Source organism: Tachypleus tridentatus, chromosome 9, assembly GCF_004210375.1.
Source record: "Tachypleus tridentatus isolate NWPU-2018 chromosome 9, ASM421037v1, whole genome shotgun sequence".
NCBI lineage: Eukaryota > Metazoa > Arthropoda > Merostomata > Xiphosura > Limulidae > Tachypleus > Tachypleus tridentatus.
This window is the reverse complement of record NC_134833.1, coordinates 8148748-8292926: the sequence shown is the minus strand read 5'-3', so window position 1 is coordinate 8292926 and position 144179 is coordinate 8148748. Positions and strand designations below refer to the sequence as shown.

General features: G+C 34.1%; 2 protein-coding genes and 1 long non-coding RNA gene across 3 annotated transcripts; 2 read left to right on the top strand and 1 right to left on the bottom strand.

Annotated features, from left to right (window-relative positions):
* Nucleotides 1-28446: 28446 nt before the first annotated feature.
* LOC143226983 (uncharacterized) lies at nucleotides 28447-52130 on the top strand. The gene is made up of 12 exons (XM_076458533.1): nucleotides 28447-28491; nucleotides 29183-29373; nucleotides 31326-31473; nucleotides 36105-36155; nucleotides 37234-37332; nucleotides 37839-37991; nucleotides 40313-40429; nucleotides 43693-43833; nucleotides 44685-44711; nucleotides 45483-45527; nucleotides 49767-49835; nucleotides 50483-52130. The coding sequence occupies exons 1-12, from the start codon at nucleotides 28447-28449 to the stop codon at nucleotides 51935-51937; spliced, it is 2541 nt and encodes an 846-aa protein (XP_076314648.1). The 3' UTR covers nucleotides 51938-52130.
* Nucleotides 52131-55261: 3131 nt separating this feature from the next.
* On the bottom strand, nucleotides 55262-139077 carry LOC143224727 (putative chitinase 10). The gene is made up of 17 exons (XM_076452986.1): nucleotides 138698-139077; nucleotides 113724-113793; nucleotides 87476-87736; nucleotides 86166-86344; nucleotides 84527-84651; nucleotides 79266-79389; nucleotides 75830-76015; nucleotides 72575-72694; nucleotides 71957-72236; nucleotides 70357-70663; nucleotides 70085-70208; nucleotides 66673-66797; nucleotides 65594-65717; nucleotides 60884-61069; nucleotides 59160-59279; nucleotides 58036-58228; nucleotides 55262-56373 (listed from the first exon to the last, which is right to left on the bottom strand). The coding sequence occupies exons 1-17, from the start codon at nucleotides 138698-138700 to the stop codon at nucleotides 56180-56182; spliced, it is 2721 nt and encodes a 906-aa protein (XP_076309101.1). The 5' UTR covers nucleotides 138701-139077; the 3' UTR covers nucleotides 55262-56179.
* On the top strand, nucleotides 74047-76015 carry LOC143224729 (uncharacterized). The gene is made up of 2 exons (XR_013013420.1): nucleotides 74047-74564; nucleotides 75723-76015. It is a non-coding gene; the product is annotated as an uncharacterized LOC143224729 (long non-coding RNA).
* Nucleotides 139078-144179: the final 5102 nt, after the last annotated feature.

Genomic DNA, 144179 nt, shown 5'->3' with positions numbered 1-144179 from the left:
GATCTATGGAATATACTACAAACATATTCACATTACGACATTGATGTATGGAATATACTACAAACATATTCACATTATTACATTGATGTATGGAATATACTACAAACATATTCACATTATGACATTGATCTATGGAATATACTACAAACATATTCACATTATGACATTGATGTATGGAATATACTACAAACATATTCGCATTACGACATTGATGTATGGAATATACTACAAACATATTCACATTATGACATTGATGTATGGAATATACTACAAACATATTCACATTATGACATTGATCTATGGAATATACTACAAACATATTCACATTATGATATTGATGTATGGAATACACTACAAACATATTCACATTATGACATTGATGTATGGAATATACTACAAACATATTCACATTATTACATTGATGTATGGAATATACTACAAACATATTCACATTATTACATTGATGTATGGAATATACTACAAACATATTCACATTATTACATTGATGTATGGAATATACTAAAAACATATTCACATTACATTGATGTTTGGAATATACTACAAACATATTCACATTACGACATTGATGTATGGAATATACTACAAACATATTCACATTACGACATTGATGTATGGAATATACTACAAACATATTCACATTATGACATTGATGTATGAAATATACTACAAACATATTCACATTATGACATTGAGGTATGGAATATACTACAAACATATTCACATTACGACATTGATGTATGGAATATACTACAAACATATTCACATTATGACATTGATGTATGGAATATACTACAAACATATTCACATTATGACATTGATGTATGGAATATACTACAAACAAAGTACAATAATGTATCAAAATAAATAAATAAAATCCACTTCCAGGTGTGAACAACTCAGAGGGAAAAATAGTAGAACAAAATACATTCGTTGACTTGACCTTTAACCTCATTTTACACAGTGGGCATTATAATTTAAGCCTTACTCCTTTCATGTAATCAGTTTTAAGGTAGACAGGATAATTTACTTACTGTTTGCTGTTTAACACACAACATTCGAATTCTACATACATTTCATTTATATGTGAGATTAATATATGATGCAGTTGTAAGTGTACAGTTAATGATATATAACTAAATACTGTAATTCCATATTCCAATTCACAGGTTAACTCAAACTTACCAGAAAATGTCAAGTCTGCGTAGAATTTATTCCCGTAATACATATGTTAACGACAATATTACCGGTTCATCTAGCAGTCGATAGACGCATATATCAGCGAAAATTGTCGTTTTGCGTACCTTCACGTGCGGGAAGTGTGCGCAAAACGAGTGAAAGCGACGGAGAAATAAGAAAGCAAATTAAAACAAAGAAAGATTTTAAGTTTTGTTTGGATATATGTTTTACACATAATAACGTCTTGTGAAATATAATTGTTTTTATACATTTGTCATATGAGTTTTATAACTTGATTAGATCCCAGTAGTAATGAAGGATATTTATTTCTGTTTTGTCTAGACATTTAGTTATAGGTTCATTAACACGGGACAGGATATTAGTTGCCAACAATTTTCCAAATCATAAAAAATCATAAAAAACCCCTCTGGAATTTGAAAAGAGTATATTCTGATGGGTCCTCTTTTGGAAAGCGATAAGTATTTTCCGCACTTATAATGCTAAAATCTGTGGTTCGATTCCTCGCGATGGACAGAATGTAAACAGCCCATTGTGTAGCTATGCTCTAAAAAATATACCCCCAACAATACATCCTCTAACAGTTGCGTCAGAATGAAAAAAACAACCTTTCTCTACACATCACACATACGATAATAGGGTATTTCCGTTTCGCACAATGACCGCTTGGACATCAGCGTAATTACGCTAATACATAAAGCAGGTTCTATTAAGCAGAAACCATTGATTTTTCTTTTCAAGGTCATGTAATAACGGGGGGATTGCTCGACATGGCACCCTCTCTGCATGCGAAATCTGACTTAATCTCTGAAGGAGGCGCTGTTTCCACTGGCAACGAACGCGATGAGACAGGAAGAGCCTACGGGTTCTCTTGTTTATTAACATAGAGAGCGATAAAAGTAGTTTTTCACATACGTTCTTATGGTGAAAATTTTCCAGTTTGTTTTATATGCAAGTTACTCTGCTCTTTACGCCCTATTAGACATTGTCAGAAATAATACATCGTTAAGTGTATAGTCCGAATACATCTATGTTAATGATGCTTTAACTTATGGACATGTTTGGTTAGGTAGGTAGGTGGGACCTTTTAACAGACAGGTTGCAGATATCAAATTATCTTTCGTGACGAAATTCGAGTTAAAACGACAAACAAACAGATTTTGTGTTTATTTTTGTTGGTAAGGTATTTGTGTTGTGAACAAACAAGAGACGTTCTTAACATAAGTATGTCGTATGCAAATAGTATGTCCCTCAGTGAGATAGCGGTAAGTCCTCGGACTTACGACGCTAAATCCAGGGATTCGACTCCCCCTCGGTGGACACAGTAAATAGCTCGATGTGGCTTTGGTATTAAAAACACACACACATACACTCAACTAGTTTACCTCAGCAGTGACGAAGTGGTATTTCAGCGGACTCACCGTTAGAATCCAGGCTTCGATACTCATGGTAAGCAGAGCAAATATAGTTATTTGTGTAGCTTTGTGCTTCATTCGAAAACAATAAGCCGACAAATAGTCTGAATAATTCTAGCAAAAGGTGTCGCTTAACAAAGAAGATAACCTGTTTTAGTTCAGGTTAGAACACAAATAATCCGAATTTTAAAGAAGGAAACTTTTCATGTTGTAATACAAGATCAGTTGGGACAAAATTCTAGCCATCACAAAAGCGGACAAAAATTACTGATGGTCTGGTATTGCACTTATCTAAGTTCACTCTTTGTGAGGAATTGATTTATCTAACGAAAGTACCTTTTGGATTTTAGTGATTTAAAATCATTTTCACACTTCTTTAAGCTTACCATTTCATAAAGGACTTACTTACTGACATTACTGACTTCTGGTATGTTTAGAACTGAGACTAATACCCCAAATATATCTATTCCATAAAGGACTGACTTCCCGACATTACTTGTTTCTGATGTGTTTAGTACTGGGACTAATTCCCGAGATATATCCCTTTCATAAAAAACTGACTTCCCGATATTACTGGCTTCTGATGTGTTTAGTACTGGGACTAATTCCCGAGATATATCCCTTTCACAAAGGACTGACTTCCCGATATTACTGGCTTCTGATGTGTTTAGTACTGGGACTAATTCCCAAGATATATCCCTTTCATAAAGGACTGACTTCCCGATATTACTGGTTTCTGATGTGTTTAGTACTGGGACTAATTCCCAAGACATATCCCTTTCATAAAGGACTGACTTCCCGACATTACTGGTTTCTGATGTGTTTAGTACTGGGACTAATTCCCAAGACATATCCCTTTCATAAAGGACTGACTTCCCGACAATACTGGTTTCTGGTATGTTTAGTACTGGGACTAATTCCCAAGATATATCCCTTTCATAAAGGACTGACTTCCCGACAATACTGGTTTCTGGTATGTTTAATACTGGGACTAATTCCCAAGATATATCCCTTTCATAAAGGACTGACTTCCCGACATTACTGGCTTCTGATGTGTTTAGTACTGGGACTAATTCCCAAGACATATCCATTTCATAAAGAACTGACTTCCCGACATTACTGGTTTCTGGTGTGTTTAGAACTGGGACTAATTCCCAAGACATATCCATTTCATAAAGGACTGACTTCCCGACATTACTGGTTTCTGGTGTGTTTAGTACAGGGACTAATTCCCAAGACATATCCATTTCATAAAGGACTGACTTCCCGACATTACTTGTTTCTGGTGTGTTTAGTACTGGGACTAATTCCCAAGACATATCCCTTTCATAAAGGACTGACTTCCCGATATTACTGGCTTCTGATGTGTTTAGTACTGGGACTAATTCCCAAGATATATCCCTTTCATAAAGGACTGACTTCCCGACAATACTGGTTTCTGATGTGTTTAGTACTGGGACGAATTCCCAAGACATATCCATTTCATAAAGGACTGACTTCCCGACATTACTGGTTTCTGGTGTGTTTAGTACTGGGACTAATTCCCAAGACATATCCCTTTCATAAAGGACTGACTTCCCGACATTACTGGTTTCTGGTGTGTTTAGTACTGGGACTAATTCCCAAGACATATCCCTTCATAAAGGACTGACTTCCCGATATTACTGGTTTCTGGTATGTTTAGTACTGGGACTAATTCCCAAGACATATCCCTTTCATGAAGGACTGACTTCCCGACATTACTGGTTTCTGGTGTGTTTAGTACTGGGACTAATTCCCAAGATATATCCCTTCATAAAGGACTGACATATCATTCCTTAAGTTATGTCCGATTTTAGGTCCAGAGAAATTGAAAGGATTTCAAACTCTTTTAATGTTAGTTAATCAATAACGTATTTTTCATTATTATTAATTACTTTCTGCTAATGATTCACAAGCTTCTGGATGTCACTTCTATAAAATTATTGAGGTTTAAAGGAAAAGAATGTAGAGTAGGTAGTCTTCACGTGTTCCAAGCTCTTTTGGAAAAGAATGTAGAGTAGGTAGTCTTCACGTGTTCCAAGCTCTTTTGGAAAAGAATGTAGAGTAGGTAGTCTTCATGTGTTCCAAGCTCTTTTGGAAAAGAATGTAGAGTAGGTAGTCTTCATGTGTTCCAAGCTCTTTTGAAAAGAATGTAGAGTAGGTAGTCTTCATGTGTTCCAAGTTCTTTTGGAAAGAATGTAGAGTAGGTAGTCTTCATGTGTTCCAAGCTCTTTTGAAAAGAATGTAGAGTAGGTAGTCTTCACGTGTTCCAAGCTCTTTTGGAAAAGAATGTAGAGTAGGTAGTCTTCATGTGTTCCAAGTTCTTTTGGAAAAGAATGTAGAGTAGGTAGTCTTCACGTGTTCCAAGCTCTTTTGGAAAAGAATGTAGAGTAGGTAGTCTTCACGTGTTCCAAGCTCTTTTAGAAAAGAATGTAGAGTAGATAGTCTTCATGTGTTCCAAGCTCTTTTGGAAAAGAATGTAGAGTAGGTAGTTTCATGTGTTCCAAGCTCTTTGGAAAAGAATGTAGAGTAGATAGTCTTCATGTGTTCCAAGTTCTTTTGGAAAAGAATGTAGAGTAGGTAGTCTTCACGTGTTCCAAGTTCTTTTGGAAAAGAATGTAGAATAGGTAGTCTTCACGTGTTCCAAGTTCTTTTGGAAAAGAATGTAGAGTAGGTAGTCTTCATGTGTTCCAAGTTCTTTGGAAAAGAATGTAGAGTAGGTAGTCTTCACGTGTTCCAAGTTCTTTTGGAAAAGAATGTAGAGTAGATAGTCTTCATGCGTTCCAAGCTCTTTTGGAAATGAATGTAGAGTAGGTAGTCTTCATGTGTTCCAAGCTCTTTTGGAAAAGAATGTAGAGTAGGTGGTCTTCATGTGTTCCAAGCTCTTTTGGAAAAGAATGTAGAGTAGGTAGTCTTCACGTGTTCCAAGTTCTTTTGGAAAAGAATGTAGAGTAGATAGTCTTCATGCGTTCCAAGCTCTTTTGGAAATGAATGTAGAGTAGGTAGTCTTAATGTGTTCCAAGTTCTTTTCCATCAAGATAGTTCTGCAAACTTCGGAATAGATGATAATCAGATGGGACAAGATCTGTAGGATAAGGAAGATGTGGAAGTTTTACCAGTCTAGATCTTCCATCTTTACAGATGTGATCCTTGTTGTATGGGGTCGTACATTATCCTGGTGTAACACAGCACCTTGAGGATTGGTCAAAGCAGGCCTCATTTCTTTAATTGCAACATTCAAGTGCTCTAACTGTTGACAATAAAAGTCTGATGTAATCGTTATATTGAGTGACAGCAACTCAAAATGCACCACATCAATAATATCCCACCAAACGCTTAACAATACTTTCCTAGGGTGGAAGTCCATTTTGTACTATGCTTTAGCCAAGTTATCTGCACTAAGCCATTGTCTGCAGCGCTTAACATTTTTATAACATATCCATTTTTTATCTCCAGTCACTAACCTGTCCAAAAAAGGTGATTTACATTCACGAGAGTCCAGAGAAGTGCAAATGTCCACCCTTGCTCTAAGTTAGGCATCTGTCAAATCATGAGGGACTCATTTTCCAAGTTTTGACACCTTTCCAAGCTGTTGCAGATGACAGTGAACTGTTAAATGGGTTGAATTAAGCTTCTGCGCTAGTTCTTCAACTGTTACAGCACAATCTTCATCAAGTGCAGCCAGCAGCAAGTCATCATTAAACTCAACAAGACGACCTGAACTTAACCTGTAGTCACCTGATATGAACTTCTGAAACCACCTTCGACACTTTCTTACATCGAGAGACTCCGCACCATAAACACCTTGAGTGTTTCGTGTAGTTTCTGCTGCACTATTGCATTTTTAAACTCATAAACCATTATATGCCTAATGTGTTCCTCAGACACATCCATCTTTATTGGGGTTTGTTTGATTAATGATTTATAAAAGTGTAGTTGGGTTAGTTTATTTTATTTGTCTGAACATTTTTATACACGTCCTACTATATATTTTAATCATTAAAACCTTCTACAAAGACAGAAATGATGATGCACTTTCTGTGTTACATTTTCGGACATTACTTATGGGATGAACTGATAGAACATCAAAGCAAGCGCTGAAAGAAGCGCCATCTGGAGGTACGTAGTGGTGCGTATCGCATCAAATTTAGTGTGTTCTTTTGATTGTTCAGCAAGTGGAACAGTTCAAAACTTAGCGTAAGCTCGTGTCTGAAGCACGTTACCGACACATGAGACGCGTGACTTAACGTTTTCGAGTACCTGAAGGACTGTCTCTTGCTGCTTCAGTTTTCCATCTAGGAACAGTTTTCATGCGTGGATTCTTATCAGGTGAGATTTAAACAGAATCAATTTTCAGTCATAATTTTAAAGAAATATGAATAAATTTACTGTGTAACTTTAATGTTTACACTGGATTTTGATAATAATTATAAATATAACGTCCGTGTTCAGCAAAGAAACACAATTTGGGCCAATATCACGTCAGGTTTTACAAATTTAGTCGCACGTGAATAAACCTGGACCTTTATTTCGTTCTGTTAAACAATTTTTATTCATATATACATATGTATATATATTAAGAACATTTTACAAAGTTATTATATGAATATAGGTTGAGTCTCTAGACTTTTGTTTAAGCGCAGATCGTACATTTATTGTATTTTGTTTGCATCGGCCTCATTAAAATCAATCAAAACTGCAGTCATTGCTACTCATTGCCACAAGAGCAGTCTTTATCAAGCCAAGATGTTCTTGTCTCATTTGAACTGCTATGTTTTTTATTATTATTCACGGATTTCGTAGCCTTCTGAAAATGCGAAATATGCTAACGATTAAACAACACTATAATAAATACGTTATTTTTAAAAATAAATAAAATTTGTAAGCAATAAATAATCAGCTTTAGTTAACACCAGTCGACTGAAAAAAAATCTCCAAATGTGTTTTTGTGTCTACAACGAACAATGTTTGAATCTATAGTTGCTAAAACTTTAACCAAATGTGTCTTTCGATCATCTCTAGTCAATTCTGATAACATTTATCATATATTGATGTCATCTACCGTTTAATCTATTAATACATATATTAATGATTTTTATCAAAAAAATCTTTGAAAAACTGAGATAAGTTCCTTGTCTTGTTGGTGTATTTCCCCCTTCCCCATTTATATCGTTGTTTGTACTGTTCTACTACTTTAAAAAAATATATATGAAAAGCATTACAGGCGGATCGGGGTTTGGGAAGATATGAGATGGCACCCCAACCATAAGGCCCACCTCCCGATTCCCTGAAGTCACCAGAAAATTCTATTAAAGTTCCTGTTACTTATGTACTTTTGTATCGTTTATTCCTATGCTAAAATCCATATTGTTCTCTTGATGTTATTTTCGTTTCGTTTTCCGTATGCTGTGATACACAGATTTTATGTTAATGGTTTGACATGCTGGCAGATGACATTGGAGCACTGAATTAAATCGGTATAAAAAAAAGCAAATATTTAATAAAGTAATTAAAATGACAATTTATAGTCTACAAACCAAACCATGGTGATTAAAAAAGAAAAAGATATGATTATAAAAAAAAGGAAAAGAACAGACAGATGGTCGAATACAGAGGAAAATATTCTTTCAATCATCGTTATTTATTTCCTAGTTCTGTTACTTCTAACTATATAGGCCCGGCATGGCCTAGCGCGTTAAGGCGTGCGCTTCGTAATCTGAGGGTCGCGGGTTCGCGCCCGAGTCGCGCCAAACATGCTCGCCCTCCCAGCCGTGGGGGCGTTATAATGTGACGGTCAATCCCACTATTCGTTGGTAAAAGAGTAGCCCAAGAGTTGGCGGTGGGTGGTGATGACTAGCTGCCTTCCCTCTAGTCTTACACTGCTAAATTAGGGACGGCTAGCACAGATAGCCCTCGAGTAGCTTTGTGCGAAATTCCAAAACAAACCAAAACAATCTAACTATATACGTGAGGAAGTGCTAAATCTGAGAATTACGTTGGTTAAAATTATCACATGAGGTGTCAGTATAGTCAATACTGTTTATAGCATGGAGAGTAAATAAGGCTCACAGCAACGATTTTTTTGTATTCTTCATAGGACTCTTGTCAGTAATATCCGGAATATTGGTTGTTAGTATCGTGTACTGCAGATTTTTATTATTGTTTATAACATTAGTTAACGACGATAATATGAAAAAGAAATCATTACTGACATCAGTAAAACAAGCGGTTTATTGTCTTTAGTAGAATTACGGAATTGTAAAAAATAGATATTTAAACTCTTCTGTCCAAATGTTGAAATCCTACGATCTTCCATAGGCCTAAATTTTTGCAACAGGTTAGCCCTGATGATTTACGTCTGGACATTGTAATATGAGTGAAATAGAAATGTCTTGATAGTTTCTAAAGTTATACATGGCCCGGCATGGTCAAGCGCGTAAAGCGTGCGACTCATAATCCGAGGGTCGCGGGTTCGAACCCGCGTCGCGCCAAACATGCTCGCCCTCCCAGCCGTGGGGGCGTTATAATGTGACGGTCAATCCCACTATTCGTTGGTAAAAGAGTAGCCCAAGAGTTGGCGGTGGGTGGTGATGACTAGCTGCCTTCCTTCTAGTCTTACACTGCTAAATTAGGGACGGCTAGCACAGATAGCCCTCGAGTAGCTTTGTGCGAAATTCCAAAAAAACAAAGTGATACATTATGAAAGATTTATTCGCCAGTATTAGAAAGAGTAATACGTTATTCTTGATTTCTGATTCCATCTCATAGTTTTTTTTCTCCTAGAGAATGATGGTGTTTCTCATACACTTAACTTCCCGAAGTGCAGCCTTCCGTAAAATGAAAACGCACCGTAGCGACATCTTTAAAAATAAAGACGATGTTTTTCCTGGAGTAGTGAAGTGGAAATTAACTATTATGTAGATAAGGTTAGAATACCAAGTAATATGCTAAAATAACAGTAAAACAGCGTGAAGCAAAATAAAGTAAACAACAAGCAATTCAGTGAAACACTAAGTAAAATATTAGAATATTTGTTGAGGATTTTCAAACAAAGCGGTAGATGGTGTTGACTAACTGCTTTATCCCTAGTTCATCATTTCAAAATGGCGGACAATTAGGACAGATAGACCTTGTGTAGCTTTATGGAAATATCCGAAAATATCAATAGCTACAGCGATACACATTTCTGTTTTCAAGGTACTAACTTTTGCATTATTCGTTAAATTATTTGATAAAATGCAATTACCATGCAGTTAAACCTCCTGGATATGATGACATTGTATACGTTTTAACCAGTGATTCTATTATCATATGTCATAAAAGTAATTTTGGAATTCCATATAAAAATTCAAAATAAGTTTCTAATACCCGTTCATCAGAATTTTGGTTATTAAATTTGAACAGTGGTAAGTTAATGGGCTTATAATACTAAAATCCTGGGTTTGTTTCCCGCGATGGATGCAGCTGAGAGATTTATGTGACTTTTCTCCCCAGTGGCTTAGCGGTAAGTCTGTGGGCTGATAATGCTATAAACCGGATTTCGATACCCGTGATGGTCATAGCAGATATCTCATTTTGTAGCTTTTCGCTTAATTACAAACAAGAAATCTGGTGTGAAATTTATATTTAACCATTAGTAAAAGACAGAATCAAACCACTTCGCTGCGCTAACCCAAATATCTGGCCTATATTACAAAAAACTTGTGCTACATCACTTAATGAAAACTAGTACAATTTCGAAACCTATGGTAGGCAGAGCACAGATAGCCCATTGTGTGTACATATGTATGGTAACTAGTTAACTCTTACATGAAATTCTGTGTCTGTGTTCTGTCACAGTAAAGCCACATCGGCTTATCTATTGTGTCCACTGAGAGGAATTCAACCCTAGATTGAAACGATCCCCAAATGGCAGAGAAGTATTTTTGCGGACTTATAATACTAGAAACTGGCTTCTGGTACCCGTGGTGAGCAGAGAACGGATAGTCCTTTGTGTTGTTTTTGCTCAACTACAAAAACTAATCTGATTGTAGAATTGCAAATCCGAAGACTCACTGCAGTCTCACTATTGGATCTGAAACAAACAAAAAAAAGTCGTAATGATTTAACGGTGGGAGAAGCACCCAATTTGCTCTGCTCAGTGTATTATTTGAATTGTAAGTTATGAAAGATGACTTTGGGTAATTATTAACACAATAAATTTATAAATAAATAAAAACAGTTTACAGAATTCGTATAAGTGTTCGGTTTTAAGACCGCGTCTGGTTCAGTGTCCACTAGAGTACCAAACCAACAAATGCTGCGACCATCGTTAAAAATGGACTTACATTTAAGTGGATCTGTTCTTCAGAAAAAAAACTTTAGACGTTGAATGTGCTGCCTTATTCACATGCACAAATGTATATCGTGTTTTGTTTATGACAGGCACGTCGATGAGTTAGACAATATAGTCTCTTCAAAGTAAACAACTTTTTATGTTGCTTTATAGAACAATAGACTTCACCTTTACAAAACAGCATTTCTCTCCGAAGAAGGCGGCAATAGCAAATTCTGAGAAGTGTACCTTCGTCTTTGTAGAATACTGCCACGAGTAAAAAAGTACAATTTGTCTAACTACAACTTATTTTAATACAAGAATAACAGTCATTGTTACACGAGGGTTTTAGATCACTCATGTTAAATACTCGGTCTTTCAGAACTGCTGTGTTCCGAAGTGTAACAAAACCAAAACAACTTTATCTTAGTTTCACAGTGTTGGCCATACAGTGAGACTACTTTAGGCTAAAAGTCTGGGTAAATAAAACTTGTTCACTACTTTTACAAGAATATAAAACCACAATTGGATAATATTGTTTAACATCACGAAGTTTCATACCTGTCTTTGTTATTTTGTCCAACTAATATCGACTGTTTTATTTTAACATGAAGAATACAGAATTAATAAAATAGCAACCAAAAAATAAATTGATATCGAATATTTCAGTTATATATTATAACTAATTGTATACCAAAATTGATAAAATTCCAGATGGAACTGTTCTTCTCGTTGGAAAGAAGGTTACAGTGTAAAGAATTACAAACGCATTGTTGAACTTTGGACAATACAATTAAACGTTTGTTTTTCAGCGACAATATTGCTGTTTAAAAATGTTACTTCTAGCATAAAAATTATATCAAATATTAAAAAAATAATTCCACAAAGGCAGTATTTTTATGCTTGTAGTACATCGTACATAAAACTAATCAAAATCAAAGAACGAAATAATAAAACGAACAGAATGAACTGATCATTGAAATATTTAATGTGATTAAAATTAAAAAATAATGTGTGATATTCCGGGAAATTAATTATACATGCAGCTGTTTTTAGCGCAATCTTAAAGAAATATATGATAAAAATTAGAGATTATGTTTAGTTTGTTGAAACACTAATTATACTTTGCTAGTTCCTCCAATAACCTTCGTGTTTACTTAGTATATCATATATCGTGAAATATCAAAAAGCAATTTGAGTTATTTAGGACGAATGTTGTACAAAGATTTTTTAATGGGATTTGTTTCTTTACATATATTAATTAACCATCATCAATGATTCATCATCTGTATTTGGAAGATGAAACCGTGTAAACAGATTAATTAGTCTTACTTAACAGATAAAAATGTTGTACGTTCTGTAGAATTATTGAACTCAGAAAGAATTTATGAAATTCCCTTGACCTTCTGTTATCAGAGTAGTAAATTCGTGTCGTTTAGTCGACCAGTTAGACTAGAATGACAAAACAAAAACAAATAAATAAACCAATCAGCTCCACTTACATATCACCATATAAAAATCATATTTGCAATTTAATAATTTTAATTGATCTATAGATACATATATTAGGAGTTAAATCTGATAAGGGCCAGTTTATAATCCATGAAGAACCAGTTAGGGTTTCTACGAATGAGCGATCACAAAACTTTAATCTACATTAGCGAAGAAACGTAAATTGATTAAGACAGTAGTGAGGAAGACATCAGAAGCGAGATTAGTAAAATAACAACATATCATGACGTTTTCAAATATAATTAAAATAACTTACTTTGTTTGTTTGAATTTCGCGCAAAGCTACACGAGAGCTATCTGCACTAGCCGTCCCTAATTTAGCAGTGTAAGACTAGAGGAAAGACAGCTAGTCATCACCACCCACCGCCAACGCTTATCTTTTACCAACGAATAGTGGGGATTGGCCGTCATATTATAACGCCCCCACGGTTGAAAGGGGCTAGCATGTTGGGTGTGATGGGGATTCAAACCCACGACCCTCGGATTACGAGTCGGGTGCCTTAACCACCTGGCCATACCGAGGCACTTGCTGCTTAAACTAAACAGTGTAAACCTCCCAACACGTTACAAATACAAATATATGCTGATAAAACTTTCTTGGTAGTTCCTAAGAAAATTAATCAAAAATATATATCATAGCTCATAAAAACAGATTTACTTAAGCCAAGGATTTACCAGGTGTAATTTATTTTTTAAAAAAGATAAACAAGTCAAAACCTCACTTTGTAATTAATTAAAGTTTACCTAAACAAAACCTTTACATTGTTTGCACTAAAGTCGTTGTGAAATATGTTCCAACGGATTTACTCTTAAAAAATTGTGAAATAGTATTTTATTTAACATCCACACTATACATACACAAGCAACCTGAATGTCTCGTTTGGTTAAAAAAAAGTTAAAGCATTGTTGATGTAGGTCTGTTTAAAACAGGGCTTCTCAAACTTTTTAGACCTGTGGAGCTTCACATCAGAAAGAAAAAACATTCCGGAGCTTTAATAAAAAAATACACTAAAAATAGAAACAATCGGCCACTAGCACCAGATAAAGTTTACTTCAAACTTTTAGAATATAAATTTATTTAAAATATCAATATTTAAAGAAAAATATTTACTTCTACTCACTTGTTCATAATTTTCTGCTTGCAAAATTTATATCAGTAAAAGTACAGTGTACTTATTTATTTATTAGTGGCTCGGATGGGCTTGCTTTTGTTCACAAAGTGGTTCAATATTTGTAGTTGTGACTGTTACCTGTAAGCGCAAATCATCTTCAATATTTAGCATGTTTCTAAATTTGGTATCTGTATCTGTATACAGTGAAAATGTTTGCTCACAAACGTATGTTGTTGGAAAACGCATAAAAAATTTAAAAGCTCTGTTGCTTATTTCAGGGTATTCCATGGTCATTTGAATAAAAAATTATGTAATTTCTTCCTGCTGAAATTTTGTTTTTAGGGTGTCATCAGTTGAAATTTCTATAAGCTGTTCTTTCTCTTTCAAAGGCAAATCGTTGGTGTTTGCAGAGTCAACAAAGGGACTTTGAATCCACAGTAATTGTTCTAAGTGAGGAGGGAAGTACTCCCCAATAGTTGTACACAAATCAGATATGTGCTGCAAGACTGAAACTTTTATATCTTCACTTAAGGAAAATTCATTCATAAATAAAAAACCACTGAGGTTTTCCAAGCACTCAAGTTTTTCCATAAGTATATATTCCCCCCAAAGTTTTAACTTACGTTGAAGCGCTTCCATTTTACTCTGAACTTTGAAGTACGTTACCCTGGTACCCTGCATTGTAGCATTCGCTTCATTTAGATAGGCAAATACGTCCGAAAGAAGGCCACTTTCTGTATCCAGCATTTGTCCCTTAATGTGTATGCAAGTTCAAAATAGCATTCACATAAAAAGAAACCTATCTCCTCACCCAGTTCATAAATCCAAGTAAACACTTTTCCACGAGAAAGCCATCGGACTTCAGTATGAAACAACAAATGTTTATAAAAACTTCCCATATCCTCACAGAGTAAACTGAAGATCTTCATATTGAGTGATCTTTATTTTATAAAACGAACTATTTTTATGACATCACCCAATACCTCTTTTAAGTCTTCTGGTATTTGTTTCATTGCACGTGCATGACGATGAAGACAGCAGTGGATACTCTCAATGTCCGGGTTTTTATTTTTTATGTGTGTCACTGCACCTGAAGATTTTCCAATCACAGCTGCAGCACCATCAGTGCAACTACTTGAGCAAAGCTGCCATTGGATCTCATGTTCTTCCATAAATAAATCAATCAGTTTTAATATTTCTTTACCTGTTGTTTGAGTAAGCCAAGGTTTACAAATTAGCATGGCTTCTTCAAAACTATCTTCGTCAATATAGCGAACAAACACAAACAACATCGCATAACCTGCAACATCTGTTGATTCATCATCTGAAGCAGAAACGTTGGACTCGCTTTTACTCTGCTTATTAACTCCGTTAAGCAATTTGCTGACACATTCTTGATTCTTCGAAAAACCAAGTTTTATGAAACGGACACATAATTAATGTTTCAAAGAAATTTCTCATCAATCGTGCACTCTACCAAATCTTTTACGCATGGTTTTATCAAATGTTCTGCAATTGTATGAGCTTCACCTGCTTTTGCAATACGATAACTAACACGATATGAAGCAATAAGAGCGCATTTGTTGTCCTGATGGATAAACGAACAAAATGTAGCTTTCCTTGTATTTAATTACAAACACTTTCTTTTGAAATACTTGGAAGTTTTATTTTTTAATTGGGGGTATTTGGTTTCTAGATGCCGTTTTAACTTTACTGTTACTACTGTTACTCAATACTGTTCCACATTCAACACACAACCCACTAGGTCTATCTTCATTACCTGTCCATGTTACACCATATTTAATAAAACACTGTTCCACATTCAACACACAACCCACTAGGTCTATCTTCATTACCTGTCCATGTTACACCATATTTAATAAAACACTGTTCCACATTCAACACACAACACACTAGGTCTATCTTCATTACCTGTCCATGTTACACCATATTTAATAAAACACTGTTCCACATTCAACACACAACCCACTAGGTCTATCTTCATTACCTGTCCATGTTACACCATATTTAATAAAACACTGTTCCACATTCAACACACAACCCACTAGGTCTATCTTCATTACCTGTCCATGTTACACCATATTTAATAAAACTTTCATCATATTTTCTTTCTTGTTTCAGTACTGCTTGCATCATCCTGTGTTGAGATACCTGCACACGACGACAACGCCGATTAATTCATATTAGGCCTAGGAAGATTTTTACTCTTATCAGATTTACTACTAATATTTAGCCACTTACCCATTATAAGGTTGACAACTATTTATTAATTTGTCTAAAAACGTATTCTTATATCTTTGATACTTCAAAAGTATTTTCACGGACACAAAATAGCTTCTTAATGGAAACTCGTTCAAGCACATGAGTTTTGTCATCATAATTTGAAATTGAAACAACTGATACTGCACCTAATTGCATCACAATGTTTCAAATTTCGATAAGTTTCAGCTATAACGTCATATCTTATTTTGTTTCATTTTGTTCGAGATTTAGCCGCTAATCAAGATCTGGCTTCCAAAACACACTTGGCATCACTAGCAAGGGTTAGCCTGTGTTTCATACTAGGCCACTTGCAAGGGTTAGCCTGTGTTTCATACTAGGCCACTAGCAAGGGTTAGCCTGTGTTTCATACTAGGCCACTTGCAAGGGTTAGCCTGTGTTTCATACTAGGCCACTAGCAAGGGTTGGCCGATGTTTCATACTAGGCTATCTTGCATCTTGAATAACGCATGGCATCTGGAGATTGTGTGAACTACTAGCAACCACTGGTGCCACTGTCGATGTTAGTTGAGGTTGTATTAACATTTTCATCGCGAGAACTTCCCCTAAGCTAAATAAAATAGTCTGGCGTCAGCCAGAATAAAATATTAAAAGGCACAATACGCGATAAACGTGTTATATTAATGATATATTTTACTTTTTCTGTACTTCGTATTCTGATTCAATTTTATAGTTTTAGGGAAAATAATATTAACATTCTAAAATTTCCTAGCGGAGCCCCAGATAACTACGTTAGAGCCAAAGGGCTCCGCGCAGCATAGTTTGGAAAACTATGAAATGTTGTATAGGCGATTCAAAATGTTGCCTATACAACAAATTTTAAAACATTTTGAATCGCTTAAACAACATTTTGTAACATGTAATAACTTTCATTACAGTTTTGTAAATGAATGCGTTGTCAACATAAAATCGTATAAAACTAAACGCTATTTAAACAACTATAATTCCAGGTTTATGCCTACGTGTAAAATGTTATATATTAGATCAAACTATAATCCCAGGCTCAGGCCTACGAGTAAAATGTTATATATTAGATCAAACTATAATCCCAGGCTCAGGCCTACGAGTAAAATGTAATATATTTAGGCCATATCATAACTGTAATTCTTTTGTTATTCTGAAGATAACCTATGAAGGTCGAAACGTTGTTCTGCATTTTATTTTAGTCATCACACCAGCAGTCTTTATAATACAGATTATAGTAATCATGACAGCAGTCTTTATAATACAGATTATAGTAATCATAACAGCAGTCTTTATAATACAGATTATAGTAATCATGACAGCAGTCTTTATAATACAGATTATAGTAATCATAACAGGAGTCTTTATAATACAGATTATAGTAATCATAACAGGAGTCTTTATACAGATTATACAGATTATAGTAATAATCATAACAGCAGTCTTTATAATACAGATTATAGTAATCATGACAGCAGTCTTTATAATACAGATTATAGTAATCATAACAGCAGTCTTTATAATACAGATTATAGTAATCATAACAGCAGTCTTTATAATACAGATTATAGTAATCATAACAGGAGTCTTTATAATACAGATTATAGTAATCATAACAGGAGTCTTTATAATACAGATTATAGTAATCATAACAGCAGTCTTTATAATATATAGTAATCATGACAGATTATAGTAATCATATAATACAGATTATAGTAGCAGTCTTTATAATACAGATTATAGTAATCATAACAGCAGTCAGTCTTTATAATACAGATTATAGTAATCATGACAGCAGTCTTTATAATACAGATTATAGTAATCATAACAGCAGTCTTTATAATACAGATTATAGTAATCATGACAGCAGTCTTTATAATACAGATTATAGTAATCATAACAGCAGTCTTTATAATACAGATTATAGTAATCATAACAGCCGTCTTTATAATACAGATTATAGTAATCATAACAGCAGTCTTTATAATACAGATTATAGTAATCATAACAGCAGTCTTTATAATACAGATTATAGTAATCATAACAGCAGTCTTTATAATACAGATTAAACGATTAATTTCCGAAGAGATGCACTGTATTTTCGTTTATATGAGTTTTTCAGAAACGATTGTTTAAGATGAATTGAATTTCGTAGATTAAAGTTTAAATAACGTAGGCGATTGTCAAAAAAAGTAAAAAAACAACAACAACATATTTTCACTAGAGGTCGCTGCCCTTGAAAATCGCTAGTTTGTCCTGCGGCTACGGGAGGCACTGATCGAGATGATTAGTTTCAACATGAAGTTCCTTTTCATGAATGGTCATCTTCCAGCTAACACACTGACAGACTATTCCAGAAAGTCTAAGTGCATGTGAGCACCATACTTGTTTCATCTGCATATATGTGCAAGGTTCCATGTGTTTCGTTCGTACCTTGGACTAAAACAATTGGCTTCAGTACACCCTGATTTAAGTTGGTTCTCTTAGAAAGTTGTAAGGATGTGTAAACAAACCGATTATAAACTGTTCTAAAACCTGCTTCTGCCGTTGTGGGTCGTTGGACCTGTGCATGGACCTTGTTATGGTTGAATAAGCACAAATGTGAATGTCCTGCGACTTCCAGAAATGTCAAACACTGATGAGCTCATAGGGCAATTATATTTACGTGTTACTTGTAATTTAAAACATGATGAATTATCAATACGTTAATGTTATTTTGAATAAACCAAATAGTTTGTGCTACAGTTTTTGTTTTGTTCTTTTTTCCCAAAAAAATTCAACGGTTACTTGATAATTAAGTATCTTATTATGGTTTTGGTTCGGCATGGCCAGGTAAATTAAAACATGCGGGTTCGCATTAAACATGCTCGCCTTTTCAGCCGTGGGAGCGTTATAATGTTAAGGTCAATCCCAAGAGTTGGCGATGGATGGTGATGACTAGCTGCCTTCCCTCTAGTCTTACACTGCTAAATTAGGGACGGCTAGCGCAGATATTCTTTGAGTAGCTTTGCACGAAATTAAAAAAAGCAAACAAACAAACAATGATGATGTTATTATTTTAGTATGGAAGAAGATTGAAAATGTTCTGTCCGAACATGTAGCACGTTTTCCGAAATATGCTTATTTTGTTTACAAATCGCTGTTTGTCAATTTATTATTAAAATACCATTGGCGCATCACTGTTGGCTAAACAATTTATTCTCTTCACATGATCAGACATTATGAAATATATTTAAATATACTGCGGTACAAGCAACTCTTCAGTTGATACAGTATATCACAAAGCAGTCTGTCAGTTACGTTATAAATTATATACCGTATAAGTACATATTGTACAATAAACATCACGTGCTAAAACCGATATGACAATGTTTTGATTAAGTTACTAAGGGTGGTTTAAAATATTTTTTTCCCAACGATTACGTGCAGCTAATTGATAGATTAACCACGAAAGTTTAATATAAGATGTTAATAAAAAATAAGTCATAAAGTTAAAGAACAAAAGTTTGCGATACAACGTAATTAATAGGACAAACATTCATGATAAAGAATTACACTTTCAAACCTAGATTTGAAGATTATATGTGATTAAAGAATTACTTCGAGATGATGAAATAAGTAGAGCAGGTGTATTTTGGAGGTACAGACAAATTAGTTTTAGTTATATTCTATAATTTCTTTTTAATCATTCAATAGTGATTTTCCGTCATATTTGACGGTGTGTGTGATTTCTTATCGAAAAGCCACACCAAGCTACTTGCTGAGTCTACCGAGGGGATTCGATCCCCCTGATTTTAGTGTTGTAAATCCGAAGACTTACCGTGGTACTTTCGGGGGACCGTATTTGACGGGCGTTTTATATACTATGACATTTTTGATATAATATTTTGATGTTGCATCTAGAAAGACAACGAAGTTATGGAAATTAATGATGCCAGACGAACACGTTATTCACTAAGTCTTGACTCAAAATGATAAAAACCCTATAACCCTAGCATTTTATTATGAAGTAACAGAAATAACAGGCCTAACATTTGTGCTAATAATCACATTATTAGATCAAAATGTTAAAAAGATAATGCTCAAAATCAAGGTTAAGAAAACAGTGAAACCAATAAATTTAAATATTCGCGCCAAAATTCACACGTCAAGACTTTAAAACGTCTAAAACCATATATCGGTTCAGTTTAACATATCATCACGAAAAAATGTAATTCTCTCGTTGTCGGGTTCCGTTAAATTATCTGGTGAAAGTAATTCTATATCTAGCCATGTAATGATAATAAATTACTTTATTTCCTCCTTTAATGATTTTACAAAATTGAACACTTGTACTGCCGTACACTTGCTTGAGGCCTACGTTACAAGTGATGTAAAACAAGACTTCTTTACAAATTAAAGCAATAGCTAACACTAACTGATTCACTCTCTGTATTAAAATAATCTTTCACTATCTAACTATACTTTTGAAACAGTTCACTTTCTAACTAATCTTACGATATTTTAGAATATGTTAGATATTTACGTCACACCCTTAGAACGTTCCAGCTGTTCTACCTAACAGTTACGTATAAAAAAAATCTCGTGGCAGGTGTTTAGTTTTACAGGAAGATCAATTTCCCAACTGGGGTGTTCAGGGATATTGATATCCCCCTTCGACCCGCTCAAGTTAGAATTTTCATGTAAACATTGAGAATTTAGATTAAATATTTGGTCTGGCTTGATACTGAAGATTAAAGTAGTTTCAGAGAAGGGCGAACCTAAGAGTCCAGTTGTATTGACGGGCTCCCTAAGTAATAAATTTATGTATCTATAACTAATCAATACGGACGTGTCCCCTAACAAAATTTTAGCGAGTTGTTTGAAGGGTTAAAAACGCCTCTGCTGATTAGGCCCGTTTTAAATTCCCTAAGTTAGCGATACTATTAAGGCCTGCTGTTCCCTGTAGCTACCTTCTTCATTAGCAAATTAAAAATATTGCTTATCGTAGTAATTCCGAACAAATGTGGTGTTTTTGACAACAATAAACTGACTACTAAGTTTCAACATCAACAACTTTAACAAGAAAAACCATTCGCCTTAAAGTCACTTCGATATACATCAGGTATTACCATCTCGTTTATATTTCCACTTATTCAGTGATGTCGAAAAAATCAACTTATAGAAAATAATATATATGTAAAAACGGCTGGTTTGGGTTCAGAAAATTGTTCACGTAGAAAAGCGAATAACGAAAGAAGGACGAAACGTTGTTCGCTGCTCTACATCAACCCAAACCAGCCGTTTTCACATATATATATTTCCACTTAGTCTGAAAGATCCTTGTTTATAATAAAATGTTGTTTACAAAGCTCGATCCACATACTTCTGATCCACACACTTCTGATCCACATACTTCCGACCCACATACTTGTGATCCACACACTTCTGATCCACATACTTCCGACCCACATACTTCTGATCCACACACTTCCGATCCACATACTTCTGATCCACATACTTCCGATCCACATACTTCTGATCCATATACTTGTGATCCACACACTTCTGATCCACATACTTCCGACCCACACACTTCTGATCCACATACTTCCGACCCACATACTTCTGATCCACATACTTCCGACCCACATACTTCTGATCCACATACTTCCGACCCACATACTTCTGATCCACATACTTCCGACCCACATACTTCTGATCCACATACTTCCGACCCACACACTTCTGATCCACATACTTCCGACCCACATACTTCTGATCTACATACTTCCGATCCACATACTTCTGATCCACCCACTTCTGATCCACATACTTCTGATCCACATACTTCTGATCCACATACTTCCGATCCACATACTTCTGATCCACACACTTCTGATCCACACACTTCTGATCCACATACTTCTGATCCACACACTTCTGATCCACACACTTCTGATCCACATACTTCTGATCCACATACTTCCGATCCACATACTTCTGATCCACATACTTCCGATCCACATACTTCTGATCCACACACTTCTGATCCACATACTTCTCTAAGGGTTAATTTTACATTTTTAAAGAAAAGCGGTTTTAAATGGTGGTATTTCAAATGTAGAATTAACCTGGGTTTTGATACCCGTGGTGAGCACATCACAAATAGCACATTTTGTAGTTTTGTGTTTAACTACAAATAAAAAGAAATATCTTACGAATAGGATTTCTGACATCATTCAGTTTATCAGCAGTCTCTATCAGGATCCTTATATTCACCCAATAAAACCACAACCAAATAAAGATTAAGAAGCTTTCATTCCATGAGATACACACAACATTCCATGAGGTACACACAACATTCCATGAGATACACACAACATTCCGTGAGATACACACACTATTCCATGAGATACACACAACATTCCATGAGATACACACAACATTCCGTGAGATACACACAACATTTCATGAGATACACACAACATTCGAAGAGATACACACAACATTCCATGAGATACACACAACATTCCAAGAGATACACACAACATTCCATGAGATACACACACTATTCCATGAGATACACACAACATTCCATGAGATAGAAACAACATTCAAAGAGATACACACAATATTCCAAGAGATACACACAACATTCCATGAGATACACACAACATGTTATAGTTCTGTAATTTTTGTTTCCTTTCCACCAGGTTTGTGTTGACTTGCTTGAACGTCGACAACAGTTACGATTTTAGACTTAATGAGGCCAAACAAAAAAGTAGTATATATTTCTTTATTTTCTCACAAAACTCTAGTTGACAAAGGAGGAAACAAAGAGAAGATACGATGTGTTTCACAGAATATTCTTATAATTATTTTCATCTATACTGTTCACATTTGTAGTGCAGTTCGAATGCAGGAAGAAACTAACTGGGTTATTAGATACTGATAAAAGACCAACCATCATATTTTGTCATTAAATCGCTTACAACTTGTGTACCAGCAGTGCAGTATCTTGAGTTCTAGACCATTAGACAATAGTTTTACAGCTGTAGAGTCAACTTGTGTACCAGCAGTACAGTATCTTGAGTTCTAAACTATTAGACAATAGTTTTACAGCTGTAGAGTCAACTTGTGTACCAGCGGTACAGTATCTTGAGTTCTAGACTATTAGACAATAGTTTTACAGCTGTAGAGTCAACTTGTGTACCAGCGGTACAGTATCTTGAGTTCTAGACTATTAGACAATAGTTTTACAGCTGTAGAGTCAACTTGTGTACCAGCAGTACAGTATCTTGAGTTCTAGACTATTAGACAATAGTTTTACAGCTGTAGAGTCAACTTGTGTACCAGCAGTACAGTATCTTGAGTTCTAGACTATTAGACAATAGTTTTACAGCTGTAGAGTCAACTTGTGTACCAGCAGTACAGTATCTTGAGTTCTAGACTATTAGACAATAGTTTTACAGCTGTAGAGTCAACTTGTGTACCAGCAGTACAGTATCTTGAGTTCTAGACTATTAGACAATAGTTTTACAGCTGTAGAGTCAACTTGTGTACCAGCAGTACAGTATCTTGAGTTCTAGACTATTAGACAATAGTTTTACAGCTGTAGAGTCAACTTGTGTACCAGCGGTACAGTATCTTGAGTTCTAGACTATTAGACAATAGTTTTACAGCTGTAGAGTCAACTTGTGTACCAGCAGTACAGTATCTTGAGTTCTAGACTATTAGACAATAGTTTTACAGCTGTAGAGTCAACTTGTGTACCAGCAGTACAGTATCTTGAGTTCTAGACCATTAGACAATAGTTTTACAGCTGTAGAGTCAACTTGTGTACCAGCAGTACAGTATCTTGAGTTCTAGACTATTAGACAATAGTTTTACAGCTGTAGAGTCAACTTGTGTACCAGCAGTACAGTATCTTGAGTTCTAGACTATTAGACAATAGTTTTACAGCTGTAGAGTCAACTTGTGTACCAGCAGTACAGTATCTTGAGTTCTAGACTATTAGACAATAGTTTTACAGCTGTAGAATCAACTTGTGTACCAGCAGTACAGTATCTTGAGTTCTAGACTATTAGACAATAGTTTTACAGTTGTAGAGTCAACTTGTGTACCAGCAGTACAGTATCTTGTCTACTACATAATCTCACGTTTCAAATTCACTTCATCCTTGGTGATTTATGTCTTAAATACGTCGAAATGTCAAACCCTTTGGATTCTGGTTTTAAACCAGCCAGGGAGTCTCTGAAGAAGTGTAGTCAGTGTGTTTTTAATAAGTTCATATTAATAAATTATAGGTCTTGTCGTCTCCATCAATGGTTTGAAATGTTCGAGAAACATTAATTTCGCTAACTACTAAACTTTTTAAGTCTCTAGAGGGTCTCAACAGTAATGCCATCTACAAAAGTCTATTGTCATGAATTTCTGACCAAAGCAAGCTATCTATTTAGACTAATACTAGAAATTAACTTTGTAATTAATGACACCAATCTAATGATCGAACAGTCTGATTTTGTTGCCACTGTCCAATCCTCACGATGAAAAAATGTGCGGCGCTTTGTGGTTGGTGGAATTCTATATCCAATCATGCCACCTTTTATTTTATAAATATACGTCTCGAGATAACTTGAAATAAATTTAAAATACAATTTATAAAGAAAAAAATTGAATTCGTACATAACGATGAGTCTGAATACTGACAAATATATAATAAAAACAGATCTTTATTACAACCAAGTAAAACACAATCATTCTGACGTCAAGTATCACAAAACACAATTACCAGTCGTATGCTTTTATAATACTAATGTAACATTTGTACTTTGATATAAGAATAACACCATTATTACACTGGAATACCATTATAACAGTTTCTATATAAAAAGAGTAATTAGTTTAGGGTTATAACATCATTCTAACACTCTCTACTTTAATATAATTAATATTGAAAATTACTTATACATAAGAAAATCAATTTTACTTCCCACTTATAAAAATCAGAAATAATCCATTGTTTTCGTAAGTATGTTGGCTGTAAATTGATACCATATTATATTTGTATATATATAATTAGGTTTGAAGTTTTGGGGGAACGACTTTGAGATGGTACCAGAAGATGAAGACAAGGACCTCAAACTCCAGGCATTTGTGAACAATGGAACATCTGAGTCAATACAGGCAGGAAAAAAATAATTATTTGTTTAATGTGTATAACAAATGTGTAGAATAAATAAATAACATCGTGAAAATATTAGAAAATATTCGGGATATTATTATGTTTTATAATGGTCGTAGAGGTGCGACATGATCTCAGATAAATATACAAGGTTGACTGATCAGGCCTTACAATTTCGTTTGCCACCGACAGTGTTCTACTAAAAGACCTTTGTTATGGACAAGTGCTTCAAATCATAGCTTTCATTGCAAAACACTTTAGTACAATACGAAGATCAGCCCTGCATCCCAAGGTCAAACAAACGTAGCCAGATGACAAACCTTTCGTAAGAAATTTTATATTAAATTGGACGTGTGGCTGAATGTATCCTTCTGGTGGAAGCCTTCGTTATCAAAACCCAGTCTATAATCAAATGATGTCACTACATTATTCTGATAATGTGTACAGACCACCTTAACTGTAACTGTGTCACTACATTAGTCTGATATTGTGTACAGACCACCTTAACTGTAACTGTGTCACTACATTAGTCTGATAGTGTGTACAGACCACCTTAACTGTAACTGTGTCAGTACATTAGTCTGATAGCGTGTACAGACCACCTTAACTGTAACTGTGTCACTACATTATTCTGATATTGTGTACAGACCACCTTAACTGTAACTGTGTCACTACATTAGTCTGATAGTGTGTACAGACCACCTTAACTGTAACTGTGTCAGTACATTAGTCTGATAGCGTGTACAGACCACCTTAACTGTAACTGTGCCACTACATTATTCTGATAGTGTGTACAGACCACCTTAACTGTAACTGTGTCAGTACATTAGTCTGATAGCGTGTACAGACCACCTTAACTGTAACTGTGTCGGTACATTATTCTGATAGTGTGTACAAACCACCTTAACTGTAACTGTGTCACTACATTATTCTGATAGTGTGTACAGACCACCTTAACTGTAACTGTGTCAGTACATTAGTCTGATAGCGTGTACAGACCACCTTAACTGTAACTGTGTCACAACATTAGTCTGATAGTGTGTACAGACTACCTTAACTGTAACTGTGTCAATACATTAGTCTGATATTGTGTACAGACCACCTTAACTGTAACTGTGTCAGTACATTAGTCTGATAGTGTGTACAGACCACCTTAACTGTAACTGGGTCAGTACATTATTCTGATAGTGTGTACAGACCACCTTAACTGTAACTGTGTCGGTACATTAGTCTGATAGTGTGTACAGACCACCTTAACTGTAACTGTGTCACTACATTAGTCTGATAGTGTGTACAAACCACCTTAACTGTAACTGTGTCACTACATTATTCTGATATTGTGTACAAACCACCTTAACTGTAACTGTGTCACTACATTATTCTGATATTGTGTACAAACCACCTTAACTGTAACTGTGTCACTACATTATTCTGATAGTGTGTACAAACCACCTTAACTGTAACTGTGTCACTACATTATTCTGATATTGTGTACAAACCACCTTAACTGTAACTGTGTCACTACATTATTCTGATAGTGTGTACAAACCACCTTAACTGTAACTGTGTCACTACATTATTCTGATAGTGTGTACAAACCACCTTATCTGTAACTGTGTCACTACATTATTCTGATATTGTGTACAAACCACCTTAACTGTAACTGTGTCAGTACATTAGTCTGATAGCGTGTACAGACCACCTTAACTGTAACTGTGTCACAACATTAGTCTGATAGTGTGTACAGACTACCTTAACTGTAACTGTGTCAATACATTAGTCTGATATTGTGTACAGACCACCTTAACTGTAACTGTGTCAGTACATTAGTCTGATAGTGTGTACAGACCACCTTAACTGTAACTGGGTCAGTACATTATTCTGATAGTGTGTACAGACCACCTTAACTGTAACTGTGTCGGTACATTAGTCTGATAGTGTGTACAGACCACCTTAACTGTAACTGTGTCACTACATTAGTCTGATAGTGTGTACAAACCACCTTAACTGTAACTGTGTCACTACATTATTCTGATATTGTGTACAAACCACCTTAACTGTAACTGTGTCACTACATTATTCTGATATTGTGTACAAACCACCTTAACTGTAACTGTGTCACTACATTATTCTGATAGTGTGTACAAACCACCTTAACTGTAACTGTGTCACTACATTATTCTGATATTGTGTACAAACCACCTTAACTGTAACTGTGTCACTACATTATTCTGATAGTGTGTACAAACCACCTTAACTGTAACTGTGTCACTACATTATTCTGATAGTGTGTACAAACCACCTTAACTGTAACTGTGTCACTACATTATTCTGATATTGTGTACAAACCACCTTAACTGTAACTGTGTCAGTACATTATTCTGATAGTGTGTACAGACCACCTTAACTGTAACTGTGTCACTACGTTAGTCTGATAGTGTGTACAGACCACCTTAACTGTAACTGTGTCACTACGTTAGTCTGATAGTGTGTACAGACTACCTTAACTGTAACTGTGTCACTACATTATTCTGATAGTGTGTACAGACTACCTTAACTGTAACTGTGTCACTACATTAGTTTGATAGTGTGTACAGACCACCTTAACTGTAACTGTGTCACTACATTATTCTGATATTGTGTACAAACCACCTTAACTGTAACTGTGTCACATTATTCTGATAGTGTGTACAAACCACCTTAACTGTAACTGTGTCACTACATTATTCTGATATTGTGTACAGACCACCTTAACTGTAACTGTGTCACTACATTAGTCTGATAGTGTGTACAGACCACCTTAACTGTAACTGTGTCACTACGTTAGTCTGATAGTGTGTACAGACCACCTTAACTGTAACTGTGTCACTACGTTAGTCTGATAGTGTGTACAGACTACCTTAACTGTAACTGTGTCAGTACATTATTCTAATAGTGTGTACAGACTACCTTAACTGTAACTGTGTCACTACATTATTCTGATATTGTGTACAGACCACCTTAACTGTAACTGTGTCACTACATTAGTCTGATAGTGTGTACAGACCACCTTAACTGTAACTGTGTCACTACGTTAGTCTGATAGTGTGTACAGACCACCTTAACTGTAACTGTGTCACTACGTTAGTCTGATAGTGTGTACAGACCACCTTAACTGTAACTGTGTCACTACGTTAGTCTGATAATGTGTACAGACTACCTTAACTGTAACTGTGTCAGTACATTATTCTGATAGTGTGTACAGACCACCTTAACTGTAACTGTGTCACTACGTTAGTCTGATAGTGTGTACAGACTACCTTAACTGTAACTGTGTCACTACATTATTCTGATAGTGTGTACAGACCACCTTAACTGTAACTGTGTCACTACATTAGTCTGATAATGTACACAAACCAACGTGTTATATTTTTCTCGACTCTCTTCATGTCGAATACTGGTTTATGGAAGAAACTTATAAATACGTCTCTGGTATAGCTTTTGTAGACCTATATCTTTCATTTGTACTTCAAAAAGAGCTTAGTTAAAAATAGTGTCACCTTTTATACCAAACAATAGGTGTTTCTCTACACGTGACTAGCTACAATATAATTCCCGTGTTACATGCGATACATGTTAGATAACAAACAATATGTGTTTCTATACACGTGACTAGCTACAATGTAACATACGGGCTACTTAGATGTATTTTAGATAACAAACAATAGGTGTTTCAATGTGCATGACTACCTTAATATATTATTGGTCTTACTTAGAATATTTATTAAATAATAAACAACATTTGTTTTTAGGCTCCTTGGAAATAACTTGGTTTCAAACATTCCTTCTTTCATATTCATTTTTATATTTTAAAAAGATTAACTTTCTTCCACAACATTGTTGTAAGTATTAATTGGACAACTTTTTTTCTATATTAACACTAATTTATTCTGTGCTCCTGAGAATGATATGTGATATAGATAAAAGTGATGTTTATTTTATATTATAAAACAATCAAACTTCCCGATTCCTGTTCTCAGAACACAAACAACTAAGCTTAAATTCTAGGAAAGTTAATCTACAGTTGCTCCGGGTACATTAATTATAAATTTTCTCATTGGTTGAAGTACATTCTTGTAAATACTTGTATGTTTTAAGCTGCTCATCTCGACTTTTTTTTCAGTCTGCCTCAAGGCCATCATATTTGAGCGCAAAAAACTACGTTTTCTTCTTGGGTCGACAGGTGACAAAGGATCGTGGGTTAGAGGTTTCTGAATCGACTGCTAGTGAGAACGAAAGTTTCATTGTTGAATTGCCAAAGTTGTGTGACCTCTTGAGGAAACTGAAGGATGATTTACGATGCGATTCTGAAGAGTGAGTTCATCACTCTGATAACGAACTGCGTTTTAGTTTTTATTTTTGACGGTTTCCTGTTCACAGGCCGAATCACGTTAAATCAAAATGAATGTTCGATACTTTTTATTTAAATTCTCAAGCACGTGACATGTTTAACGATTAACGCAGAATACAGGGTTCCTTTTCCCATGTTTTTAACTACTTGCTTTCGAAACTCCTAACAGTTATGAAACATAATATCTAGGCTTCAGTATGTAACGAATTAGGTCTTGCTTGGTGAACTCAGGTAAAGTCTTTCTAAAAAAAACACACAAAAACAAACCTTATACAATTAGTTGCCAAAAGCATTCGGAAAAGCTGCTCCTCTGTTTAGCAAATGATTTGCTAGTTACGATTTTGAGATTATAGAGAAAATATCGCCAAATTGTGATATTAGAAATATACAAAACTACAGAATGACATACAACCTTGTTATTATACTGTTTAACTACAGCTTTTGTTTATTTCAAAATACACAAACCTATGTAAACGTTGTTTGCACCTAGCTATGTATAATACTGGCCTGTTATTGTGTAATCAAAGAAATTTGACGGTCACTCCTATAGCGCACCTATAGCCTCGATGTGTGGACCGCATTATTTTCTGTAACGGGACACAAAAATTTAATCTTTGGAATCACAGGGTGTTATCAGCAATGTGTCAATCAAAAGAATCAAACCTAGAATTTTAGAATTATAAGCTTTGAAGCTTATCGCTTAGCCATTGGACACTATTGGGTGTTACTGTCAACTGTATGCCACTGAATATAAAGTAACCTTTTTCCGTTCTTTAACTGTCTTCGCTTAATTTGTATCGAACGGCTTTCGTCAGTTATTTTAGTTAAAATCTTGTATTATTGGTACCTGATCCATAAATACATACTGTTTTTATTTATATTAAGTATTCACTCTAAACTTATCTCACTGAGATTAATAGTTACCATTTTTATCAAATGAATTACCCACTGGTGGTTTAGGAGCAAGTCTGAGGGCTTGTATTGCTAAAAATAGGGTTTCGATACCTACAATTGGCAGTTCACAAATTAACTGAACTCCTCCACTCCTCAGCCAGGTTAATCAGTCCCTCTGGAATAAAAACCATTCCATAGCAGATCAGATTACTTGACAACATATGACAGCTATGCTCAGAAATAATAAACCTCAGGAGCTCCAACAAACACTAGAGCAATCATATTAAAATTTAGAAGGCACAAGCACACTCAGGTAGTAAGCTTTAGGGCTTATGATACTAAAAGGTGGGGTTCTATACCTGCCAAGAGCTGTGGTTGCCTCATGGTTGCCCCAGATTACCAGCATTATATCACCATGTACATGACATAACTTTATGGTTGCCCCAGGTCACGTAATTATAGTTTAAAAACTGCGAGTATGCTTTTTATTGTTTTTAAGCACAAAGATACACAGTGGTCTATCTGTACGATGCTCACCGTGAGTATCGAAATCCAATTTTTAGGATTATAAACCTTCAAACATACGCTGAGAATTAAGTTTATTTTGATTATGTTTCTTACGTGAATACTAAAAGTGAAATAATAACTGGAATTTAACTAATATGTAGTTAACCTGACAGCGTTTACAGATGTAACTTTATCATTAACTTCCAAACAGTGTAAGCTATCTATTCATATACTAACCAAAAATCAACCAGGTAATAAGTACAGCTAACTGTGTTACACATACGTTCTTACTTGTAGATATTAGAATGCACAGTTGCACCGGTACTTGCACTGTTAAAGACATTCACGGCCGTAATCCCAACTTTATATTTAATAAATGTATTTAAATTACATCATAAGTTATCACTCTATAATCTATTTATTAACATTACATTCATAACTGTTTCAAACTCTTTTATTGTTGTTTTTCTAAATATTTATCTTATGAGTCCTGACTGAAATATCGGTTTTTCAGTTTTCTAGAAGAGTTTGTGAGCGAGCCACAAAATGGAGTTATAGTACTGTTAGAGCTGCTGAAAACGTGTCATGGACGCCAATCAAACCAGGAGAAAAACAAATCTGTTCGACATCAGGAACGACAACATGTTCTCAAGAAAGTTCTGGTAAGCACTGCATCATACTTGTAATGATGTTTTATCACAAGTAAGCACTGCATCATACTTGTAATAATGTTTTATCACAAGTAAGCACTGCATCATACTTGTAATGATGTTTTATCACAAGTAAGCACTGCATCATACTTGTAATGATGTTTTATCACAAGTAAGCACTGCATCATACTTGTAATGATGTTTTATCACAAGTAAGCACTGCATCATACTTGTAATGATGTTTTATCACAAGTAAGCATTGTATCATACTTGTAATGATGTTTTATCACAAGTAAGCACTGCATCATACTTGTAATGATGTTTTATCACAAGTAAGCACTGCATCATACTTGTAATGATGTTTTATCACAAGTAAGCACTGCATCATACTTGTAATGATGTTTTATCACAAGTAAGCACTGCATCATACTTGTAATGATGTTTTATCACAAGTAAGCACTGCATCATACTTGTAATGATGTTTTATCACAAGTAAGCACTGCATCATACTTGTAATGATGTTTTATCACAAGTAAGCACTGCATCATACTTGTAATGATGTTTTATCACAAGTAAGCACTACATCATACTTGTAATGATGTTTTATCACAAGTAAGCACTGCATCATACTTGTAATGATGTTTTATCACAAGTAAGCACTGCATCATACTTGTAATGATGTTTTATCACAAGTAAGCACTGCATCATACTTGTAATGATGTTTTATCACAAGTAAGCACTGCATCATACTTGTAATGATGTTTTATCACAAGTAAGCATCATACTTGTAATGATGTTTTATCACAAGTAAGCACTGCATCTTTGTAATGATGTTTTATAACAAGTAAGCACTGCATCATACTTGTAATGATGTTTTATCACAAGTAAGCACTGCATCATACTTGTAATGATGTTTTATCACAAGTAAGCACTGCATCATACTTGTAATGATGTTTTATCACAAGTAAGCACTGCATCATACTTGTAATGATGTTTTATCACAAGTAAGCACTGCATCATACTTGTAATGATGTTTTATCACAAGTAAGCACTGCATCATACTTGTAATGATGTTTTATCACAAGTAAGCACTGCATCATACTTGTAATGATGTTTTATCACAAGTAAGCACTGTATCATACTTGTAATGATGTTTTATCACAAGTAAGCACTGCATCATACTTGTAATGATGTTTTATCACAGGTAAGCACTGCATCATACTTGTAATGATGTTTTATCACAAGCAAGCACTGCATCATACTTGTAATGATGTTTTATCACAAGTAAGCACTGCATCATACTTGTAATGATGTTTTATCACAAGTAAGCACTGCATCATACTTGTAATGATGTTTTATCACAAGTAAGCACTGCATCATACTTGTAATGATGTTTTATCACAAGTAAGCACTGCATCATACTTGTAATGATGTTTTATCACAAGTAAGCACTGCATCATACTTGTAAGCACACCTATTTCGTTGTTGTTTTACAGCATGTATGTCATGCGCTGTCCTCCTTATCACGTGCATATCAGATATAAGATTATACGGCTTTACTGCATGCTTATATGCCAGTAGTAATTGTTAAGTCTCTCCTATGTATACGGGTCACTGATACGTAATAACTCAGTCAAGCTTCGTTTAGTTTGTTGGAGTTGTTGAAAGTTAGTTCTATAATTAATTCAAAGAGGATTGTATTATTACATTCACACTGTTAAGTGTTTTAAACTTTGTATATAACTATATATACACTAGAGTCCAAAGTAACATTAGACACGTCGTGCATGGGGTTTTGGTTTCTTTATGTTATAAAATAAAAGGAGACCTAAACTATTTCTAGGCAGGTGAAATATCGTGTCTTATTAAGTTATTTATATACACAATGAGGTTAGCTTTGGAAACTTGGTAACTATAGTCATGTTAATGTGTCTGAAACTTACAAATATAAGGAGATCAAATAAGGTGTGTTACTGTTTTGAACTAAATTAATAAAACGAGACATGGAGAGTTTTGCTTGCATAATAATCAGATGAAACAAATATAAAATAATCTTTACAAATTACTAAAACTAAAATGAATATAAATGAAGATGCAGGAACCACGGAAGTAAACTTTCAGAAATCGTTGTTGTAAGTGGCGCCATGTTAAACATGCAGTAAGTGTACAAGTCACTGTATATTTACTTCGTGGTTTGTTTTCCTGAAGATAATGGACTTATTTCTGAAGATAATGGACTTATTTCTGAAGATAATGGACTTATTTCTGAAGACTAGTGGACTTATTTCTGAAGATGGTGGACTTATTTCTGAAGATAATGGACTTATTTCTGAAGATAGTGGACTTATTTCTGAAGATAATGGACTTATTTCTGAAGATAATGGACTTATTTCTGAAGATAGTGGACTTATTTCTGAAGATAATGGACTTATTTCTGAAGATAATGGACTTATTTCTGAAGATAGTGGACTTATTTCTGAAGATAATGGACTTATTTCTGAAGATAATGGACTTATTTCTGAAGATAGTGGACTTATTTCTGAAGATAATGGACTTATTTCTGAAGATAGTGGACTTATTTCTGAAGATAGTGGACTTATTTCTGAAGATAATGGACTTATTTCTGAAGATAGTGGACTTATTTCCGTCGAAACATGTAGTCTTTTAAACATATTTTTAAACTTTACAAACAAATTATGAATCAAGTAAAAGCGTTAATATCTTATTTTATTAATTTATCTTGTGTATGTATTTTTATTAAGGTATGTTAATGTTTTAAACATATTTATGACCCCCAGTGGCTCAGCGATATGGCTGCGGACTTACAACACTAAAAACCGGGTTTCGATACCCGTGATGGGCAGAGCACAGATAGCCCATTGTGTAGCTTTGTGCTTAATTCAAAACAATAACAAAAATATTTATTTAAATTGTTTTATTCTAAAAACCTTTACATAAAGATGCATGAATAATTTTATGTTTGTACATATATAGATTATATATTCTTCAAGTTCATTGTCTGTTAATTAGCTAGGATAACTGGAGTTATGAAAGACTTAACATTAATTCATCAACTGACAACAAAAAGTAGTAGAGAACCGACATTGTAGCCTAAGTTATTTAAAGAATTTTATAACGTACCCTGGAGGCCAGTTAGTGACCTTATACCAATCCTTGTGGAATAGAGTATGTTATGAACTTGACACTGGTTAAGTTTATACAAAACTATCTACATAAAACAGGGATTTATAAATGAATTATTTATGTCTATTAGATGAGAACAAACACACGTAAGTATGTGTGAATTTCAAATGTAATTAAACACCTTACGCACAACACTTAAGAAGACTGTTTGTACAGAAGTTTCACACAAAGCCACACAAGAACAATCCACGAGTAGGCGTTTTTAATTTCGAAACGATAAACTAAAAGAAAGGCAACTAGTAAAGAGCATCCCGCCAACTCTTGGACTACTTCTGTTTCATCCACTAGAGTGATTTAACCGACACTTTTATAGCGTACCTTCCGCCTCATAAACTAACTTTGATCTCTGGTAATTTGTAGAAGGTCTTCTATTAAATGACTAATAACATTTGAAGCTATGTATCCATCTTCTCTTCTTCCCTTCGATCGTTAGATTTCCTTTATCTTCTCATAATGTGTTCTAAGAACTGAATATGCCTATTACTTTCACAACAGCACTCTTGCTCTTTGTAACGGATACAGTAATACCTAATATGTTCTGTGCGGAAGAAAAACCGGAAGAACTCTATGAAACCTCATTCTCCAGAAACGATTTGTTTGTTTGAACTTTGCGCGTACCTATTCGAGGGCTACCTATATTAGCCGTTCATAATTTTGAAGCTAGTTAACACCACTCACTGCCAATTCTTGGACTACTCTTTATTAACGAATAATACGATCGGCCATTACATTATAATTCTCCCCATAGATTAAAGGAGCGATTATGTTTGGGAATGAGATTCGAAGCTGGGGTTTGCGAGTTGAGAGCCCTAACCATCAGGCAGGCCAGAAAACGGCCTTTTCCGATATCAACGTACTTTCTTGATAGCATATTGTTGTCACCGTTTGTTTGGTACATATGTTTCCATACCATAATCCATTCTGTATTGATTGATGTTACCCAACTATAAAATATGCTGAAATGTCTCAGAACGATCATATAAATAATAGGTAAATATAATTACTCTATCATGAATATGTTTATCGTTTTAAAAAAAATAAGTTATTTATGTCGTTCTGAAAACTTGGTGAACCAGAACCATTCAAACAATGCGGAAAGTCCACGTAACAAGAATGTATGTGTGAAGTGACTCCATGATGAACAGGAAACGAACTTAAAATTAAACTTTTTATTAAACTCCACTTTATACATATGCGAGATAACATCAGTTAATTACTAATTTTGTTAAGTTTTTGTAATATTTGAGAATATGTCCTGGTTCCAGTCTGTATATCTGTTCTGTTGAACTGAACAAATAATAACTTTTTATGTAGATAATTACAAACTACAACTTCCATTTATTGTTAAATTTTTAATGTTATATAATGTATATCGTTTTTAGATCCAACACATTTTTTTCGTATCATATAAGTTATTATTGTTTTTATTTATTTTCTAGTCTGATGAATACGACAGCTTACTCTGTTTGAAATATTCTGTACAGTTCCACGTAAGTACCAGTTTTGTCTACATCTCTACGTTTGTTTGTTTGTTTTTTTATTTCGCGCAAAGCTACACGAGGGCTATCTACACTGGCTATCCCTAATTTAGCAGCGTAAGACTAGAGGAATGGCTGCTAGTCATCACCACTCACCGCCAACTCTTGGGCTACTCTTTTACCAACGAACAGGGGGATTGACCGTCACCTTACAACGCCCCCACAGCTGAAAGGGCGAGCATATTTGGTGTGACGGGGATTCGAATCCGCGACCCTCAGATTACGAGTCGAGTGCCTTAACCACCTGACCATGCCGGGGCACCTCTCTGTGTGAATAATTACTAGCGAATTTACTTCTCAGTGGACTCAGCAGGTCGCCTGATGTGGCTTTGCTGTAAAAAAAGCTTAAAAGAAAAGAAAAACACACGCACATACTAGCGAATTATAAAAATATGGAACAACTTGTTATAACATATTGAATAAAACATTTTAAACTGATTGTATTCATATAACCAGTTCCGTATTATTGAATCGTATAAAAAATCACAACAAACCTTAATCTATGTTATAATTGCAGTCTAAATTTATTCAAATTCATCATGTATCTCTAATTATATATATGGCCAGAGGCGTCTTTTGGTCTCCGCTCTTTTTATTGGATCTTTTTATTTCGCCAGAGATATTGATTGTACAAAAAAAGGTTTCTTTGTATGCTCTGATTATAAGGCCAAGTTCACATACAACAAAAAACCCACTTACCCTAATTTACAATGTTTAACGACCCCTAATAAAATGGAAGTGTGTATACAATATCTGACAGAAAGAATTTGTTCACCAATAATTAGTCACTGGTACTGCATGATAAAATAAGTGTAAAAATATTTACATTTGACCCACGAAATGTTGGGTTATATTAATTGCATATCATGTCAATTGGCGAAGTTTACGTTTTATACTGATATTGTGTATATTATACAAACATGTATTTTTCTGATATTTTAAAAGTTCCTATACAATTCATTTGTAGCTTCATATTTATTACATAATTTAAAATAATAATATTTTCTTTCTGTTTTAATCTTTGTTTTAGAAAGCCATTGTCAGCATTACTGAACACTACAGTGGTCTCTCTATTCTGGCCTCATGTATAATGAGTAACTTCACTAAGTCTCGAGTGGTGGCGCTTGAAGTGAGTTACCATAAAATAACTATAGCAGAAAAATGTACAAATTTTATTAATAAATTTGACCTTACGAGTAGCATACAAATCTTGAAAAGTTCATAAATAAAGCAATATACATTCAGCATTTAAAACTTTATTTTAATCGAAATAAATGTGTTTCTCAGTTATTTGTGACCCAAATAATCATTTGAGATGTGATCAAATAATACCAGGAGGTTTTAAACTGTTAAGGCAGTGTATCTAGTAAACTTTGGTTAATCTACAAATCTGGAAACAGAAAATAGATTTAAGATATGTTGAAATATTTCAAGTTTGCTGTCCTTCAGTAGCGTGATGTCTTGCAGACATAACAGGATGAGTTATTTCATTTCTACAAGAGGAAAGACAATTAACAAGACATCTAACTTCCCCAAAAAGACTAAAAAAGAAACTTTCTGCTTAATGTAAGCTAAAACATGTTCTTGAAAACAACTGATTTGTAAAATATGTAATTTATTTTATTTTTTCTGTAGATCTTGGGTAAAGTTTGTGATGTCTGTCCCGAAAGTTACACCAAAATCCTGGAAGCCATGTCATCTGTAAAACTAATCTTTGGAGAATCTGTAAGGTTTAAGTTTCTTGTGTCCATGTTAATGGGAAGTGGGAAGACCGCTCAGGGATTTGAGGTGAGAGTTCTTAATTATTATGAAAGCTTATATAGGCTAGCATTGCAGCTACGTGGTGGAACCACTGTTCTATGCTTCTAACAGCGTCACGAAATTTATAGGGTGCCTTACATATCTGCTTGTTTGAAAATGCCGTGCTTAAAATTATGTTTTGCACTTTCAAACATTGATTTTGTTTTATTAAATAAAGTTCGTTATCGAAAGGAAAAATATGAATGCGGAAGCAAAGAAAGAATGCTTTAAGACGATGTCTGATCAGTAACTATTTTAAGGAATTTTCAGGGCTGTACAAACCGTATATCTGTACCACTTTGTAACGTTTTCCATAAGATGCTGAACATTATCTGACGTAATTATTGGTTGATTAAATTTTAGTCGATTTACTTTTTGAGAAACAAAAAGTAACTTTTTTTACTTAACTAAAATATTATCAAGTACATACATACTCTATATATCAGATGCCCATGAAACTTTTAACTTTATCCATGAAAACTTTATCCAATAATGAATGAAATCCACATTAGTTACCATCACTGCACATAAAATGTGGCTTGTACAGGGTGGCCCGTAAATCTCTACCCATCCATATATCTTATATATCCAGTGTATCTGTGTGCTGTCCCTCATTCTCGCTGCATAATATTATGCGACGCCATGTTCTGTGAGACATTTTCAAGCGTAAATGGGCTTACATCGGCCATATTTCTCTGAAAAAAGAAACAACTTTAAAATACATGCGTAATTGAATGTAACATAATAACATATGGATGGGTTTTTTCGTCTTTCCGGTTTTAAAACTACGCATTAAACTTTTATAACTTCAAAACTATCTATCTGCGCATTCAAGTGTCCCCTGCGTAAAGTATTTGTTTGTTGGCAGTTTCCACAAAATTACATAACTGGCTATTTGTCCTTTGTCCGCTACAAATGTAGAATCCTAGATTTTATCGTTATAAGTCTTGAGACTTATCACTGAGCCATTGGAGAAGGAATGTAAAGATAAAATAATATTTTTTATTAGTTTACACATCTATTAAACATGTCTTATTTAGAAAGCTGACAGGCTAACGACAGTTCAGTGAAATAAAATAATTAAAAATGACCAAAATAAAACCAAAATGTTTATTACGAAATAACGAGTTCATAAACACGTCTAAGTTGTCATACGAGGTAGAAACGAAAGAAACGTAAATGAAGTGTGATAAAAAACACACTTTGTAAAAATACAAATCAAATATACGACAACATATAAAGAAAACACGTTTAGCCAAGTTAAATATTTGGGAAACTAAATTTTAACAAATTTTTACAGTTGCAAACAGTTTTTTATTTTTTGTTATTTTATGTATTAACACGTTCTAAAGTGAATGAAAAGATGGTTCCAATTAAACATGTAGTTCTAACCAAAACGACACACCGCATTTATTAAATTTATAAGTTTCCATAATATATTTGGCGAAAATATCTGACTTCACAATATTCGATGGCTGAATGTTCTTGCCTTTCATGATTGACTTAGAGATAACCTATAATTTTACACAATGTTTTGATGACATTTATTATTTACCAAAAAGTATATATCATGTAAAAAAATAATAATCTAGGTACCCATTCTAGTCTACACCTGAGAACTTACCCTATTTGTGTGACGACGTGACACTATCAACTTTTCATCTGGCTTAGAGTAAAATTTTGTTTCAGGATTCATAAGGGAAATTGCAGGATATTTTAAACATGAAATGTTAATAAGTACAAGACAATTTTGTTTCACTACTCGATAACTGCAGCATTTGACATCTGTCAATGTCATTATTCTTGTTACGCCATCCTCAAAACTAACAAGATAGTCTTACTGCGCTAGCCTAAAGGCCTCAACTCATACATATAAAATAGGCCTAAACTGATATACCATACAGGAGGCCTAACTTGATATCATTTTTTTTTACATGAGTGCTTCTACTAATATCCATTGTCGTGATACTTAAATCCAAAGTTTACGTCGGTCGATTAGAGTTTCATAGATTAAATCATACTTTCACGTTTTAAAACAATTTATTAACAACCTATTCAAACTATACAAATACCTTAAGCCGAAAATCTTCATATAGGTTATCTGAACTCGAAGCAACTTTCGTATATTCATAAGCTGTTTTATGATGTACACATTTAACGGTGGAATGACCCGAATTTATTTTCGTTTTTTCATCAAAATCCTGTTTATAAAATGACTTACGATCAATAATTCCCTTCAAGAAATTAACATTTTGAGATCTTCAAAGTTAGAATTAATATGTTTTCATGGGATCTTCTCTTTAAAACAGAAGGTGACTCTACAGTTTTTGAATACGCTACTGTACAGATGCCCGAGACCTGCTGAGAGAATTAGGCTACAGTGTGAACTAGAAGAGGCGGGGCTTAATGTTGATATTTTGGAAAAGGTTAGTTTTAAAATCCTTCCACCCCTTTAACGACATTCTTAGTTTAAATTAATTGGTATTTTCTATATATATCTAAAAATGTTGTAATAATACAACAAAGAAGACAATTCCAAATATTGTATTTCATTTTAGCAAAACGTATTTAGAGTTATAATGTTATGTGTTATCTTCTGTTTTCATCACATATACCTGCTATATTGGTAAATGCATAATCGAAGTTGAAAAAGAGATAATTTATTTTATGAAACTAAATAAATACATTTCTAAAACATACGAAAACACATTTCATGAACAACAGATGGCAGTGTTTAGTTAATGAAAAAGAAAACTTCTATGAATGACAGTTTGGTTTTTGTTTGTTTTTTTAACTTTGCGCAAAGTTAGACAAGGACTATCTGCGCTAGCCGTCCCTAATTTAGCAGTGTAAGACTAGAGGGAAGGCAGATAGTCATACCCAACCACTGCCAATTCCTGGGCTACTTTTTTACCAACGAATGGTGGGAATGACAGTAACATTATAACGTCCACACGGCTGAAAGAGCATGTATGTTTGGTGTGGTGGAGATTCGAACCCACGACCCTCAGATTACGAGTCGAGTGCCCTAACCACCTGGCCAATGTGGGCGAGTATGAATGATAAACTCGCCAATAACTGCTTACAAAGAAAACCTTTCATTGAAGTCTTACCCTTTCTCAGAACGGTTCAAATCGCGGTTTCGTGAACATCAGATGCCAAGAAACTCGTAGTTTTTAATAGTCAAAGACGTATTTAAAGATCATTCAAAAGGTCTTCTTGCGGATTCTGAACGTGTAAAAAACGAGTTAGGCTAGATTGAATTAGTGAATCTGTTAGTTAGTTAATGAAATAAATGGTTAGTGCATGGGCCATTCTCTTAACCGCCAAAGAAGGCCATATACACGTTTCATATTTTATGAAAAAGTGTAAATTTTTATTGTGTAAATTTGAGTCGAAAATGTCATATAAATACATATAAATAGAAGAAGGGAGTCATTTTTAAATGGAAAATGTGTCACTATTGCCTGAACACAGGAACAGGCCTAGATACATCCAACAGATTCACAACACATAAACCATATTATTCAAAAATAAGTAGCGTCCCAATACCAAAGTTTCATTGCAGTTGTTAACTTAACTAAGGTAGTTTAACTTTAGAGTTCTTTTTTTCTTTGCATATATATGTCATAAGTATTAACTGAATGTAATTAAAATTACTTTCGTTATTATGTCAATGTTATTAATTATGACCTATGGCATGTTAGAAATATCATCTGTAAATACAAATAAATGTGTTTAAATCAACTTAATTAATTTTGAAGCTAATATACTACCATCTACAAAGTGCAAATGTATAGATACAGTTTTCTCAAAATACTTATCTTCCTGTACAGAGGGTAAATAAAACCACACAAGTCCTGAAATGGCGGATTTAGAAAATAGTTCCATATAAAGTTGGTCATTTTTAAAATTCATAATAAGTACGTGCACTCCTTAAGCGTAGGGAACGAATGATCCCACCCACCTCCCTTTAATAAAGAAAGAAAGTTGAGTGATGTCGTGCTGAAACGATTTTAATATTTTAATCAGAAAGTCAAGCGACAACCACAACCGATATAAGGTGGTGATAGAACAATATGCATCACAACTACATTTGCTTATTATTTGGAATATCTTAAGTAGGGTGGTGCCACCGAGAACTGATCACTTTTTGAAAGTATATGCCACAGCTTTTTCTGATACAAATCATTTCCAAAATGGGAATGCTTAGTGGCAGTGGAATACAAATGGATATGGCTTAACTTGGATAACAGGACCACTCATAAAAAGACCCGCAACAAATCTTACCCCCAGTCATAGTTGCCAAAGTACGTCTTGTAACAAGTGAGAATCTGCAAACATGAGAGTCAGTGGTAAAATCGTTTACATGCTCCAACCAATAAAGGATAACATAATCAAGAAGGATCTTCATCTACAAAAGTGACATAAATTACTTTCAGGATATTCCTGTTTAATTACCACACATCTCAAGCAACTGGAGAATGAAACGTGTGTTTATGTATTTCATATAAAGACATACTAGTCAAATTGATGGACGCATTGCTTATTGATTTCTGTGCATTCGGACTGTTGAAACAGGTGCTGGAAACTGTTGTCTTTGTACACTAGATGGATTGTGGAAAGCTAATAGAAGGGTTTGGTGTGCTTTGAACGTGACATCCTTACGACAGTACCTGGTGCAAAAGAAACAACACAGAAGGGCTATTGGGAAGATGCACGGTCGTGAGAAATAACATGGCCATACATGGTAACATGGGCTGTAACGGCGTCGTGAGGCTCTAAAATCGTTTTATACAATGGACTCAAGCGCTGTATATGGAGTGAGTGGTCTGGAACTGTCATCCAATTCACTAGTTCGGTGACAATCGTGAATACTAAGTTTATGTTTAGACAAAGAAATGCATATATATTTAGAACGTAAATATAGTTCCTGTTAGTGTAAGACATATCGGTGGACATTGGTTGTGCTTAACTTGGAACTTGAATTCTAAGAAATGTTTTACACGTACGTACACAGAAGATGTTCGACTGAATCTCCTATTTTTGTGACGTAAAATAATTCAACTTATATCGTTATAGCATAACTGCTTATGGTATTTAATGTTTTCTACGTAATCCACGTTCTTCTGATGAGGTATTAGCATATTCTCATGCCCCAGACCACTGTAGCATTATCACAAATTAGAACCTCCCTTTCAAACATTCTGAGTACGGGCCTACTTATCGTTAAAATGACTGAAAGTACTTTTTTTACTGAATAATCCAAATAAGTTTGTTTGTTTGTTTTTTAATTTCGCGCAAAACCACACGATGGTTATCTGCGCTAACCTTCCTAATTTAGCGGTGTAAAACTAGAGGGAACGCAGCTAGTCGAACTCATCCATTGCCAACTCTTGGGCTACTCTTTTACCAAGGAAAATTTAAATTTATCTCACATTATAATGGCCCTACGGCGGGAAGGGTGAGTATGTTTGGTGTGACGGGAATTTGAACCCACGACCTTCGGAGTACAAGTCGAGCACCCTAACCACCTGGATATGCCGGGCTAATCTAAAAAACTCATTCAACAATAAGAAACCAGCACAACAATAGTAATTTTGGTTGAGTAAAAATGTACTTTTACAATAAAATATTAATATCCGTAAAATAAAAGTATAACAAACTGAATTTGTTGTTGTTTTAATAGAAGCTGGAAATGAAAAACACGCCACTTAATGATGAAGTTTGGAAAGAAACTCGTAAATGGAAAGATAATTACTTGGATGTACAAGCAACGATAAAGGAAAACCACACGATATCATCATTAAACTCTAATCTACGACAGGAGGTACCTCTTTTGTCGCTTTTTTTGTGTGGGGGGAAGACAAAGAAATTATAATGTTAAATTAAGCTTAAAGTGAGGTGTGTTAAATATCCATGTTCATCATTGGAAAAAAAAAATGTTGCATGATTATAAAAGATTCGACCTCTTTCCATGAATGGACTTGTCTTCTTCAAAGAGATATTATCTTCCTTTGCCCCTAGTAAAAGAAATTAGTTAATAAAAACAGAAAAGAAAATGAAATGGAAAAAGGTAATCGCAAGAAAAATAACTCAGGTGAAAAGACAAAGAAAATTACACAAACAGGTTTGTGTATATAACAGCTAAGCCTATTACTGAAACCATTTAAACCAACTGAGTTAGTAATTTTAATTCATAATAGGGTGTAAGCATGTGTGTGATAATAAAAAGTAAAATGTTTATTTCGGAATTTGTCATTTTATACCATTCCTAAAACGTGAGAGTTTTTATCTGTTTGTGTAATTTGCGTAGGTTTATAAAACTTTTATTGTTATCATATTAGAAATTATGTTGCACATTGTCAATCGTATTGAAAAGCTTCTTGAAATAAAACAAAAAGAAATAAATATGAGTTATGTTTTCGTGTTTATAAACCAAAGATGGAAATACGTGGCATGAAATAGCCTTTTTTTAAAAATATAAAAACCTGAACCATCATGGGCTAAATTTTATTAAACATTTGGGTGGAGTGAAACACTGTATCCTGTAAGTTACTCTTATTGTGAAAAAATGTAAGATGGCACTGGTGTATCGTATGTGGTTGTTTTGTAGTTTAGAGTTTATTTATCAAAGAACGTTGAAATATTTGGATAATTACCGTTTCCTCTTCACTACAGGTCGCGTTGTTGAGGAACGCTGTAGCGGTAAGTGTTTTAAACTTTATTATTGACAGGAAAGATACGAGACGATTCAACGTGATTTAATTTGTGCTGCATTAATTTATTTTATATTAACTGTAAACAAATAGTTTCTAAGTACTTTTATTTTATAATTTCAAAATTTTCTCGTGTATAACGAAATAAAAACTTTTGTTGTTGTTCTTTACTGACGTACAAAATGGACCTTAGTTTGTATCGCTACTTAATTTCTGGCTCATTCTAAATAATAACATTTAAATAATCAAATTGTTATATTCCTGAAATCCGGTGAACAGGGATTTTTTTATAAATTAATAAGAAGTCGTGACGTGTAAAATTCTAATAAATCGTTCTTATTATGATACATTGGTATTAGGCCTATTATATCTTTAATAGCGTATTCTAGGCCTATTAGAAATACAAATGTCTTACGTCAAATGTAGTAATTATCACTCGTCCCCAGCTTGGTGAAGGCGTTCACACCTGATTATAGATACTGTTTATCTTCAACAAGCACCCTCTAGTGGCACAACGGAAAGTCTACGGAATTAAAACGCTAGAAACTGGGCTGCGATACCCGTCTTCGGCCCACAACAAATAGCCCATTGTATAGCTTTGTGCTTAACTACAAACAATATATTTTAATACATATATTTAAATAAACAAAGAGAAAAATACAAAACATTTGAACTTTTTAGAAAATTTATTTATTGCATTTAAGCTTAGATCGTAGATTTCGTAAGCTATTTATTTAATTTTGGGTTTTATATACACTAGAGCCTGGAAGGAGACAAGATCAGACTGATGCAGATAGAAAGCGAGGTATGTGGTTATGTTGTAGCAAATATCAATATACAATGTTGAGACAAATGTCTTTCGGTCTCGACTCACAGCTTATACTATACAAAATATTATACCTTAAAAAACTGAAAAGTTATATTGGGATAATAATATGAATTTGAAAATAAAATCAATCTCTATTATAAATGCATGCTTATATTTGTAGAACTATTGCAGTGACAAAACTATTTGTTTTAGCGATTTTGGTTAAATAATAAAGTCAAGGAAAAGTTTCAGTAATTTAAACAAGGTGTGTTAGGTGTTATGGTGAAATGGCCTACCTTTCGCGCCTGTTTAACAATGAAAATACTTTCTATACATTTTTACGATTAAAAACAACAACGTAAGGGTTCCTTTCAAGCCAGGCCCGGCATGGCTAGGTAGTTTGGGCGCTGAACTCGCAATTTGTGGGTTTCAAATTCGAATACCCGTTATACCAAACACAGTCGCCCTTTTAGCCATGTGGGCGTTATAATGTGACAATGAATCTTACTATTTGTTGCTAAACGAGTAGCCCAAGAGTTGGCGGTGGGTGCTGATGACTAGCTGCCTTTCCTCAATACTTAGGGACGGCTAGCGCAGATAGTCCTCGTGTAGGTTTACGCGAAATTGGAAACAAACAAGTCCTTTAAGCCTTTTTTGCATATCAAGCCGTATTTCCGTGCATTCTAAAATATAGGTAGTCTTGAAAAGTGATGAGACATTGAAGTGTACAAAGTACGAAACCAAAGACGTCTCAATGTTCTAAAATATTTCAAGCTCAGGTCCACAGGTGCAGGAACTTTCGGTGTTTCAGTAAGGTATCGATCATGGTTTTCTATTATGATTTTTCAAGAAGGGCTTGTGTACTCGAGCCTTGCGACACCTCTGTACAAAACTTTTCTCACGACAGGAGGTCTGGTTTTGCACACAAAATGAAAACGTTTCTAGTTCCACTTATTTGAATGTCCATTCTTAAATAAAGTTTCTTTAAAATTGGTTTATTTACAGAAGCTCACTGTTATTTGTGGAAATAAGCTTTTTCTAACTTTTGAATGTCTTCTAAGAAGTAACTTTAACGGTTTATTTCTGTTATTTTCAAACATTTAACGTTCCAAGAATCAAAAAGGAATGTGTTTTAGAAGAATACCTACAAAACCATTCCAAGGTCCAAAACCTTTCATATGTCGAATGTTGAAAACTTTCATCTGTTTGTTTATTACAAGGAGAGGGAGTTAAAAGAATTATGCGGACAGCGTCAGTCCGTGGGGTTTCACAAAACTGAAACATTATCAACATGGTAATCGCAAGTGGTCCGCGATAGTTCAGGGAGGTAGGAAGACGACATCTGGTGTGGAAAAGATTGAAAAACGCTAATCTAATTCATGTCCTTCTGCAGGTGTGAACTTTGGCATTCTGTTATATTAAACATGAAGAATCGTAAGAACTGGACCCAGAGTCAGTGACCGGGAAGTCACACTTTGAGTGTAGACATATGTTTATTGTCCACATTAAAAAAACAACAAAAAAACCAACTTCGGTTACGTGTCGCTGAATAAATGTATACGTACAAATTATATATTTTAAACTCTGAGAAATACATATTAGTTGCATAACATGCTTTGATTGCTTATCCTTGCATTCTAATCTTGGTAAGTCCAGCAGACGCTCAGTTGTTAGGCCTAGGCCAGCTAGAGTCTATAGTAGCGATTCTCAAACTTTTCAGGCTCGTGTACCAATTTTATTACTATTTCTTCAAAGTATAAACGAGGCCTAATTTTAAAGATACCAAAGGAACTTACTGGCAAAAATTAATTTTTCTGAAAAGGTCCGAAAACTGCCTGGAAGGGTAATCTGTTTTAAATCCACTCGCTCCGCTATTTAATATTGTGTTGTCTGTCTGTCAGTAGATATTAAAATGACATTACATAAGAGACGCTTAACTTGGTAATTCGTACTGTCGTGCGACAGTAAAACCTGTGGAGGGGGTATCTAGAAGGGAAAGAAATAATTTATGAAATCGGGAAATTCAAATTGAGTGTTACAAACTCCTGAGGAAGGATGACTGGCAAAATAAGGGAAGAGGTCCTTGGAACCTGACCCTTAGGTCTAGCAGACCTATATCCCGATGACTGGAAGATAATTTTGAGATTAATATTTTTCGCGTATTAAACATTATTAAGGATGTAAACTTTTGATAAGGATATATATCACACAATATGAGTGTACAAACTATTGGTGAGGTACGGGATATATGTCATACATTGTGAGTATACAAACTATTGGTGAGATACGGGATATATGTCACACAATATGAGTATACAAACTATTGGTGAGGTACGGGATATATGTCATATATTGTGAGTATACAAACTATTGGTGAGGTACGGGATATATGTCATACATTGTGAGTATACAAACTATTGGTGAGATACGGGATATATGTCACACAATATGAGTATACAAACTATTGGTGAGGTACGGGATATATGTCATATATTGTGAGTATACAAACTATTGGTGAGATACGGGATATATGTCATACAATATGAGTATACAAACTATTGTTGAGGTACGGGATATATGTCACACAATATGAGTATACAAACCATTGGTGAGGTACGGGATATATGTCATATATTGTGAGTATACAAACTATTGGTGAGGTACGGGATATATGTCATACAATATGAGTATACAAACTATTGGTGAGGTACGGGATATATGTCATACAATATGAGTATACAAACTATTGGTGAGGTACGGGATAGAAGTCATACAATATGAGTATACAAACTATTGGTGAGGTACGGGATATATGTCATACAATATGAGTATACAAACTATTGGTGAGGTACGGGATAGAAGTCATACAATATGAGTATACAAACTATTGGTGAGGTACGGGATAGAAGTCATACAATATGAGTATGCAAACTATTGGTGAGGTACGGGATATATGTCATACATTGTGAGTATGCAAACTATTGGTGAGGTACGGGATAGAAGTCATACATTGTGAGGGTACAAGACCTGGTGAGGTATGGGATATAAGTCGTATATTGTGAGGGTACAAGACCTGGTGAGGTACGAAATATAAGTCATACATTGTAAGGGTACAAGACCAGGTAAGGTACGGGATATGTCATACATTGTGAAGATACAAGCTGTTGTTTTAATAATTATTATAGAGTCACATTAGAGTGTTATTGTTCTAATAATTATTTATAGAGTCACATCAGAGTGTTAGTATTCTAATAATTATAACAGAGTCACATCAGAGTGTTAGTGCTCTAATAATTATTACAGAGTCACATCAGAGTGTTAGTATTCTAAGAATTATTACAGAGTCACATCAGAGTGTTAGTGTTCTAATAATTATTACAGAGTCACATCAGAGTGTTAGTATTCTAATAATTATTACAGAGTCACATCAGAGTGTTAGTATTCTAATAATTATTACAGAGTCACATCAGAGTGTTAGTTTTCTAATAATTATTACAGAGTCACATCAGAGTGTTAGTATTCTAATAATTATTTATAGAGTCACATCAGAGTGTTAGTATTCTAATAATTATAACAGAGTCACATCAGAGTGTTAGTGTTCTAATAATTATTACAGAGTCACATAAGAGTGTTAGTATTCTAATAATTATTTATAGAGTCACATCAGAGTGTTAGTATTCTAATAATTATTACAGAGTCACATCAGAGTGTTAGTGTTCTAATAATTATTACAGAGTCACATCAGAGTGTTAGTATTCTAATAATTATTTATAGAGTCACATCAGAGTGTTAGTATTCTAATAATTATTACAGAGTCACATCAGAGTGTTAGTGCTCTAATAATTATTACAGAGTCACATCAGAGTGTTAGTGTTCTAGTAATTATTACAGAGTCACATCAGAGTGTTAGTGTTCTAATAATTATTACAGAGTCACATCAGAGTGTTAGTGTTCTAATAATTATTACAGAGTCTCATCAGAGTGTTAGTGTTCTAATAATTATTACAGAGTCACATCAGAGTGTTAGTTTTCTAATAATTATTACAGAGTCACATCAGAGTGTCAGTGTTCTACTAATTATTACAGAGTCACATCAGAGTGTTAGTATTCTAATAATTATTATAGAGTTAGCATTAGTGTGTTGAAGTATACATTTTATCAAAGTATATTATACTCGTTGAATCTTCTAAACAAAAAGTCAACTTTTCAAAGTTAAACTGTTTCGGTTTCGTGTAGCTGAAGGATAAATGTGAAGAACTGGAACATGAATTAAACATTATGAAGAAAGAAAGAGAAGAATTGGAGGTAAGATCCCTACTTTCTTTCCACGGTAAGTTTTGTTAACCATCCTTGTCATAGGAGTAAACAAAATTTAGACAGACAAAGCTGAATAATTTGAAATGGATTCAAGACACTACTAAGTCTAATTACAGTAATGAACAAGCAGTATTAGACCCAACTAAGTATAGGCCCGCTCTACCCAGGTTGTGAAGCAGTTGGTTATTGGTTTTCGTTCCGTTGCTACAAAAGTGTACCCTGTACATTGGAACCTTGAGTGTGGAATACGAAGGATACTTGGGTGCTGTTAACATGCTGCCTGCTCTGTTGTTAGCTCAGAATTATGGACGGCTGTCTGCAGATAGCCGTTTTTTAGTAGTTTAGTTAGCGCAAAAATTCTAGAATAAAAGAAATAACTACCGTAAGTTTTTTCTCAGATCGTAACTACAATCAAGTTTAAAATTCTATATTTTTTGCTGAAACAATAACATTATTTTTTATTAAAAACGACATTTCTAAATTAACGTAATCTCAAGAGAATATAAAAAATTTAAAATAACTGTCTACTTATTAAAATTTTTCGTTTTTTTTAAATAATTAGTTGTTTCTAATACTACTTGTTGTACTCTTATTAAAAGGTGTTCTATAAATATGTATGGAACTTTTGTTTTCAGAATACAAAGACAATAACTAAAGCTGATGGCAGTGATGTCGTAACCACAGACTCTGGTCGTCACAGTTTCCAAACTGAGGATGAAAATGACCGACCAGAAAACGAAGAGATATTGATTGACGTTCCCACGATCCGCCCACCTGCGGGTTTTCGATCTCCAACAGAGGAGGAATGTGTCAGTGAGGAGGAGATAACATGTCAAAGAGGGGACGATGAACCCCAGAACCTCATTCAAGGTATAGATCCCCTTATATCGAATGTGGACTTGGACCTCAACTGGAGTTATCCCAAAATACCCCAAGTCAAGATTATACCTTATACCCAAGCTTCTAGGAACGGTGAACTAGCCATCAGAAGGCCAACTGATAAAAATATAGTCTTTGTTCATGAAGAAATGATTTTGTTTCCAAACACTGATAATTTACGAAATAGTTATCATTCTTTAGAAATAAATGGAGATGCTCAACACATGTCTTCACCAGACAGGGAAACAAACCAACGAAAAACTAGCCCTTGTCAGGGTTACGAACGCAAGGTTCATTGTTCCTTGGATTACACTGACATGCGCATGCGTAACTGTCGGAACCAAAAACGACAGATTCGATCAGATGACATTCGTGACTTTCAGGCTGACTGTCAACAAACACGAAATAGACTCGGAGAAGATCCTCATTATTTAGATAATGTGACTGAGAAAGTGATCAGATGTAAGGAGGACAACTACCGTATTAACAGCTTGTACAAACAACAAAGCGCTATCCTTAATGATTTTATCCAGTTAAAAGCCAGACTTGATCAATACAATTCGAATCCTGACAAGGAACATGATGATGCGAATTCAATAAAACTAGCAAACGATTCGAACATTATACATTTTGAAAAGTCAGATAGAACAATTTTGTCCAAAAGTCCAGAGGAGGATTGCAGGAATAATCCCAACATTATCCAGTCGGAAGATTTATTCCATTATCGAAACACAGATGTATGGAGTAAAGTACCAGAAGATGTTAAACAATGGAAATGTCCAGAAGACTCTACCTCCAAAAATGGTCCACAAAATAAACAGCTTGAAGCTCTAGCAGAAGGAAATTCTTACGCGAACAACGTTGGTCTTACCAGACGTAGGCCAAATAATACCGAGGTAAGATATGTTGATTCATCTGGATTTTTCTTTAAACCAGGTACTGGTAGTCTTGATTTTCCGGCTTCGTGGGAACAAACCGAAACGTCCTGTGCTTATCGAAAGAAAGTTATACAAGAGGAACCAATAAAACCAGTCACAAAAACATTTCCGTTACCCATAGCATACAGAAATAACTTACTAGTAAATAAACACGTGAAGTCTGACCTGTATACTGGGGTAAGTAATAAGTTCTACGACCCACCAGAAAGAATCAGTTCTCTTGTTCATCAGGAAATAACAAAGGCTGTTAAAGAAATCAGTGGCTGGCTGTGAAACTATAGTGGCTCTCTCTAGTGACAACTGTGAAAAATAACAATAACTAACATTTGTCTTCGCGATGCTTTGGGTTATTACATTCAAATTGCTACAAACAAGAATTAACATAGCACCATCATTTATTTTGGGTTTCCATTAAATTTCAAAATCGTATGTTAATATTAACTGTTTGTTCGACGTACGCGCCATCTATCGTATGTCTATGAAAATCAAGGCGTCTCTTTTATAACATTTACATTTAATTTATTCAGACCTAATATGTAATAATAATTTTGTAAAGTTCTAAGACTTGAAATCGTGGCTGAATGCTGCTAAAGAAATAACAAACCATTCGAATTGCGTCATATTAACCTATAACGCCACCTGCCAATAATTATGTATATTATAAAACAATGATCAATATGAACAATAGTTAACCATACTCAGTAAAGTTCGCTTTATTTCTGAATATACATTGAATTTTAGTAGGAAGTTACCGCGATAAAATATTAGCAACTAACTATGTGCAATTCACAAAATTAAATTCAAACACATACACTGGAAAGACCAGCATTTACCAACGAATCCAGTATTTCTTCCTTATTCATCTCATTCTATAGAATCGTCAGAAAACAGAATATTCTTTCAAAAGGAGAGAAATTAACACAGTATAAACTTGAGGCTTCGTTATGAGAAAGATGAAGTAAGGATATTAATCCATAAAACAGTCAGTTCTGCATAAATAGATTTATTCACATTGACAAAAGCTTTACAGGTGATTTTTGAGCAAATAAAACGTTTTATTTGACATGTATATGAAATTTTGTGTATTACGTGATTCAGAATATTATTAACAACCGTCCCCTGTAATGTTTAGTTTGTGGGATCTTCTGTAACGTGTCGTTTCGTTAAATTTTATCTGCATTGGTCGAAGTTTAGAGGAGTGGCAGATCTAAAGTTCTAACTTTAAAATAAAAAATAAAATTCACAAACCCAGTATCTGTTTGTTTCAATCTCTGGAAACTATCTGAAGGTATCTTTTTGCCCACTCTTTGAAGTTTATAGCAATATGAGAGAATCGAAGGCGAAATTATGTGTTTTTGTAATGTTTGACCTTTGACCCCTTAAAATTTGAATAGTTTCTTGGGGTATTGAATCAAGGTGGTATTCTACTGTTGAGACAATTGACTGTAAAGTAAACAAGTGGTGCATAGCTGGAACTGTTTTAATGAATTAAAAAAAACGACCATAAAAAATTTAATATATCTTCCTTCCTTTGGTGGCTATATAAATAATTAATGTAATGGCATATGATAATTAATTATTAAATACATTATTAGCTTAAGTGTAAAACTGTCAGCGTCTTAACTAAATAGGAGGATTACTACTACCAAAGGTGGGCCCGTCACGGCCAAGCGTGTTAAGGCGTTCGACTCGTAATCCGAGGGTCGTGGGTTTGAATCCCGTTCGCACCAAACATGTTCACCCTCCTAGCCGTGGGGGCGTTATAATATTACGGTCAATCCCACTATTCGTTGGAAAAGAGTAGCCCAAGAGTTAGCGGTGGGTGGTGATGACTAGCTGCCTTTTCTCTAGTCTTACATTGCTAAATTAGGGACAACTAGCGCAGATAGCCCTCGAGTAGCTTTGCGCGAAATTCAAAAACAAAACAAACTACCAAAGGTTCCCAATCCACATGTGGCATTTATTTCGTTGTCTTCACACAGATGGCGCTTTCCTACGGTTTTTGAGAAATTAATCCTTCTGACAGATGTTTTATAAACGTATAATTATTTTAATAAATTATCTAACATGTAAGTCCACATTTCCTATATCTCCATGGTGACGTATCCAGAGGCGAAAAAATAGACGTTAAGCCAGTACCAAGGAGAAAAATGTAAACAGTCAGTAAACTTCTGAAAGAACTGAAAGTCTAACGGTTATCAGAACTAGAGTTATAATACAGTAACCTAAACGATTGACTGGATGTCAGCTACGGTGATAGGTATTCACATCTGATTTCGACAGCTATAACCAGGAGTTTACAAAAATCGAGTACACATTCTAAAAATTTAGAATGAACTCTAATTACGTTTCATATTGATCTTAGACAAAATGGAGAAGGCATAACAATCTTTGTGGCTTTCTGTACTTCAGTCAAGTGAAGTAAAAATAACCATTGAAGCCGTTCTGATGAAGAATATGCCACCTTAAATAAACATTCGTCAAGACAACCCTTGTTTATTTTTATAAACAAGTTTGTTGTCCCCTGGTTTTACAAATGGAAATTATAGATTATGTGCCAAGTTTTATAAAGAAGGCTTGCATATATTTTATCATCGCAGTATTATAATAAAAAAATATGTGTTGCTGTACTTGTTAGCTAGAATTGGTATGTATTCCAAATCTATCGTATATTCAATAAATAATCCTTATGTTACGTCTTTTCTGATTAGCTAGGCCTAGAAGTTGAAAAATCCAAGATTGTATTTGTTTTGTATTTGTAATAATATGTTAAGAGCAAATCTGTATTTTGTTTTATAAAGAATGTAAATAAAGATAAGTAATAACATTTTTGTGTTGTGATTGAATAACAGAATATCGGTTATACGTAGGTTAATGTTGTATTACGTCAGAACATAAATACTCTTCTACGGGATCTTGTCCTTTTAAAAATCTTACAATATAAACCTAAATTACTTGAAGTATGTTTAGCCTATGTTATTGTTAAATATTATACAGCAGACCAACTAATTAATTATTAATTTACTCTTATTTTTCACCGAAGATAAAACTGAATATGTAATTTGTGACGTATAACCCTAATGTGTTCTCTGATTGGCCGTACCGTCTGTAGTTCATATAATCAAAGCACAGTTTTTGATCATTAAACCATTTAAAAATATACTCAAATATCCCATCCATATTATCTACGCATCATTATTATAAGAGGCGTAACTGCATATCTTTGTTCGATGAGCCTTAAATAGGAGAAACTAAAGTTCACAGCAGAGGGCGTGAGGAATCATAAAATGTGTTAAGCCTCAACGTCGTAGATGATGTTTACAATTTTACGAAAACGAAATATCTAATAGAACCACTTCTATTCTATTCCGATGTGAGGCCTACAGTTTAATATTTACATGTCAAACTAACCGACACATGCGTTTCTAAAGAACATAGTGGGTGGAAACATTATTACTTCATGATGAAAACTGGTTATTTCGTTTGTTCTTTTCACTATTACTTTTAATATCAAGACTAAAAAGTGTAAACCAGGCGTTTGAGGGGAGAAGGATCTTTTCGTCTGCTAGCTTTAAACTGAGTAAACAAAAACTGCAATTTTGATTTGAAGTAATTTTATTACGATATGGAAGGATTGTTCAAAACTAGTCAAAAACGTTTTTAGAAAAATTAACAATTTTAGTGCAATAGTAAAGGTGTACGTTCCAAAGAAAAATTATTTATTCCCATAACAAAATTTATATTCTACAGAAACTTAATGCTAAATGTACACAATAACAACCTTACATGGATATTTAACTTTTTTTTTTTTTTTAATCAAAATACAAGTCGAAAGTTACTTACGAATTTGGTAACACCTGTTGACTGAAATTCGAATTAAGGTTATTTCAGTTAAAAATATACAGTGTCCAAATATAAAGGGTTTGAATCTTTGAATAGACAACTTTTTACATTGATTATTACATAATGGAAGACCAGAAGCCTCAATATATACCAAGAAAAATAAAATAAAACAGTATTTAGAGATCACTTACACTAATAATAATAATATTTCAATCATTTACATGGATCTACGGTAAAATTACAACTACATTTTAAAGCATTCGAACACAAGAAATATCCTGTTTAGAAGAATATAACATTGAAAAATATGACCAAAACTTATACACATATGTATATAAGTGTGTGTGTTCTATGTGATGGTTTATATATATATTTTGTAACCTAATAAAACCCTACTCCCCGTAAAAAAAACAATGAAGTTTAAGAAAACCAATTTAAACTAGATATTACACAACGCTGGTAATATCTATAGAGCCATTTTGTAACTATTTTGTAACTATTTTCGCATCAAACAAATAAACTGAGAACGAGTTTCACATTTACAGTTACATTAAATAAATCACCACGTGACGTAACCAACATCGGTATCACGTTTCAACCAATAACCGCGACGTTCCTTTCTCTTATACACACGTGGTCCAATGACAAGAGTTTTAAGTTCTGATGGGTTATTCACGTTTTCATGCATCCTTCGACGTTTTCAGGCCAATCACAAACGTTTTCGTTTGCGTTGAACACCAGCTGATCGGGACACGGCATATGATAGCGAATTTTACCTTGACATAAGAAATATTTCGAACATTCCTTCACATCTCGGTGGTAAGAGATAATTCCATCTGGCTCTTCACACACGACTTCTTCTGGATCTGGTAAAAATACGTGGAAGCCATAAACAGATACATTAGTTCAATAAACAGAAAGGAAATAGAGCAAAGCTGACGTGGAACAATTTATTTAGTGTTAGCTGTTACTGTTATGTTGTCTACAAAAAAAACTATGGAACTAAAACAATACAAACATTACAAAACGTCCTGGTGGTAAATTTCAGAACATCTGTCTAATAGTCTGATATTTGCCAAGGTTTATACTGGCACTAAAGTGCAAAACAATTAAATTATACAAAACTGCCTCAGATATAGGTCAAATCTTATATTGATTAAATAAACCATTTTTCTTTGGGTATTGAGACATTCTAAATTAGGTATAAATTTTCGAAGTGCTTCTAAATAGGTTTATACATATGGAAACCATCTTCCAAGCACAAAACTTTCAGCTGTGAAATTTGTTTTCGATATATGAGAAAAAAAGAGACAATTGTAATTATTAAATGAATTACATAAATCTAAAAAAAACTGACTCATTTAATTAAAGTGTGATTGAACAGACACGTTGTTAACGGTAGGATATAACATTGTTACTTAGTGTCAGTAGTACATGTTGGAGTATACAAGACATATTCAGTAGTACATGTTGGAGTATACAAGACATATTCAGTATATTTCTTTAGGAGTGTTTTACTAATATACATGGGCCCAGGCATGGCCAGATGGTTAAGGCATCCGACTCGTAATCCGAGGGTCGTGGGTTCGAATCCCCGTCGCACCAAAAATACTCGCCCTTTCAGCTGTAGGGGCGTTATAACGTTACGGCAATCCCACTATTCGTTGGTAAAAGAGTTAGCAGTGAGTGGTGATGACTAGCTATCTTACACTGCTAAATTAGGGACGGCTAGTGCTGATATCCCTCGTGTAGCTTTACGCGAAATTCAAACCAAACTAAAATACAAACCACAGCTAACAGTACAAAATGGTAATACCAAACTTAATCGTGAAACAAGTTTTACTTGTAATACCGGGTTTAATCACCTGTTATCACAACTGTCATCAAAGAAGCACAGTTTGAGTATTATGACCAATAGTAATTATTTTACTCTTTACGTGTTGGCCTCTGGCTATTTGATAAAGTGGAAAATGAAGGTAAACAAATTAAAAGTTGTTTTCCGTGGCCACGAAAAGATTTGAAAACTGCTCTCAGATCAATAGGATATGTTTAGTATAATTAAGTCCAAATTTGATAAATGATTTTGAAATTCGTAATTAACTTAAAAGTGTGATTTCAACGTTCCATACCAAGGAACGTAGAATCCGCAATTTAAATTTATTAACATAATTACGTCACTCGTTTCATTGCGAAGTTTGACAATCGAGTTAAAAAACAACAACAAAAAACACGTGTCTTACCGACCAGCTGACCAAGAGAGTTATGAATGTTTTAAACACGTGTCTTACCGACCAGCTGACCAAGAGAGTTATGAATGTTTTAAACACGTGTCTTACCGACCAGCTGACCAAGAGAGTTATGAATGTTTTAAACACGTGTCTTACCGACCAGCTGACCAAGAGAGTTATGAATGTTTTAAACACGTGTCTTACCGACCAGCTGACCAAGAGAGTTATGAATGTTTTAAACACGTGTCTTACCGACTAGCTGACCAAGAGAGTTATGAATGTTTTAAACACGTATCTTACCGATCAGCTGACCAAGAGAGTTATGAATGTTGCTACTCAGGGCTTCCAGGTTCGCAACTTTGTAATCTTTCAATTCTTCTTTCAGGGTTCTTATGAGAGGATAGGAAAAGCCCATACACGACCCCATGAAGTCGTCCATGTCTAATGACCAGATCATCACACCACCGTAACCTGCTTGCATCAACCACTGGGCCTGGAAGAGACGGACTTTTTAACCCTAATATTAACATAAGAACACAATAAAAACAAGTTTCTCATATTACCCTGAAACCTAAACATGTTAAATCCGTTTATGATAAACTTAATCTCACTGACTATAGCATAAAATAATCTTCCAAGAATCGATTTTTAATTTTTGATAGCTTATAAGATACAAAACGACGTATTATTTGAATGTTGCCAATATAGAGGAATCTTATTACAACGTAATAGGGTTGGTTTATTACGAAAGCAAAACGCACTCCCCACGTAGTTATGCGTTTTTAAATATGAAGTTTCATTGTTTGTTTGTTGTTTCCAGCTGTGTCCACTGCGAGAAACCAAATTCAAATATCGTAGCAAGTTCGTAAACTTATCGCTGTTCCGTAGGAGGACAAAAGGTGGCTTGAAATGTTGAACAAGTAATGCGTTATATTACTTTTTAAATTAATAAATATATTTGGGCTTGCCTCACGTTGAAATGATGGTTGTTCAGACGGTTTTAGGTCCATAGAACTAACGGTTATTTATATTAATAAAAATAATAACATATTTAAGTCAATGTTGTATTCTTTCAGTTGGAAACAACTATTTTTTTTTTTACTTTCCTAATATTAACTACAGAAAACATTCGTGACTTATAACTGCGTTAATAATACTCTGTCTTCACAGATAGCACATTAGTTTTATGTTAACATAATGTGATCATGAATTACTTGTTATTTTAACTGACGCAATTTAACACTTGGAAGTGACGACATCTTTTAGCAATTTGCATAAATAGCTTCATAAAAAACAGAATATATACATAATTTACAAATCATATTTTATTATTTCTCGCTTTAATTTCCACATAATTAACAAGTAAAAGAATTGCAAGAAAAGACAGAATAGAAACTGCTGTGAGTGACTCAAATATCACTTACTTTTAGTTTCACGCTTCTCAAATCGTCAAAACCAACCCACTGGTCATCCTTGTAGGCGTAAGGCACCATTTGTTCATTATCCCACACGAGCACAGCTCCGGATTTAAGAAAGTCGCAGATCTGGAGAGAAATTGCGAAATTTCAGTATATTTGTGTGTTCGTTGAGTGCTAATTATCGAAACTTGATTGTCTTGTTTTATAAAACCCCCAGACTTACCGCTGATCCACTAGGGGGCCATTTGGAGCAAAAATAATTACCTGGTATGTCTACACAACTTGAAGAAGTTTTAAAAGTATGTGGGTCACAAAAAATAAAAAAATGAAGAAATGGGTGCTCTCAAAAGGCAGACCCGGGGTCGTTTGTTTTTTTGATCAGAGTAAATTGATAAAAATTACAAAAGAAATTAACTATTGTCAGCATCCAGTTACGAATTCCATTTTCCTTTATGAATTATTGTACCTCTAATAATAGCTATGTCTTTTAAACACTTGTTTCCTTAATGCAAATCTACAAACGGACTGTCTACACGCTGCCCACTGTGGGAAGGCCCAGCATGGCCAGGTGGTTAAGGCACTCGACTCATAATCCGAGGGTCGCGGGTTCGAATCCTCATCATACCAAACATACTCGCGGGAGCGTTATAATGTGACCGTCAATCCCACTATTCGTTGGTAAAAGAGTAGCCCAAGAGTTGACGATGGATGGTGACGACCAGTTGCCTTCCCTCTACTCAACTGAATTGGGGACGACTAGTGCAGATATCCCTCGTGTAGCTTTGCGCGAAACTAAAAACGCCAAAACCAATCCACTATAAGTGGAACCGGTTGTCTTACCACCAGATCGTGAATTGGGTTTATATTACTCAAAATGCGACAAGCACGAACACCAATAAATAACATGTCTTGTGCACACTACACGTCATGAAATGAAAAATTACGAATCGCACACGTGTACTTTTGTTTTCTTGGGTGAGTTGGGTCATGGTTAAACATACTCCGTAAAATGTTGTTAATATTTATAAACACGCTGTATTGCAAACACCAAATAAAAATTTCGTACTTCGGACGGAAATTTCAAAATTTTGAGTTTACATGTAAAAAAAATTCCAGTGATTTTCAACGTTTTTTTCCCACTCCTCACCCACAGACTCGTGGTTACAAGACCGTTGTTTAATACATTTTCAGACCTGATCTGTGTTAACAGTCCTGGCTGTTGAGGCGTAATATGCGAGTCACGGATTCAAAACCCATCACGACATATGCTTCCTCTCTCTTGTGTGGCCAAGCGCGTTAAGGCGTGCGACTCGTAATCGGAGGGTCGCGGGTTCGCATCCCCGTCGCGCCAAACATGCTCGCCCTTTCAGCGGTGGGGGCGTTATAATGTGACGGTCAATTGCACTATTCGTTGGTAAAAGAGTAGCCCAAGAGTTGGCGGTGGGTGGTGATGACTAGCTGCCTTCCCTCTAGTCTTACAGTGTTAAATTAGGGACAGCTAGCACAGATAGCCTTGAGTACCTTTGTGGGAAATTCAAAAACAAATAAACTCTCTCTCAGTTATGAAGGCGTTATAATGTGACGATGTATCTCATTTTTCGGTCAAAGAAACAGCCCAAAAATCGGCATTATATGCCTTGCCTCTCACCTATATTTTGATATTCAGGGACGGATAGCGCAGACAGCCCTCGAGTAGCTTTGCATAACAACAACACCTGTTAAACACTTGCCTCAAAGAAGGATAAGAATCCAGATTCACCGGTGTAGTTCCCGGGTTGACCACCTCCCACGGCGGGGGCGCCGATGTCTGTCAGAGACGTGTTGCTAAGAGTGAAACTACGTCCGTATGTAGGAATACCGATACACAGCTTTTCCTTAGGTGCTCCTCGTTTGACCCATTCTGCAGCACTGTAGTCCTTTTGAAATATTGTAAAAACAGGTGAACACTGACATAAAACGAACATGTGGGGAGACAGTTTGAAAGTTATAAAGAAACATGGTGTTCTCCTTCTATTAATACACCGCATCGATAAAAATATACAAAACACCGGTGAATATACGTAACACGACTCTTCATTATGCGTAATACAACTATTCTTAGACGTTACTAACAGCAGACTGTCTTGTGTAATTACTTTACCTTCTGGTATATCAGCCAGATTTCTTGATGTTCATGTTACAAAAAACACATGAGGTGTGATGTGGTTCAGACGTCTGGGTGAGAGACTTATTGTGAGATGTGATGTGGTTCAGACGTCTGGGTGAGAGAGTTATTGTGAGATGTGATGTGGTTCAGACGTCTGGGTGAGAGAGTTATTGTGAGATGTGATGTGGTTCAGACGTCTGGGTGAGAGAGTTATTGTGAGATGTGATGTGGTTCAGACGTCTGGGTGAGAGAGTTATAGTGAGATGTGATGTGGTTGAGATGTCTGGGTGAGAGAGTTATTGTGAGATGTGATGTGGTTCAGACGTCTGGGTGAGAGAGTTATTGTGAGATGTGATGTGGTTGAGATGTCTGGGTGAGAGAGTTATTGTGAGATGTGATGTGGTTCAGACGTCTGGGTGAGAGAGTTATTGTGAGATGTGATGTGATTCAGATGTCTGAGTGAGAGAGTTATTGTGAGATGTGATGTGATTCAGATGTCTGAGTGAGAGAGTTATTGTGAGATGTGATGTGATTCAGATGTCTGAGTGAGAGAGTTGTTGTGAGACGTGACGTGGTTCAGATGTCTGGGTGAGAGAGTTATTGTGAGATGTGATGTGATACAGATGTCTAGATGAGAGAGTTATTGTGAGATGTGATGTGATTCAGATGTCTGAGTGAGAGAGTTATTGTGAGACGTGATGTGGTTCAGATGTCTGAATGAGAGAGTTATTGTGAGACGTGATGTGGTTCAGACGTCTGGGTGAGAGAGTTATTGTGAGATGTGATGTGGTTCAGATGTCTGGGTGAGAGAGTTGTTGTGAGATGTGATGTGGTTCAGACGTCTGGGTGAGAGAGTTATTGTGAGATGTGATGTGGTTCAGATGTCTGGGTGAGAGAGTTATTGTGATATGTGATGTGGTTCAGACGTCTGGGTGAGAGAGTTATTGTGAGATGTGATGTGATTCAGATGTCTGAGTGAGAGAGTTGTTGTGAGACGTGACGTGGTTCAGATGTCTGGGTGAGAGAGTTATTGTGAGATGTGATGTGATACAGATGTCTAGATGAGAGAGTTATTGTGAGATGTGACGTGGTTCAGATGTCTGGGTAGAGAGTTACTGTGAGATGTGATGTGGTTCAGACGTCTGGGTGAGAGAGTTATTGTGAGATGTGATGTGGTTGAGATGTCTGGGTGAGAGAGTTATTGTGAGATGTGATGTGGTTCAGACGTCTGGGTGAGAGAGTTATTGTGAGATGTGATGTGATTCAGATGTCTGAGTGAGAGAGTTATTGTGAGATGTGATGTGATTCAGATGTCTGAGTGAGAGAGTTATTGTGAGATGTGATGTGATTCAGATGTCTGAGTGAGAGAGTTGTTGTGAGACGTGACGTGGTTCAGATGTCTGGGTGAGAGAGTTATTGTGAGATGTGATGTGATACAGATGTCTAGATGAGAGAGTTATTGTGAGATGTGATGTGATTCAGATGTCTGAGTAGAGAGATTATTGTGAGACGTGATGTGGTTCAGATGTCTGAATGAGAGAGCATTGTGAGACGGATGTGGTTCAGACGTCTGGGTGAGAGAGTTATTGTGAGATGTGATGTGGTTCAGATGTCTGGGTGAGAGAGTTGTTGTGAGATGTGATGTGGTTCAGACGTCTGGGTGAGAGAGTTATTGTGAGATGTGATGTGGTTCAGATGTCTGGGTGAGAGAGTTATTGTGATATGTGATGTGGTTCAGACGTCTGGGTGAGAGAGTTATTGTGAGATGTGATGTGATTCAGATGTCTGAGTGAGAGAGTTGTTGTGAGACGTGACGTGGTTCAGATGTCTGGGTGAGAGAGTTATTGTGAGATGTGATGTGATACAGATGTCTAGATGAGAGAGTTATTGTGAGATGTGACGTGGTTCAGATGTCTGGGTGAGAGAGTTATTGTGAGATGTGATGTGATACAGATGTCTAGATGAGAGAGTTATTGTGAGATGTGACGTGGTTCAGATGTCTGGGTGAGAGAGTTATTGTGAGATGTGATGTGGTTCAGATGTCTGGGTGAGAGAGTTATTGTGAGATGTGATGTGATACAGATGTCTAGATGAGAGAGTTATTGTGAGATGTGACGTGATTCAGATGTCTGAGTGAGAGAGTTGTTGTGAGACGTGACGTGGTTCAGATGTCTGGGTGAGAGAGTTATTGTGAGATGTGATGTGATACAGATGTCTAGATGAGAGAGTTATTGTGAGATGTGATGTGATTCAGATGTCTGAGTGAGAGAGTTATTGTGAGATGTGATGTGATACAGATGTCTAGATGAGAGAGTTATTGTGAGATGTGATGTGGTTCAGATGTCTGGGTGAGAGAGTTATTGTGAGATGTGATGTGATACAGATGTCTAGATGAGAGAGTTATTGTGAGATGTGATGTGATACAGATATTCGAGTGAGAGAGTTATTGTGAGACGTGATGTGATACAGATGTCTGAGTGATTGGTTATTGTAAGGTGTGATGTGATACAGATATCTGGGTTAGAGAGTTATTGTGAGATGTGATGTGATACAGATATCTGGGTAAGAGAGTTATTGTGAGATGTGATGTGATACAGATATCCGAGTGATTGGTTATTGTAAGGTGTGATGTCTGAGTAAAGAGAACATTTTGAGGCCTGAAGGCAACTCCAGTTCTTAGAATGTTCATTCCACAGTTGTAACACATATGGTTAACTGAAAGCCATGCATCAAAACGTACCAGAGAAAAAGGAACAATATCACCATGACAACACCAAAAATACTGGAGACTTTATTAAGTGTGATTTGTGAGGGATGAATGGTGACAATGTTCAATATTAAGTGTGATTTGTGAGGGATGAATGGTGACAATGTTCAATATTAAGTGTGATTTGTGAGGGATGAATGGTGACAATGTTCAGTATTAAGTGTGATTTGTGAGGGATGAAGGGTGACAATGTTCAATATTAAGTGTGATTTGTGAGGGATGAAGGGTGACAATGATCAATATTAAATGTGATTTGTGAGGGATGAAGGGTGACAATGTTCAATATTAAGTGTGATTTGTGAGGGATGAAGGGTGACAATGATCAATATTAAGTGTGATTTGTGAGGGATGAATGGTGACAATGTTCAGTATTAAGTGTGATTTGTGAGGGATGAATGGTGACAATGTTCAATATTAAGTGTGATTTGTGAGGGATGAAGGGTGACAATGTTCAGTATTAAGTGTGATTTGTGAGGGATGAAGGGTGGCAATGTTCAATATTAAGTGTGATTTGTGAGGGATGAAGGGTGACAATGTTCAATATTAAGTGTGATTTGTGAGGGATGAAGGGTGACAATGTTCAATATTAAGTGTGATTTGTGAGGATGAAGGGTGACAATGTTCAATATTAAGTGTGATTTGTGAGGGATGAAGGGTGACAATGTTCAATATTAAATGTGATTTGTGAGGGATGAAGGGTGACAATGTTCAATATTAAGTGTGATTTGTGAGGGATGAAGGGTGACAATGTTCAATATTAAGTGTGATTTGTGAGGGATGAAGGGTGACAATGTTCAATATTAAGTGTGATTTGTGAGGATGAAGGGTGACAATGTTCAATATTAAGTGTGATTTGTGAGGATGAAGGTGACAATGTTCAGTATTAAGTGTGATTTGTGAGGATGAAGGGTGGCAATGTTCAATATTAAGTGTGATTTGTGAGGGATGAAGGGTGACAATGTTCAATATTAAGTGTGATTTGTGAGGATGAAGGGTGACAATGTTCAATATTAAGTGTGATTTGTGAGGGATGAAGGGTGACAATGTTCAATATTAAATGTGATTTGTGAGGGATGAAGGGTGACAATGTTCAATATTAAGTGTGATTTGTGAGGGATGAAGGGTGACAATGTTCAATATTAAGTGTGATTTGTGAGGGATGAAGGGTGACAATGTTCAATATTAAGTGTGATTTGTGAGGGATGAAGGGTGACAATGTTCAATATTAAGTGTGATTTGTGAGGGATGAAGGGTGAGAATGTTCAATATTAAATGTGATTTGTGAGGGATGAAGGGTGGCAATGTTCAATGTTAAGTGTGATTTGTGAAGAATTACTGTTCGTGGTTCTGTGGATAAAAGTCACCTTACGTCGGTTCGTGGCAGTGATTGTGTAACCTATAACATGAATTAATCACTATTACGTTACTTTTTTAATGTTTCACTTTCTTCGTTTGTGGAATTCTTGAGAACAATGATAAACAGTAACCACCAATAGATGGGTTATAAAGGTCCTGAATAATACTTACCACTGTTAATTTACTCTGATATCTACTCGCACTCTCTAAAGGAAAGAGGGGGCTATTGTGTCCCACCTGTTTTTCCCAGTCCCCATGGAAATCATACGTCATAACGTTCATTATATCGAGATACCTACAAGGAGACAGAAATAACTCCTCACTTATAACGTACAAGAGTTTCATGAAAATGTCGATTCTTGAATGAATAATTTCATGGTTAATTTTTTTAAATAGCACAAAATAAACCATTTCTGACAGCTACACCAAACTGACGATCTAAAAATTCTTAATAGAATGTAACAAAATTAAACTAAGATTGGTATGTTTATTACGAGAACCGCTACGTTAATTAACAATTACTCAGACTGTTAATTAGCTTCTGATTAAAGATTCCTTAAAAACCCAACGACATAATTGGATCATTTTCCCACAAAATCTGATACACCAAACACGCGTAGTAAAAAAGTCCAAAGCAACCTGTTTGTTTGTTTGTGAATTTCGCACAAAGCTACTCGAGGGCTATCTGCGCTAGATGTCTCTAATTTAGCAGTGTAAGACTAGAGGGAAGGCAACTAGTCATCACCACCCACCGCCAACTCTTGGACTACTCTTTTACCAACGAATAGTGGAATTTACCGACACATTATAACGTCCCCACGGCTGAAAGGGCGAGCGTGTTTGGCGCGACGGGGATGCGAACCCGCGGCCCTCAGATTACGAGTCGCACACCTTAACACACTTGGCCATGCCGGGCCAACCAAAGCAACCTCTCCTAAGCTTTCCCACTTCTAAAAATCGAACATGTGTAAAATATCCTAAGGTTTAACATTTGTTGAGGATAATAAACATTCTCAGTCAAAAACTGAAATAACTATAGCATTAAACAGTTCAAACAAAAACTGAAATGAACGTCGGCTTTCACACATGACAATCAATTTAGGGCTACCATTTAATACATTTAATATGAACGTTAATAACAAATCACACAATTTAGAGGATAATGACTAAAACTAAACAAAAGTATATTTATAATGATGATAAGAGTAATAAACGAACTTTTGACGTATTATAATTTATACTACACTCACTTGCTTACTTCCTCCACGTCATATCCGGCAAGCACTGCCTCAAAGTTAGACGGAACAGCAGCAGAAAGAATAAGTTTTGGCTTTTTTGAAATAATTGTTTCACCATCAAAAGCTTCTTTTAAATCCTGGAAAAATATTAATAATTAATGTAATTTTAAAATAAAATAAAATTATGAGGATGGAAATAACATGATATCTTCAAAGAGAATTGGTGTGAAATATGTACTAAGGTTAGAAATAATGAAATGTGTGCTTATACAGTCAGTGTGAAATATGTACTAAGGTTAGAAATAATAAAATGTGTGCTTATACAGTCAGTGTGAAATATGTACTAAGGTTAGAAATAATAAAATGTGTGATTATACAGTCAGTGTGAAATATGTACTAAGGTTAGAAATAATGAAATGTGTGATTATACAGTCAGTGTGAAATATGTACTAAGGTTAGAAATAATAAAATGTGTGCTTATACAGTCAGAGTGAAATATGTACTAAGGTTAGAAATAATAAAATGTGTGATTATACAGTCAGTGTGAAATATGTACTAAGGTTAGAAATAATAAAATGTGTGCTTATACAGTCAGTGTGAAATATGTACTAAGGTTAGAAATAATGAAATGTGTGATTATACAGTCAGTGTGAAATATGTACTAAGGTAGAAATAATGAAATGTGTGATTATACAGTCAGAGTGAAATATGTACTAAGGTTAGAAATAATAAAATGTGTGCTTATACAGTCAGTGTGAAATATGTACTAAGGTTAGAAATAATAAAATGTGTGCTTATACAGTCAGTGTGAAATATGTACTAAGGTTAGAAATAATGAAATGTGTGATTATACAGTCAGTGTGAAATATGTACTAAGGTTAAAAATAATAAAATGTGTGATTATACAGTCAGTGTGAAATATGTACTAAGGTTAGAAATAATAAAATGTGTGCTTATACAGTCAGTGTGAAATATGTACTAAGGTTAGAAATAATGAAATGTGTGATTATACAGTCAGTGTGAAATATGTACTAAGGTTAGAAATAATAAAATGTGTGCTTATACAGTCAGTGTGAAATATGTACTAAGGTTAGAAATAATAAAATGTGTGCTTATACAGTCAGTGTGAAATATGTACTAAGGTTAGAAATAATGAAATGTGTGGTTATACAGTCAGTGTGAAATATGTACTAAGGTTAGAAATAATGAAATGTGTGATTATACAGTCAGTGTGAAATATGTACTAAGATCAGAAATAATAATATGTGTGATTATACAGTCAGTGTGAAATATGTACTAAGGTTAGAAATAATGAAATGTGTGCTTATACAGTCAGTGTGAAATATGTACTAAGGTTAGAAATAATAAAATGTGTGCTTATACAGTCAGTGTGAAATATGTACTAAGGTTAGAAATAATAAAATGTGTGATTATACAGTCAGTGTGAAATATGTACTAAGGTTAGAAATAATGAAATGTGTGGTTATACAGTCAGTGTGAAATATGTACTAAGGTTAGAAATAATGAAATGTGTGATTATACAGTCAGTGTGAAATATGTACTAAGGTTAGAAATAATAAAATGTGTGCTTATACAGTCAGTGTGAAATATGTACTAAGGTTAGAAATAATGAAATGTGTGCTTATACAGTCAGTGTGAAATATGTACTAAGGTTAGAAATAATAAAATGTGTGCTTATACAGTCAGTGTGAAATATGTACTAAGGTTAGAAATAATAAAATGTGTGATTATACAGTCAGTGTGAAATATGTACTAAGGTTAGAAATAATAAAATGTGTGATTATACAGTCAGTGTGAAATATGTACTAAGGTTAGAAATAATAAAATGTGTGATTATACAGTCAGTGTGAAATATGTACTAAGGTTAGAAATAATAAAATGTGTGCTTATACAGTCAGAGTGAAATATGTACTAAGGTTAGAAATAATAAAATGTGTGAGTATAAGTCAGTGTGAAATATGTACTAAGGTTAGAAATAATAAAATGTGTGCTTATACAGTCAGTGTGAATATGTGCTAAGGTTAGAAATAATGAAATGTGTGATTATACAGTCAGTGTGAAATATGTACTAAGGTTAGAAATAATAAAATGTGTGATTATACAGTCAGAGTGAAATTGTTTAAATTTTAGTTTTTCTTAACCAGTTCAGTAAACCTGGTTGCATTCAGTAACCTTTGCTTTATATCACTGATAACAATATCAGGACATATCCTCACCTTAAACAGTTCAGAAAACCTGGTTGTGTACAGTAACCTTTGCTTTATATCCCTGGTAAAAAAGTCAGGACATATCCTCACCTTAACCAGTTCAGTAAACCTGGTTGTGTTCAGTAACCTTTGCTTTATGTCCCTGAAAACAATATCAGGACATAACCAGTTCATAAAATCTGGTTGGTTCAGTAACCTTTGCTTTATATCCCTGATAAAAAAGTCAGGACATATCCTCACCTTAACCACTTCAGTAAACCTGATTGGTACAGTAACCTTTGCTTTATATCCCTGATAACAATATCAGGACATATCCTCACCTTAACCAGTTCAGAAAACCTGGTTGGTTCAGTAACCTTTGCTTTATATCCCTGATAACAATATCAGGACATATCCTCACCTTAACCAGTTCAGAAAACCTGGTTGTGTACAGTAACCTTTGCTTTATATCCCTGGTAAAAAAGTCAGGACATATCCTCACCTTAACCAGTTCAGTAAACCTGGTTGTGTTCAGTAACCTTTGCTTTATATCCCTGATAACAATATCAGGACATATCCTCACCTTAACCAGTTCAGAAAACCTGGTTGTATACAGTAACCTTTGCTTTATATCTCTGGTAAAAAAGTCAGGACATATCCTCACCTTAACCAGTTCAGAAAACCTGGTTGTGTACAGTAACCTTTGCTTTATATCCCTGGTAAAAAAGTCAGGACATATCCTCACCTTAACCAGTTCAGTAAACCTGGTTGTGTTCAGTAACCTTTGCTTTATGTCCCTGAAAACAATATCAGGACATAACCAGTTCATAAAATCTGGTTGGTTCAGTAACCTTTGCTTTATATCCCTGATAAAAAAGTCAGGACATATCCTCACCTTAACCACTTCAGTAAACCTGATTGGTACAGTAACCTTTGCTTTATATCCCTGATAACAATATCAGGACATATCCTCACCTTAACCAGTTCAGAAAACCTGGTTGGTTCAGTAACCTTTGCTTTATATCCCTGATAACAATATCAGGACTTATCCTCACCTTAACCAGTTCAGAAAACCTGGTTGTGTACAGTAACCTTTGCTTTATATCCCTGGTAAAAAAGTCAGGACATATCCTCACCTTAACCAGTTCAGAAAACCTGGTTGTGTACAGTAACCTTTGCTTTATATCCCTGATAACAATATCAGGACATATCCTCACCTTAACCAGTTCAGAAAACCTGGTCTTATCCTCTACTCCTCTTGGGAATTCCCAGTTTATCTCCATACCATCAAATCCCTGTTGTCGTAGGAACTCAATGGCGTTGAATATAAACTGTGATTTTCTGAAACAAAATAATGCTAGTCAGAATAGTTTATACTAAACAATACATATATATACTATATATATGGAGAAAATATTTGACTCTTATCCACAAAAGGTTTGTTTTAAGAAAACGTGTGTATGTTATTCAGATTTATCTAAACCTTTACCTGTATGTATTTTTGGTCAGCTCCCTGAAAGGGCCTGATCCAATCATCCATCCTCCAACCCCCAGGAGAACTTTCAAAATGGGGTTCTTACGTTTTAGAGCGAGAATGCGGTCGTAAAGACCCTTTTCGTTTCCATGGGTTTCATCCACGTCTTCTGTAGGTGAGATCTTGAAGTCTTTGATCCCAGCAAAGGCAAAAACAATATGAGTACAAAGTTCAGGGTCAATATGTTCTGGTTCAAAGGTCCCAAGCCCTTTCCTTTTAAACGACCAGTTGGTGAAGTAGCATACAATACGTGCATTCGATTCTTTATGGAAGAGATTGGTCAAGAAGAAATAGCAATAAATTATTTGTTATTTAAAGATAATCTATTAAACTAATTTACAGGTTCATCTTGAACTAAAATTTGCTTAAGTAATGTGTTAAGAAACAAACACATCACGCATATTATCAACTTCTACTTTGTCAACTAACGTTAGGTATATTATCAACTTCTACTTTGTCAACTAACGTTAGGTATATTATCAACTTCTACTTTGTCAACTAACTTCATGTATATTATCAACTTCTACTTTGTCAACTAACGTCATGTATATTATCAACTTCTACTTTGTCAACTAACGTCATGTATATTATCAACTTCTACTTTGTCAACTAACGTCAGGTATATTATCAACTTCTACTTTGTCAACTAACGTCAGGTATATTATCAACTTCTACTTTGTCAACTGACGTCATGTATATTGTCAACTTCTACTTTGTCAACTGACGTCATGTATATTGTCAACTTCTACTTTGTCAACTGACGTCATGTATATTGTCAACTTCTACTTTGTCAACTGACGTCATGTATATTGTCAACTTCTACTTTGTCAACTGACGTCATGTATATTGTCAACTTCTACTTTGTCAACTGACGTCATGTATATTGTCAACTTCTACTTTGTCAACTGACGTCATGTATATTATCAACTTCTACTTTGTCAACTGACGTCATGTATATTATCAACTTCTACTTTGTCAACTAACGTCAGGTATATTATCAACTTCTACTTTGTCAACTAACGTTAGGTATATTATCAACTTCTACTTTGTCAACTAACGTTAGGTATATTATCAACTTCTACTTTGTCAACTAACGTTAGGTATATTATCAACTTCTACTTTGTCAACTAACGTCACGTATTCGCTCAGTTCCAAACTGAGTGGATAACAAACACACCACAATGTTTTTAATACTATCCAGGATCGTATCCACACAACTAGCAACACAGAATCAAATAGCAACCAAAAAGTAGAATAAAGCTAAATAGTAATATTAATATCTAATTTTAAAATAATATTTAATAATTAGACTGAAGTGATCCTATAGGTCAAACGTATAGAACGACTGATATATAATCACCACAGTGTTACCGCAAATCAATAGTAACTCTCAATTCGACAGCGGGTCAGACAAGTTAAACTGAGTAATGTTTTCTTATTGTTCTAATGGAACATCCCACAGGTTAACTCATCGCTTATCCAACTGGAATGAAGTACATCTAGTTGGAACAAAATCACTCTGCAGTATTAGTCCTAAAGTTCAGTTTAGACAAACCTGGAATTTTCACTGCAACAGTTTCGATGTCCTCTGGTTTTTGTAATGTCTCTGGCCTGATAATATCAACAGAGTTGGCTGGAGGCAAAGTGGGCTTGGGGGCTGTCTTAATTATACTCTCTAGACTGTAAGTTGATCCTTTGCTGGGTCTTCCTAGCAATTCTTCTGCCATAACTCCTATGAGGGGATAAGTTCTTTCAGTACAGGACCCCTTGAAGTCGTCCATGTCCACAGTCCATACCATGGCTCCAGCATAATCATGCTCCTTTATCCATTTCATCTGCAGAAGGAAATTCGATTTGTAGCCATCGTTGACAAAGATTGTACATGAATCACTACGTAACTCTTGTTAATAACAATTCAAAATAACATTTTGGATAAAAATTAAAACCACCTACTTCAATCATGCTGTTGTTAGTTTCAGAAGAATCGGGTCAGTTTCAAATTTGGATATACTATGCGCTATGATATACTCCTTATTAAATAGCTTACTCTTACAGAGACACCTGGTGGCCCGAACAGAAAGCTGAAAATATTTTACCACAAGAAATAAAATAACATATTTAAATATTGATTGATGCAGGAAATTATTGCAAAGCGATTGGTTTATTTACCTACCTTTATTCTTATGCTTCGTTCGTCATCAAATCCAACCCACTGATCTCCGAGATACGCGTAGGGTACCTTCATGTCGTCGTCCCACACATAGGTGGCGCCCTTTTTCAACATTTCGCATACCTTATAAGAAAGCAGAAAGCAGGTTATTAAAACTTGTTTTATTAATACAAAATCGATAACCTGTCTTATAGCATAAATTTTATCACCAGCTGTACGTCTTTTGGCATCAATATTTAATTATGAAATAATTAAATAATTTGCTACTTTCAAGTAATTAACTTACTTTAACTTTTTATCCTTAAAACCAGTGGTAGCCTCAATAATATCAGAGATTTTAGAAACATAATCCATTGATTATGCCAGGTATTGTAACTTTATTTTGCAGTCTGTAATAGCTAATATAATTCTAGTGTTTGTAAGAGCTGACGTTACTTTGACTTGTAACACATAATGTGGTGTTTCTAACGGCCAATGTAACATTATGCAGTGTTTATACCGGTTAATATAAACTTTAACGAATGCCTGTGCTATCCAAAAAGTTGTTAAACGTTTGCTTGTTCCAACATGAATTTGGTGAAAATTTATGTCAAATAATGTTATAATTTGTGCATTAAATAACATAACTTTCATGTCGTTAAGTAACAAAAATTTAACATAAATTTTATACTAAATGGGACACGAATTTAACATCTTATTTGAAGCATTTCACCTATTCAAATGGTGAGATATATTACAACTTTATCACGTGACAATAAGCTGTATAACAGCTTCTAATGGAGGTCAGCTCTGAAAATAGATAAGCCTGAGGCTACATATTATTAAATAGAAGAGATTCCAGTCCCCAACGTCACTAGCGAGTAAACAAAGTGTTAGCACTAACTTGTGGTTTGGTCCGACTAAACGCCATTCAGCCAAAACTCGTCTCGGGTGAACGAAGCACCCGAACAAAGTTTTAAACACTTACAATGAACCTACATGTTAATACTGTTGGTACAATTGATTTTAGAGTTTTTTGTTATTTTTTAAAATATAGATTCTACTTACGAAATTATATTGACCAAAATTATCATTGGCAAAGTTTCTCACTACAACTATGGGAAAACGTAACGGTGACCCAATTCGAAAGTTAAAATTGATTTGAGATATGTAGGTACATGAAATGACTTTCTGTTAACTGAAAATAAAAAGTGAAACAAATAAAAACAATGTTTAAAGAATGGGATAATGAAATGCAGAATACACCCTAACCATCGAGAATATGATTGAATGTTTATGTCCTTTGTTATTTTGTTTACTTTCCCTTCACAACCTGTCGCAGGCTGAAAACTATTTCTACGTCACGCTGCACGAGATCTAGATGAAATATCCTGTTAATTATCCTACAATGAACAGATAATTATCCTACAGATAATTCGTTCTTCTCACACACTAATATGGTGAACTACCTACCCACCCTCTCCCTATTGGACGACCTGGTTATTTTACCATGACACAATTTCCATGGTTGCCACCAATATCTTAATATAACTTACAAACATCGTCTTATAAGCCTTGAAAACTTTTTAAATTCCAGTTTTGCTATTAATCAAAAGATGTTTGAGTCGTTACTATGAATTTCGTTTCATTATTTTAAGCCCTTCAGAAAATATCTCTCTTTTATTTTTCGGACGATAGGCAAGACCGGTGACCAAATGTCGGGCGTTTTGTCCAGAGACTATTATTGCATATAAAAAAATATTTTGGCATATGCAAATGAGCTTATTATGGAAAACAAAATATTGTATTACGTTTTTCCGTTAGCTATAAAAGTTTTACGTCTCATTATAATTCTATATGAATTTTTCTACAACAGTATTTTCGAACAAAGTATTTAATCCATAACTGAAGAAAGAAAAACACGCCGTAATCTTCCACAGAAAAGATTGTTCATAGAATGAATACTTCACGACATATCAGAATATCAGAAAAAGTTAAATTGTGGAGGTCAAAGGTAAGGTTAAAAACATATATAAGCAAAATGAAAATGAGCTAAACTTTCTGATACTTTGAATATGATGGTAACTGGACACCGGCCAGTTAGATATAAAAAAATATGTACGACATTTAAACACTTAATAATTATCTAGTTGTTCGGTTACCACGTAGGTCACATAACGAGTGTGTGTGTGTGTATGTCTTCTTATTGCAAAGCCAAATCGGGCTATTCTGAGTCCACCAAGGCACATAACGAAGTAAACTCGAGAGTTTAAATAGTCCTAGATCTATCTATACAGTTTAATTAAAATAGTAAATTAAGGTGGCAATATGGCAGACCTAGATACTGTATATACAGGTCACATAATAGAGAAAATTAATTATTGTTCTATTTCATAATAATCAAGTATTGTTTAAATGTCCGGTGTTCAGTCCTATATTCAAGTATGATATAAATGGCAAATTAGAATTTTAAGAAAACTGTTTTGATTATATGACTTTGTTTAATTATTGTTACATGTTCTATAATACAAGTGAAAAGATAAGTTGTCATGTATGTGGCTGCTTTATTATTATTCATGTTTTATAATATGTGAAATGGAAATACAGATGTTTCATGTTTACAGTTTTGTTTCTTATCAGATGTTTCATGATAAATAAATTTAATTTCACTTGAGGATACCTTTGGGGTCACAGAGATCATTATAAATTATCAATTATTATTGTATTAGTTTATCAGCTTTCGTTATTATTTGTTTTGCTAATTAACGAACGACAAATCTAAATACCTTGTTCATACTAAACATAATAATTATAATTAACCATGATAATTAAACGACTGGTTAATATAAAAATAAAAAGGAAATCATGCAAAATAGATTAAAACAAATGTGTTAACAAAGCAGTTATTCAGGGTGTAACACATCTACTGACCACTAAGTTACGTTTCGACCGATCAAAATGATAACGATAGTTAGAGGATGGGTTGTTTAGGATAAAATATCTGTCGTAACATTATGTTACGTCTTAACCTGATATGGTCAGTGAAGGACCAGGAGTTAGAACCAGGTATTTAGAAAGCATTTTTTTTTAAATTCTGGAGATATACGTTGTTAAAATAGAAAGTTACATCACAAGTATCCAAGATTTGTTTGTTTTTTTAAATCTTACTTAGTTGAGAACAGTAGAAGAGAGAACTTGTCAACTTTCACATTCCGAGCTACATGTTTCCCTTAAGTAATGAACATGGTCAGTACTGTCTTACAGCAGAGCTGGTCTTACCTCGTAATAAGCTAGAAAACCAGCTTCTTTGGTGTACTCCCCAGCCTTTCCACCCCCTGTTGTTGGAACATTAACACTGTTCTTTCTTGGATCAGCCAACGTGAAACTACGGCCGTAGGTTGCCATTCCAATGACCAGCTTGTCTTTAGGGGCACCAAGTTTCTCCCAGAGTTTTACTCCATAATCCTGTGTTGAAAATATTTAATTTAAAGAGAGAAAAAACTGTTTATGTGATAAAATCAACAATGAACGAATCATATAATAATAATAATAATAAATATTTATATATCGTAATGTGTGTTTTCTTTATAGCAAGGGCCCGGCATGGCCAAGCGTGTTAAGGCGTGCGACTCGTAATCCGAGGGTCGCGGGTTCGCATCCCCGTCGCGCCAAACATGCTCGCCCTTTCAGCCGTGGGGGCGTTATAATGTGACGGTTAATCCCACTATTCGTGTGGGTGGTGATGACTAGCTACCTTCTCTCTAGTTTTACACTGCTAAATTAGGGACGGCTAGCGCAGATAGCCCTCGAGTAGCTTTGTGCGAAATCCAAAACAAACAAAGAAACTTTATAGCAAAGCCACACCGGGCTGAGCTCACCAAGAGTGAATCGAATGCCTAATTTTAGCGTTGTAAATCCGTAGACTTACTGCTGTACTAGTGGGTTTCAGTTTTCTGTTGTTGTTGTGGACGGGGACGGGGGAAGAGACTAACTTCAATGATACGTATCAAGTTGGTTACCCCCACAAACATTAATATGACACGTATCAAGTTGGTTACCCCCACAAACATTAATATGACACGCATCAAGTTGGTTACCCCCACAAACATTAATATGACACGTATCAAGTTGGTTACCCCCACAAACATTAATATGATACGTATCAAGTTGGTTACCCCCACAAACATTAATATGATACGTATCAAGTTGGTTACCCCCACAAACATTAATATGATACGTATCAAGTTGGTTACCCCCACAAACATTAATATGATACGTATCAAGTTGGTTACCCCCACAAACATTAATATGATACGTATCAAGTTGGTTATCCCCACAAACATTAATATGATACGTATCAAGTTGGTTACCCCACAAACATTAATATGATACGTATCAAGTTGGTTACCCCACAAACATTAATATGATACGTATCAAGTTGGTTACCCCACAAACATTAATATGATACGTATCAAGTTGGTTACCCCCACAAACATTAATATGATACGTATCAAGTTGGTTACCCCACAAACATTAATATGATACGTATCAAGTTGGTTACCCCCGCAAACATTAATATGATACGTATCAAGTTGGTTATTCCCCACAAACATTAATATGATACGTATCAAGTTGGTTACCCCCGCAAACATTAATATGATGCGTATCAAGTTGGTTACCCCACAAACATTAATATGATACGTATCAAGTTGGTTACCCCGCAAACATTAATATGATACGTATCAAGTTGGTTACCCCACAAACATTAATATGATACGTATCAAGTTGGTTACCCCACAAACATTAATATGATACGTATCAAGTTGGTTACCCCACAAACATTAATATGATACGTATCAAGTTGGTTACCCGCCACAAACATTAATATGATACGTATCAAGTTGGTTACCCCCGCAAACATTAATATGATACGTATCAAGTTGATTACCCCCAACAAACATTAATATGATACGTATCAAGTTGATTACCCCCACAAACATTAATATGATACGTATCAAGTTGATTACCCCCCACAAACATTAATATGATACGTATCAAGTTGGTTACCCCCACAAACATTAATATGATACGTATCAAGTTGGTTACCCCCACAAACATTAATATGATACGTATTAAGATGGTTACCCCCACAAACATTAATATGATACGTATCAAGTTGGTTACTCCCGCAAACATTAATATGATACGTATCAAGTTGGTTACCCCCCGCAAACATTAATATGATACGTATCAAGTTGGTTACCCCCGCAAACATTAATATGATACGTATCAAGTTGGTTACCCCTCACAAACATTAATATGATACGTATCAAGATGGTTACCCCCGCAAACATTAATATGATACGTATCAAGATGGTTACCCCCGCAAACATTAATATGATACGTATCAAGATGATTACTCCCGCAAATATTAATATCACTATGTGGAATTATAAAATCAAAATTGGCTTTAGTTTACGTTGTCTGAAATTAGTCGCTTGATTTAATTTCAAAAAGTCCCGTTAGAGGGTTAAATTCGTGAAGTACGATTAATAAAATCTTTAACGTTGACAACAAAAGGGTTAAGCTAAATTTATGATCGTAACAATGTTAAAGTAAGTCATTTATTATAACCCCACCTGATGCATCATGGGAACACGTTATTTCATCAGAAATGATAAATGTCATTTTTATGCCGTAAAGCTGAACAAGGACAATCAACCTTAGCCATTCCTGGTATTGAAGTGACAGACAGATCATTACCAGTGTCAACTGTTAGGCCGTCATTCTTATAACACACCAACAGAAATGGATCGCAAACGGTGGACCCTCTAATACACGTTCTGATGTGTTAACTACTAGACCTTACACATTCTGTGAACAGATGATTTGATCAGCAATGGAGGCACCCTGAACGTTATGTAAATAAGTCGTTTCATCAATGTTTGACATAGTTCCTAGAATACATTTCTAAACAAGGTTTAATTATACATTACAGAATACGTTTTTACACACGATACACAACGTTTGATCATACATTACATAATACGTTTTACACACGATACACAACGTTTGATCATACATTACATAATACATTTTTACACACGATACACAACGTTTGATCATACATTACATAATACGTTTTTACAGACGATACACAACGTTTGATCATACATTACATAATACGTTTTTACAGACGATACACAACGTTTGATCATACATTACATAATACGTTTTTACAGACGATATACAACGTTTGATCATACATTACATAATACGTTTTTACAGACGATACACAACGTTTGATCATACATTACATAATACGTTTTTACAGACGATACACAACGTTTGGTCATACATTACATAATACGTTTTTACAGACGATACACAACGTTTGATCATACATTACATAATACGTTTTTACAGACGATATACAACGTTTGATCATACATTACATAATACGTTTTTACAGACGATACACAACGTTTGATCATACATTACATAATACGTTTTTACAGACGATACACAACGTTTGGTCATACATTACATAATACGTTTTTACAGACGATATACAACGTTTGATCATAAATTACATAATACGTTTTTACAGACGATACACAACGTTTGATCATACATTACATAATACGTTTTTACAGACGATACACAACGTTTGATCATACATCATAGAATACGTTTTTGAACATGATATACATACAATACATAACTGCTTTCTCCAGTTGGTTTCATCTTTCGGTGCGTACAGAGGGCTGTTATGGCCTGTTTGTCTTTCCCATTTTCCGTGAAAATCGTATGACATAACATTGAGAAAGTCCACATAACTAAAGTAGCAGCAAAGAAAAAGTTGAAGTTATTATTTTATAATTTTATTATGATAAGAACAAAAAAATAACAAAGATTTATTTCACATACATTGTATTAAACATTTCATTAGTTTTAGACCGGTCAACTTTCAAACACATTTCTGGTTAGAGATAAACAATTTTTTTAGTCTAAGTTATATTAGCTCTTTCACTGCTAATTTACAATTCTGCTAATATTATGTTGTTTCTAATATTATGTTGATCCTAGATAAGGAATATAAACAAAAACACATGAAACTACGAGCAAAGTTTGGTCACTTCTTCACGTTAATAAAATTCGAAGCTTGTGTTTGTTATTTAGACAGTTTTCATCGCTAAAAGTATAAAGATATTCCATGGGATGTTCTAGAGAAGGACATATATACAGTTCTGTACAGTGTTAGGACAAGACAATAATATGTCATTATTTCCATTCTATTACAGAATGTAAGTTTCACCACTATGCTTCACTGTTAACAACTGAATGAACCAGAGTGACAATACTTATTATTCTTTATAATTCCCTTATACTAATGACGTGTAATAAGGGTTCTGGTTGAATGAACATACTGATCAAATTTAGGGTCTGAGATAACTGTCATGGTACCTCACGTGGTGTCTTAACTTTAATGAAATAAACAAGCAAGGAGGTAGCATATGGTACCGATATGTACCAAATAACAGAAAAGTGTCCAGATCTACAGTATGAAGAAGACTCAACCAGAATATCTGGTTGTGTAGCAGTTAAAAATACAGTATGAAGAAGACTCAACCAAAATATCTAGTTGTGTAGCAGTTAAAATTACAGTATTAAGAAGACTCAACCAGAATATCTGGTTGTGTATCAGTTAAAAATACAGTATGAAGAAGACTCAACCAGAATATCTGGTAGTGTGGCAGTTAAAAATACAGTATGAAGAAGACTCAACCAGAATATCTGGTTGTGTAGCAGTTAAAAATACAGTATGAAGAAGACTCAACCAGAATATCTGGTTGTGTAGCAGTTAAAAATACAGTATGAAGAAGACTCAACCTGAATATCTGGATGTGTAGCAGTTAAAAATACAGTATGAAGAAGACTCAACCTGAATATCTGGATGTGTAGCAGTTAAAAATACAGTATGAAGAAGACTCAACCAGAATATCTGGTTGTGTAGCAGTTAAAAATACATTTACTTTAACATCCAAATATTGTCAAGAGACTGAAGATTGTTAAAATGTATAAAAACTGGACTGTTGGTGATTAGGAAAGGGTGTTATGGACAGGTGAGTTCAAGTTTGAAATATCTGGTGTAAAGTGTACGTTGTACATCTGGCGGAAGAAAAGGTGAAAGATACCTACCTCAATGCCTAGCACTTACGACGAAGCATGGGGTGTGATGTTTTGGGAATGTTTATATGTTAAGACTACTGGTGATATTTATAAAATAGATGGAATAATGCACCAGCATAAGTGCCTTCAGATACTGGCGTCATGGTATGTCCAGTAGTTTGTGTATTATTGGTGAATTATTCTACTGCCAAGAAGATAATGACCTCAAACACTCATCTAATCTATGAAGACTTAACTAAGAAAGAAGTTTCTAGAGTCACTCAAATTATATAATGACTCCCACAGAGCCCAGATATCACTCAAATTATATAATGACTCCCACAGAGCGCAGATATCACTCAAATTATATAATGACTCCCACAGAGCCCAGATATCACTCAAATTATATAATGACTCCCACAGAGCCCAGATATCACTCAAATTATATAATGACTCCCACAGAGCGCAGATATCACTCAAATTATATAATGACTCTCACAGAGCCCAGATATCACTCAAATTATATAATGACTCCCACAGAGCCCAGATATCACTCAAATTATATAATGACTCCCACAGAGCGCAGATATCACTCAAATTATATAATGACTCCCACAGAGCCCAGATATCACTCAAATTATATAATGACTCTCACAGAGCCCAGATATCACTCAAATTATATAATGACTCTCACAGAGCCCAGATATCACTCAAATTATATAATGACTCCCACAGAGCCCAGATATCACTCAAATTATATAATGACTCCACAGAGCGCAGATATCACTCAAATTATATAATGACTCCCACAGAGCCCAGATATCACTCAAATTATATAATGACTCCCACAGAGCCCAGATATCACTCAAATTATATAATGACTCTCACAGAGCCCAGATATCACTCAAATTATATAATGACTCCCACAGAGCCCAGATATCACTCAAATTATATAATGACTCCCACAGAGCCCAGATATCACTCAAATTATATAATGACTCCCACAGAGCCCAGATATCAATTAATTTAAACAAATCTGGGAATTGATGGATCAAAAGCTACTTCCAAATAAAATTTATGGAAGTGCATTAGAAGTACTTGGAATAAAATCACAAAAGACACTTTGATTACATATGTTGCAGCAATATATGAAAGATTGTCTCCAGTTATTAAAACAAAAGTAGGACACATAATATATTAACTGTTTACTGAACTCAACCACATCCACTGAGTTACTGTTGTACTAAGTATGAAGGGTAATCAACTGTTGTAACTCAAACACATCCACTGAGTTACTGTTGTACTAAGTATGAAGGGTAATCAACTGTTGTAACTCAAACACATCCAGGGAGTTACTGTTGTACTAAGTATAAAGAGTAATCAAATGTTGTAACTCAAACACATCCACTGAGTTACTGTTGTACTAAGTATGAAGGGTAATCAAATGTTGTAACTCAAACACATCCACTGAGTTACTGTTGTACTAAGTATGAAGGGTAATCAAATGTTGTAACTCAAACACATCCACTGAGTTACTGTTGTACTAAGTATGAAGGGTAATCAAATGTTGTAACTCAAACACATCCACTGAGTTACTGTTGTACTAAGTATGAAGGGTAATCAAATGTTGTAACTCAAACACATCCACTGAGTTACTGTTGTACTAAGTATGAAGGGTAATCAAATGTTGTAACTCAAACACATCCACTGAGTTACTGTTGTACTAAGTATGAAGAGTAATCAAATGTTGTAACTCAAACACATCCACTGAGTTACTGTTGTACTAAGTATGAAGGGTAATCAAATGTTGTAACTCAAACACATCCACTGAGTTACTGTTGTACTAAGTATGAAGGGTAATCAAATGTTGTAACTCAAACACATCCACTGAGTTACTGTTGTACTAAGTATGAAGGGTAATCAATGTTGTAACTCAAACACATCCACTGAGTTACTGTTGTAATAAGTATGAAGAGTAATCAAATGTTGTAACTCAAACACATCCACTGAGTTACTGTTGTACTAAGTATGAAGGGTAATCAAATGTTGTAACTCAAACACATCCACTGAGTTACTGTTGTACTAAGTATGAAGGGTAATCAAATGTTGTAACTCAAACACATCCACTGAGTTACTGTTGTACTAAGTATGAAGAGTAATCAAATGTTGTGACTCAAACACATCCACTGAGTTACTGTTGTACTAAGTATGAAGGGTAATCAAATGTTGTAACTCAAACACATCCACTGAGTTACTGTTGTACTAAGTATGAAGGGTAATCAATGTTGTAACTCAAACACATCCACTGAGTTACTGCTGTACTAAGTATGAAGGGTAATCAAATGTTGTAACTCAAACACATCCACTGAGTTACTGTTGTACTAAGTATGAAGGGTAATCAAATGTTGTAACTCAAACACATCCACTGAGTTACTGTTGTACTAAGTATGAAGGGTAATCAAATGTTGTAACTCAAACACATCCACTGAGTTACTGTTGTACTAAGTATGAAGGGTAATCAAATGTTGTAACTCAAACACATCCACTGAGTTACTGTTGTACTAAGTATGAAGAGTAATCAAATGTTGTAACTCAAACACATCCACTGAGTTACTGTTGTACTAAGTATGAAGGGTAATCAAATGTTGTAACTCAAACACATCCACTGAGTTACTGTTGTACTAAGTATGAAGGGTAATCAAATGTTGTAACTCAAACACATCCACTGAGTTACTGTTGTACTAAGTATGAAGGGTAATCAATGTTGTAACTCAAACACATCCACTGAGTTACTGTTGTAATAAGTATGAAGAGTAATCAAATGTTGTAACTCAAACACATCCACTGAGTTACTGTTGTACTAAGTATGAAGGGTAATCAAATGTTGTAACTCAAACACATCCACTGAGTTACTGTTGTACTAAGTATGAAGGGTAATCAAATGTTGTAACTCAAACACATCCACTGAGTTACTGTTGTACTAAGTATGAAGAGTAATCAAATGTTGTGACTCAAACACATCCACTGAGTTACTGTTGTACTAAGTATGAAGGGTAATCAAATGTTGTAACTCAAACACATCCACTGAGTTACTGTTGTACTAAGTATGAAGGGTAATCAATGTTGTAACTCAAACACATCCACTGAGTTACTGCTGTACTAAGTATGAAGGGTAATCAAATGTTGTAACTCAAACACATCCACTGAGTTACTGTTGTACTAAGTATGAAGGGTAATCAATGTTGTAACTCAAACACATCCACTGAGTTACTGTTGTACTAAGTATGAAGGGTAATCAAATGTTGTAACTCAAACACATCCACTGAGTTACTGTTGTACTAAGTATGAAGGGTAATCAAATGTTGTAACTCAAACACATCCACTGAGTTACTGTTGTACTAAGTATGAAGAGTAATCAAATGTTGTAACTCAAACACATCCACTGAGTTACTGATATACTAAGTATGAAGGGTAATCAAATGTTGTAACTCAAACACATCCACTGAGTTACTGTTGTACTAAGTATGAAGGGTAATGAAATGTTGTAACTCAAACACATCCACTGAGTTACTGTTGTACTAAGTATGAAGGGTAATAAAATGTTATTTTTCACCTGTTATTGTGGACAGTACTATGTACGTGTTCATGACATGGACATACACATGTGTGTCCGTGACAATGTTAGGAAGTAATGTACCAAGGATATGAAACAGAGAGGTGTTTCTGTCTCCACTTTATTATATTACAAACATGTCACAAATACTGATGTGTTTTTTGTCTCTTCCCTACAACATTACAACTTACGCAGCAACAGCTGGCACGTCGTATCCTCCTTTTACATTCTCAGCTCCAGCGGAAACAGCTGCTGTCAACAAAAGACGCGGCAAGCGGTTCTCCTTGGCCTCAGCCTCAAAAGTCTCTCGAATCTCCTGTAAAAAGAAAACCAAATTGAGAATATGAACTTTAAAAATATATTCTTCTATTGCTTGTCTTTGAAATTCGTATTTCTCTATTGAATTACATCTTTATATAGCACCTTCTTGTCCTCCGATGGGACAGCGGTAAGTTTAAGGATTTACAATGCTAAAATCTGGGGTTCGACTGTCCTCGATGGATACAGCAAATAGCCTTACGTGGCTGAATGATAAAACAAGCTAACAAAAGATCTTAACATTCTGTCTACATAACATCTAATCCTGACGCCATTTGATAAGGGTCAATTAGATCACACTGTATTAGACTGTTAAAAAAATTCATTGTTGGCGGATCCATGTTTGTTATTATGAATTCGTGAATGATTCCATGTTCCAATTTTGAAACCTGTAATCGATACTACATTCAAAAAAGAGGCTCAATTACAAACTATAGGACACAAACGAAATATCCTGTAAACACATATAGATTTCAATAACTGACACATAGGTACAGATTACCTTTTGTTATTTACTTCATTTTGGTCTTTCCAAGCTGAGCCTCACATGAGATAAACTGCCAGGTCAGAGTTCAGTTACTGCCTCAAAGTGCTGAATGCATTTTTGCAGAAAAGAGAGATGCGAACCACGGATTCACAATCCGAGAAATCTTACCACTAAGCCACAACCGTTGCTTAGATACAATTTACGATTCAGTTTTTAATACTTTTCCAATAAACGTAATAGTTTTGGAACGTAAATCCCTCGTTGGGCGGTTTCTTTTAAAATTATTTGGTGAAAATAATATGCAGTCCAGCCGACGTCACAACAATATTGTTTAACATTTCCACAAGCTTTTATACTGTTGTAAGTTGTCGTAAGCCTAGCTTTACAAAATACTTTACAAACGGTATTAAAATTAAAAAAAAACAACTTATTTACATGTACAGTTTCATACCTAATCAACTGAATATGTTCGATCGTTAGCACTGATACAAACACTTTACTACAACTAAGTACTTTACTGACCTACACTGAGTAACTGATTCATTGCTAGCTCATTCACTATTCACTACTCGTTTAAGGCAAAACATTGATTCTAGTATTTATAATGTGGTTTTGTTTATACATACTTATCAAAGTTACTGAATTTACATGACATCGTCTATAATGTTCCAATATTACTTCATGCACTCTCTATTTAGCATCCAAGTTAAAATATTGGAAATATAACCCAACAAAACAGATTAATTTAATTAGGATACTAGGTGGGGTACACACTTTGATTTTCCGATGGCTTGCTTCTACTTTGAAAACATTTTGAGATTTTTCCTTACAAACAACAACATTAAGCTGCCCATCCTTAAATATTGACTTTCCCTACAGGTAATAAACCTTTGCTCCACAAGTAAACAGCACAAACACGACAATAACAGGTGACTATGTACTTAAGTAAACGAATATTCAAACAATGACCACGAAAACATCAGTTTGGTAGTCTTGGGATTTCCGAGTGTAAACATATTGTTCACCTTGACTAGTTCGACAAAGTTGGTCTTATCGCTTGTCCCCCGAGGAAATTCCCAGTCCAAGTCCAAACCATCAAAGTTCCGTTGCCTGAGAAACTCCACTGCACTGAAAATGAATAGTTTTCGGTTGTAGCTGTTTGAAGCCATATCTTTAAACCTCTTCGTGCCAAATGACCAGCCCCCTGACGTTAAGAAATGAAATTATATCTATAACATCGATAAATAACATCTAATATATAATAAGGCTAAATCAGGGTAAAGAAAGTTAACCTTGCGAAACGTTGATATATTTATTTTTTTTAACTGTTATTACTGGAGTTTAGTTACTTAGTTAACTATTTCTTTTGCCAGTTTTAACAGAATATAAAAAAATGTAGAGAAAGTTAGAGGACTAAACTAGTTCATTAAATGAATACAACTGTCTTTAAACACTATTAAATGTGTGTACTTAATAGGCCTAACCAATGCCTTGATTAAATATAACAGGCGTCTCAAACACCATTAAATATATGTAGTTAATAGGCCTAACTAACGTACTAACTAACTTAAATCTGCGTACTTAATAGGCCTAACTGGTTATATATGACAAGAGTCTTAAAAACACTATCACATATATGTACTTAATAAGCCTAAGTAATGTACTGATTAACCACAACAACGGTCTTAAGCAGCATTGAATATATGTACTTAATATACCTAACTAAAGTACTGGTTAAATATAACAACTGTCTTAAATACCATTAAATATGTATACTTAACAGACCTAATTAATGTACTCATTAAATATGACAACAATTATGTTCAACAACAGAACTTCCTAAGTTATATCTTCTTTGCTCGTTTTCACATTACAGCTACTCAAACGTGTCAAAATATTTTTTAATCCATTCTGTTTTAATCTGGATCTTATATGATGGATTTTCAAATACGTTTTATGATTTATATTTATTAAGTTTCAGAATGTAAGACACTCCTAACCACTACTTGCTTCCTATGTAATTCATTCAAATTTATCTTTTAATAAATTGTTTTCCATAAAAACTCACCTGAAAACCAGCCACTATGCTATCTTAAGATTTTAATAAAAATTGCATTTTACAAGATTATCTTATTTTCTTGAGTTTATAGATCAAGATATGTCCTAGCGGAGAAAAATATAGAACTAATACAGGTGAATATCTCGTGTTTGCTCATATTACAGAGTAGTAAAATGTGAATGTTTATCTACTGCAGTTTCCATGACTGGTTACATTCAATTTTTACACAAACGACAGACCTTTAATTCAACGTCCATTCGCCAGAGAACAACTTACCCACAGCAAGGAGAATCTTCAGATCGCTGTTTTTCTTCTTCAGCTCAGTAACTCGCTCATAGAGACCTTTCTTGCCATCTTTACTTTCGTCCGAAGCATCATGAGCAGACAGTTGGTTTTTCTTCATCCAACCAAAAGCGAATATGATGTGGGTGCAGAGAAATGGATCAACATCTTCTGGATAAAATTTTCCTATGTTTTGTCTGTACTGCGACCAGTTTGTGTAGTAACACACCACCTTCTTTGAGTTTCCACCAGAACCTAAGAAATACAAATCAACACATACAACACCTAAATTCAGATGAGTCAGGCATTATTATGAACGTTAAACGTAATCCTTTTCACTAAATTCAGATTAGTCAGGCATTATTATGAACGTTAAACTTAATCCTTTTCACTAAATTCAGATTAGTCAGGCATTATTATGAACGTTACACTTAATCCTTTCACTAAATTCAGATTAGTCAGGTATTATTATGAACGTTATACTTAATCCTTTTCACTAAATTCAGATTAGTCAGGTATTATTATGAACGTTATACTTAATCCTTTTCACTAAATTCAGATTAGTCAGGTATTATTATGAACGTTATACTTAATCCTTTCACTAAATTCAGGTTAGTCAAGTATTATTATGAACGTTACACTTAATCCTTTTCACTAAATTCAGATTAGTCAGGTATTATTATGAACGTTATACTTAATCCTTTTCACTAAATTCAGATTAGTCAGGTATTATTATGAACGTTATACTTAATCCTTTTCACTAAATTCAGGTTAGTCAAGTATTATTATGAACGTTACACTTAATCCTTTTCACTAAATTCAGATTAGTCAGGTATTATTATGAACGTTATACTTAATCCTTTTCACTAAATTCAGATTAGTCAGGTATTATTATGAACGTTATACTTAATCCTTTTCACTAAATTCAGGTTAGTCAAGTATTATTATGAACGTTACACTTAATACTTTTCACTAAATTCAGGTTAGTCAAGTATTATTATGAACGTTATACTTAATCCTTTTCACTAAATTCAGGTTAGTCAGGTATTATTATGAACGCTTTCTTTATAATTAAGTTTGTTTTTGTTTGAATTTCGCGCAAAGCTTCACGAGGGCTATCTGCGCTAGCCGTCTTTAATTTAGCAATGTAAAACTAGAGGGAAGGCAGCTAGTCATCACTACCCACCGCCAACTCTTGGGCTACTCTTTTACCAACGAATAGTGGGATTGACCGTCACATTACAATGTCTCAACGGCTTAAAAGGCGAGCATGTTTGGTGCTACGGGGATTTGAACCCGCGACCGTCAGAGTACGAGTCGAACGCCTTAATCCACCTGGCCATGCCGGGCCCTTATAATTAAGCCTTTTTACTAAATCCATGTTAGTCAGGCATTATTATGAACGTTAGCGTTACATTTAAACTTCCTCACCATATACCAGTTTTTTCTAAAATTGCTACAGTACGACGCATCCTGAAATAGCTCTACTAAACTAGGAATCTCAAACAACTACATACAACTGACCAGTAAATCGCGAGTAACGCCCATATTTTAATGTAAGAACCCACGTTTTTATAAAATGAAAATAACTCTAAAAGACAACTCTAACAAACAGCAAAGAAAAAGTTCAGTTGTCTTCTATGTGGTTAACAAACAGCAAAGGAAAAGTTCAGTTGTCTTCTATTTGGTTAACAAACAGCAAAGAAAAAGTTCAGTTGTCTTCTATTTGGTTAACAAACAGCAAAGAAAAAGTTCAGTTGTCTTCTATGTGGTTAACAAACAGCAAAGAAAAAGTTCAGTTGTCTTCTATGTGGGAAACAAACAGCAAAGGAAAAGTTCAGTTGTCTTCTATGTGGTTAACAAACAGCAAAGAAAATGTTCAGTTGTCTTCTATGTGGTTAACAAACAGCAAAGAAAAGTTCAGTTGTCTCTATGTGGTTAACAAACAGCAAAGAAAAAGTTCAGTTGTCTCTATGTGGAAACAAACAGCAAAGGAAAAGTTCAGTTGTCTCTATGTGGTTAACAAACAGCAAAGAAAAGTTCAGTTGTCTCTATGTGGTTAACAAACAGCAAAGAAAAGTTCAGTTGTCTCTATGTGGTTAACAAACAGCAAAGAAAAGTTCAGTTGTCTCTATGTGGTTAACAAACAGCAAAGAAAAGTTCAGTTGTCTCTATTTGGTTAACAAACAGCAAAGAAAAGTTCAGTTGTCTCTATGTGGTTAACAAAAGCAAAGGAAAAGTTCAGTTGTCTCTATGTGGTTAACAAACAGCAAAGAAAAGTTCAGTTGTCTCTATGTGGTTAACAAACAGCAAAGGAAAAGTTCAGTTGTCTCTATGTGGTTAACAAACAGCAAAGAAAAGTTCAGTTGTCTCTATGTGGTTAACAAACATCAAAAAAAAAGTTCAGTTGTCTTTTATGTGGTTAACAAACAGCAAAGAAAAGTTCAGTTGTCTTCTATGTGGAAACAAACAGCAAAGGAAAAGTTCAGTTGTCTTCTATGTGGTTAACAAACAGCAAAGAAAAAGTTCAGTTGTCTTCTATGTGGTTAACAAACAGCAAAGAAAAAGTTCAGTTGTCTTCTATGTGGTTAACAAACAGCAAAGAAAAAGTTCAGTTGTCTCTATGTGGTTAACAAACAGCAAAGAAAAGTTCAGTTGTCTCTATGTGGTTAACAAACATCAAAGAAAAGTTCAGTTGTCTTCTATGTGGTTAACAAACAGCAAAGAAAAACTTCAGTTGTCTTCTATGTGGTTAACAAACAGCAAAGAAAAAGTTCAGTTGTCTTCTATGTGGTTAACAAACAGCAAAGAAAAAATTCAGTTGTCTTCTATGTGGTTAACAAACAGCAAAGAAAAAGTTAAGTCGTCTTCTGTGTGGTTAACTCCATTATTTAAATTTCCTGTGTTTCTCCTGATCTCTTTTGTCCCCGGGTAGGATAAAAGTATGATATGAGCTATGATAAAAGTATGATATGAGCTGTGATAAAAGTATGATATGAGCTATGATAAAAGTATGATATGAGCTGTGATAAAAGTTTGATATGAGCTGTGATAAAGGTATGATATGAGCTGTGATAAAAGTATGATATGAGCTGTGATAAAAGTTTGATATGAGCTGTGATAAAAGTATGATATGAGCTGTGATAAAAGTATGATATGAGCTGTGATTCCCTGTGGTGAATACAGCAGGTAGTCCAATGTGACTTTTTAGTGATGTCGAGAAAACCCACTTGTAGAGAAATATATATGTAAAAACGGATCGTTTGGGTTGAGAATATTTTACATAGAAGAACGAACAACGTTTCGACCTTCTTCGGTCATCGTCAGGTTCACAAAGAAAGAAAGAGGTAACTGACCGGAAGCTGACCACATGTTTGGAAGGGATTGTGTAACTGAGTGTCGGAATGTAGAGGGCGGTGTTAGATGTTTGGATATATAATTTTATATTATTTATTTTATTATATTTAATATAGGTATAAAGGCGTTCCTTTGTATTGGTTTATTTTGGGTTTAAGTTGTTGTATAAGTAAAAAAACAAACATAAACAAAGGCTAAATTAAAGAAGCCTCACTTATACAACAACTTAAGCCCAAAATAAACCAATATAAAGGAACGCCTTTATACCTATATTAATATAATAAAATAAATAAAATTATATATTCAAACATCTAACACCGCCCTCTACATTCCGACACTCAGTTACACAACCCCTTCCAAACATGTGGTCAGCTTCCGGTCAGTTACCCCATTCTTTTTTTGTGAACCTGACGATGACCGAAGAAGGTCGAAACGTTGTTCGCTCTTCTACGTAAAATATTTTCTCAACCCAAACGAGCCGTTTTTGCAATGTGACTTTGTAAAAACACAAACAAACAATATTATGTATTTTAAATTCATTTTTTCTTTAGTTTTTAACCACTGGTGTCACGTGTTTGAACTATTTATAATTCTGGTCAGAACTTGACATACTTTTAGAAAAGGAGTAACAAATAATTGTTCTTTGGTAGCTTTAACAACGTTTTGAAGCTTATGTTTAGCTCTTGGGAGGCTAACCTGAATTTTAATAACTCCGAGAATTTTGTGTGATACTAAAAATTTTCACTTTCTAATCACAGTCTACGTAAATGCCCTATTTAGGTAATTACCGTTTTCACAGATTGTAATTGAAGCTTACACCTTTCACAGTCACGAAACTTCCCTATCAACAAAACATTGAGGAAAATAAAGTCGAAACCAAAACTGAAACCTTTACTCGTGTTATCATTACAATGTGCACAGCACCGACAGTTACTTCGTGTTCTATTGCACATTTAACACGTAGTTTTCCAAATAAGGAGTATAATTAAACCAAACAATTGCTGGAAAACAGCGGAAAACGAACTATTTGGGGCAAACTAATTAGTTCAAGACACAAAAAATAACACAGGTGGTTTGCCTCTGGGCCTAAAGTAATGGACTGTAAACTAGGCAAGGTATATTTAATAAAAAACACACTGTTTTACAATACATTCAGTGGTCGAAAATGACACTCAAGCGATAAACCAAGGTTCAGACGCTATGATTAGTCCAGCCCCTCGTGCATAGCGGTGTGAAAAACTTTGGAAGAAACGTTGTAGAAAATGGACAAGCTGTGTACTGAACGAGATATAGACATACTGAGAGCCTTATTAAATGTAGGAGACTCGATACAGATCTAAGGTGATTTATGATTACAGAATATCTTTTATGAGCAACTTGTATAAGGAATGTGTTATGCTAATATCATAGGAAAAAGACAAATAATGATTTATCAATATAATGGAAGAATATATGGAAGGGGTCATAAATGATCCGACAGAACATAAGTCTGTCTTCTTCCGCATAATGAAGTGAGGATCGGTTTCCATGGTTAATAGTTGTGTTATGATAGGTATTACTTGTACTAGTACAGGACAGGTGATCTGTACAGTTGATAGTTGTGTTATGACAGAGATTAATTGTAGTGTTACAGAATAGGGGGTCAGTACAGTTGATAGTTATGTTATGATAGGTATTACTTGTACTAGTACAGGACAGGTGATCGGTACAGTTGATAGTTGTGTTATGATAGGTATTACTTGTACTAGTACAGGACAGGTGATCGGTACAGTTGATAGTTGTGTTATGATAGGTATTACTTGTACTGGTACAGGACAGGTGATCGGTACAGTTGATAGTTATGTTATGACAGGTATTACTTGTACTAGTACAGGATAGGTGATCGGTACAGTTGATACTTGTGTTATGATAGGTATTACTTGTACTAGTACAGGATAGGTGATCGGTACAGTTGATACTTGTGTTATGATAGGTATTACTTGTACTAGTACAGGACAGGTGATCGGTACAGTTGATAATTGTGTTATGATAGGTATTACTTGTACTAGTACAGGACAGGTGATCGGTACAGTTGATAGTTATGTTATGATAGGTATTACATGTACTAGTACAGGACAGGTGATCGGTACAGTTGATAGTTATGTTATGATAGGTATTACTTGTACTAGTACAGGACAGGTGATCGGTACAGTTGATAGTTATGTTATGATAGGTATTACTTGTACTAGTACACGACAGGTGATCGGTACAGTTGATAGTTATGTTATGATAGGTATTACTTGTACTAGTACAGGACAGGTGATCGGTACAGTTGATAGTTATGTTATGATAGGTATTACTTGTACTAGTACACGACAGGTGATCGGTACAGTTGATAGTTGTGTTATGATAGGTATTACTTGTACTAGTACACGACAGGTGATCGGTACAGTTGATAGTTATGTTATGATAGGTATTACTTGTACTTGTACAGATTTGTTTATATATTCTTTTAAAAAGTAGTTTCTAAATTTAACTAGTCGGTGTAAAAACAATATCTTTTTCCTTTACTAAACATACAATAGCTCAATATGAAATGAAGAACAAGTGTAAAGTTTCTTTTTTTCTAACAGTCTAACTAATTCATCAAGTTAAAAGCTTCAGGCCAAGGAAAATTAACAAGTAGAACCAGTGGAACAAGTCCCTCCAACGAAAGACCCTGGTCATAGGTGACCTAAAAACAGATGGTTTGTAAACCTAAGCTCCGTAATTTAAAACTCCTGATTCTCCTAATCTGGTGTTTTGTTTTAAAATAACGACTTCCAGCACTTGTATTGGCTCCAGTGTTAACGTAAACTTTGATATTATTGGTTTTTAACTGGATAGTATCCTGACTTCATCTTGCATCTACTGCCAATATCCGTTTTTATGTTAATCTTTATCAAGAAATTTGGATTTTAGACAGCCGTTACTTATAATAATGTGACAACTTTCACAGATAACCCTATTGTTACTCTGTAAATCGCTAGATAATCTCTGACGTAAGGATAAAGCACAAAACAAGGGTTAATCAAAGGTTAATACCCTAGTAATTGTTAGTAAGACATACGGTACTAGATGGATCCAACACTACTTAGGTTATTCACTATTACAAATAAAATTTAACCAGGGAAAATCTTACTTGTACGAAATTGTACAAGTATACATATATATACCACCCCTTGAGATGAGCTCAGCTCTCATTGAGAGGGGGCAGAAGAAAAGCCGGATTTGTACGAATCTAACTGTTGAGGTAAGAAACCTTATCTGAGTAAAGTGATAAGCACTTGTCTCTTTGTTTGTTTTTAATTTTGCACAAATCTACTCGAGGGCTATCTGCGCTAGCCGTCTCTATTTTAGCAGTATAAGACTAGAGGGAAGGCAGCTAGTCATCACCACTTATCGTCAACTCTTGGGCTACTCTTTTGCCAACGAATAGTGAGATAGACCGTCACATTATAACGCCCCCACGGCTGAAAGGGCGAGCATGTTTGGCGCGACCGGGATGCGAACCCGCAACCCTCGGATTACGAGTCGCACGCCTTACGCGTTAGGCCATGCCGGGCCCATTATATGATTATTCTGCGTAATATATACTTTCTTCTTATGAAGGCCGGAAACAAATAAAACAGGTAGCGATCATTCTGATGAGAAATTCGAGAACAACTAGTTCAGACATGTTGGAAATAATTTATGTCTGTCGAGCTTATTTTATGGATAACTATTTGACTTTGATTCGTTGACGATGTGTCATTTATTGTTTCTTTTGTCAATGTCGTAGCCAATGATATTTTATGGCTCTGATTTGTGTGTTCTTTAACTACACTATATGGATGTAGAAACAGTTCCTTCATAATTATTTTTGTTTGTTTTATTTAACACCTAGATTTGTCTCCTGGTTTTAAAATGACAATTTTACCTATAAACACCTAGATTTGTCTCCTGGTTTTAAAATGACAATTTTACCTATAAATACCTAGATTTGTCTCCTGGTTTTAAAATGACAATTTTACCTATAAATTCCTAGATTTGTCTCCTGGTTTTAAAATAACAATTTTACCTATAAATAACTAGATTTGTCTCCTGGTTTTAAAATAACAATTTTACCTATAAACACCTAGATTTGTCTCCTGGTTTTAAAATGACAATTTTACCTATAAATACCCAGATTTGTCTCCTGGTTTTGAAATAACAATTTTACCTATAAATACCTAGATTTGTCTCCTGGTTTTAAAATGACAATTTTACCTATAAATACCTAGATTTGTCTCCTGGTTTTAAAATAACAATTTTACCTATAAACACCTAGATTTGTCTCCTGGTTTTAAAATGACAATTTTACCTATAAATACCTAGATTTGTCTCCTGGTTTTAAAATAACAATTTTACCTATAAACACCGAGATTTGTCTCCTGGTTTTAAAATGACAATTTTACCTATAAATACCTAGATTTGTCTCCTGGTTTTAAAATAACAATTTTACCTATAAACACCGAGATTTGTCTCCTGGTTTTAAAATGACAATTTTACCTATAAATACCTAGATTTGTCTCCTGGTTTTAAAATGACAATTTTACCTATAAACACCTAGATTTGTCTCCTGGTTTTAAAATAACAATTTTACCTATAAATACCTAGATTTGTCTCCTGGTTTTAAAATAACAATTTTACCTATAAACACCTAGATTTGTCTCCTGGTTTTAAAATAACAATTTTACCTATAAACACCTAGATTTGTCTCCTGGTTTTAAAATAACAATTTTACCTATAAACACCTAGATTTGTCTCCTGGTTTTAAAATAACAATTTTACCTATAAACACCTAGATTTGTCTCCTGGTTTTAAAATAACAATTTTACCTATAAACACCTAGATTTGTCTCCTGGTTTTAAAATAACAATTTTACCTATAAATACCTAGATTTGTCTCCTGGTTTTAAAATAACAATTTTACCTATAAACACCTAGATTTGTCTCCTGGTTTTAAAATAACAATTTTACCTATAAACACCTAGATTTGTCTCCTGGTTTTAAAATAACAATTTTACCTATAAACACCTAGATTTGTCTCCTGGTTTTAAAATGACAATTTTACCTATAAATACCTAGATTTGTCTCCTGGTTTTAAAATAACAATTTTACCTATAAACACCTAGATTTGTCTCCTGGTTTTAAAATGACAATTTTACCTATAAATACCTAGATTTGTCTCCTGGTTTTAAAATAACAATTTTACCTATAAACACCTAGATTTGTCTCCTGGTTTTAAAATGACAATTTTACCTATAAATACCTAGATTTGTCTCCTGGTTTTAAAATAACAATTTTACCTATAAACACCTAGATTTGTCTCCTGGTTTTAAAATAACAATTTTACCTATAAATACCTAGATTTGTCTCCTGGTTTTAAAATAACAATTTTACCTATAAACACCTAGATTTGTCTCCTGGTTTTAAAATAACAATTTTACCTATAAACACCTAGATTTGTCTCCTGGTTTTAAAATAACAATTTTACCTATAAACACCTAGATTTGTCTCCTGGTTTTAAAATAACAATTTTACCTATAAACACCTAGATTTTTCTCCTGGTTTTAAAATAACAATTTTACCTATAAATACCTAGATTTGTCTCCTGGTTTTAAAATAACAATTTTACCTATAAACACCTAGATTTGTCTCCTGGTTTTAAGATAACAATTTTACCTATAAACACCTAGATTTGTCTCCTGGTTTTAAAATAACAATTTTACCTATAAACACCTAGATTTGTCTCCTGGTTTTAAAATAACAATTTTACCTATAAATACCTAGATTTGTCTCCTGGTTTTAAAATAACAATTTTACCTATAAACACCTAGATTTGTCTCCTGATTTTAAAATAACAATTTTACCTATAAACACCTAGATTTGTCTCCTGGTTTTAAAATAACAATTTTACCTATAAACACCTAGATTTGTCTCCTGGTTTTAAAATAACAATTTTACCTATAAATACCTAGATTTGTCTCCTGGTTTTAAAATAACAATTTTACCTATAAACACCTAGATTTGTCTCCTGGTTTTAAAATAACAATTTTACCTATAAACACCTAGATTTGTCTCCTGGTTTTAAAATAACAATTTTACCTATAAACACCTAGATTTGTCTCCTGGTTTTAAAATAACAATTTTACCTATAAACACCTAGATTTGTCTCCTGGTTTTAAAATAACAATTTTACCTATAAACACCTAGATTTGTCTCCTGGTTTTAAAATAACAATTTTACCTATAAACACCTAGATTTGTCTCCTGGTTTTAAAATAACAATTTTACCTATAAATACCTAGATTTGTCTCCTGGTTTTAAAATAACAATTTTACCTATAAACACCTAGATTTGTCTCCTGGTTTTAAAATAACAATTTTACCTATAAATACCTAGATTTGTCTCCTGGTTTTAAAATAGCAATTTTACCTATAAATACCTAGATTTGTCTCCTGGTTTTAAAATAACAATTTTACCTATAAATACCTAGATTTGTCTCCTGGTTTTAAAATAACAATTTTACCTATAAATACCTAGATTTGTCTCCTGGTTTTAAAATAACAATTTTACCTATAAACACCTAGATTTGTCTCCTGGTTTTAAAATAACAATTTTACCTATAAATACCCAGATTTGTCTCCTGGTTTTAAAATAACAATTTTACCTATAAACACCTAGATTTGTCTCCTGGTTTTAAAATAACAATTTTACCTATAAACACCTAGATTTGTCTCCTGGTTTTAAAATAACAATTTTACCTATAAACACCTAGATTTGTCTCCTGGTTTTAAAATAACAATTTTACCTATAAATACCCAGATTTATCTCCTGGTTTTAAAATAACAATTTTACCTATAAACACCTAGATTTGTCTCCTGGTTTTAAAATGACAATTTTACCTATAAACACCTAGATTTGTCTCCTGGTTTTAAAATAACAATTTTACCTATAAATACCTAGATTTGTCTCCTGGTTTTAAAATAACAATTTTACTTATAAATTCCTAGATTTGTCTCCTGGTTTTAAAATACCAATTTTACCTATAAATACCTAGATTTGTCTCCTGGTTTTAAAATAACAATTTTACCTATAAACACCTAGATTTGTCTCCTGGTTTTAAAATAACAATTTTACCTATAAACACCTAGATTTGTCTCCTGGTTTTAAAATGACAATTTTACCTATAAATTCCTAGATTTGTCTCCTGGTTTTAAAATAACAATTTTACCTATAAATACCTAGATTTGTCTCCTGGTTTTAAAATAACAATTTTACCTCTAAATACCCAGATTTGTCTCCTGGTTTTAAAATAACAATTTTACCTATAAACACCTAGATTTGTCTCCTGGTTTTAAAATGACAATTTTACCTATAAACACCTAGATTTGTCTCCTGGTTTTAAAATAACAATTTTACCTATAAATACCTAGATTTGTCTCCTGGTTTTAAAATAACAATTTTACTTATAAATTCCTAGATTTGTCTCCTGGTTTTAAAATAACAATTTTACCTATAAATACCTAGATTTGTCTCCTGGTTTTAAAATAACAATTTTACCTATAAACACCTAGATTTGTCTCCTGGTTTTAAAATAACAATTTTACCTATAAACACCTAGATTTGTCTCCTGGTTTTAAAATGACAATTTTACCTATAAATTCCTAGATTTGTCTCCTGGTTTTAAAATAACAATTTTACCTATAAATACCTAGATTTGTCTCCTGGTTTTAAAATAACAATTTTACCTATAAATACCTAGATTTGTCTCCTGGTTTTAAAATAACAATTTTACTTATAAATTCCTAGATTTGTCTCCTGGTTTTAAAATAACAATTTTACCTATAAATACCTAGATTTGTCTCCTGGTTTTAAAATAACAATTTTACCTATAAACACCTAGATTTGTCTCCTGGTTTTAAGATGACAATTTTACTTATAAATTCCTAGATTTGTCTCCTGGTTTTAAAATAACAATTTTACCTATAAATTCCTAGATTTGTCTCCTGGTTTTAAAATAACAATTTTATCTATAAAGTAATTCTCCGTTATCATTTCAATATAAAATAAGTTCATTTATTACGATGTAGGGTGTAGCCAATTATTTTCATTGTTGGGCTGAGGGTTCTTTGCTTCCGTTGCTACTAACAAAAAAAAATTGAATCTTTCTGCCTTTTAAAAGCGTGGGGACGTTATAAGAAAGACAGTGAAATCCTATTATTCGATTAGAGTAGTTCAAGCGTTGACAGTGTCTGTTGTAGACCAAGCGTTGACAGTGTCTGTTGTAGAGTAAGATATTTTTATTCTAATCCATTAGTTCAATATTAGGTATGACTAGAATAAATACCTCTAGTATGACTTTGTGCAAATATCATACGCAAACAAATATTTAATAATATAATGGTTCCGGCACCTGGTTTCCATATGACTATCTTTATCTATACCGTATTTTCCCGATGTTATCATCCGGAATCATGATCAGTTTCTGTAACGAAATCTGACAAGTGCACCTAGTTTTCTAATGACCATTTTTAGGCATATTTATAGCTAGCTTTGTATAAAATAAAATAGTTAATTTAGATGCATTGTGTTAGAATACATCATCATTTACTGGATAATAATTTTATTTTGATTTATATTTACCCTTAAGGATAAAAAATTCACATTTCGTTCATGAAAAAAATAGTAAATATAAATAAATCATAACAAATAAATATAATTTAATTAATTATTTAGAGGTTTGATATAATTCTAAAAATAAATAAATGTTATACCATTAAACACATTGTTTATTCTCCGTTTTCGTATACACGGAAATATGGTTTAGAATTTTAGAAAAAAAACATTCTGAAGCCACTTTAAATTGTAAAATCTATCCCAAAATTCAACTTAAATTATTTATAATCAGATATTTCGTTAATGCAAAACGGCACAGTTCTTACGCCATCTATAAATTTATATTTCCAAGGTGCAATCATGGCTATATGGATGTTGTAGTTTGTTGTTTGAATTTCATAACTAAAAAGCATTGGCATATACCCAGTCAGACATTCTTGAACGTTGTTTGTAAGACTGTGGTATTCTTAGTAATGTCCAAGCTTTCAGTATTCTGGGAAATGCTTCACGTGAAAGATAATTTCGGAAGAAAATAAACTTTGTGAACACGTTATATCCATGCAATGATTCAACAAAAGATGTATCACAAACAATGTATGAAAACGTTTGACCAAAAGCAAATAGTGTCAAATCCTGTTATAAAAACATATACTTAGGAATTGGTATTGGAGGAAAATATTAGAATGTTCATTGACTAATATTATATTATTTTGTCCTTTCGTTATCTATCATAATGTACGACACTTAAAGGAAGATTTTTAGTGCTAGTTGTCTAATATCATAAAAAAAAGGTTGAAACTTTAGGGTCTTCACTGACTAATACTGAGGAAAGACAATTGAATAAAGATGTGCTGTAGAATGTACAGTTACTAGTGTTGTTTAATGGCATCGAGGAAAGACAACTGGAGAAGTTGTGTTGTAGAATGTTCGTTTTGTTAGTATTGTTGAATGGCATCAGAGAAAAAATAACTGGAGAAAGGATTGTTGTAAAATGTTCGTTTGTTACGATTCTTGAATAGCATCACAGGAAAGACAACTGGAGAAGTTGTGTTGTAGAATGTTTGTTTGTTAGTATTGTTGAATGGTATCAGAGAAAAAATAACTGGAGAAAGGATTGTTGTAAAATGTTCGTTTGTTACGATTCTTGAATAGCATCACAGGAAAGACAACTGGAGAAGTTGTGTTGTAGAATGTTTGTTTGTTAGTATTGTTGCATGGCATCAGAGAAAAAATAACTGGAGAAAGGATTGTTGTAAAATGTTCGTTTGTTACGATTCTTGATTAGCATCACAGGAAAGACACCTGAGAAGTTGTGTTGTAGAATGTTCGTTTGTTAGTATTGTTGAATGGTATCAGAGGAAAAATAACTGGAGAAAGGATTGTTGTAAAATGTTCGTTTGTTACGATTCATGAATAGCATCACAGGAAAGACAACTGGAGAAGTTGTGTTGTAGAATGTTCATTTGTTAGTATTGTTGAATGGCATCAGAGGAAAGATAATTGGAGAAAGGATTGTTGTAGAATGTCCATTTGTTAGTATTGTTGAATGGCATCAGAGGAAAGATAATTGGAGAAAGGCTTGTTGTAGAATGTTCATTTGTTAGTATTGTTGAGTGGCATCGAGGAAAAACACTTGGAGAAGTTGTGTTGTAAAATGTTCGTTTGTTACGATTCTTGAATAGCATCACAGGAAAGATAATTGGAGAAACAATTTCAGAAATTGTCAGAATTATGCTGGAAAGTCTTAAAAATTAATTGTGATATGATAGGTAGATGGTGTTATCTTTTGAACGTACGTTTCGTAACAAAAATACATTATTATAATACTGAGAAGAGTACTCATCTATATCGTCAATTTCAAAGTATCATATCTGTCTTAAGTACGTGAAGTGAAACCAAATGTTCAGTTATCCTGACGGCGATTTTGGTAACTATCAAAACGTTTTGAATTAAACTCACGATTCTTTCGATAAACACTCTGAGGATGAGGTTAGTTAAATAGTAGTATAATATATCATAACAGACATTCGTCTTTCCTATCAGTGTTGAAAAATGTCAAAATTACCTTTCAGTATTTAGAAAAGTCAAAGTGTGTATCTCTGCATGCATTTAGGAAAATTCCGGCATAATGCAGTAAACTCAGTCAATGAACCATCAATGAACTGAATTTAGGCTTAGGTTTCAGACCTTCTAGTATTTATTATTGTAACAATACCTCTAGGGGTACAGTGACCTCCATTCGTTTTCCCTGTAGGATAAAATCATGGAACTTCTGCATCCAAGTTTCTTTAGTGTAAATTGTCGCTGTCACTTTTGAGATAAATTCTGGGTTCAAACCGCCATTTTGTCAGTCATCTTTCGACTAACAAAGACTGGTACGTGTGAGAACGAAGTCCTGATCAATCCATAAAGTCTTTTAACAACACTGAACTGTACTGACCTCATTACTGTAAGAGGTCAACGGCCTTACCTTAATGTTGGTATGTGAATGAAAGCATAATTTTTTACCCTGGCTGAACCGAGTAGGACTCAACACCTAGTAACTGGGCGATTCGCCTGCGGCACGGACAGGGTGGGGTTGTCTTAGTACACATCACCCTCTAACGAACGTGAAAGTGTCCTCCTGACTTCATTACGTTACATATGCCATAGATTAAAGAATGAAGGAAAAAAACTTGTGTAATAGTAACCTGCTCTGATAATCCAGTCGTACTGCTACACTTGTTAGCTTGCAACAAGCCCTGCCCTATAAAACTCAAAAATAAACGAAGTGGTAAATATAGACTAGACATCAACCTGGAATTCACAGATTCGACTTTCTTCTTCTTACCTACCAACATAATGTTCAGTGTAATTATTTAATGGTCGAGTTTGCTTATAAAGGTTTAGACTGTAATGTGACGAAATTGTTATGGAAAAAAAAAAAAAATTAGAACAGCAACGTTTTCGTGGTAGCCTATGGTCAAACATGTCAGTTAGTTATACCAACAGGTTTCTCTACAACACAGACCCCTATTTCTGGCTCGGTCACTGGGGTCGACAAACAAGTTCTTTATCGCTTTCAAACGTTAGAACATCCATATTATAATACGTTTGTTCGTGTTTCTGTTACAGAAAATAAGGTGTGTGCGCATGCGTACTTGATAGTAAGGTGAGTGCGCATTATCATGAGGCAAAAACTGAATATTATTATAATAGACTAGCAGAGACCCACAAGGCATTTAAACTTGGATTATTGTCTTTATCGTACAAGTACCTCTTTAAATACAGATGTTTTTGGAATAATACAAAATTGTTCTAATCATAGACACCGAAATTTTGTCATACTGTTATTCTGCTGTCAATACGCGTGACAAACATGCCCAGTAAGAATTTTACCCCGAAAAACAGTGCAAGCGCCTGCCTGCGCCAGTTAGCTGAAATCTCAACGAAAAACCACTATAACTGTTTTATTAATGAAAGAATACCCAAAACACATGGATGTAAATATCCTTCATTAACCATTTAATAAAATAACATTAAAAGTTCGAAGGTTTCAGAAAGGTCTGACGTTAGTTATTAAAATAACATTCATATGTTTATTTACAGATGGCGTTAAGCACAGTATAATTTAGTTCTAACGAAGCAAGTGTAAAAAATGTATACAGTACAATGTCAATTTATGCCTTTTTATTGAACTCAGGCCTAATATTAGTTTTATAACTATGACTTCAATAGAAATGGCCTTGCACATTTCGGTGTCTACCATTGCATTTCGTATCATTTTACAAATCTTGGATTTTAATAAATACTGGTTCCAGTAAAGAGACTAATTTGATAGCAAGCAATTTGCGAGTGTCTGCTACTAAACTTGTATTTCCAGTAGCTTGTTCTACAACACTAACTCCTATTTCGGCCGATTAGGTTGACGAACAAGTCTTCCGTCGCTTTTCGACAGTAAAATATCTATTATAGCATTTACTACTCCAAAGATAAACGTTTAATTCCATCCCAATGTTTTAATAATCAATGATGTATGTAGATAGGAGCTAGAGGGGGCTCAGCCCCAAAGCCCATGGTCGGTCTTTATCGAGGCCCATTGATAATTTTATTCTGTTTTATTGGTATCTGGGCCCACACAACCTTAAATCTGCTACTGTTAATGATACCTACGAATGCTACAAACATTTCCAGTTAAAATGTTCTGACGAAGTCACAAATCTCTACATGATGCCAAAATCCAGAGTAAACACATAAACAATTCAGCCCGCAAAACAGTTTCTGTTTCTTTTCGTTGACGTAAGGAACACAATCCAATTACTATACCGAGTAAACATTCGTGTGTTGGATTCCCACGAGGTAAATGACGGGTGAATGATTCCACTAAGTAAATATATTAGTTATTTCACTAATTATTATTTCTGCTCAACATCCTTTCCAACACATTGTATTGGACTTCGAGTTCTTAACTCAATCGGTGATAATGACGGTTAGTTAGAATTATACACGCTAAGACAAGTTTCTACGTTTTATACACATTAAGACATGTTTCTGTACTTTATACACATTGAGACAAGTTTCTGTACTTTATACACATTAAGACAAGTTTCTGTACTTTATACACTTTCAGATAAGTTTCTGTACTTTATACACATTAAGACAAGTTTCTGTACTTTATACACATTAAGACAAGTTTCTGTACTTTATACACTTTCAGACAAGTTTCTGTACTTTATACACATTAAGACAAGTTTCTGTAATTTTATACACATTAAGACAAGATTCTGTACTTTATACACATTAAGACAAGTTTCTGTACTTTTATACACTTTCAGACAAGTTTCTGTACTTTATACACATTAAGACAAGTTTCTGTACTTTATACTCTTTCAGACAAGTTTCTGTACTTTATACACTTTCAGACAAGTTTCTGTACTTTATACACATTAAGACAAGTTTCTGTACTTTATACACTTTCAGACAAGTTTCTGTACTTTATACACATTAAGACAAGTTTCTGTACTTTATACACATTAAGACAAGATTCTGTACTTTATACACATTAAGACAAGTTTCTGTACTTTATACACTTTCAGACAAGTTTCTGTACTTTATACACATTAAGACAAGTTTCTGTACTTTATACTCTTTCAGACAAGTTTCTGTACTTTATACACTTTCAGACAAGTTTCTGTACTTTATACACATTAAGACAAGTTTCTGTACTTTATACACATTAAGACAAGTTTCTGTACTTTATACACTTTCAGACAAGTTTCTGCACTTTATACACATTAAGACAAGTTTCTGTACTTTATACACATTAAGACAAGTTTCTGTACTTTATACACATTAAGACAAGTTTCTGTACTTTATACACATTAAGACAAGTTTCTGTACTTTATACACTTTCAGACAATTTTCTGTACTTTATACACATTAAGACAAGTTTCTGTACTTTATACACATTAAGACAAGTTTCTGTACTTTATACACATTAAGACAAGTTTCTGTACTTTATACACTTTCAGACAAGTTTCTGTACTTTATACACATTAAGACAAGTTTCTGTACTTTATACACATTAAGACAAGTTTCTGTACTTTATACTCTTTCAGACAAGTTTCTGTACTTTATACACTTTCAGACAAGTTTCTGTACTTTATACACATTAAGACAAGTTTCTGTAATTTATATACACATTAAGACAAGTTTCTGTACTTTATACTCTTTCAGACAAGTTTCTGTACTTTATACACTTTCAGACAAGTTTCTGTACTTTATACACATTAAGACAAGTTTCTGTACTTTATACACATTAAGACAAGTTTCTGTACTTTATACTCTTTCAGACAAGTTTCTGTACTTTATACACATTAAGACAAGTTTCTGTACTTTATACTCTTTCAGACAAGTTTCTGTACTTTATACACTTTCAGACAAGTTTCTGTACTTTATACACATTAAGACAAGTTTCTGTACTTTATACACTTTCAGACAAGTTTCTGTAATTTATACACATTAAGACAAGTTTCTGTACTTTATATACACATTAAGACAAGATTCTGTACTTTATACACATTAAGACAAGTTTCTGTACTTTATACACTTTCAGACAAGTTTCTGTACTTTATACACATTAAGACAAGTTTCTGTACTTTATACATTCAGACTTTCAGACAAGTTTCTGTACTTTATACACTTTCAGACAAGTTTCTGTACTTTATACACATTAAGACAAGTTTCTGTACTTTTATACACTTTCAGACAAGTTTCTGTACTTTATACACATTAAGACAAGTTTCTGTACTTTATACACATTAAGACAAGTTTCTGTACTTTATACACATTAAGACAAGTTTCTGTACTTTATACACTTTCAGACAAGTTTCTGTACTTTATACACATTAAGACAAGTTTCTGTACAAGTTTATACACATTAAGACAAGTTTCTGTACACATTAAGACAAGTTTCTGTACTTTATACACATTAAGACAAGTTTCTGTCAGATAAGTTTCTATACACATTAAGACAAGTTTCTGTACTTTTATACACATTAAGACAAGTTTCTGTATACACATTAAGACAAGTTTCTGTACTTTATACACAAGTTTCTGTACTTTATACACATTAAGACAAGTTTCTGTACTTTATACACATTAAGACAAGTTTCTGTACTTTATACACTGTATTCAGACAAGTTTCTGTACTTTATACACATTAAGACAAGTTTCTGTACTTTTATACACATTTCAGACAAGTTTCTGTACTTTATACACATTAAGACAAGTTTCTGTACTTTATACACTTTCAGACAAGTTTCTGTACTTTATACACATTAAGACAAGTTTCTGTACTTTATACACATTAAGACAAGTTTCTGTACTTTATACACTTTCAGACAAGTTTCTGTACTTTATACACATTAAGACAAGTTTCTGTACTTTATACACATTAAGACAAGTTTCTGTACTTTATACACTTTAAGACAAGTTTCTGTACTTTATACACATTAAGACAAGTTTCTGTAATTTTTATACACATTAAGACAAGTTTCTGTACTTTATACACATTAAGACAAGTTTCTGTACTTTATACACTTTCAGACAAGTTTCTGTACTTTATACACATTAAGACAAGTTTCTGTACTTTATACACATTAAGACAAGTTTCTGTACTTTTATACACATTAAGACAAGTTTCTGTACTTTATACACTTTTCACAAGTTTCTGTACTTTATACACACATTCAGACAAGTTTCTGTACTTTATACACATTAAGACAAGTTTCTGTACTTTATACACATTCAGACAAGTTTCTGTACTTTATACACTTTCAGACAAGTTTCTGTAATTTATACACATTAAGACAAGTTTCTGTACTTTATACACATTAAGACAAGTTTCTGTACTTTATACACATTAAGACAAGTTTCTGTACTTTATACACTTAAGACAAGTTTCTGTACTTTATACACATTAAGACAAGTTTCTGTACTTTATACACATTAAGACAAGTTTCTGTACTTTATACACATTAAGACAAGTTTCTGTACTTTATACACATTAAGACAAGTTTCTGTACTTTATACACTTTAAGACAAGTTTCTGTACTTTATACACATTAAGACAAGTTTCTGTACTTTATACACATTAAGACAAGTTTCTGTACTTTATACACATTAAGACAAGTTTCTGTACTTTATACACATTAAGACAAGTTTCTGTACTTTATACACATTAAGACAAGTTTCTGTACTTTATACACATTAAGACAAGTTTCTGTACTTTATACACTTTTATAGACAAGTTTCTGTACTTTATACACATTAAGACAAGTTTCTGTACTTTATACACATTAAGACAAGTTTCTGTACTTTATACACATTAAGACAAGTTTCTGTACTTTATACACATTAAGACAAGTTTCTGTACTTTATACACATTAAGACAAGTTTCTGTACTTTATACACATTAAGACAAGTTTCTGTACTTTATACACATTAAGACAAGTTTCTGTACTTTATACACATTAAGACAAGTTTCTGTACTTTATACACATTAAGACAAGTTTCTGTACTTTATACACATTAAGACAAGTTTCTGTACTTTATACACATTAAGACAAGTTTCTGTAGATACACTTTAAGACAAGTTTCTGTACTTTATACACATTAAGACAAGTTTCTGTACTTTATACACATTAAGACAAGTTTCTGTACTTTATACACTTTCTGTAGACAAGTTTCTGTACTTTATACACATTAAGACAAGTTTCTGTACTTTATACACATTAAGACAAGTTTCTGTACTTTATATACACAAGTTTCTGTACTTTATACACATTAAGACAAGTTTCTGTACTTTATACACATTAAGACAAGTTTCTGTACTTTATACACATTAAGACAAGTTTCTGTACTTTATACACATTAAGACAAGTTTCTGTACTTTATACACATTAAGACAAGTTTCTGTACTTTATACACATTAAGACAAGTTTCTGTAATTTTATACACATTAAGACAAGTTTCTGTACTTTATACACTTTCAGACAAGTTTCTGTACTTTATACACATTAAGACAAGTTTCTGTACTTTATACACTTTCAGACAAGTTTCTGTACTTTATACACTTTCAGACAAGTTTCTGTACTTTATACACATTAAGACAAGTTTCTGTACTTTATACACATTAAGACAAGTTTCTGTACTTTATACACATTAAGACAAGTTTCTGTACTTTATACACATTAAGACAAGTTTCTGTACTTTATACACATTAAGACAAGTTTCTGTACTTTATACACTTTCAGACAAGTTTCTGTACTTTATACACATTAAGACAAGTTTCTGTACTTTATACACATTAGACAAGTTTCTGTACACTTTATACACATTCAGACAAGTTTCTGTACTTTATACACATTAAGACAAGTTTCTGTACTTTATACACATTAAGACAAGTTTCTGTACTTTATACACTTTCAGACAAGTTTCTGTACTTTATACACATTAAGACAAGTTTCTGTACTTTATACACATTAAGACAAGTTTCTGTAATTCTTTATACACATTAAGACAAGTTTATGTACTTTATACACATTAAGACAAGTTTCTGTACTTTATACACATTAAGACAAGTTTCTGTACTTTATACACATTAAGACAAGTTTCTGTACTTTATACACATTAAGACAAGTTTCTGTACTTTATACACATTAAGACAAGTTTCTGTACTTTATACACATTAAGACAAGTTTCTGTACTTTATACACATTAAGACAAGTTTCTGTACTTTATACACATTAAGACAAGTTTCTGTACTTTATACACATTCAGACAAGTTTCTGTACTTTATACACATTAAGACAAGTTTCTGTACTTTATACACATTTTCTGTACTTTATACACATTAAGACAAGTTTCTGTACTTTATACACTTTCACTGTTTTATACACATTAAGACAAGTTTCTGTACTTTATACACATTAAGACAAGTTTCTGTACTTTATACACTTTCAGACAAGTTTCTGTACTTTATACACATTAAGACAAGTTTCTGTACTTTATACACATTAAGACAAGTTTCTGTACTTTATACACATTAAGACAAGTTTCTGTACTTTATACACATTAAGACAAGTTTCTGTACTTTATACACATTAAGACAAGTTTCTGTACTTTATACACATTAAGACAAGTTTCTGTACTTTATACACTTTAAGACAAGTTTCTGTACTTTATACACATTAAGACAAGTTTCTGTACTTTATACACATTTCTGTAGACAAGTTTCTGTACTTTATACACAAGTTACTTTAGACAAGTTTCTGTACTTTATACACATTAAGACAAGTTTCTGTACTTTATACACTTTCAGACAAGTTTCTGTACTTTATACACATTAAGACAAGTTTCTGTACTTTATACACATTAAGACAAGTTTCTGTAGACAAGTTTCTGTACTTTATACACTTTCAGACAAGTTTCTGTACTTTATACACATTAAGACAAGTTTCTGTACTTTATACACATTAAGACAAGTTTCTGTACTTTATACACATTCAGACAAGTTTCTGTACTTTATACACTTTCAGACAAGTTTCTGTACTTTATACACATTAAGACAAGTTTCTGTACTTTATACACTTTTTTCTGTATTTATACACATTAAGACAAGTTTCTGTACTTTATACACATTCAGACAAGTTTCTGTACTTTATACACATTAAGACAAGTTTCTGTACTTTATACTGTACTTTATACACATTAAGACAAGTTTCTGTACTTCATACACATTAAGACAAGTTTCTGTACTTTATACACATTAAGACAAGTTTCTGTACTTTATACACATTAAGACAAGTTTCTGTACTTTATACACATTAAGACAAGTTTCTGTACTTTATACACTTTAAGACAAGTTTCTGTACTTTATACACATTAAGACAAGTTTCTGTACTTTATACACATTAAGACAAGTTTCTGTACTTTATACACTTTCAGACAAGTTTCTGTACTTTATACACATTAAGACAAGTTTCTGTACTTTATACACATTAAGACAAGTTTCTGTACTTTATACACATTAAGACAAGTTTCTGTACTTTTTCTGTATATACACTTTCAGACAAGTTTCTGTACTTTATACACATTCAGACAAGTTTCTGTACTTTATACACATTAAGACAAGTTTCTGTACTTTATACACTTTCAGACAAGTTTCTGTACTTTATACACATTAAGACAAGTTTCTGTACTTTATACACATTAAGACAAGTTTCTGTACTTTATACACATTAAGACAAGTTTCTGTACTTTATACACACAAGTTTCTGTACTTTATACACATTAAGACAAGTTTCTGTACTTTATACACATTAAGACAAGTTTCTGTACTTTATACACTTTCAGACAAGTTTCTGTACTTTATACACATTAAGACAAGTTTCTGTACTTTATACACATTAAGACAAGTTTCTGTACTTTATATACAAGTTTCTGTTTTATAGACAAGACAAGTTTCTGTACTTTATACACATTAAGACAAGTTTCTGTACTTTATACACATTAAGACAAGTTTCTGTACTTTATACACATTAAGACAAGTTTCTGTACTTTATACACTTTCAGACAAGTTTCTGTACTTTATACACATTAAGACAAGTTTCTGTACTTTATACACATTAAGACAAGTTTCTGTACTTTATACACATTAAGACAAGTTTCTGTACTTTATACACTTTCAGACAAGTTTCTGTACTTTATACACATTAAGACAAGTTTCTGTACTTTATACACTTTCAGACAAGTTTCTGTACTTTATACACTTTCAGACAAGTTTCTGTACTTTATACACATTAAGACAAGTTTCTGTACTTTATACACTTTCAGACAAGTTTCTGTACTTTATACACTTTAAGACAAGTTTCTGTACTTTATACACATTAAGACAAGTTTCTGTACATACACATTAAGACAAGTTTCTGTACTTTATACACATTAAGACAAGTTTCTGTACTTTATACACTTTCAGACAAGTTTCTGTACTTTATACACATTAAGACAAGTTTCTGTACTTTATACACATTCAGACAAGTTTCTGTACTTTATACACATTAAGACAAGTTTCTGTACTTTATACACATTAAGACAAGTTTCTGTACTTTATACACATTAAGACAAGTTTCTGTACTTTATACACTTTCAGACAAGTTTCTGTACTTTATACACATTAAGACAAGTTTCTGTACTTTATACACTTTCAGACAAGTTTCTGTACTTTATACACATTAAGACAAGTTTCTGTACTTTATACACATTAAGACAAGATTCTGTACTTTATACACATTAAGACAAGTTTCTGTACTTTATACACTTTCAGACAAGTTTCTGTACTTTATACACATTAAGACAAGTTTCTGTACTTTATACTCTTTCAGACAAGTTTCTGTACTTTATACACTTTCAGACAAGTTTCTGTACTTTATACACATTAAGACAAGTTTCTGTACTTTATACTCTTTCAGACAAGTTTCTGTACTTTATACACTTTCAGACAAGTTTCTGTACTTTATACACATTAAGACAAGTTTCTGTACTTTATACACATTAAGACAAGTTTCTGTACTTTATACACTTTCAGACAAGTTTCTGCACTTTATACACTTTCAGACAAGTTTCTGCACTTTATACACATTAAGACAAGTTTCTGTACTTTATACACATTAAGACAAGTTTCTGTACTTTATACACTTTCAGACAAGTTTCTGTACTTTATACACATTAAGACAAGATTCTGTACTTTATACACATTAAGACAAGATTCTGTACTTTATACACATTAAGACAAGTTTCTGTACTTTATACACTTTCAGACAAGTTTCTGTACTTTATACACATTAAGACAAGTTTCTGTACTTTATACTCTTTCAGACAAGTTTCTGTACTTTATACACTTTCAGACAAGTTTCTGTACTTTATACACTTTCAGACAAGTTTCTGTACTTTATACACATTAAGACAAGTTTCTGTACTTTATACACATTAAGACAAGTTTCTGTACTTTATACACATTAAGACAAGTTTCTGTACTTTATACACTTTCAGACAAGTTTCTGTACTTTATACACATTAAGACAAGTTTCTGTACTTTATACACTTTCAGACAAGTTTCTATTCTTTATACACATTAAGACAAGTTTCTGTACTTTATACTCTTTCAGACAAGTTTCTGTACTTTATACACTTTCAGACAAGTTTCTGTACTTTATACACTTTCAGACAAGTTTCTGTACTTTATACACATTAAGACAAGTTTCTGTACTTTATACACATTAAGACAAGTTTCTGTACTTTATACACATTAAGACAAGTTTCTGTACTTTATACACATTAAGACAAGTTTCTGTACTTTATACACATTAAGACAAGTTTCTGTGCTTTATACACATTAAGACAAGTTTCTGTACTTTATACACTTTCAGACAAGTTTCTGTACTTTATACACATTAAGACAAGTTTCTGTACTTTATACACATTAAGACAAGTTTCTGTACTTTATACACATTAAGACAAGTTTCTGTACTTTATACACATTAAGACAAGTTTTTGTACTTTATACACATTAAGACAAGATTCTGTACTTTATACACATTTAGACAAGTTTCTGTACTTTATACACATTAAGACAAGTTTCTGTACTTTATACACATTTAGTCAAGTTTCTGTACTTTATCATACGGCTGACACAAAGTATTGATTAATATTTAACCTTAACTTTACATTAAAAACCCCCCAAGGAAGATTAGATGTTTAATCAAACTAGGTCTTATGATCTTTCTTTACTACACAGGTGGTTTTTCACCTTTTTACTCAGAAATTATTTCCCAGATGTAGAAGTGGATTATTTAATTATACTACAGGGGATTTTCCCCCTCACCCTAGGATAACTATTTTTCATTATTACCCACGAAATGTTCCCCCAATGAGACAACGGTGGAAAGATTCTTGCTATTACACGGATACTTTTTCTTTTACTGCCTGGGGGATGTCCCCCTTCACTAAACATTTAATTTTTTTCATTTTATAATACATTAGTCCCTCTCTCTTAATTTTTAAAGCAGCCGCAGAAACATATAACACATGCTCTTATAGTAGATAGTTTACAAAAAATATTAAACATTTTATTGAAACAGTAAGCGAAACTAATACCGAAACGTTTTAACAATATTTGGGGTCTTCTTCGGAGCTTAGTTTTGTGGTGTTTAATAACATTAGTGTGTTATATTCAGAATTCAAACCTAAACAAACAACCATTGCTTAATGTTTCGTAGATTTATGAATGTTGCTGAATAGATCACAAAGTTACTCCAGGACTAACATGGTAGCTTTTATTTTAAATGGACATACTAATGAAAGGGTAACTGGTCAATACCACCCACAACTAGCTGTTGGATAGTAAGGGTAACTGGTCAATACCACCCACAACTAGATGTTGGATAGTAAGGGTAACTGGTCAATACCACCAACAACTAGCTGTTGGATAGTAAGGGTAACTGGTCAATACCACCCACAACTAGCTGTTGGATAGTATATAACAATTGATAAATACTATTGATTATAACGACCCCTCGGCTGAAGAGACGAGCATGTTCGGTAAAGGAATACCAAGCTGGAAATTAGCGTCATCCAGACTCGAACCATGGAACCATGAAGTCTAATATAAAACATAAGATCACTTACTCTTGTTGTCGGTTTCTGTCTTGACTATTGTAAGGAAACATGAATACACCAGAAATATCTTCAACAGCGCCTGTAAACAAACAAATAACGAATGTAAATTAAACGGAATAAGAGAAAAGAAACAAAGTATTGGTTACTGTTGGGTTTTCAGAAGTTGGTAAATCTATATCTCGTTAGGACAGGGCTTCTCTTTTGGTTTTTAAAGCGATACGTGTTTTAACGTTTAACTGAATTCCTTATTAATACGTTAGAGGTCCTTAACTTATACAGAAATTGGTTTCGGTCAGTCTTGATTGGCTTTCTTTTTAATCAACGATTGTTAAAATATATCATAGCGACCACTAAACTGACACAAAGAATGGACGCGTGTTTTTATTTTCATTATGTTTCTTAACAGCACATGGGTAAATGTAAATAGTTTGATTTCTTTATAGTGAGACAGTTGTTGTTGTTGTTTTTTTGTATCGTGAAGACTGTTTAATGGTTTGTATTTATGGCAAAGCTACTAAAACTACCTTCCATAATTTTACCAGAGATTAATGTGCGTAGTATCGCATGCATTCGAACCCGGTTCGCCAGCTTCGAAATTCAGAGGACCAAAGAAAGGTCACATACTAGATGACACTTATGATGAATATAGCAGTTTTCCTTGTTACCTCATATTTATTTATTAATTTAATGTAAACTAATTATGTTAGTGTTAGAAAGCAAAATCTAACAAACACGATAAACGTCAAACAAACAAACATCAAACGCTCATTAAACAAAGTTCACTGACCAGATTTAGACAAAAAAAACAACTAAAAGGCCTTAGGACAAAACACTCGAATTACATAGCAAACTTTTTTCGTCACTTAGCAACCAATGTGACGTGTTTTTTTCCAAACTGATATCTTGTTCTGCTACGTAGGTTGGTAAGGCACGACGGAAAGAGAACCCCGTTCTGTTACATTCAACCAGTTTTTCACAGAAACATTTCTTTCTCACAGTCATCGTGCTCAAAAATTTAGCTCGTGCAGACGTGACTCGTATCAACAAAGGTTAAATAATAAAAATACACTGAACACATTTTTAATCAATAATAACAAAATATTGTTTTCTGGAGCTATTCGTGGAGACAGAACCAAGGACAAATGGCTATATAATTTTTTTTGAATTTCGCACAAAGCCACTCAAGGGCTATCTGCGCTAGCTGTCTCTAATTTAGCAGTGTAGAACTAGAGGGAAGACAGCTAATCATCACCATCCACCGCCAACTTTTGGGCTACTCTTTTACCAACGAATAGTGGGATTGACCGTATTATTATAACGTCCCAGGCCTGAAGGGGCGAGCATATTTTGTGCGAACCTGTGACTCTCAGATTACAAGTTGAACGTCTAAACCCACCCGGCCGTGCCGGGCTTAGTTATATAACAACATTACCTTTCTAACCGAAATATTGCTCGAAACGAAGTAATTTTTTTTTTTTTGTGGCTTATAAATACTCTTAATTAAAAGTATTTTCTATTATTTGAGTTTACCACTTTGTCTGTATTCATAACCATTCATATATAACTTTATCCAACTATTAATTTCCAGGGGAACGAAACACGTTGGTACCCTCCTATTTACGAATATTTTTATATTAAAAATGTAATGAAACGCAGCCTTATACAGCTAGGTTTGTTTGTTTGTCTGTTGTGTAAATAATGGGATATTCGCGATTAGCTGACATAAATCAAAATATTCTGTTCTATGCTGAACATTTGTATAACTTTAACTTATTTACTTAATCAACAATACGGTATATATTTCTCCATGAAATTCATAGTACATAAAATACTCATATGAACGTTTATATAATAAAATGTACTATAATATCGATTAGCTAGCAATGTACTTGTCTCCAAATCCAACCTCGAGCGTCACGTACTTCTCAATAGTGTTTGAAATACATGATTCCTGACCATGAACACTAAAATATCGACATATTAAAAAAAACAAATTCCAGAAAATGTTGATTATTAATCAAAATGTATAGAAGGACTATTTGTGTAAGTTATAAATATCATCCCCACCCCGCGACTTAGAAAAAGGATGAAGACTTATAACTTTAAAATTCGAGGTACGATCCGTGCAGTGTTCAACAGTCAGAGATCCTGTTGTACAGGGTTGTGCTTAACAATATACGATCATAAACTAAAGAAAAAGGTTTTTGAACAGTAACTAATAATAACGAAAAATGATGGTCAGATAAACAAATTAACGGCAACAGCAACGTATTCACGGAACTTTAACCACACACAAACATCACGTTAACCATATTAACTTTGACTCATTCAAATGCGTCATCAACGACTGTAAAACTATATGTTAATATGCGAAAGGGCCTTGACGGCGATATAACTAAGTTTGTGTCTTATTATATAAAGTATACACAAGTAACTGGCCAATCTCTATCCGTGTATTGTAGCTGTCTTTTAAGGTCGCGTCAGCTGACTAATCAGATTAATTCTTGCTTGATTTTGGATTTTACTTGTGTGTCAGGATTTCTTTTTCGAACAAAAGACACCAAAAGAATAGATTAAGAACACACGCAGGACGTCAGAAACTCTTTCATATTCCACTCATCTTTCATATTCCAAGAAGAGTTAACATGAAAATTTTACGAAGGGTTTATAAAATAAGTGGGCTAGGTGTGTCGTTCAACTGGGGTTGTTTTTCCTGGAATGGAATATAGTGAAATACATTAAGAAACTTAATACAATATTGAACATGTATCTCATTTGCCATCAGTTTAAAATGAACTATAAAATTTTGAACTTATGATTTCGTGATCACAAAATTGAGGAATTTGTTCGTCTTCCATTTTCATAGTACAAAGTTATAATGTCAGTTACTGTTCTTTCTTTAACACTTTCATCAGTGTTAGAACTATTCCATAAAATCATAAGTTCATGCTTATTAAAATGCTAACACTTAGTAATCTATTATATTAACACTTGTTTAAAACACTAATTTTTATCGTGTTGTTTTTCAGTTGTTATTTACGATGCTATTGTTTGTTCTTATTGAACTAACTTGTTTACAACAGTTACTACGTGTTCTTTGTTAGATTAACGTTTGTTTAGAAAAGTAATCATTATATGTAATGAACCTAATATTATATATTTATTCTAATATCTGTGTTTATTTCAGTTTAATATATATTTATAAATGCTTGTAACTTTCATTGTTAAATGTGTATTGTGAAAGTTTCGCCTGTTCTCTACATTTGTAGAAGATTCTCGAGTGTAAGAATCAACAACATATGTTTTAATTTCTGCCAACAGAATATTTGCGAACCTCGTTTAAAGTTTATAAACCGACACACGGGAAGACGGTATAATATTGTTCTTTGTGTGTTACAGTCAGTATATTATAAAACTCGAAAGCTATAACTGTGATAAACGCTTATTAATTGGAAAACTACAAATGTTTGACCAAGAACGTTTATAGATTTTGAACATCACAAATCGTTAATATTTCTACGAGGATGTTACGTATTTTCGTCTGTGAAAACTCTCGTGTGAGGAGCAAGAGACGTCTTACCTGTTAAGTGAACTGTGCCGATATCAACCTAGAATTAATTTGATCATCGTAAACCGTCAATAAAATATTGAGTTCCAGATCAGATAGTCGACTCAGTATTGTTTGTAAGTTTGTAAAACTTTTGTATATAAGTCAATACTTATAATTATTTGTAATAATCGTTGCTACAGATTGCATTGTTGTTTGTATATTAAAATATATTTGTGTTAACAAATGAAATTCTATGTATCAATTTTGTTGGTAAATATCATAAATATGATACATATCGACATTCAGTTAACTTGTAAGTCAAAATTAAAACTTCCACCTGTTTGAAATCATAATACGTTAAATATACGCAACGTAATAAATCGGAGAATCGTCCTGGATAACTTATAATACGTAACATATGTTTTTGTTCAATTAATACAACACGAACCATTAGATCTGTCTTTTGTTGTTACTGGAATATTGCATATTTAAAACTTTAACCATTAGTGCTTAAATTATAACGCTAACTATTAAGCTTTTAGGTGAATAACGTTTGTTTATAACACAAAATATGTGTTTTGTTTTACTGGATTAACATTAAATTATAATACCACCCATTAAATTTTTAATTGGATAACACTTCTTTCTAACACTAACCATTAGGTTTTTAATTGTTCTATAATAACAACTAAAATGTCTTTGAAACATTGTCTTTAGTTGAATACTAGGCCTAACTTATTCATGTTGTTATTAGGGTGTCGCTGTTACAGCTAAGAGAATCTTTATATAGTATAACACTTTTGTAAAGTGTTTATAATTACATATATCATAATAAATCACAGACATGGTAACTATGGTGACGGATAACAGCCACTAGTTAAAAACAAACAGGTGAATCCATCTAAATTATTCCAGCTGTTTTAGTCTAAATTCGCTGATAAATATTAAACAGGTGTTACAGTAGATGAAACATGATACATCTAGCCCTCGTCTCACAGAAAGACCGCTTGGTTTCTTGTTTCTAACATTAGAGGACATTGTAACGTGAAGAGAAATCAGCGCCTGATGCAAGTTTTTAATTATATTCCAAACGATATCTCTGAAACGGTCCAGATATAAAGGTGTGTGTATTGATGCGTGAAGCGTCAATACATTATTACTTTCAACGTCTTTTTATTAGTGTCTTAACTAAAACTAAAATATCGAAAACCGACTATCTATACATATATATATAATACACATTTAGAAACAGCTCCAAATTACAACTTTTAATCATTCTTTGCTTATCGATTCTTGAGAGAAAAAAGGTCTAGGTTTGTATTGAATAAGAAAAATATGTCACACTATCTCCTAAAAAATAGGTCACACTATCTCCTAAAAAAATAGGTCACACTATCTCCTAAAAAAAAATAGGTCACACTATCTCCTAAAAAAAATAGGTCACACTATCTCCACTTGGTTGTGGCTCAACACAATTACCAGGGACGATTTGTTTGTTTTTGAATTTTGCGCAAAGCTACACGAGGGCTATCTGCGCCAGCCGTCCCTAATTTAGCAGTGTAAGACTAGAAGGAAGGCAGCTAGTCATCACCACCCACTGCCAACTCTTAGGCTACTATTTTACCAACGAATAGTGGGATTGATCGACAGTCACGTTACAACGCCCTACGGCTGAAAGAGCGAAGATATTTGGAGTAACGGGGATTCGAACCTGTGACCCTCAGATTACGAGTCGAGCGCCCTAACCACCTGGCCATGTCAGGCCACAATAGTCGATTTTCAAATTTCAACTTTTGCAGCAACGTAGCAACGTTAAAGACTGTTCTGTTCTTCACTCCAAATATCCTAATATTGAAAATGAACGCCTATCTTAAATACATACGTGCTGAACTACATATATAAAGGAAAAACTATTTTTAAAATATTCTATATGTTGACAAAAATCTTAATAACCGATACATTAGTGTAATACCAACGAAAAGTATCCGTAATTATACAATATTGGTATTTCCAGCACTAATCGAGCAAAGTTAAATATAGTTCTCTTGACATCAAATTAGCTACTCTGTGTTTGTGAATGAATGTTTTTTTTTACATACAATTTTATTATTTTTCCTCTCAATTTCACAGAATAAGAGAAACAGAGCTCCTGCCTAGCAGAGCTGTGTCTGGCCTAGCATACCCTACTACAGGAAGTTTCCCAGACGGTTACAAAGAAGTTAAAATCATTTGTTGATTACCTTATATTCTCAGGATTGTTTAGATGGATGGTAATACTTTCACGTTCGTTATCTATGTGACGTTTTTTGTAACGAGTGAGACGTTCTAAGTGCATTGTCGAATGTCTAACAATACCCGAACAGGTTTTCTTGTTGAAGGAAACGCGCTGTAACAATACGTTATATTACCATTCGGTTCGTTACGCAGTTTTTGGTTTAGATACAACGGAGGTTATTTCCACACTCTTAGAACTGAAAAGTGTGTTAAAAAATACACAGTGATTTTCAGTAACTTTTTATCTTGTGGAAGAATAAAAAAAATTAAACAACAAACACTTTTTTAAAGTGCAAGTGATTAATTTCTTTTTAATGTTCTCTTTACGAGAGTACATCTGGTCACAAACCCGGATCAACAGCACACAATACACAGACAACATATGACTCACTACGTTACAAGCTAGTCTTTTATGAGTTAGGACATGGATTCTGATTCTTTGTTTTGTCTTTAAGTTTCGCGCAAAGCCACAAGAGGGCTATCTGCGCTAGCCGTCCCTACCTTAGCAGTGTAAGGCTAGAGGGAAGGCAGCTCGTTATCACCACCCACCGCCAACTCTTGGGCTACTCTTTTACCAATGAATAGTGGCATTGACCGTGACATTATAACACCCCCACGGATGAAAGGGCGGGCACGTTTGGTGTAACGGGGATTTGTGCCCGCGACCCTCAGATTAGGAGACGAGCGTCTTAACCACCTGGCCATGCCGGACCTCCGGCTTTTGGAAAATTACTTTTAGACGTAATGGAAAAAGACATTCACACACAGCCCTTTAGTTTACAATAATTTATTCATTACAGATGTAGTGGATGTACTGAATTAAACATGTGCTGGCTGAAATCCACGTTATGCCATCAGGCTCACCAACTACCCAGGGATCGGGGCGAATAGAACCTGGTTTTGTCATAAATCCTTCAGACCATCTTCAAGGTATATCTTCATTTCATCATCAATCTATCAGAACATCTTCAAGGTATATCTTCATTTCATCACAAATCCTTCAGAACATCTTCAAGGTATATCTTCATTTCATCACAAATCCTTCAGAACATCTTCAAGGTATATCTTCATTTCATCATCAATCTATCAGAACATCTTCAAGGTATATCTTCATTTCATCATCAATCTATCAGAACATCTTCAAGGTATATCTTCATTTCATCACAAATCCTTCAGACCATCTTCAAGGTATATCTTCATTTCATCACAAATCCTTCAGACTATCTTCAAGGTATATCTTCATTTCATCACAAATCCTTCAGACCATCTTCAAGGTATATCTTCATTTCATCACAAATCCTTCAGACCATCTTCAAGGTATATCTTCATTTCATCACAAATCCTTCAGACCATCTTCAAGGTATATCTTCATTTCATCACAAATCCTTCAGACCATCTTCAAGGTATATCTTCATTTCATCATAAATCCTTCAGACCATCTTCAAGGTATATCTTCATTTCATCACAAATCCTTCAGACCATCTTCAAGGTATATCTTCATTTCATCGTAAATCCTTCAGACCATCTTCAAGGTATATCTTCATTTCATCACAAATCCTTCAGACCATCTTCAAGGTATATCTTCATTTCATCATAAATCTATCAGACCATCTTCAAGGTATATCTTCATTTCATCATCAATCTATCAGAACATCTTCAAGGTATATCTTCATTTCATCATAAATCCTTCAGAACATCTTCAAGGTATATCTTCATTTCATCACAAATCCTTCAGACCATCTTCAAGGTATATATTCATTTCATCACAAATCCTTCAGACCATCTTCAAGGTATATCTTCATTTCATCACAAATCCTTCAGAACATCTTCAAGGTATATCTTCATTTCATCATCAATCTATCAGAACATCTTCAAGGTATATCTTCATTTCATCACAAATCCTTCAGACCATCTTCAAGGTATATCTTCATTTCATCATAAATCTATCAGACCATCTTCAAGGTATATCTTCATTTCATCATCAATCTATCAGAACATCTTCAAGGTATATCTTCATTTCATCATAAATCCTTCAGAACATCTTCAAGGTATATCTTCATTTCATCACAAATCCTTCAGACCATCTTCAAGGTATATATTCATTTCATCACAAATCCTTCAGACCATCTTCAAGGTATATCTTCATTTCATCACAAATCCTTCAGAACATCTTCAAGGTATATCTTCATTTCATCATCAATCTATCAGAACATCTTCAAGGTATATCTTCATTTCATCATCAATCTATCAGACCATCTTCAAGGTATATCTTCATTTCATCATCAATCTATCAGACCATCTTCAAGGTATATCTTCATTTCATCATAAAAAGCACAGTTTTGGCTTTTCTTTACAAAAGGTGTTTGATACATTAAAAATGATTGATATAATAATTAGAGTAACAATTAATATATATTTGTTGTTACATTGTAGATTTAATAGATGTTTGTTATTTTATTAACGTCTATGAACAACGGCTGCTGTTACAATTTTACCTTGTTTATGAGCTCAATGTTGTCCTAATTTGGGATATTCTTAATAAGTTCTTAAAAATGTTTACAAAATAGAAATAAGGAGGATCCAGCGAGGATGTTAGTGGGGGGGGGACATACTTCTGTTAAACAAACAGGTAGACCTAACATACAGTAACGTATCCAGCGAGGATGTTAGGGGGGGGAACATACTTCTGTTGACCTAACATACAGTAACAAACAGGTAGACCTAACATCCAGTAACAAACAGGTAGACCTAACATACAGTAACAAACAGGTAGACCTAACATACAGTAACAAACAGGTAGACCTAACATACAGTAACAAACAGGTAAACCTAATATACAGTAACAAACAGGTAGACCTAACATACAGTAACGTGCCTTTTACAAATATATGTTATTAAAGTTACCACAGACCCGAAACACGACTTCCAAAATACAATAACGGAACAAACCTACGATGATTTTGGTAATAACCTTAATAAATATACTAACAGGTTAAAAATAAGTAAATTATATGTAGTTTATTACTATTTTAAGTAATAACGATAACAGGAAACCAATACATTTTTAGATGACGCCATCTTAGATTAATGTTTACCTAGTGTAGCCCTAGGTCTGGCATTTGATGGTGTAACATTTTTTTTATTATCTTGCCTCGAATGGGATAAGAAAACATCTTGTAAAAAACACATGAAAATATATATAACAGTGTACAGGTTCTTAGATCCTAAATGACGTCACAAAAGCCACAGTAATAAAATATATTTCGTAATATCAATAAAATAGCCCTTCATCTATACCGACACTTGTACGAAATACCAAGACAGACTTTGGTAACCCTTCATATATACCGACACTTGTACGAAATACCAAGACAGATTTTGGTAACCCTTCATGTATACCGACACTTGTACGAAATACCAAGACTGATTTTGGTAACCCTTCATGTATACCGACACTTGTACGAAATACCAAGACTGACTTTGGTAACCCTTCATGTATACCGACACTTGTACGAAATACCAAGACTGACTTTGGTAACCCTTCATGTATACCGACACTTGTACGAAATACCAAGACTGATTTTGGTAACCCTTCATGTATACCGACACTTGTACGAAATACCAAGACTGACTTTGGTAATTTGTACAATATTTCTTCCTCTATGTGAGCGTATGAGAGAAAAAGTTTCATTTTTCACGCTTAGGGGTAAACAGAAACTGTGAGAAAAGGATTATATTTCAGAATTATACAGGGTAGCCCGTAAGTCCCTACCCATCCATAAGTTATTATGTTATATTCAATTACGCATGTATTATAAATTTATTTCTCTTTTTTTTCAGAGAAATATGGCTGATGTGAGCCCATTTACACTTGAAGAGCGTATTGTGACAAGTACGTGGGTACATGAACACAGCGAGAATGAGGGACAGCACACAGATACACTGGATACGTAAGATATATGGATGGGTAGGGACTTACGGGCCACCCTGTATGTCAGGAAGTAATAAATTAGTAAAGTAATTTAAATAAGGCTGTCTGTCGCTAGCTAAATACTGAGTTGAAGGAACGTGAACCGAACATTTTTGAGAAAACGCTCCTGTTGTAGGATGTCCAAGAACATAAGTCAATTCAAGTTATCACAAACTTATAATGTTTGCGACGAGTCATTCTCCTAGACTTGAACTACTTTTCTGTGTCAACACACATTTTGACTCATCAAGTAATCGCAATAAGAGAGCGTCCGGCCCTGGACACCCTTGTCTCAGAGAGAATATGATTATTTGATAACTTTATACAACACAAGCCCTGGTTAAAGAAGTTCGTGTTATGGACACCCCTGTCTCAGAGGGAATATGATTATTTGATAACTATATACAACACAAGCCCTGGTTAAAGAAGTACGTGTTATATTAGTTAAACAATAAAAATAATATTTAAAGTAACAGGCCAGTAATAAATAATGAAGTTTCATTCTGTAACTAATATCGTGACTGGACGAAATTAGTTACAAATAGTAAGTACGAATATCAACTCCACTGAAGACATAATTAGCTACAAATATTAAGTACGAATATTACGCTCCAGTTTTAAGTTACCGGTTTTAAACAGTTATATGCAACAATAAAAACATTAACTGAGAAATTGCCACATAGCTTGCATAGTAACAATAACTGAAAATAGCTTAATGAGATAACAATATCAGATGTTGTAGTAACAACAATATCCAAACGTGCTTAATGAGATAACAATATCAGATGTTGTAGTAACAACAATATCCAAACGTGCTTAATGAGATAACAATATCAGATGTTGTAGTAACAACAATGTCCAAACGTGCTTAATGAGATAACAATATCAGATGTTGTAGTAACAACAATGTCCAAACGTGCTTAATGAGATAACAATATCAGATGTTGTAGTAACAACAATATCCAAACGTTACTTGTCTACTATTCACGGTCAATAGGTTAGATAGCAACAGTTCTAAAATAAACAATAGGCAAACGTTATATCAGTTATTCTCGACATCAAATATAAATACAACAACAATATCAAATAATTTACTTTTCGTGGTTCTTATTGCAAATACATTCCGACATGGTCATAATTACAATTGAAGACAACTTAAAAATAATATTTTTGGGTTATAAATTCCGTTCTCAAAGTATGTATCGCAGACCAAGATACACTAAAACAAAAAATACGCTTTATTTTTAAAATATTTATCTAATGATAATCTCAAGTGGTTCTGAAGGAGCAAACAAAAACCTAACAGACTTTAGTGAAATACGTTAGAACAGCAGCCATACCTTCCAACTAAACATGGATTAGGCCGAGAAAAACTATCTGATTAATGAGGAAAATTTGGAAGGCTTGGATTATAAGAAAACTTCCTAATATATAGTAGTAAAGACTGCACACTCCTGGTGGTAATTCTGCATGTTAAAAATACTTAGTTATTGAACTAAAGTTCCAATGAATAAATTGTTTAATTGATTTGCAATTATGCTCAAATAACAAAATGAACTATTTGCAATGTCCTAGCACCGGTATTGAACTCCAAATTTTGTGTTATAAGCCTTCAGTCTTGTCGGTGTTTACAGAGAGACTGTTAGCTTAAGTCGTAGATTCTTGAAAAATAGGTCTTTCTACTAAATTTTTATTCATAATAGCGTTTGTAACTTGATTGGATATGACATGAACATTACATAAATCATTCTTTAAGCTTAAAAACATCTCATGATGGAAAACATCCAAATATCCTTTAAAATTAAAACTGATTTAAGAAAATCAAAGATTTTTGTTAGTTTGTTTTAAATTTTGCGCAAAGCTACACGATAGCTATCTCCACTAACCGTTTCTAATTTATCAGAGTAAGACTAGAGAAAAAGTAGCTGCTCATCATCACCCTCCGCCAACTCTTTGACCAAGAAAAAATGAAATTGACCTCACATTATAATGGCCCTACGGTTGAAAGTGCGAGCATGTTTAGTGTGACGTAGATTCGAACCCACGATTTTCCGAGTACGAGTCCAGAACCCTAACCACCTGGTTATGCAGGGTTAATCCAGAAAACTCATTCAACAATAAGAAACCAGCACAACAATAATAACTTTGGTTGAGTACAAATGTACTTTTAGAGTAAAATATTAACATTCGTGAGATAAAAGTATAAAAAACTGAAGTTATAGTTGTTTTAATAGAAGCTGAAAATGAAAAACACGCCACTTAATGATGAAGTTTGGAAAGAAACTCGCAAATGCCATCATCACCCGCTGCCAGCTCTTGGGCTATTCTTTTATCAACGAATACTGGGATTGCTCATAACTTTATAACGCCCTCAAGGATGAAAGGGGGAATATGTTTGATGTGACGAGGATTCGAACAAAAAACAACGACAAAGTAAAGCAAAGCCGACTTCTATCAGTCTAAATCTTAAAGGTACAAATTTCAAATGACCAAATATTAGTTTAGAACAAAATCTGATAATTAAAAACACATCTTTATTATCCATAATAAGTCCTCTCAGCAGTGGACTTAGAATGCTAAAACTTAAAATTCGATTGTTGTGGTGGACACAGCGCAAATAGCTCTGTAGTGATATTTGTTTCCTTGGATGAACGACTAGCAAATTTAACATGCTTCACAAAACTTAAATTCACGTTCCAAGTAACAGAGCATGTAGGAAAATTTGTTCGGCTTTTAAGTTCTTCTGTGAATTAACATTTCTAATACCTGAAGGCACCACAGTGTTCAGTAATCCGTGGAAAGTTAACATTTCTAATACCTGAAGGCACCACAGTGTTCAGTAATCCGTGGAAAGTTGAAAGATGCCTAGAAGATAAGGACGTTTAAGGTCCGTTACGCCTCTGTCCAATTGTCTTGTTAGAATAACAAAGATTTGTGTGAAAAAGATGGTTGCTTGTTACGGGTCGCGAGGCCTAATCTAACACAATACTGGCTTCACTGCAGGGGCTCCTATGAACAGGTTAATAACCCCTCGAAACCCACTCTATCAGAGAGAAAACTTCATTCATTACTCTGAACCCAAAAACGAGCCTACAGCCCCTGTAACTTCGGGACTGAGATGCAAGTTCCTTAAAAGTTATTTGTAATTTGTTCCAATAGTACTTGGCCCCCTAGTGGCACAACGGTATATCTATAGAATGATGATGCTAGAAGCCGGGTTTCGATACTCATGGTGAGCAAAGCATAGATAGCCCTCTGTGCAGCTTTGTGCTTCAATACAAAACAAACAACGAATCCTACAGCGCTTTCGTTCTACTTTCTTCTTACTTTATTCGTCAAAAGAAACGCCATTATAGTGTAGAGCGTCGTCTAGTGTCTGCCAACCGAGATAATAAAGAAACAGAAAAGAAATTGCATGTCACATAATAAAACAATAATGCTGAGAAACAAAAATATATCTTTATCAGTAGCGAAAATAAAGAAATATGTTATTAAACAAACATGTTTACTATATAATCGTCTAACTATAAAGTCAGCTATTTTTTCATTTTTGTTGAGTAAAAGAATTATGAGCGATAAGAAACGTAAATTTTAAGCCATATTTCTCACACATCCGTCTAGCTACAAAACCAGTTACTTTATCCCTAGTGCAGAACAATACAGATAATTTAGAATACATAAATACTATGTCACATTTCTCACATATTTATTAACCTATAAAGTCAACAACTTTCTAGTTCGTGTTCAATAAGTTTCTTATGTACTTTTTTCGAACAAATAACAGAATAAATTATGAATGATAATAACTAATAATTATTTTAAATCTTAATATTTTTTTCCATTCTTCATGGGAAAGTGTTTTATACAAGCTGATATCAAAGTATGTGTTTTGTAAAACAAGTTATGTTGTAACATTTATTCACCCGACAGTTTACTATTTTTAAAGCATACCAGGCCATCCTTGAGGAGTTGGAGAACACAGTAAAGGCAACATGAAAGATGTCTTACAAATCTAGAAGATTGAATAACTGGCAATATAAGGATCTGACCACAGCTCATGTTGAAATAAGGAGTCGACAATATGAAAAACTGCCCCAGTGTAGACGGTCTGCTTGCACACACACGCATGTGCAAAGATGTTTACATTAATAGACCACACTTATAAAATCGTTCGCAACCACAATGAAGAAGTAAGGTTAGAAATACAAAACTTGGTTTGGTGAACTATCGAATCGGTCCCTTTTCTGGCGGACGAGCACGAAGTTCGTATCCTAGTAACCTCACGGTCGAATGGCAGTGGGTCAAGTGCAAAGCTCGTGCATTGAGTGCATGCAACGTTTTCGCGTAGATGCAGGAATATTTCGGAAAGAATCGGTAAACTTTATTAAACAGCTAGCAGACATGAGATAATATGAAAGAGGTTGCTACGTAAAGGTCTTTTGTTTTCCATGGGGAACTGACTTGTAGGTTTTGAGGTCTAACAGGGTAACGCACGCTTTAAATCTAATGGGACTAAAACTTAGTAGTGAGAAAAATCTTTTTGTTTACCTTGTGCTATATTCAAGAAAATGTTAAATCGTTTAAAAAGTTCCACCTTTCATGGGTACCGAAGTTTTGATTTGATCATTTTAAATGTATACCTTGTTTTCAAACCGTAACACGACCAAACGTGTTACCGAACACAGTGGTTCATTAAGTACATAAGGATGTTACAAACAACAGAGGTTAAGTTAATACATAAGGATGTTAGCAACAACAGAGGTTAAGTTAATAAATATTTTAATTTTAAAGAACTCTCCTCTATCATAACTTGATCATAACTGTATAAACTTAACCAAATTTTAGAATATTCAGAAATTCAAAGCCAATTCAACTAAACTCATTGTTTTTATGAATATCCATTAATTCAGTTCAAAACTATTTCAACCAAAATCATAAAAATTCTAAAAATCCACTAATTCAAATCAAACAAAGTCATAAACGTTTGGAATTTCCACTTCAACCATAGTCATTAACTTTCTGAGTATCCGCAAATTCAAATCCAGTTCAACCGAAGCCAGTAGCTTTTGGAATACCCACTAAATCCAGTTCAGCTCAATCAATACACGTGAATCGTGGAGTGGAAGAGATGTCAAAGTTCAGCTCTCTTTTGGTACGCGTTAAAATAAGGCGTTGGAATCCAATTACATTTCTTGTTTGAGCTTAATGTGTTATAGAAGTAAGTTATACAATATTTTTTGTTGGTAAGCATAACCCTACACAAGTGCTATGCCCCCAGCAAGTATCGAACCCCAAATTGTGGCGTCGTAAGCTCTCAATTTTACCGCAGAGCAACCTGGTAGCTAGTCCTTCGAACATTTAGATACTTCCATAATGTTAACTTGTTAGAACAACAAACCAAACATGTCTTTCCAGAATTATACCACTCTGAACTTTTGAACAGCTACGACATGCGTGAACGTTTCATTAGCTTGCCACAATAATTTTATTCTGTTACCACATTTCTTAACATTAAAGATTTTGCTATTTAAAATTTTCTTTCCTAAAAGTATAGTTTTTATGTAGTTCGTAAAAGTACGAGCAATTTCTAAAAGCGTAACTTAAGTGTTTCTAATGAGTCACTCCCTGGTAGATGTCTCACGGTGGGACAGCAGTACGTCTTTGGAGTTACAACGCTAGAATCAGGAGTTCGATTCCCCTCGGTAAACATAGCAGATAGCCCAATATCGCTTTGGTATAAGAAAAACACACACCCTAGTAGAGGGAAGGAAACGTGTTCAAATATCAGTGGTGTAAGACTGGCATATTGTGCCATGGGTAGAGTTTGGTAAAAACCTGAATATGGACTATTTGGTACAGTTAAACAATATTAAAAACCTGAATATGGACTATTTGATACAGTTAAACAATATTAAAAACCTGAATATGGACTATTTGATACAGTTAAACAATATTAAAAACCTGAATATGGACTATTTGATACAGTTAAACAATATTAAAAACCTGAATATGGACTATTTGATACAGTTAAACAATATTAAAAACCTGAATATGGACTATTTGATACAGTTAAACAATATTAAAAACCTGAATATGGACTATTTGATACACTTAAACAATATTAAAAACCTGAATATGGACTATTTGATACACTTAAACAATATTAAAATCCTGAATATGGACTATTTGATACACTTAAACAATATTAAAAACCTGAATATGGACTATTTGATACACTTAAACAATATTAAAAACCTGAATATGGACTATTTGATACACTTAAACAATATTAAAAACCTGAATATGGACTATTTGATACACTTAAACAATATTAAAAACCTGAATATGGACTATTTGATACACTTAAACAATATTAAAAATCTGAATATGGACTATTTGATACACTTAAACAATATTAAAAACCTGAATATGGACTATTTGATACACTTAAACAATATTAAAAACCTGAATATGGACTATTTGATACACTTAAACAATATTAAAAACCTGAATATGGACTATTTGATACAGTTAAACAATATTAAAAACCTGAATATGGACTATTTGATACATTTAAACAATATTAAAAACCTGAATATGGACTATTTGATACAGTTAAACAATATTAAAAACCTGAATATGGACTATTTGATACAGTTAAACAATATTAAAAACCTGAATATGGACTATTTGATACAGTTAAACAATATTAAAAACCTGAATATGGACTATTTGATACACTTAAACAATATTAAAAACCTGAATATGGACTATTTGATACACTTAAACAATATTAAAATCCTGAATATGGACTATTTGATACAGTTAAACAATATTAAAAACCTGAATATGGACTATTTGATACACTTAAACAATATTAAAAACCTGAATATGGACTATTTGATACAGTTAAACAATATTAAAAACCTGAATATGGACTATTTGATACACTTAAACAATATTAAAAACCTGAATATGGACTATTTGATACACTTAAACAATATTAAAAACCTGAATATGGGCTATTTGATACAGTTAACCAATATTAAAATTACAGTTGTGCAAGGTTGTGAGGTCTCATTGTAAATGGATTAGATACTTATAGAAGAACTTTGGACTCGCTTCTTAACAAACGTGAGTTATTTTAAACTTCCAGATATGTTACGTGTTTATGAATTCTTTATAACATTTGGCTATAGCCAATGTCGAATGTTTTTTTAACTTCCAGATATATTACGTGCTTATTAATTCTTTATAACATTTGGCTATAGCCAATGTCAAATGTTTCTTCTCTCTCTCTTTATTTTATTTGAAAAAATAAAACCAAGACTTTAGAAGACAGTCATGTCATGACATCATTTCCTTCTAAATAAGACTCTAAAGGACAATTATGGCATGACATCAATTTCTTCTATCTTTAGTGGCTTGATGTCTCCAGTTTGGTTAAGATAAATAGGTAAGGACCTAAAGCACTCAAATAATCCTAAAATTTATCTATACAAAACATAGCTCGAACCTGGAATCCCATAAACGAATAATGGAAAAGTGTTCCTCCTTTTCAGATATGCTGGATGGATATTATAATAGACTTCCGTTTGTTCTGGAGGAATAAACCTAATTTTTAAAACTTGATAACAAGGAACCTAATTTTTAGGAAATAAAAGTTTTGAAACGGCCTGACTGAGTAATGAAAACATTCATAATAAAGTTTTATAAATCTAGTTTTGGGAAATAAGATGGTTTCAGTCTGTCCTTGGCTAGCTGTATCAAACTTACGAAGTTTGTCTGAATTTGTTTGAATATTAAACGTAAAAGTGATTTTTTGTTCTCAGAAAAGTATTCTTAATGTATTTATATTATGCTTGTAACTGAAAATCCCGAAACAATAATTTAGAGAATCGAATTCTTATGTTCCAGTCCTAGAGAACTTTCCTTATTGGTAATAAAAAGATTATTCAGCAACAAACATACGCTGGGCAACTTTATTTTAACTTTCTTTACTTTCAGCAGTCTAAAATAAAGTGACTTCAAGTGACAAGCTGAGAAAATGGACAGTAAGACAAACTTGTCAGTAATAACTATTTCCAATTAAGATGGTTGATTTGAGTTATTGTCAAACTAAAGTCATATAAAAATGAGGTTTGAGTTCAAATTATGGACACTGTATTTAATAACTCGTCGTTCTACATCAGCTTAGAAGGCCGGATATAATACAGCTACGTGGTAGTGACGTAGAAGGAACACTTCATAAAATTTGTTTGTTTTTGAGTTTCGCTCAAAGCTACACGAGGGCTATCTGCGCTAGCCGTCCCTAATTTAGCAGTGTAAGATAAGAAGGAAGGCAGCTAGTCATCACCACCCACTGCCAACTCTTGGACTACTCTTTTACCAATGAATAGTGGGATTGACCGTCACATTATAACGCCCCCACAGCTGAAAGGGCGAGCATGTTTGGTGTGATGGGGATTCGAGCCAGCGACTCTCAGATTACGAGTCGAGTGCCTTAACCACCTAGTCATGCCGGGGCCCATTTCCTAAAAGAAGTTTATTATTCGTTAATTTAAGCCTTGATGAAAATTACATGCGGTTTTAAAACATCTACATTCTCTCAGGACTCGCGGTTTCAGACAGAATATATCGATTTCCTTAAGATAAAGTGACTAACTCTATTTAAACAAAATTTGGGAATAATATTTCGGAAAAGTGAAGGTATGGAAACCCTTTATCGAATGACTTTATAAACTTACCTCAACAATAGCATACGGTTTCAATCTTTTGTAAAAGTTGATACTCAGTGAAGAAACATAAGTTAGTTCAGGGGTTAACCATAAGAGTAAAGTTAGTCTACTTACTGACTGACAGACACTTTCCAAAATGAACTCACACATACACACGCACAAAAATGTTGATTTTAATTAGAACAGAAAACTTTCAGAGATAATTTATAAAACGGGGAACTGAAACCAGAAATCGTTAAGAGTGGTACATTAATGACATTACTATAATCAAAACTAATATTCCACCGAGTAAAATATACAGGATGAGACGTTTTAAGTTTACACGATAAAATTATTTTATTTCATACCGTAAATCGATGTAATGTCTTTACTGTGTAAACTAAAGAAAGGTTGTCATTTGTCGTTTTAGAACCGTGCCGCGATCAAACATAAGTTTCAAATTACAACTTCCAATTATATATACGTGTGTGAGAGAGGCAGCATAAAATTCAACAGTCCTGGACACGACCCGAGTGTCATCATAGCTTGTTACAGTCCTGGACACGACCCGGGTGTCATCATAGCTTGTTACAGTCCTGGACACGACCCGAGTGCCATCATAGCTTGTTACAGTCCTGGACACGACCCGGGTGTCATCACAGCTTGTTACAGTCACCAGACACGACCTGGGTGTCATCACAGCTTGTTACAGTCTTGGACACGACCCGGGTGTCATCACAGCTTGTTACAGTCCTGGACACGACCCGGGTGTCATCACAGCTTGTTACAGTCCTGAACACGACCCGAGTGTCATCATAGCTTGTTACAGTCACCAGACACGACCCAGGTGTCATCACAGCTTGTTACAGTCCTGGACACGACCCGGTGTGTCATCACAGCACGACCCGAGTGCCATCATAGCTTGTTACAGTCCTGGACACGACCCGGGTGTCATCACAGCTTGTTACAGTCACCAGCCACGACCCAGGTGTCATCACAGCTTGTTACAGTCCTGGACACGACCCGGGTGTCATCACAGCTTGTTACAGTCCTGAACACGACCCGAGTGTCATCATAGCTTGTTACAGTCACCAGACACGACCCGAGTGCCATCATAGCTTGTTACAGTCCTGGACACGACCCGAGTGTCATCATAGCTAGTTATGATTTTTGATCATATGCTCCATATGGAGAATATGTTAATACTAGATAAAAATATATACTCTTCTTACAGACGAAAAGCCCAAGCCTGTAAACTAACAGTCTGACATCAGTATACGACCAATAATATAACATTGTTTTCTCTAAAGGCACTGTATTTATTAGTTATAATAAAAGTAACACGACATCAGACATATGTTATTACATTATGTAATAAAACAAATATATTAATTTAAACAAATGCTCAGTACAACACACTAATGTACATATTAAATTTCACTACATGTTTGATTGGTAATCCCGTGAGAAATGGGTGAGAAGAAAAAACTGAAGACACTGGGGGTCCAGGTTATTAGCCTTCTCACCACTGGACTTGTTATTAGCCTTCTCACCACTGGACTTTTTCATTAGCCTTCTCACCACTGGACTTGTTATTAGCCTTCTCACCACTAGACTTGTTATTAGCCTTCTCACCACTGGACTTTTTCATTAGCCTTCTCACCACTGGACTTGTTATTAGCCTTCTCACCACTGGACTTTTTCATTAGCCTTCTCACCACTGGACTTGTTATTAGCCTTCTCACCACTGGACTTGTTATTAGCCTTCTCACCACTGAACATGTCATTAGCATTCTCACCACTGGACTTTTTCATTAGCCTTCTCACCACTGGACTTGTTATTAGCCTTCTCACCACTGGACTTTTTCATTAGCCTTCTCACCACTGGACTTGTTATTAGCCTTCTCACCACTGGATATGTTATTAGCCTTCTCACCACTGGACTTGTTATTAGCCTTCTCACCACTGGACTTTTTCATTAGCCTTCTCACCACTGGACTTGTTATTAGCCTTCTCACCACTGGATATGTTATTAGCCTTCTCACCACTGGACTTTTTCATTAGCCTTCTCACCACTGGACTTGTTATTAGCCTTCTCACCACTGTACATGTTCGTTTTACAAACAAAGTAATTATTAATCAGGGGATAAAACAACCAGAACTTTCTTTGTACCCGAGTATCAAGACGTCTCCGCAACCTAACCTGATCAGTTCGACTTTTCTCACGATTTATTAACCAGACGGTCCCACATCTTAAAGTAATAAATACATTCACACACATATATATTTGCCACGTGGGGATCTACTGTTATGAAACAATACACAATCAGGATGGTTTCTCTACGAAGTTTTTGTTTAATACGACAGCAGAAAACAAAATCAGAAACTTTGTACTGATTGATCTGACTTTCTATGTATTGTGTTCTCCGTATTATTTAGCTGAACTCGCTAATGGAAATAAACTCGAGGGTCAGCCCACAGACACTGACTTTCTATGTATTGTGTTCTCCTTATTATTTAGTTGAACTCGCTAATGGAAATAAACTCGAGGGTCAGCCCACAGACACTGACTTTCCATGTATTATGTTATCCTTATTATTCAGTTGAACTCGCTAATGGAAACAAACTCGAGGGTTAGCCCACAGACACTGACTTTCTATGTATTGTGTTCTCCTTATTATTCAGTTGAACTCGCTAATGGAAATAAACTCGAGGGTCAGCCCACAGACACTGACTTTCTATGTATTGTGTTCTCCTTATTATTCAGTTGAACTCGCTAATGGAAATAAACTCGAGGGTCAGCCCACAGACACTGACTTTCTAGACCTAACGACATTAAAAATCACGTGATCACGTCCTGAAATTGACGCAGGTATTCCAGTTGTTCGTTACATCCTTGGCCTAAATATCAGCAGTTCAACCTTTTTTCGGTTCTTTTGGCCTACAGGTTTCCTAGCCTGAGGCTAGGGAGGGGCCAGCTGGCAACAGAAACAGGGACTGTGATAGGACAGCGTATTGTAGTTATTGAACCAGTGGATTAAAAAAAATCCATATGAGTTGATATTTTAAAGGCCCACTAGCTTGGCCTCAGGTTTACTTTGATATAGTCGGTATTCAGTTATCAAAACTACGTTCGATGAAATATCTCTCGGCCCTCATTCGCCCTCATAAGGTTTAAGAACCCGACAGGCAAGCAATCTTAATATCCTCCCTCAGCTCTGCGTAAATACAACCCACGCATTTTCATTTATGGCAACCAGCAAAGAACGCGCAGCGCCACCTAAGCAGGTCATGCAGATTTATTGTGACTGATAATACAAGCAAAAATCCGAGTGATATATTACTGTGAAGAACATATATATGAAAGTGTTCTGTTTTACTCACAGTAATTAAAAACACCGTTATATTCCTTGTCTTTATCACCAGTTTCTGAATTAGTAATGCAACAAACTATTCCTGACAGACCGCAGAACAAACCACTATGTTTATCAGCTTTGGACTTCTTATTAATGTTATGTGTCAATTTAAAATGTGCAGTAGGAAGACTGTTGTCTCAGACTTCTGACTAATGTGTTATATATCAAAAGGTGCAGTAGGAAGACTGTTGTCTCAGACTTCTGACTAATGTGTTATATATCAAAACGTGCAGTAGAAAGACTGTTGTCTCAGACTTCTGACTAATGTGTTATACATCAAAACGTGCAGTAGAAAGACTGTTGTCTCAGACTTCTGACTAATGTGTTATATATCAAAACGTGCAGTAGGAAGACTGTTGTCTCAGACTTCTGATTGATGTGTTATATATCAAAACGTGCAGTAGAAAGACTGTTGTCTCAGACTTCTGACTAATGTGTTATATATCAAAAGGTGCAGTAGGAAGACTGTTGTTTCAGACTTCTGACTAATGTGTTATATATCAAAACGTGCAGTAGGAAAATTGTTGTATCAGACTTCTGATTGATGTGTTATATATCAAAACGTGCAGTAGAAAGACTGTTGTCTCAGACTTCTGGTTACTGTGTTATATATCAAAACGTGCAGTAGGAAAAGTGTTGTCTCAGACTTCTGATTAATGTGTTATATATCAAAACGTGCAGTAGGAAGATTGTTGTCTCAGACTTTCAGTTATTATATATATATCATTGTATAATAAATATTACTTCTTTATGTTTAGGTTTAATATCGTCCCCCTCAGGTCAACATATAATGCTGTCTTTCACGTTTCAGTATATAATATTAACATTATAACAACTTTCTGATGTATATAGAAATGTGTCGCTACAATAGGTTAAATATTGCTGTTTTATATCGCTATTTACCTCAAGGTCTCCAATAGCAGACACAGACACCAATGATAAAAAAATAAATTAGGTTTCTCATACTCTTTGTCCACAAATACTAATTTTGAACATCATGAGTTCATAACGCATGGTTGCTAAGGGTTTTAGTAATTTTTTGTTAAGACGAAGTGATTACACAGATTCAAGGCTGTTACGCATGCGCCGTTTCTGTTTCTTTACGCTCGGATTATTCAACACCAAATAATCTAAACGCGACGTCGATTTTCTTATTTCGAACAATACACGAAGCTTAGAAACCTGTTGAGATAACGGGTCATGTATGTGACGTGGTACTGTACGGCAGTGATATGACGTATAGTTCAGAGACAAGTACAGTCTCAGTAATGTCAGTAAAAACGTATTGAGTGTATCACTTCTTGTAATCCTTGGTACTGTACAGCAGTGATATGACGTATAGTTCACAGACAAGTACAGTCTCATTCAAGTCAGTAAAAACGTAATGACTGTATCACTTCTTGTAATCCTTGGTACTGTACAGCAGTGATATGACGTACAGTTCATAGACAAGTACAGTCTCGGTAATGTCAGTAAAAACGTAATGACTGTATCACTTCTTGTAATCCTTGGTACTGTACAGCAGTGATATGACGTACAGTTCATAGACAAGTACAGTCTCATTAACGTCAGTAAAAACGTAATGACTGTATCACTTCTTGTAATCCTTGGTACTGTACAGCAGTGATATGACGTACAGTTCATAGACAAGTACAGTCTCAGTAATGTCAGTAAAAACGTAATGACTGTATCACTTCTTGTAATCCTTGGTACTGTACAGCAGTGATATGACGTACAGTTCATAGACAAGTACAGTCTCAGTAATGTCAGTAAAAACGTAATGACTGTATCACTTCTTGTAATCCTTGACATGATTGGAAGATCAAATTACACAGAATTATATTATTGTTAGTAACCTCAATATGGAAAAAATAACCAACTATGTGACAAATAGGATGTCATTTCAGTTTTAGCTGGATTAACTGCTAGGAGAAAGTACAGGTTATTAACCAAAAACAGAAAGCATTGTTTAAAAAACAATTATTGTTACACAGAACATTTCTTGTGGTTAAAGGTGTTAATAAATGGACTGTAGCAAGTGGTACATAGCTTTCTTAGTAAGGTTTCAGTTACAGGTGTTAATAAATGGACTGTAGCAAGTGGTACATAGCTTTCTTAGTAAGGTTTTAGTTACAGGTGTTAATAAATGGACTGTAACAAGTGGTACATAGCTTTCTTAGTAAGGTTTTAGTTACAGGTGTTAATAAATGGACTGTAACAAGTGGTACACAGCTTTCTTAGTAAGGTTTTAGTTACAGGTGTTAATAAATGGACTGTAACAAGTGGTACATAGCTTTCTTTGTAAGGTTTCAGTTAAAGGTGTTAATAAATGGACTGTAACAAGTGGTACATAGCTTTCTTAGTAAGGTTTTAGTTACAGGTGTTAATAAATGGACTGTAACAAGTGGTATATATCTTTATTTAGTAAGGTTTTAGTTACAGGTGTTAATAAATGGACTGTAGCAAGTGGTATATATCTTTATTTAGTAAGGTTTTAGTTAAAGGTGTTAATAAATGGATTGAAACATATTCTATCGCCACAACATCTAATTTAATTTTCAGCAACATCAAAACCAGTAGCCGTGAGATGACAATAAATACAGAAGATAGGTAATGAATAAAGACATATCATGATATATCACCATAATGAAACCATGTATCGAAGACATATTTCTAGTAAAGTTGTTTTCAACATTTCATCTAACAGTTGCGAAGTTTTCTTTCTCGCGTGTTAATTCGCGTGTTACAAAAACGTAGAAATAACTCACAATACACACTGAGTTATCTCTGTAAAACTGTAACCTTTATTATAAAAACGTAAAATTAATTTTGAAAGCCACACAAGTCCTGTGATCTCCGACATGAGCTCATTCATGAATTTTAGGTGAAGTTTATTAAATGAAGGTTATACAATATATATAAATGTGCAATAAAGAGACGATTTGTACATTGTTAACAATGGAAACTGTTCTTAAACTTTTCTTAAATAACCGAATTTCTTTTAACACTAAAGTTTTTTTAAATTTTCTCAGAAAGACTAGAAATGATTTGCTCACCATGATTTCGGTTGTAAATGAAACCAACTTCCTACGGTGTCACTGGTTGTAGCAGTGTGCCGCCGTTCTTTCCGGGTTTTTCTTTGTAGGTGTACACGTTTCGTCTGTCACTCACAGAAGTAAACTTCTAGTGTTCCAGCAGTGAAAATTGTCCAATGAAGTAAGAAATATCCACCTACTAAAAGTGCACCTTTGAGGTACAAGTGTAATCTTTTGTGTAAAACTGTTGAAATTGTTCTGCGGGCTGACAAAAGTAATAGTTTTTGGTCAGAGAAAAAAACCTCACACTGTCCAAAGTGTGGGCTAGAAACACGGAGATGTCTTACTCAGTCTTAGTTCACAAGCACGGACAGCAAAGTTCTACACAACCACCTAACGGGACTTCACATTTTACCTGATTTTGTTTGCATATCCTGGTCCTAATCCAATCGGAAAGGAAATGTAGGTCACGTGATCAAGCAACCAATGGTAGCTTACAAAACTGGGTGACCAGTATGAGAGACTGAGAAGTGGAGTTTTCTCTGTGTTTCTTGCCAGGTAGAGTAGACTGGTTATCCTTCAAGGATAAGTTGGATATGCCAAATATTTGATAATTTCCCAGACTACGACTGTTACTTTTCTCCTTCAATTTTTCTTTTTGTTCCAAGAAAATGAAATTGACGAAACCTGTCCACGTGTCCGAAAAAAAAAAATGTTCTTTTTGTTTCTTTCCAAAAATAGTACGAAGAATTATCATCACAGTATACTGGCACAAATAAACATCCGAAGGAATGAGCCAGTAATTTTTACAAGACAGAAAAACAAGACCAGTCAAGGATGACGGCCATGACAACCTCAGTTAGTCAAGACAGATGCCATGCGATAAATAGAACACGATGTATATACTGACCATTTTTAACAAAGTAACATTTTCGTGCGCTGAGTTGAACTTGTTGCAGTATTAAATAGTAATTAAATATACTTAAGCAAGATATTTTTATACGTTGTTTCCTTTGAACGTGCAATAGAGTAACGGAACAAGACCAGACTTTCTATTGGTTGAGACATAACTGAGAGTTATTTTAATTTGTTGGCTCTCAAACTTTTTGAAAAGCAGAATAAATGTTGAGGAAACCTTCTGGAGTTATTTACTCCAGAGCCAGGGAGGATCAGCTGGTCCTATCATCGTGTATGTAAATAACACATCCTGGAAAGACCCCAGTCATAGGATATCCCTCACAATTCACCGATGATTTACCATTTTGGAAAAGCACCCCAACACCATCTGTATCAGCCACAAATGCAGAACTCTAATTAAACAGAAAAAGTGATTATAATTAGCATACCAGAAAAACCAACTTTCGCAAAATTAATCAAACGTAAACAAGAACTAACAAAGTTATATATGAACGGAACATTCCTCCATAATGCTGTATACACCAAATTCGTAGGACTAACACATGATTCGAAACTGACAGGATAAACTAGTCAAATAATATCAGAACCAAAACCTGGCAACCAACAAACTATGCTAGGAGTAAAACGGGAAAACACAGTGGCGCCACACCTGTCAACATACTAAAAATATACAATATATATATATATGTATAATATAAAAATGTACAATATATATATAATATAAAAATATGAAATATATGTATAATTGATTACACGACTTTCACGTTGCACCATTACTTGTACATAGTAAACTACGACTTTCACGTTGCACCATTACTTGTACATAGTAAACTATGACTTTCACGTTGCACCATTACTTGTACATAGTAAACTACGACTTGAACGTTGCACCATTACTTGTACATAATAAACTACGACTTTCACGTTGCACCATTACTTGTACATAGTAAACTACGACTTTCACATTGCACCATTACTTGTACATAGTAAACTACGACTTTCACATTGCACCATTACTTGTACATAGTAAACTACGACTTTCACGTTGCACCATTACTTGTACATAGTAAACTACGACTTTCACGTTACACCATTACTTGTACATAGTAAACTACGACTTTCACGTTGCACCATTACTTGTACATAGTAAACTATGACTTTCACGTTGCACCATTACTTGTACATAGTAAACTACGACTTTCACGTTGCACCATTACTTGTACATAGTAAACTATGACTTTCACATTGCACCATTACTTGTACATAGTAAACTACGACTTTCACGTTACACCATTACTTGTACATAGTAAACTACGACTTTCACGTTGCACCATTACTTGTACATAGTAAACTACGACTTTCACGTTGCACCATTACTTGTACATAGTAAACTACGACTTTCACATTGCACCATTACTTGTACATAGTAAACTACGACTTTCACATTGCACCATTACTTGTACATAGTAAACTACGACTTTCACGTTGCACCATTACTTGTACATAGTAAACTACGACTTTCACGTTACACCATTACTTGTACATAGTAAACTACGACTTTCACGTTGCACCATTACTTGTACATAGTAAACTATGACTTTCACGTTGCACCATTACTTGTACATAGTAAACTACGACTTTCACGTTGCACCATTACTTGTACATAGTAAACTATGACTTTCACGTTGCACCATTACTTGTACATAGTAAACTACGACTTTCACGTTACACCATTACTTGTACATAGTAAACTATGACTTTCACGTTGCACCATTACTTGTACATAGTAAACTACGACTTTCACGTTACACCATTACTTGTACATAGTAAACTACGACTTTCACATTGCACCATTACTTGTACATAGTAAACTACGACTTTCACGTTGCATCGTTACTTGTACATAGTAAACTACGACTTTCACGTTGCACCATTACTTGTACATAGTAAACTACGACTTTCACATTGCACCATTACTTGTACATAGTAAACTACGACTTTCACATTGCACCATTACTTGTACATAGTAAACTACAAACCACACAAAACTCAACACTTACAACAGCTTTCATAGTTCCTAAATCAACTTCCTCCAACTCCACGCACAAATACTCAAGTATAAAAACAATAACTGATAGAGTCCTAGGCTACCAGTACGTTAAATTAATTTAGAGAAAAAAAATAACTTATTATGCGAACTTCACAGATACAGAATATATATAAATAAAAAAATAGGTCACCTAATTACTAGACCATTAAATATAACATTAAGTTATTTTGAAACCATTGTAGGATATTTAAATAAGCAGTCTAATTTTAACTTAATGTATATGTAAAATGTTAAAATAATACTGGAACTGTTTGTATAGCATAAACTTTACATTAACCAAACGGGACCCAACATGGCCAGGTGGTTAAAGCATTCGACTCGTAATCTAATGGTAGCGGGTTCGAATCCCCGTGACACCAAACGTGTTAGCTCTTTCAGCCGTGGGGGCGTTATAATGTTTCGGGGAATCTCACTATTCGTTGGTAAAAGAGCAGCCCAGGAGTTGGCGGTGGGTGGTGATGACTAGTTGCCTTCCCTCTAGTCTTATACTGCTAAATTAGGGACGACTAGCACAGATAGCCCTCGAGTAGCTTTGTACGAAATTTAAAAAACAAACAAACAAACAAGCTTTGCGCGAAATTCAAACCAAACCAACCAAACGAAGCAATAGTGTGTTTTATGCAGTTAATGTTACCATTGTTAGCAAGGTCATGTGGCCTTGAAAGTGGTCAGAGGAAGTGCACGAAATTAGCTTAGATTATTTTGTAGTAAACATAACATCATTGGTCAAAAACCACCAACATGTGCAGGAGGTAGGAAAAGGTCAAATACTCTTGACCTTCCCAGGTCTTCAACGGCCACACACATACAGACATACAGAGAGAGAAGACGGTTTGACCAAAGTTGTAAGTTCGAGCAACAACTAAACTACTGATACTGTAACGTCCAGTATGAACAATGTTATACTCTCGTTACCTTTTACTTTATAAATAGAATGATTTACAAGTTTTCAAAATGATCTTTTTATATGAAATTTAAGTTAAAACTTTCTACAGCGTAAATTACAATTCGACACAACTTTGCACCTGACTGAGCTGTCAGACCGTTTTTATCATATTAACAACACATTCGTTAGATAACACGAATGATCTAGTCTTGACAACCACTGTTGGTCAAGAAATTTATTGCTAAGAAAGACGACAGAGAGGGTTGTAGGTTGTTTTTAATGGTTTAAAACTGTTGTGATTATTTATTGTGTGAACTGTGGAACTTGAAATAAGTATGATAAATAGAAATAACTAAAATAAATAATCAAAATTAAGACTGGCAAAAATTAAGATTTCGATTAGGAAGAGGTAAAACATATTTTCAGTTCATCAGAGAAGGCTTAGATATTGTGTGCTTCTCTCGAGGAAAGGACATGAAAAATATAGCTACGCTTAATACGTTTCTGTTAATCTCTCTTTTTAAAGACGTGATATTTTAAGGCTTACTAATTATCCACAGATTAATCGAACAAGAGCCGTAGAATAACAGACGACTGTATACTGAATCAGTTGTGGAATTTCAGCTTAAGTTCAAGTAACGTTATTTTCATGTTAGTGTGGTGCAATTAGCGTCATTCTTAAATTTAGGTCTCCAATAAGATAGAATAGTATAGCATTGGAAATGAGCTTCTAGAAACGCCAAAGTCCTTTAACTATTTTCTTGAGATAACTTAAAAGAACCCGCCAAAAACAACAACAAAAGAAACAACGATACATTACTGGTAGCAGAAGTGGGATATTTTGGTGAGAATAAAATAGAGCTCTGAATATACTCGAGATGAATTTAAACTGTGAGGATGAAAATGTTCGATTAAAAAATTCATTAGAACATCAAAATACAGAGAGTATATAATGGCAAAATTGTAAAATAAAATACAGTAAAGTTGTAATAAAAATTGTAATAAAGTCAAAAGTGAAGTAAGGAAAAACATAAATTGGGTAGAGAAGAACGTTAGTGTAGAAATAAAACAACTTAAAATTGAACTATCAAATACAAAGATTAAACCAACCTGATCTATTTTTGGGTCAGCTGAGGAATTCGAACAGAAAACGCTATCGACTCCCAAGTATGAAAAAGAACATATTTGGACTTCATCTATTGCCAAAAATACTACCTACCTCTGAAGAATCTTCCTGGAATACTCTAGAAGTTTCAGTACCAATTCAAATTCCAGAATTAAGCTGGCTGATTCAACATTGCCTAATCGTAAAATTAGTGGATTGTTATTGAAAGGTATAAAGGAAAGCATACCAGACTCAGTCCAAAGAATTTTCAAAGTGAACAAGTGAAACACTGAGCAAAAAGCTATTCATTTTACTTCTCATTTAAAAGAAATAACAAAATTTGAAAATATTAAGTAACTTTGACGCAGAGAGACAAAACAACTACTAAAAATTAGTAGCTGCTTTATCCAAATTATTCAGAATAACAGGAAAGAGGTATCAACTACAACGTTTGAGAAGAGAGTAAGAAGGAAAGAGGAATCAA

Bases quoted from the DNA above. Each gene is read 5' to 3' on its own strand.
- LOC143226983 (XM_076458533.1), top strand. From the start codon at position 28,447: ATGTCGAATACTGGTTTATGGAAGAAACTTATAAATACGTCTCTG. The intron at 31,474-36,104 runs GTAAGCACTGCA...TTTATTTTCTAG, and splicing joins ATGTTCTCAAGAAAGTTCTG to TCTGATGAATACGACAGCTT. The intron at 40,430-43,692 runs GTTAGTTTTAAA...TTGTTTTAATAG, and splicing joins ATGTTGATATTTTGGAAAAG to AAGCTGGAAATGAAAAACAC.
- LOC143224727 (XM_076452986.1), bottom strand. The intron at 84,652-86,165 runs GTGAACAATATG...TTCTTTTTACAG, and splicing joins ACTTTGTCGAACTAGTCAAG to GAGATTCGAGAGACTTTTGA. The intron at 76,016-79,265 runs GTATGTATATCA...TTTTCAACACAG, and splicing joins GGAGAAAGCAGTTATGTATT to GATTATGGAGTAAAACTCTG.